We start from the raw sequence: 116332 nt of genomic DNA, 5'->3' as shown, positions 1-116332 counted from the left end.
CCCTCCCCTGGAGTCCCGTAGGCCCCTCCCCTGGAGTCCCGTAGGCCCGAGAATCTTGAGATGCGGACGCTATTAGAATGCATTAAGATGCACTGATTGGAGGAGATTTTACTAAAACAGGAGCGTGCAAATTCTGGTGCAGCAGCCAATCCGCTTCTACCTTCAGCTTGTTCCATGAGGCTTGGGCAATAAAACCTGGAAGCTGATTGGTTCCCATGCAGAGCTGCACCAGATATTTCCAGTTTTAGTAAATCTTCCCCGTGGGGCTCCTATAGACCGGGGGGGTCTCCAAACCTCCAACAAAGGGCCAGTTTATTGCCCTTGGAACTTCAGGGGGCCGGAATGTGACCAATGGGAGGGGAAGATGTCGGCGGGAGGGACGGCGTGCCGCATCCCCCTGGTGTCGGCGGGAGGGACGGCGTGCCGCATCCCCCTGGTGTCGGCGGGAGGGACGGCGTGCCGCATCCCCCTGGTGTCTGCCGCATCCCCCTGGTGTCTGCCCCATCCCCCTGGTGTCGGCGGGAGGGACGGCGCGCCCCATCCCCCTGGTGTCGGCGGGAGGGACGGCGCGCCCCATCCCCCTGGTGTCGGCGGGAGGGACGGCGCGCCCCATCCCCCTGGTGTCGGCGGGAGGGACGGCGCGCCCCATCCCCCTGGTGTCGGCGGGAGGGACGGCGTGCCCCATCATCTGGTTTGGTAATGCAGACTTGTTATGTGTTTTGGTTTTTTTTTTCCCATGAAATGATAAATTGTTACATTTTTGTTCTTCAATAAAAGTAATTTGGAAATGTTCCTCGTGGGCGTGTCTTTTCTTCATTGCTCAGTATGAATGCCGCACTGCCAAGGTCCCCCTGTCTTGTCCGGTGACTCCGGGGGTCTAGTTCCAGTGCCAGAATAATCCCCTTCTTGCAGAAAGGCCGGACTCTGCTGTGGGCCGATCTTTCCGAAAGTCGGGGACAGATTTCCGTGTTATCCGCCAGCAGATTCTGTGACCACGAGTGTCGGTTCTGGAACCATGTGCCTTAAAGGGCGACTCCACCCCAGTCTGGTTAGAGTAACAAAAGGTTAGAACTTCTGTCAGGTTTAGATCGTTACCCTGCTGGGTCAAAGTGACGGAGCCAGGAAGACTCTTCCGGTGGGGAACCTCGGAGGCGGGGACATCGCTGAGGGCTTCCCTTCTCCTGTGTCAGTGATAATGGTGTCAGTGAGGACAACTCTCCCAAGACATGGGTGTGGCCTAGACTGGCCAATCATTATTGCTCCAGGGCTTTGAGCTCCATGTCAGAGAACGGGGGGGGGGGGGGGGGGGGTGAGAGTGCTGGAAGGAGCCGCTGAGAGCAGACGGGCAGAACAAAAATGTTTCGTTTGGTCTGTTATTTACACTTCCTTTTAGTCAGATTTGGTCATTATTGAGTTTAATTCAAATTTCAGAAGTCGGTTCGATTTCTATCCTTTTTATTTCCTTTCTTCTTTCTTTTTATTTCCTTTCTTCTTTCTTTTTATTTCCTTTCTTCTTTCTTTTTATTTCCTTTCTTCTTTCTTTTTATTTCCTTTCTTCTTTCTTTTTATTTCCTTTCTTCTTTCTTTTTATTTCCTTTCTTCTTTCTTTTTATTTCCTTTCTTCTTTCTTTTTTTATTTCCTTTCTTCTTTCTTTTTTTTTTCCTTTCTTCTTTCTTTTTTTTTTCTCTTTTTGTTTCTTCCTTTTTTTTTTTTCCCCTCCTCCTCTCTAATATGGCCATTGAGTTGAATAGGATTGCGGTGCATCATTGAGACAAAGCTCGGCGTGTGTTTGAGATGTGTGTTTGTTTCACCCGCCAACAAAAAAAAAAAAGTGTTTGTATGTATTTGTATTTGGAGCCACCTTGCACTCCCAGTCCACACATGTGGTGCCATGCAGAGCTCCTGCAGACATGTCAGTATATCTGGGTGCTTGTACAGGGAGGCAGGAAGAGACCATGTGCTCAGCAGCGCCCCCAGAGGTCATGGAGAGCTGACAGCAGCTCTGAATGAAAGATGGGGGGGGGTGGAGCCTGGCATGATGGGGGGTGGAGCCTAGCCCCAGGGAGTTTATTTTTTAAATAGTGACTAAAATATCTTCTATCTTCAATAATGGAATGAAATAAAGACCGACCTCCTCTCCCACCTTGTTTGCGGCACACTTTCTGCTATCCTGCTCCCTGGATTCTAATAATGGGCACAGCGGGCGTACAGACCTGGGAACTCAGCGCAGGGATGGTGAGAACCCCTCATAATGGGCACAGCGGGCGTACAGACCTGGGAACTCAGCGCAGGGATGGTGGGAACCCCTCATATTGGGCACAGCGGGCGTACAGACCCGGGAACTCAGCACAGGGATGGTGGGAACCCCTCATAATGGGCACAGCAAGTGCATGGACCTGGGAACTCAGCACAGGGATGGTGGGAACCCCTCATAATGGGCACAGTGGGTGTACAGACCCGGGAACTCAGCACAGGGATGGTGGGAACCCCTCATAATGGGCACAGCGGGCGTACAGACCTGGGAACTCAGCACAGGGATGGTGGGAGCCCCTCAAAGTGGGCGTACAGACTTGGGAACTCAGCTCAGGGATGGTGGGAACCCCTCATAATGGGCACAGTCGGTGTACAGACCTGGGAACTCAGCACAGGGATGGTGGGAACCCCTCATAATGGGCACAGCGGGTGTACAGAACTGGGAACTCAGCACAGGGATGGTGGGAACCCCTCATAATGGGCACAGCGGGTGTACAGACCTGGGAACTCAGAACAGGGATGGTGGGAACCCCTCATAATGGGCACAGCGGGTGTACAGACCTGGGAACTCAGCACAGGGATGGTGGGAACCCCTCATAATGGGCACAGTGGGCGTACAGACCCGGGAACTCAGCACAGGGATGGTGGGAACCCCTCATAATGGGCACAGTCGGTGTTCAGACCTGGGAACTCAGCACAGGGATGGTGGGAACCCTTCAATGGACACAGCAGGCATACAGACCCGGGAACTCAGCAGAGGGAAGGTGGGAACTCATTTTTTTTTTTTTTTAAGTCCGCAAATGTGCAACTATAAAGGTAAAAACCCGTAAGTGTTCACAAAAAATGTGCAAAACACCACACGAAAAAGTGCACTTAGGGGTGTGCTGTGTCCTACCCCTAAAGGGGCTTGGACCGCTTACCCTGATCCCCCGGGGCACGAAGCTCCTGACGGGGACAAGGTTCCCAATTGGTCCTCCTGGCCAAAAGGCCTGGTGGACCACCGTTCCCTATGCCCAGCCGAAGCCGGACACCCAGTACTTGGTCAGGGGGCTCTCCCGAAGAAAAGCCCCCTAGGGATCAGGGGAGGAAGGAACCAAAGGCCACACATCCTCCCCCTAGACTTCAGGGTAGGCCCGAGGACCCCCACCCTCCATCCGTGAAAACACACACATAAGTAACAGAAAAGTGACAAACGTGGGAGGTGAAATAAATTAAATAAATAGAAAATAAAAAAAGTGGTACTGTGCCAAATAGTGCACAGACCGGGCCCTGAGGCCCGTAGCAAAAATTGCCCTGGTCCTAGCCAAAAGGCCTGGTCCTTAGGGCGCTGTGCAAAAAGAATGTAAAAACAGTGACCATGTGCCATGTTCACACAGTGGGGTCCCACACCCAGGTGTTACTAGTGGCACCCCTGAGAGCGTCTACTCAGGGGGCACCGAGTTTGCGGACTTTCTGCCTCCTCAGCCCCTGGCCAGACCAAGGTAGATCCGTCCAAATCAGGAGGTACTGGGTCCTTCCAGTGTTCCCGGAGGAATTACTCCCGAGGCCCCAGAACGAATCATGGCGCTCCCTGGTTTCTGTCCCTCCGGTACTAGCCTTCCGGACCCCCATCATACCAGTGAGGGTACTATACAACAGCCACCCCCGCAAAGCTAGAATGGTCGGGAGCACCCCCACTGGACACTGATAAGAACAGATACTACACTTGATCTTAGCCAAAAGGCCGAGAAGCGAGGGGAAGGTGGGAACTCATGATGGGCACTGTGGGGGTACAGACCATGTTGCACATCCCAGCGGTTTGTAGATTGCTACCACTGAGTTTCACAAATGGTGCTGGAAGGAAACGTGGGGAGAGTAATGTGGATCCTGCCATTGCTGGTCTCTCCATGAGTTCTCTCACCCATGCTGATCCCCGGACTCCAATACACTGACCTGGAAGAAGTACGGACCGCGGTCTTTGCGGAGTACCTTTCCCCGATCAGTGATGGAGATTGTTGCTGCAGTAGCTGTCCTGTACACCGACCCCTGAAGAAGGCGACTTCTCCGACCCCTGAAGAAGGCGACTTCTCCGACCCCTTACGAAGGCGACTTCTCCGACCCCTTACGAAGGCGACTTCTCCGACCCCTGAAGAAGGCGGCTTCTCCGACCCCTGACGAAGGCGACTTCTCCGACCCCTGACGAAGGCGACTTCTCCGACCCCTGACGAAGGCGACTTCTCCGACCCCTGAAGAAGGCGACTTCTCCGACCCCTGACGAAGGCGACTTCTCCGACCCCTGAAGAAGGCGACTTCTCCGACCCCTGACGAAGGCGACTTCTCCGACCCCTGAAGAAGGCGACTTCTCCGACCCCTGACGAAGGCGACTTCTCCGACCCCTGACGAAGGCGACTTCTCCGACCCCTGACGAAGGCGACTTCTCCGACTCCTGAAGAGGGCGACTTCTCCGACTCTTGAAGCTGACATTTAATAGGTTTCTCATCTTATCCATTCTTCCATTTTCTCCTCCATTTTGGAATACATTGGCCAGTTTCCTTCAATCCATAAGACCCTTTTTTATTGGATTTTCAAGGTTCAAGGAGGACATTGAATACAACCAAAATTTTAGTATTTCATATATATATGTCAATATATTTGGGAAGAATATTTTTAAAGTATATTTTTCTTCCATGTGGGTATAAAGTGGCCTCAGAACCGCATTAGCCACCCCCTCTGATGTGTTTTGCCCTGCCCATCAGGCCTCTGTAACCAAGCCCCTCGATAGGTGGGGCTAAACGCATCAGAGGGCGTGGCTAGCAGGGTGCTGAGGTCACTCTATACATCCAACATGCTGGACTCCTGAGGCTGGTCTTGAGCGGCGTCCGCTCCCCCTTATCCCATGTGACTATAGAGTCACACGTGGGCGTACACACAGTGGCAAATGACCACCCACTCCTTCCCTTCCTCCTCCATGTCCACTAACCACAATGGGGGGATATTACATCTTGATTGATGGAGGCATCACCTTGTTCTAAGACACTGGAGGGGCGTGACACAGCCTGTGATTGGCAGAAATCCACCCACAACATGTTAAAGATTTCATTTCAAATATTTATTTGTGTGACAATTTAAAACAGTTTATTGATATTAATTATTTATTTTTACTTCGTATCACAAAAAGCTGTTTTTCTATTTTTTCCAATAAAATAATTTGAGAGCCGCCCCCCATATATAGAAGGAGAAGGGAGGATGGAAATGGAACAGCGTGTGAGTTTAGTATCATTTCAAGTAGCATCTCCCATCCGGCCTGGAAAAGTAGTAGGTGACGGTGTTTCGGGACCCCTGGGTCGGTTTGTATATCGAACAGCAACAGTAAGTCGTCCAGGAAAGACCAACAACACTCCAATGTTTGCCAAAACTTGGTTCCAGATGGTGCAAATGGCTAAGACTCGTCATACTCAAGGGACCCATCTCCACCTGGCAACTCAGCAGGGATCACGGGGTTAATGGCTAAGCCAGGTCCTACTCAAGGGGCCCATCTCCACCTGGCACCTCAGCAAGGATCGGGGTTAATGGCTAAGCCAGGTCCTACTCAAGGGGCCCATCTCCACCTGGCATCTCAGCAGGGATCGGGGTTAATGGCTAAGCCACGTCATACTCAAGGGGCCCATCTCCACCTGGCACCTCAGCAGGGATCACGGGTTAATGGCTAAGCCAGGTCCTAATCAAGGGGCCCATCTCCACCTGGCACCTCAGCAGGGATCACGGGTTAATGGCTAAGCCAGGTCCTACTCAAGGGGCCCATCTCCACCTGGCACCTCAGCAGGGATCACGGGTTAATGGCTAAGCCAGGTCCTACTCAAGGGGTCCATCTCCACCTGGCACCTCAGCAGGGATCACGGGGTTAATGGCTAAGCCAGGTCCTACTCAAGGGGCCCATCTCCACCTGGCAACTCAGTAGGGATCGGGGTTAATGGCTAAGCCAGGTCCTACTCAAGGGGCCCATCTCCACCTGGCACCTCAGCAGGGATCACGGGGTTAATGGCTAAGCCAGGTCCTACTCAAGGGGCCCATCTCCACCTGGCACCTCAGCAGGGATCACGGGGTTAATGGCTAAGCCAGGTCCTACTCAAGGGGCCCATCTCCACCTGGCACCTCAGCAGGGATCACGGGGTTAATGGCTAAGCCAGGTCCTACTCAAGGGGCCCATCTCCACCTGGCACCTCAGCAGGGATCACGGGGTTAATGGCTAAGCCAGGTCCTACTCAAGGGACCCATCTCCACCTGGCATCTCAGCAGGGATCGGGGTTAATGGCTAAGCTACGTCCTACTCAAGGGGCCCATCTCCACCTGGCACCTCAGCAGGGATCACGGGGTTAATGGCTAAGCCAGGTCCTACTCAAGGGGCCCATCTCCACCTGGCACCTCAGCAGGGATCACGGGGTTAATGGCTAAGCCAGGTCCTACTCAAGGGGCCCATCTCCACCTGGCACCTCAGCAGGGATCACGGGGTTAATGGCTAAGCCAGGTCCTACTCAAGGGGCCCATCTCCACCTGGCACCTCAGCAGGGATCACGGGGTTAATGGCTAAGCCAGGTCCTACTCAAGGGACCCATCTCCACCTGGCACCTCAGCAGGGATCACGGGGTTAATGGCTAAGCTACGTCCTACTCAAGAGGCCCATCTCCACCTGGCACCTCAGCAGGGATCACGGGGTTAATGGCTAAGCCAGGTCCTACTCAAAGGGCCCATCTCCACCTGGCACCTCAGCAGGGATCACGGGGTTAATGGCTAAGCCAGGTCCTACTCAAGGGACCCATCTCCACCTGGCATCTCAGCAGGGATCGGGGTTAATGGCTAAGCTACGTCCTACTCAAGGGGCCCATCTCCACCTGGCACCTCAGCAGGGATCACGGGGTTAATGGCTAAGCCAGGTCCTACTCAAGGGGCCCATCTCCACCTGGCACCTCAGCAGGGATCACGGGGTTAATGGCTAAGCCAGGTCCTACTCAAGGGGCCCATCTCCACCTGGCACCTCAGCAGGGATCACGGGGTTAATGGCTAAGCCAGGTCCTACTCAAGGGGCCCATCTCCACCTGGCACCTCAGCAGGGATCACGGGGTTAATGGCTAAGCCAGGTCCTACTCAAGGGACCCATCTCCACCTGGCACCTCAGCAGGGATCACGGGGTTAATGGCTAAGCTACGTCCTACTCAAGAGGCCCATCTCCACCTGGCACCTCAGCAGGGATCACGGGGTTAATGGCTAAGCCAGGTCCTACTCAAGGGGCCCATCTCCACCTGGCACCTCAGCAGGGATCACGGGGTTAATGGCTAAGCCAGGTCCTACTCAAGAGGCCCATCTCCACCTGGCACCTCAGCAGGGATCACGGGGTTAATGGCTAAGCCAGGTCCTACTCAAGGGGCCCATCTCCACCTGGCACCTCAGCAGGGATCACGGGGTTAATGGCTAAGCCAGGTCCTACTCAAGGGACCCATCTCCACCTGGCACCTCAGCAGGGATCACGGGGTTAATGGCTAAGCTACGTCCTACTCAAGGGGCCCATCTCCACCTGGCACCTCAGCAGGGATCACGGGGTTAATGGCTAAGCCAGGTCCTACTCAAGGGGCCCATCTCCACCTGGCACCTCAGCAGGGATCACGGGGTTAATGGCTAAGCTAGGTCCTACTCAAGGGGCCCATCTCCACCTGGCACCTCAGCAGGGATCACGGGGTTAATGGCTAAGCCAGGTCCTACTCAAGGGGCCCATCTCCACCTGGCACCTCAGCAGGGATCACGGGGTTAATGGCTAAGCCAGGTCCTACTCAAGGGGCCCATCTCCACCTGGCACCTCAGCAGGGATCACGGGGTTAATGGCTAAGCCAGGTCCTACTCAAGGGGCCCATCTCCACCTGGCACCTCAGCAGGGATCACGGGGTTAATGGCTAAGCCAGGTCCTACTCAAGGGGCCCATCTCCACCTGGCACCTCAGCAGGGATCGGGGGGTTAATGGCTAAGCCAGGTCCTACTCAAGGGGCCCATCTCCACCTGGCACCTCAGCAGGGATCGGGGTTATTGGATAACACATTTAGGGAAAGTAAGGAACTTGATGCAGGAACTTCATTTGGAACCCCAACGGTCCCGGTCATCGTCCACACGATGGAGGATATCAGCTTTCCATATACAGGAGTTAGACACAAATACATCTGGAAACCCTCCATGATTGGCAGGTGTGAAAGTGACGCCATGTTTGGCGGTAAAAATGGAAGTGACGTAACATTCTTAGGCTTCTACTGTGTGATGAGACTCCATAGCTAAGAGGTGGGAAGCCTCACTCGCTGCGTGGCATTGCTGCAATACGGAGTCAGGTCAGAGCTGACTGAGCTTCAAATGGTTGGTGCCACTTAGCTGGAGCCTCTGACTGAAGTCGCCGATTTGCCGCGTCGCAAGGTTCAGGATCGAAGGTTGTGACAGGAAAACGTCGTCTGATAAGCATAAGCACCGCCCACATGGTCACCTGACCAAAAGAAACAAAGGGACATTGCGCAGGACTGTGACCCGGGATACAAAAACAACAAAAGTGACTGCAGAGCTCGATCTCAGTCTTCATGGGACTCAGTCTTCCCGGGACTGAGATTGAGCTCTGCAGTCACTTTTGTTGGTTTTTTTATTCTGAGTCACAGTCCTGCGCCATGTCCTTTTTTCTCCTTCGGTCAGGTGACCATGTGGGCGGGGCTTATGCTTATCAGACGACATTTTCCCGGAAACTGTATACGCCACCATAACTTTTGATCCTGCACCTCGCCACGCGGCAAATTGGCGACTTCAGTCACAGAGTCGCCAGCTAAGCGTCACCAACCATTCGCCCTCTTTGAAGCTCAATAAGCTCTGACACGACTCCGTATTACTAGCAGTACACGCAGCGAATGAGGAAAGTGAGGCTTCCCACCTGTTAGCCGGGTGTCTCATCACACAGCCAAAGAATGTTACATCACTATCACCATCACACATGGTACACGCAGCGAATGAGGAAAGTGAGGCTTCCCACCTGTTAGCCGGGTGTCTCATCACACAGCCAAAGAATGTTACATCACTATCACCATCACACATGGTACACGCAGCGAATGAGGAAAGTGAGGCTTCCCACCTGTTAGCCGGGTGTCTCATCACACAGCCAAAGAATGTTACATCACTATCACCATCACACATGGCGTCACTTTCGTACCTGCAAATCATACTGTGTTTCCATATTTTTGTCTAACCCCTTTAACTGGGCAAGTTTCAAGGTGTCTGAGGCCATGAGGAACAGGTGGAGGGATAAAATCGGTTCAAGGAAGTCGACCTGCAATAGCAGTGATTGTATCAAAAGAATGAAAGTAGAAAGTGGGTCTAATCTGCAAATACCAAAACAAATCCATCCAGGCAAGCTGAAAGTCGATTTCAAGGAATCGGAGTGGCAGAGAATGCGGTTATTTTTGCTCCAGTCCAAATCTGAGGGTCTAAAGTAGTAGTAAAGCGGTGGAGGGTTGGGTTGTCCCAAGGACTGTTTTAGCTTTCCCTACCAGCTTGGCTAACAATGGATGAGGCACCTCCAGCGCTTCAACTCTTGTGGAACCAGAAGTTGTCTCTCATCATTCCAGGGCGGCTGGTTCCACAAGAGTTGAAGAGCTGGTCCGTTCCATCCTGTGTCCTAGAAGGACTATGTCACCTGTTAGTTTATTCCTTCAAACATTCAGCCTGGTCCTCCTCTATGTTGTCCTCTGAAGGTTCATCTACTGTGATGAGAATTGGGCATGGTCGAGGCTGCTCCATCTTCTTCTGCTTCTCTGAGGCCTCCAGCCTACGAGGAACTCTAGAAACAACTTTAGGGGTGGGTGGTTCGCTTGCCCTGCTCTCCTTCTCATCCTCTGTGGTTTCCTCCTCATCGATACGCCTGTCCTGGTCAATCTCACTGTAGTGGACATTGTTAATGGGAGATCCTTCTCCTCTGAAGCGGACCAATGGATTGCGCGTGCCTCGGCCCATGAGGTTTTTCATGCCAACAGCAGGAGAAGGCGCGGAGGAGAGGAAGCGACTGAGCATGGGGGTACGAGCACGGGGAAGGTTGGGGGTGGCAGAGACTTGTTGGTGTTGATCCGGGTCCCCATCGATGCTGAAAGGGAAGGAGATGTTTGTTACCTATGATGGCTATGAGTTCCTGCCTCAGGTGTGGGGAACACACAACCACGAGTCCAACTGGTGGAAGCTAGTTGTCTGTGCTTAGGACTGAACACATCAGATATTAAAAACATATGAGTTTTGTAAGTACATACAACTAGTATAAGTACCCAAATCTGCTCTCATACTGGCCTCCTGTCCTCCAATATACAGCCACACCCAGACTAGCAGTGGGAGGGGCAATTAGCCAACTAGGCTCTGGTGCATGCACATGTGCTAGCAGGAGGAAATATACAAGAAGAGCTGATGTTGCTCATTTATTTTTACCCAATCAGGAGGCTAGAGACAAAGAGGTGGCCTTCCCAGAAGAGTTAAAGCTGCCAAGGGCGGGGTCAACTCAACATTGAACCCTACGGACTGGGAGGCCATTAATGTTCATGTGCGTGGAAAGGCCGGTGGCCCAATACTGCGGGCAATATAGTGGCATGGCAGATACCTGCAACCAAAAATCATTAAATAGTCCCCTTTCTGCCCCCCTGGTAAACAAACGGAGCCCAGGGAAGGTACTACATGTACTGACTACAATCCAAGTGGGCTTCCAGAACCAAAAAATCCCGTTTCAGCGCATACAGAAATATCAAGGTCACCAGGAAAAATGTGCCTAAGGTGAGAAATATCCAATGCTATGTCACAATGTCCTAAGATGGGAGACCCTCTCTGCCTCCCCTTCACTGCAGGGAGCCCAGCCCAGAAAACCTGGACCAAAGCATGCAGTGTGCGCGGTTGTAAGGTGGCCCTTTTCAGTGGAATGTGTCACATTTGGTGGCCGAACATAGCAGGGAGATAATTTTTGCTGCACTGCAGCCACAGCATGTGCACACCCCCATCTGCTGCCTTTGCAGCCATTGCTAGTGTGTTAGCCCCTGGTAACCCTTGAACTCTGTACATTACATACTCCTGACCTTTGTACATTACATACTCCTGACCCATGACCTCTGTACATTACATACTCCTTTCCTCTGTACATTACATGCTCCTGACCTCTGTACATTACATACTCCTTTCCTCTGTACATTACATGCTCCTGACCTCTGTACATTACATACTCCTTTCCTCTGTACATTACATACTCCTGAACTCTGTACATTACATACTCCTGACCTCTGTACATTACATACTCCTGAACTCTGTACATTACATACTCCTGACCTCTGTACATTACATACTCCTTTCCTCTGTACATTACATGCTCCTGACCTCTGTACATTACATACTCCTTTCCTCTGTACATTACATACTCCTGAACTCTGTACATTACATACTCCTGACCTCTGTACATTACATACTCCTGAACTCTGTACATTACATACTCCTGACCTCTGTACATTACATACTCCTGACCTCTGTACATTACATACTCCTGACTCCAGAACTCTGTACATTACATACTCCTGACTCCAGAACTATGTACATTACATACTCCTGACCCATGACCTCTGTACATTACATACTCCTTTCCTCTGTACATTACATGCTCCTGACCTCTGTACATTACATACTCCTTTCCTCTGTACATTACATGCTCCTGACCTCTGTACATTACATACTCCTTTCCTCTGTACATTACATACTCCTGAACTCTGTACATTACATACTCCTGACCTCTGTACATTACATACTCCTGAACTCTGTACATTACATACTCCTGACCTCTGTACATTACATACTCCTTTCCTCTGTACATTACATGCTCCTGACCTCTGTACATTACATACTCCTTTCCTCTGTACATTACATACTCCTGAACTCTGTACATTACATACTCCTGACCTCTGTACATTACATACTCCTGAACTCTGTACATTACATACTCCTGACCTCTGTACATTACATACTCCTGACCTCTGTACATTACATACTCCTGACTCCAGAACTCTGTACATTACATACTCCTGACCTCTGTACATTACATACTCCTGACTCCAGAACTATGTACATTACATACTCCTGACCTCTGTACATTACATACTCCTGACCCATGAACTCTGTACATTACATACTCCTGACCTCTGTACATTACATACTCCTGAAATCTGTACATTACATACTCCTGACCTCTGTACTTTACATACTCCTGACCTTTGTACATTACATACTCCTGGCCTTTGTACATTACATACTCCTGAACTGTGTACATTACATACTCCTAAACCCTGAACTCTGTACATTACATACTCCTGACTCCTGGACTACGTACATTACACACTCCTGACCTTTGTACATCACATACTCCTGACCTCTGTACATTACATACTCCTGACCTCTGTACATTACACACTCCTGACCCCTGCACTATGTACATTACACACTCCTGACCCCTGAACTATGAGCATTACCCAATCAGGATCCCTTTACTGTGTACACTACCCACCACTGACCCCTGTACGCTGTACATTACCTACTCCTGAATTCTCTAAATCACCCACTTCTGGCCCCTGCACTCTGTACATAAAACTCTCCTTGACCCCAGAACTACATTGTACGTATGTTACCCTCTCCTGACTTCTGCACACTATCCGGTACATACTCCTGGCTCCTGCACTGTGTACATCACATATTGCTGGCACCTGCATTTTGTATGTTATATACACCTGATCCCTGCACTCTGCATGTTACATACTTTTGACCCCTGCGTGCTGTACAAGCTTTAAACTCCTCCCACTGTTTGTGAAAATTGGCCACACCCAAATTTCTTTATGGCGCACAGTGCACACTGACTGCCTCCTTCTTTGCTGACTGCCTGGGGTGTGAATGAGAAAATGCAAGAAATATTCGGCAGGTGTTTATCTCAATTTGGCCATAAAAGTAGAAATCCACTTCAGGAAACAGCTTAGGGATGTATGATGGGTGGGGGGTGGTCCAGCCAATAGGGCCTTTGTCTGCCTGGTACTGGGGATGTATGATGGGTAGGGGGTGGTCCAACCAATAGGGCTTTTGTCTGCCTGGTACTGGGGATGTATGATGGGTAGGGGGTGGTCCAACCAATAGGGCCTTTGTCTGCCTGGTACTGGGGTTGTATGATGGGTAGGGGGTGGTCCAGTCAATAGGGCCTTTGTCTGCCTGGTACTGGGGATGTATGATGGGTGGGGGGTGGTCCAGTCAATAGGGCCTTTGTCTGCCTGGTACTGGGGATGTATGATGGGTAGGGGGTGGTCCAACCAATAGGGCCTTTGTCTGCCTGGTACTGGGGATGTATGATGGGTGGGGGGTGGTCCAGCCAATAGGGCCTTTGTCTGCCTGGTACTGGAGATGTATGATGGGTGGGGGGTGGTCCAGCCAATAGGGCCTTTGTCTGCCTGGTACTGGGGATGTATGATGGGTGGGGGGTGGTCCAGCCAATAGGGCCTTTGTCTGCCTGGTACTGGGGATGTATGATGGGTAGGGGGTGGTCCAGCCAATAGGGCCTTTGTCTGCCTGGTACTGGGGTTGTATGATGGGTAGGGGGTGGTCCAACCAATAGGGCCCTTGTCTGCCTGGTACTGGGGATGTATGATGGGTAGGGGGTGGTCCAGCCAATAGGGCCTTTGTCTGCCTGGTACTGGGGTTGTATGATGGGTAGGGGGTGGTCCAGTCAATAGGGCCCTTGTCTGCCTGGTACTGGGGTTGTATGATGGGTAGGGGGTGGTCCCGCCAATAGGGCCTTTGTCTGCCTGGTACTGGGGATGTATGATGGGTAGGGGTGGTCCAGTCAATATTGTCTTTGTCAGCCTGGTACTGGGGATGTATGATGGGTAGGGGGTGGTCCAGCCAATAGGGCCTTTATCTGCCTGGTACTGGAGATGTATGATGGGTAGGGGGTGGTCCAGCCAATAGGGCCTTTGTCTGCCTGGTACTGGGGATGTATGATGGGTGGGGGGTGGTCCAGCCAATAGGGCCTTTGTCAGCCTGGTACTGGAGATGTATGATGGGTAGGGGGTGGTCCAGCCAATAGGGTCTTTGTCAGCCAGGTACTGGAGATGTATGATGGGTAGGGGGTGGTCCAGCCAATAGGGCCTTTGTCATCCTGGTACTGGAGATGTATGATGGGTAGGGGGTGGTCCAGTCAATAGGGCCTTTGTCTGCCTGGTACTGGAGATGTATGATGGGTAGGGGGTGGTCCAGCCAATAGGTCTATGTCTACCTGGTACTGGGGATGTATGATGGGTAGGGGGCGGTCCAGTCAATAGGACATTTGTCTTCCTGGAACTGGAGATGTATGATGGGTAGGGGTGGTCTAGTCAATAGGACATTTGTCTGCCTGGTACTGGAGATGTATGATGGGTAGGGGTGGTCCAGTCTATAGGGCCTTTGTCTGCCTGGTACTGGGAATGCATGATGGGTAGGGGGTGGTCCAGCCAATAGGGCCTTTGTCTGCCTGGTACTGGGGATGTATGATGGGTAGGGGGTGGTCCAGTCAATAGGGCCTTTGTCTGCCTGGTATTGGAGATGTATGATGGGTAGGGGGTGGTCCAGTCAATAGGGCTTTTGTCTGCCTGGTACTGGGGATGTATGATGGGTAGGGGGTGGTCCAACCAATAGGGCCTTTGTCTGCCTGGTACTGGGGATGTATGATGGGTAGGGGGTGGTCCAACCAATAGGGCCTTTGTCTGCCTGGTACTGGGGATGTATGATGGGTGGGGGGTGGTCCAGCCAATAGGGCCTTTGTCTGCCTGGTACTGGAGATCTATGATGGGTAGGGGGTGGTCCAGCCAATAGGGCCTTTGTCTGCCTGGTACTGGGGATGTATGATGGGTGGGGGGTGGTCCAGCCAATAGGGCCTTTGTCTGCCTGGTACTGGGGATGTATGATGGCTAGGGGGTGGTCCAGCCAATAGGGCCTTTGTCTGCCTGGTACTGGGGATGCATGATGGGTAGGGGGTGGTCCAACCAATAGGGCCTTTGTCTGCCTGGTACTGGGGATGTATGATGGGTAGGGGGTGGTCCAACCAATAGGGCCTTTGTCTGCCTGGTACTGGGGTTGTATGATGGGTAGGGGGTGGTCCAGTCAATAGGGCCTTTGTCTGCCTGGTACTGGGGTTGTATGATGGGTAGGGGGTGGTCCCGCCAATAGGGCCTTTGTCAGCCTGGTACTGGGGATGTATGATGGGTAGGGGTGGTCCAGTCAATATTGTCTTTCAGCCTGGTACTGGGGATGTATGATGGGTAGGGGGTGGTCCAGCCAATAGGGCCTTTATCTGCCTGGTACTGGAGATGTATGATGGGTAGGGGGTGGTCCAGCCAATAGGGCCTTTGTCTGCCTGGTACTGGGGATGTATGATGGGTAGGGGTGGTCTAGTCAATAGGACATTTGTTTGCCTGGTACTGGAGATGTATGATGGGTAGGGGGTGGTCCAGCCAATAGGACCTTTGTCATCCTGGTACTGGAGATGTATGATGGGTAGGGGGTGGTCCAGTCAATAGGGCCTTTGTCTGCCTGGTACTGGAGATGTATGATGGGTAGGGGGTGGTCCAGCCAATAGGGTCTATGTCTGCCTGGTACTGGAGATGTATGATGGGTAGGGGGCGGTCCAGTCAATAGGACATTTGTCTTCCTGGAACTGGAGATGTATGATGGGTAGGGGTGGTCTAGTCAATAGGACATTTGTCTGCCTGGTACTGGAGATGTATGATGGGTAGGGGTGGTCCAGTCTATAGGGCCTTTGTCTGCCTGGTACTGGGAATGCATGATGGGTAGGGGGTGGTCCAGCCAATAGGGCCTTTGTCTGCCTGGTACTGGAGATGTATGATGGGTAGGGGGTGGTCCAGTCAATAGGGCCTTTGTCTGCCTGGTACTGGGGATGTATGATGGGTAGGGGGTGGTCCAGTCAATAGGACCTTTGTCTGCCTAGTACTGGGGATGTATGATGGGTGGGGGGTGGTCCAGTCAATAGGGCCTTTGTCTGCCTGGTACTGGGGATGTATGATGGGTAGGGGGTGGTCCAACCAATAGGGCCTTTGTCTGCCTGGTACTGGGGATGTATGATGGGTGGGGGGTGGTCCAGCCAATAGGGCCTTTGTCTGCCTGGTACTGGGGATGTATGATGGGTAGGGGGTGGTCCAGTCAATAGGACCTTTGTCTGCCTAGTACTGGGGATGTATGATGGGTGGGGGGTGGTCCAGTCAATAGGGCCTTTGTCTGCCTGGTACTGGGGATGTAATGGTCATTGCCCAGAGCACAGGATATCCAGTAGTAAGTCTGTGTACAGACCCCCGGGGGGAGGATGGGGGGTGCAGAAAATGACATTATGGTGAAGCAGACATTTTGACATTTTCTAATATCAGGTCATCAGAACAGCAAAGTTTGCATACCGCATGTCGAACGTGGAGCCCATGAATGACGGTTTCAGCGTCTCGGAGGCGGTGGCGACGGTGTATGGTGGCAGTGCCGCCTGCTCATCCCAGTATTTGTCTTTCAGCATCGGCGGCAGGTTCTGGTACATGTCATCCACAGAGAGAAGGGAGACCTGTATGGGAAGCACAGAGGACAACAGTTTTCACTATCCTCAGGATGCAGGACATGTTTTCTCAATGGGCAGTTAATAGGCACATTTTGTAGAATATGCTGGAAAAGGAATCCAGAAAACTCGCCATGTTGGTAGGGCAAAGTGGGAGGTCTTTGAAAATATTACTTTTAGTGAAATAATGAGTGATTTCCTATGTTTGAAGGTGAACTGCAGCCAAACAGCTAAATACACAGAAGACATCATGAAAATTCCTATAAATACCAAAATGTTCCTTTCCTCAAATTTTCACCACAAATGGGTTGAGCTCTGCCCCTCAAGACCTGAATAGCTATAAAGCTCTTACCCTCATCAACAGCTGATATTTTGATAATTTGGTCCAAGAGTCTAAAACTGGGTGGATAAAGGAGCCGACAGGATGAGGTGCAAGGAAAGGACCATTTTGGAAAGTATTTGATAGATGCTGCAGCAACATTCTGGCCTTTTGGTGGGGAAGGCTGGCTGCATGGTAGCCCTGCTGGCATGATGGGGGTTCTGAAGGCTAGTACTAGCTGGAATAGATCCAGGGCACCCATGAGATGTGGGTTACGGGAGCAGTTCTCCCGGGAAGACTGGAGGGGCCCAGTGCTTTCCTGATTTGAATGGGTCTACCTTGTCTGGCCATGGGCTGGGAAGGCAGAGAACCCACAGTGTCAGTGCCCCCTGGGAGTTGGTCACCCCAGGGGTGCTGTTAGTAGCAAGTGGGTGTGGGAACCCCATAATGTGTGGAAAAGGTCACAGCACTAAAATGTTTTCTGCACCAGATCTCTGTGGGCTAGGCCTTTTGCTACCAGGCCTCAGGCTTTGCACGGGCTCTATTTAATTTCTTTTTCTCCTCATGTTTTGTCCCTTTGCACTTTTGTTTGTGCTTATTTCACTAGATGGAGGGTTTGGGTCCCAGGGGAGGATATGTGGCCATTAGGTTCCTTACTCCCCTGAACCGAGGGGGGGGGGGGGTAGGTCCTCTCTTCAGGAGTGTCCATGAAAAAAGGGGTCCACCAGTCCTTCAGTCCTTTTGACTACGTGGACCATATTCAAACCTTGCCCCATCAGGAGCCTTGAACCCAAGGGGACCAGGGTAAGGTCCTCCTCCTCCTTTGGGGGGTGGACAAGAGACACACCCTTAAGTGCACTTTTTTTTGTGTGTGCACAAATGTACTTTTTAGTACACTTACAGGTTTCATGCTTTTTTTTTGCACCAAAAAAAATATAATTTGATGGTTATTTTTTTTCCCAGGTGCCTCACCATGTCACTATGAATGGGACCTGCATAGATAGATAATGAAACTAAGATGTTCTGTGTGGACCAGCTAGCTTCTACAGTTGATTTCTGCTGGAAGTCCTGCTACTGACACCCATGACAGTATCTTGCTCTTCGTAAATGGCATCTTGAGATCCATTTGAGAATGTAAGCTCAGGATACTGTAGGATAGTTTGATGGTTCTAGCCAAGGCTAGATGACCCATTTATGTGCTGCTGGCAGGACGATGAACCTACACAACGTAGAAACTGAAGCTTTCCTCTCCAAACAACTTGATAAGTCATTTTAGATCCACCTTGTATCATCTTTGTTCTTCTGTTTTAGGATGAGGAAAGAATACGGAAAAGACCATCCAGTAGATAAATACAATTTTTGACACAACTTTTGGGAGAGAATCCAAGGACAGCTTAAGAACAACCGTGTTTCGATAGATCCCACAAAAAAAAACTCCCTGATGCTTAGAGCCCGAAACTTGGATCTCTGCTGCTCAAAGTCACAGTAGTTAGAAAAGCCATTTGCAAGATGAGATACCATAATGAGAAATCAACTAAGGGTTCAAAAGTGGGCCTTGTGAGGCTTTTCAAGATCTTCACATGGTCCACTTTGGACCATTTGGTTTACTGGTTGATCTTAACTTCAGTAGTGAATTGAGATACTGGACCACCAATGGTTCCATTGACCATCTGTTCGCCATTAGTGAGTGCTGAGATCTGACCTTTTACGATATTAAAAGATAAGCCCAAGTCCACTCCTCTCTTAAAAAATCCAAGATATCTGAAATGAATGGACTGAATGGATCCATCTTGTTTTCACCATCTGTTGCCCAGCTGCAATTTGACTCACTGAAAGGCTGAAAGCTCTGTAGGGCATGAAAAGCTGCTCTTATCCTGAGAACACTGGGAGGCATGCGTGAAAAGATTGACCATCTTCCTTGTGTTGTGCTATTTGATCAAGCCTCATTGACTGGGTTTGGACATGACCTTGATCCATTCTCCTTGGTTGAGGGACCACACCATCAAACTGGACAACAGGGTCCACCATGCCTGCCAGATCATTTTTCACCTGATCTGAGATCCAAACTGGTTGAGAAAATGTCCTTGTGTGCCTGTCAGGGCTCTGTCCACAGCAGAGGTACTCGGAGACCTGGCATTCCTGCCAGTACCTTGCATGGCCGCAGAAATGCACGCTGGCAAAAATCTATGCGCATTGGCGCACGGACGCGAGCCAGAACACGCATGCGCACTGGCGCACAGTTACGCACGCATTAGCCCAGTTTGGTGCCAGATGGCCTTTATAAGGAAGCCCATCACTCCCTCTAATTGCTGGTTGATCTCTGGCTCCCCTTTGTCTGTGTTCCTTTGCTACTGAGATCTGCTGCTTGGCTTGTTCCTGGACCCGTCTTCTCTGTCTGACTCCTGATCTGACCTTGGCATGGCTAACGGATATTCTCACCTGCTCTTCTGATCTGACCTGGCTTGGCTAACGGATATTCTCACCTGCTCTTCTGATCTGACCTGGCTTGGCTAATAGATATTCTCACCTGCTCTCCTGATCTGACCCCGGCTTGGCTAACGGATATTCTCACCTGCTCTCCTGATCTGACCCCGGCTTGGCTAACGGATATTCTCACCTGCTCTCCTGATCTGACCCCGGCTTGGCTAATAGATATTCTCACTTGCTCTGCTGTGTATGACCCCGGCTATCCTATTGACTACCTCTGCTCCAATCTCCACCCAGCATCTGACCTTGGCTTTGAACTGACTACTCTGTGGTCCCTTGCTACCCTGAAGGCCTGCATACCTCTCATGGGCACCACCTGTCTGCAGACACCATTCCAGTGCATCAGCTGTGCTCCTGGGTATACCTCTGACAAGCACTCCTAAAGGCGACCCGCGCTACTTTGGGCCTGACTCCTACTGTCCAATATCCAGGGGAGTCTGGAACGTAGCTGCAAGGGAAGCCCTCTCCCCATTGTCCTCTAACACCAGGTACGTGATAGTGCCACTGGTGAAGAATAGCCAATTAAAATCAGTGAGGCCATTTCACTCATGGAACTACTGGGATCCATAGTTGCTAGAACCCTCAGCAGACACTGGTGGGCTGACAGAAAGGTAGGACTACTCATTTCTCTATCTTCTGATGAATCACAATAACTTTCTCTTAAGGTAGATAAACTGCAGCTGCATCAAATGATCTGCCTAGAATGGTCTGCCTAGAATGGTCTGCCTAGAATGGTCTGCCTGGAATGGTCTGCCTAGAATGGTCTGCCTGGAATGGTCTGCCTGGAATGGTCTGCCTAGAATGGTCTGCCTAGAATGGTCTGCCTAGAATGATCTGCCTAGAATGATCTGCCTAGAATGCTATGCCTAGAATGATCTGCCTAGAATGGTTTGCCTAGAATGATCTGCCTAGAATGATCTGCCTAGAAAGCTATGCCTAGAATGATCTGCCTAGAATGCTATGCCTAGAATGATCTGCCTAGAATGCTATGCCTAGAATGATCTGCCTAGAATGCTATGCCTAGAATGATCTGCCTAGAATGAGCTGCCTAGAATGCTATGCCTAGAATGATCTGCCTAGAATGATCTGCCTAGAATGATCTGCCTAGAATGACCTGCCTAGAATGCTATGCCTAGAATGCTATGCCTAGAATGATCTGCCTAGAATGATCTGCCTAGAATGCTGTCCTAGAATGATCTGCCTAGAATGCTATGCATAGAATGATCTGCCTAGAATGCTATCCTAGAATGATCTGCCTAGAATGCTCTGCCTAGAATGCTATCCTAGAATGATCTGCCTAGAATGCTATGCCTAGAATGATCTGCCTAGAATGATCTGCCTAGAATGATCTGCCTTGAATGTTATGCCTAGAATGCCATGCCTAGAATGACCTGCCTAGAATGCTATGCCAAGAATGATCTGCCTAGAATAATCTGCCTAGAATGCTATGCCTAGAATTATCTGCCTAGAATGATCTGCCTAGAATGCTATGCCTAGAATGATCTGCCTAGAATGATCTGCCTAGAATGCTATGCCTAGAATGGTCTGCCTAGAATGGTCTGCCTAGAATGATCTGCCTAGAATGATCTGCCTAGAATGCTATGCCTAGAATGCTATGCCTAGAATGCTCTGCCTAGAATGCTCTGCCTAGAATGATCTGCCTAGAATGCTATGCCTAGAATGCTCTGCCTAGAATGCTCTGCCTAGAATGATCTGCCTAGAATGCTATGCCTAGAATGCTATGCCTAGAATGATCTGCCTAGAATGATCTGCCTAGAATGCTATGCCTAGAATGCTATGCCTAGAATGATCTGCCTAGAATGATCTGTCTAGAATGATCTGCCTAGAACAGTGGTTCTCAACCTTTCTAACGCCGCGACCCCTTAATACAGTTCCTCATGTTGTGGTGACCCCCAACCATAAAATTATTTTCGTTGCTACTTCAGAACTGTAATTTTGCAGTGGGAGGAATAGTGCCCCATCATTGGTGTCAGTGGGAGGAATAGTGCCCCATCATTGGTGTCAGTGGGAGGAATAGTGCCCCATCATTGGTGTCAGTGGGAGGAATAGTGCCCCATCATTGGTGTCAGTGGGAGGAATAGTACCCCATCATTGGTGTCAGTGGGAGGAATAGTGCCCCATCATTGGTGTCAGTGGGAGGAATAGTGCCCCATCATTGGTGTCAGTGGGAGGAATAGTGCCCCATCATTGGTGTCAGTGGGAGGAATAGTGCCCCATCATTGGTGTCAGTGGGAGGAATAGTGCCCCATCATTGGTGTCAGTGGGAGGAATAGTGCCCCATCATTGGTGTCAGTGGGAGGAATAGTGCCCCATCATTGGTGTCAGTGGGAGGAATAGTGCCCCATCACTGATGTCAGTGGGAGGAATAGTGTCCCATCGTTGGTATCAGTGGGAGGAATAGTGCCCCATCGTTGGTGTCAGTGGGAGGAATAGTGCCCCATCATTGGTATCAGTGGGAGGAATAGTGCCCCATCATTGGTGTCAGTGGGAGGAATAGTGCCCCATCATTGGTATCAGTGGGAGGAATAGTGCCCCATCATTGGTGTCAGTGGGAGGAATAGTGCCCCATCATTGGTGTCAGTGGGAGGAATAGTGTCCCATCATTGGTGTCAGTGGGAGGAATAGTGTCCCATCTTTGGTGTCAGTGGGAGGAATAGTGTCCCATCATTGGTGTCAGTGGGAGGAATAGTGTCCCATCATTGGTGTCAGTGGGAGGAATAGTGCCCCATCATTGGTATCAGTGGGAGGAATAGTGCCCCATCGTTGGTGTCAGTGGGAGGAATAGTGCCCCATCGTTGGTGTCAGTGGGGGGAGGAATAGTGCCCCATCGTTGGTGTCAGTGGGGGGAGGAATAGTGCCCCATCGTTGGTGTCAGTGGGGGGAGGAATAGTGCCCCATCGTTGGTGTCAGTGGGGGGAGGAATAGTGCCCCATCGTTGGTGTCAGTGGGGGGAGGAATAGTGCCCCATCGTTGGTGTCAGTGGGGGGAGGAATAGTGCCCCATCGTTGGTGTCAGTGGGGGGAGGAATAGTGCCCCATCGTTGGTGTCAGTGGGGGGAGGAATAGTGCCCCATCGTTGGTGTCAGTGGGGGGAGGAATAGTGCCCCATCGTTGGTGTCAGTGGGGGGAGGAATAGTGCCCCATCGTTGGTGTCAGTGGGGGGAGGAATAGTGCCCCATCGTTGGTGTCAGTGGGGGGAGGAATAGTGCCCCATCATTGGTGTCAGTGGGAGGAATAGTGTCCCATCGTTGGTATCAGTGGGAGGAATAGTGCCCCATCGTTGGTGTCAGTGGGAGGAATAGTGCCCCATCATTGGTATCAGTGGGAGGAATAGTGCCCCATCATTGGTGTCAGTGGGAGGAATAGTGCCCCATCATTGGTGTCAGTGGGGGGAATAGTGCTCCATCATTGGTGTCAGTGGGAGGAATAGTGCCCCATCATTGGTGTCAGTGGGAGGAATAGTGTCCCATCATTGGTGTCAGTGGGAGGAATAGTGCCCCATCATTGGTGTCAGTGGGAGGAATAGTGTCCCATCATTGGTGTCAGTGGGAGGAATAGTGTCCCATCATTGGTGTCAGTGGGAGGAATAGTGTCCCATCATTGGTGTCAGTGGGAGGAATAGTGCCCCATCATTGGTGTCAGTGGGAGGAATAGTGCCCCATCATTGGTGTCAGTGGGAGGCATAGTGCCCCATCATTGGTGTCAGTGGGAGGAATAGTGCCCCATCATTGGTATCAGTGGGAGGAATAGTGCCCCATCGTTGGTGTCAGTGGGGGGAGGAATAGTGCCCCATCGTTGGTGTCAGTGGGGGGAGGAATAGTGCCCCATCGTTGGTGTCAGTGGGGGGAGGAATAGTGCCCCATCGTTGGTGTCAGTGGGAGGAGGAATAGTGCCCCATCGTTGGTGTCAGTGGGGGGAGGAATAGTGCCCCATCGTTGTTATTAGTGACACAAATGATGGGGCACTATTCCTCCCACTGACACCAATGATACTTACCTTGCTGACCCCTGCTCCAGCCTGGGCTCGCTCTCTCCCTCTCCCATCTACAGCCTGCAGAAGCAAAATTTGCACTTACCTGTCAGCTGTCTTCCTTCTCTGGCCTCTCTCCTCTTCACTCGGTCCTGCAGCTCCCTCGATCTTCTTCGATCTGCGCGCTCTGCCGCTCGGCTCCTCCTCTCCAAGCTCCACCTCCTCGCCGGTGATTGGCCGCCTGTGTGTCTCTCCTGAGCTACAGTTCCGGTGGCCAATCAGCGGCGAGGAGGCGGAGCTGTTGAGTGATCCCGGAGGTGTGGCCAGGTTACAGGGGCAGCATATCATCCCGCCCACAGATCGCGAGACAGAGCAGCGGTGTCTCGGTTCCTAAGACCATCGGAAATATGTTTTCCGATGGTCTTAGGCGACCCCTGGGAAATGGTCGTTCGACCCCCAAAAGGGTCGCGACCCCCAGGTTGAGAACCGCTGGCCTAGAATGATCTGCCTAGAATGCTATGCCTAGAATGCTATGCCTAGAATGATCTGCCTAGAATGCTATGCCTAGAATGATCTGCCTAGAATGCTATGCCTAGAATGATCTGCCTAGAATGATCTGCCTAGAATGCTATGCCTAGAATGCTATGCCTAGAATGATCTGCCTAGAATGCTATCCTAGAATGCTATGCCTAGAATGATCTGCCTAGAATGATCTGCCTAGAATGATCTGCCTAGAATGCTATGCCTAGAATGCTATGCCTAGAATGATCTGCCTAGAATGATCTGCCAAGAATGCTATGCCTAGAATGATCTGCCTAGAATGACCTGCCTAGAATGATCTGCCTAGAATGATCTGCCTAGAATGATCTGCCTAGAATGATCTGCCTAGAATGCTATGCCTAGAATGACCTGCCTAGAATGATCTGCCTAGAATGACCTGCCTAGAATGATCTGCCTAGAATGATCTGCCTAGAATGATCTGCCTAGGTACACTAGATTTTGTTGATTCTAGCTAGCTTTCCATTTCCATTGATTAGTTATCTGAACATGGACCAGAGCAATCAGAACCTTTGTGTAAGTTCTCGGAATGTTCACAATCCCAAAGGGGAGGCAGCAGATCTGGGAGTAATGAATCTGAAGGCAGAAGCATAGCAGCCAATGAAGTGGCTGGAAAATTGGTATATGGGGGTCCTGTAATTCAATGGCCGATCTTTTTTTGCGAGTTTTCTGATCATCATCTTAAAGATGGAGGCAGAACCCAACCCATTCATGGTGACACGTCACTGAAACTGGAAACAAATATAGGAGCTGCTTTACCTGCCCATAAAATTGAATTTCTGTCCATCCAGTCTTAAGACTTCTGAAAACAATAAGTAAAAAGATACATATAAGGGGAAGCTAAAGTTGGGCTCAGGGGCGGACTGACAACTCATGGGGCCCCCTACTGACCACGGGCCCTCAGGCAGTGCCCGAGTTTCCAAATGGTCAGTCCGCCCCTGGTTGGGCTGCAGGAGCCCAGCCAGAGGGAACACAGACATAGGTGTGAATGGGCCCTCATTAAACACAAAGCTGATAGAAATGTGGTGTCACAGTCCTCAAACCACTGATAACATGGCAGACATTCAGGATATCCATGTTGTAGCACACGCAGCTTTCTCAGTCTTTACCTGCAGATTCCGGTCTATCAGTCGGTTTGTTTCAAAGTCATCGTCATCTTCCCCAAAGGGATTAATAATCTGCTCTGCCACCTACAACATGGGATTCGTGTGTTAACACAACTGATACATTGAATGTTACATTGTGAGGGGATACATTAACAATTTAGATATTACTTGTGTTCTGCAACAAACCTTCAGCCAGCCGGCGTAGAAGAAGAACTGGAGGAGGGTGAAGATGGGGACATAGATGTCCGGGTCCTGCTCATTTCCCTCCAGGAATTGTCGTCCAATGAGGCAGGAGGCAAAGAAGGAGTACACTGCGATCGTAACAACCTGGAGATAGATTCCGTGTTATTGCATGTGCTGGGACCGGACAACCTTCACCTCTGTACTACAACTGGCCCATAGATTGTCCCGTAACAACCTGGAGATAGATTCCGTGTTATTGCATGTGCTGGGACCGGACAGCCTTCACCTCTGTACTACAACTGGCCCATAGATTGTCCCTATAGTATGGCTGCAACATGTTCATCATTCTAGTACCAGAAACCAGCATAACCAATGATGATTCCTGAATGAAAAGAAGTCTCTGCAGATTGGAGAAAACCTGTGTATTTATTGCAGAGAATCACTAACTTCAAGGATTGGTCCCTCCTCAAACCAATGAACCATTGTTCCAGCATGACAATGACCCAAAACACACGGCCAAGGCAACAAAGGAGCGGCTCAAGAAGAAGCACATTAAGGTCCTGGAGTGGCCTAGCCAGTCTCCAGACCTTCATCATCATTGACAATCTGTGGAGGGAGCTGAAAGTTCGAGTTGCCAAATGTCAGCCACCAAACCTTAATGACTTGGAGAGGATCTGCCAAGAGGAGTGGGCCAAAATCCCTCCTGAGATGTGTGCGAACCTGGGGGCCAACTCCAGGAAATGTCTGACCTCTGTGATTGCCAACAAGGGATTGACTACCAAGTACTAAGTCATGTTTTGTGAAGGGGATCAAATCCTTCTTTCCCTCATGAACATGCAGATCCGTCATCATTTGTTAGACGCATTTCTGCTGAATTTGTTGTTGTATTCTGTCTCTCAGTGTTACCCCGAACATTCCATTGTTAGACCGATCGTTTCTGTGTGAGGGGCGAACATTCATCATCAGCAGGGGAGCAAATACGCATTTCCTTCACTGTATTACCGTGAACACAAGTGAATGTTCTCATATATATGTGGCAGTGATGCTTAGAACACGTGATGTTCCCCAACAGCTACGTAGCTTCATAAAACTCAACCAAATCCCTACACTATATCCTAGTCCCAACCCCTAGATCTCACCCAAACCCAAACCACTATATCATATCCTAGTCCCAACCCCTAGATCTCAGCCAAACCCCTACACTATATCCTAGCCCCAACATCTAAATCTCACCCAAACCCAAACCACTATATCATATCCTAGTCCCAACCCCTAGATCTCAGCCAAACCCCTACACTATATCCTAGCCCCAACATCTAAATCTCACCCAAACCACTATATCATATCCTAGTCCGAACACCTAGATCTCACCCAAACCCTACACCATATCCTAGTGCCAAAACCTAAATCTCAACCAAAGACCTACAACATATCCTAGTCCCAACACCTAGATCTCAACCAAACCCCTACACTATATCCTAGCCCCAACATCTAAATCTCACCCAAACCCAAATCCCTATATCATATCCTAGTGCCAACACCTAAATCTCAACCAAACCCAAACCACTATACCATATCCTAGTGCGAGAGCCTAAATCTCAACCAAACCACTATATCATATCCTAGCCCCAACACCTAGATCTCAACCAAACCCCTACTCCATATCCTAGTGCCAACACCTAAATCTCAACCAAACCCCTACACCATATCCTAGTGCCAAAACCTAAATCTCAACCAAAGACCTACACCATATCCTAGTGCCAACATGTAAAACCCTTATACCCGATCCTAACCCAACATCTAAATCTCAACCAAACCTCTACACCATATCCTAGTCCCAACACCTAGATCTCAACCAACCCCCTACACCATATCCTAGTGCCAACACCTAAATCTCAACCAAACCCAAACCACTATATCATATCCTAGTCCCAACACCTAGATCTCAACCAAACCCCTACACCATATCCTAGTGCCAACACCTAAATCTCAACCAAACCCCTACACCATATCCTAGTGCCAACACCTAAATCTCAACCAAACCCAAACCACTATGTCATATCCTAGTCCCAACACCTAGATCTCAACCAAACCCCTACACAATATCCTAGTGCCAAAACCTAAATCTCAACCAAAGACCTACACCATATCCTAGTGCCAACATGTAAAACCCTTATACCCGATCCTAACCCAACATCTAAATCTCAACCAAACCCCTACACCATATCCTAGTCCCAACACCTAGATCTCAACCAAACCCCTACACCATATCCTAATGCCAAAACCTAAATCTCAACCAAACCCAAACCACTATACCATATCCTACTGCGAAAGCCTAAATCTCAACCAAACCCCTATATCATATCCTAGCCCCAACACCTAAATCTCAACCAAACCCCTATACCATATCCTAGACCCAACACGTAGATCTCAACCAAACCCAAACCACTATACCATATCCTAGTGCGAAAGCCTAAAGCTCAACCATACCCCTACACCATATCCTAGTCCCAACCCCTAGATCTCAACCAAACCACTATGCCATATCCTAGCCCCAACACCTAAATCTCAACCACGCCCCTACACCATATCCTAATGTCAAAACCTAATGCTTAACCAGGCCCCATTACCTTATCCTAGCCCCAACACCTAACAATTAACCAAACCATTATATCTTATCCTAGACCCAACACACAAACTCTTAACCAATGCCCTACCCATTATCCTAGTCCCAGCACCTAAATCTCAACCAAACCCCAACACTTAACCAAACCCCTACACCGTGTCCTAGCTCTACCAATTAATTCAACCATTATACCTTATCCCAGCCCCAATACATACACAAACCCTTGCCCCTTATCCTAGACCCACCTCTGAATCATACCCTTATGTCTTATCCCAGCCTCAACACCTAAATCTCAACCAAACCCAAACACCTTATCCTAGCCCTAACACTCAACCAAACCCCAACACCTTATCCTAGTCCTAACACCTAACACTCAACCAAACTGCTATACCTTAACCTAGCCCAACACAGAAACTCTACCCATTATCCCAGCCCCAACATCTAAATCTCAACCAAACCCCTACTCCTTATCCTAGCTCCAACACCTAACACCCAAACCTCCCAAGCTTACTCTGACCCCAATACCTAACACTTAAACCCTCACCTTATCCTAGAGCAACCCCTAACATTCAAAGAGCCCCCTACACCTTATCCAAACCCCAACACCTAACATTCAAAGAACCCCCCCTACACCTTATCCAAACCCCAACACCTAACAATCAACCCCCCTACACCTTATCCAAACCTCAACACCTAACATTCAACCCCCCCTACACCTTATCCAAACCCCAACACCTAACAATCAACCCCCCCTAAACCTTATCCAACCCCCTACACCTTATCCAAACACCATCACCTAACATTCAACCCCACCCCCCCCTACACCTTATCCAAAACCCAACACCTAACATTCAACCCCCCCCCCCCTTACACCTTATCCAAACCCCAACACCTAACATTCAACCCCCCCCACACCTTATCCAAACCCCAACACCTAACATTCAACCCCCCCCACACCTTATCCAAACCCCAACACCTAACATTCAACCCCCCCCCTACAACTTACCCAAACCCCAACACCTAGCATTCAACCCCCCCTACACCTTATCCAAACCCCAACACCTAACATTCAACCCCCCCCCTACACCTTATCCAAACACCAACACCTAACATTACACCCCCCCTACACCTTATCCAAACCCCAACACCTAACATTCAACCCCCCCCTACACCTTATCCAAACCCCAACACCTAACATTCAACCCCCCCTACACCTTATCCAAACCCCAACACCTAACATTCAACCCCCCCCTACACCTTATCCAAACCCCAACACCTAACATTCAACCCCCCCTACACCTTATCCAAACCCCAACACCTAACATTCAACCCCCCCTACACCTTATCCTAACCCCAACACCTAACATTCAACCCCCCCCCCCTACACCTTATCCAAACCCCAACACCTAACATTCAACCCCCCCCCTACACCTTATCCAAACCCCAACACCTAACATTCAACCCCCCCCCTACACCTTATCCAAACCCCCACCTTATCAAGTTGATATATTATTCTCATAAAAACCTGTTTTCACTTCTTTTAGAGCAGATTCACACATGTGGTGAGTAGAGATGAGCGAATCGAACCTGGCGAAGTGGAATTCGTTTCGAATTTTAAGAAAAATTCGATTCGCATCGAATCCGAACATTAGCAAACTTCGGATGCGCGAATCGAATTTTTCCCGATCGGCCGATTTTCATTCCTTCTACAGCCGGCAAAAAGTGTCCCTGCAGAGAGCTCCGCTATTTCTGACAGTTCTCTGACAGTTCCTTCACATTTACAGCGGTTGAAACATTGTATCTATTTGTTTCCATTTAGGATACAGATGTTTTTATTCGGAAACAAATAGATACAATGTTTCAACCGCTGTAAATGTGAAGGAACTGTCAGAGAACTGTCAGAAATAGCGGAGCTCTCTGCAGATACACTTTTTGCTGGAATGGAATTCTTCTTCATCCTCATCCTGCTTCTTCTTCTCCTTCTTCTTCTTCTCATTCTTCTTCTTCTTCTCATTCTTCTTCTTCTTTTCATTCTTCTTCTTCTTCTTTTCATTCTTCTTTTCATTCTTCTTCTTCTTCTTTTTATTCTTCTCCTTCTTCTTTTCATTCTTCTTCTTCTTCTTTTCATTCTTCTTTTCATTCTTCTTCTTCTTTTCATTCTTCTTCTTCTTCTTTTCATTCTTCTTCTTCTTTTCATTCTTCTTTTCATTCTTCTTCTTCTTCTTTTCATTCTTCTTCTTCTTCTTTTCATTCTTCTTTTCATTCTTCTTTTCATTCTTCTTCTTCTTCTTTTCATTCTTCTTCTTCTTCTATTCATTCTTCTTTTCATTCTTCTTCTTTTCATTCTTCTTCTTCTTCTTCTTCTTCTTCGTCGTGCCCCGTGACTGCCCAAATGAGTGAAGTGTGCGGTGATTCTAAGATCGACGGCACTCATCTGCATGTCATACTGACTGACAGTATTATTTCTCTTCCCCAGCAGACTCCAAGGGCATTTAAATTAAAGGTACAGTGTTCTGCACTAATATAAAGGCTCTCTGAAGCCTAGAAACCCTTTTAATAAGTTAAATTCGCAGCGAATCGAATTTCTGCCGCAAATTCGGCGAATCAGCCAAATCGAATTTTTGAATAATTCGCTCATCTCTAGTGGTGAGGATTGAAGCTCAGGTTTCACAGCTAATTGATCGTAGCTGTTAACAGGATTACATCAGGTTCAGGACAGGGTTCACTGGGGAACTTATCCACATGTGGGGATCCGCACACATATGAGGTTTAGGAATGGATGGAGACATGGATGGATGGATGGAATTGCTTTGTATTAAAAAAGTGTTTTTGGTACTCAGACATCATGTAATTCCACTTCAATAAAGACGTTTGCATTTGGTAAGAGCTATCAGCGTAATTGTATAACAAATACAACAATAACAGCATCTGCTGGTCCTTCAGAATCTAAACAACTCAACCTATTTTTCAACAAGTGAGCAAGCCCAGCATCAGCTAGGCATCAAAAAATTTTCTGAAACTCATGGTTGTTCCTCTCCACGGAAATCTTTAGTAAAAGGCGAAAGATTTATACGATCTGAAGAGAAACCAGAGTATAAAGAACCCCAGCCCTAAACGAGGTTGCCGGCGGCACACAGATGCTGCTCAGCTCACGGTGACTCCTGATTTCATATCATTCACAAACAGAGCCAAATAAGGTGCGGAACCCAATCAAAGGAAAAGGATACTTCACATCCAAATACCACCAGAAAAGGTTTACCTAGACAAAAATGCCAGTACATGTTACCCGAGATACGTTCGGGTTATGCAAATACAGACAAGCCAAAGGACGGCCTACTGCAGGGGATTATGGGAGAAGGCAGAGCGGCCTCATTTGCATGTCTTTACAGCTGTTTAGCGGGCTTCCGTAGGCACTTGTAGCGATGAGCTTCACCAGCACCATACCACGGGCATGCCAATGGAATTGGGCTATGGAAGGTCACCCTGTGCTTTTGAAGGATCCCTTACACACAGTCCAATAGAACCACACGGGTCGACAGGCCAAAAAGAGCTAACCTGAAGAACGCGGGAAATGCTTCCGACATGCTGCGACGCATTTCGCTACCGAAGGGAAAGCCCTACAGGATTAGAGCAGGATCAGCTTTGGCTGGATACACCAGAAACTTTGAGCCGAGCCCAGAAAATTCAACCACTTTTCAAACAGCTCCATAACCCGTTGGTAAAACGAGACAATCCGATCAGCGTCTACGTCATGTTCCTCACCACCACCACCACCACCAACAACACCATTGGCCAAGACCAAAGATCTTCCAAAAACAGAGCAACTCAATCTATTTTTCAACAAGTGAGCAAGCCCAGCATCAGCTAGGCATCAAAAAATTCTCTGAAACTCATGGTTGTTCCTCTCCACAGAAATCTTTAGTAAAAGGCGAAAGATTTATACGATCTGAAGAGAAACCAGAGTATAAAGAACCCCAGCCCTAAACGAGGTTGCCGGCGGCACACAGATGCTGCTCAGCTCACGGTGACTCCTGATTTCATATCATTCACAAACAGAGCCAAATAAGGTGCGGAACCCAATCAAAGGAAAAGGATACTTCAGATCCAAATACCACCAGAAAAGGTTTACCTAGACAAAAATGCCAGTACATGTTACCCGAGATACGTTCGGGTTATGCAAATACAGACAAGCCAAAGGACGGCCTACTGCAGGGGATTATGGGAGAAGGCAGAGCGGCCTCATTTGCATGTCTTTACAGCTGTTTAGCGGGCTTCCGTAGGCACTTGTAGCGATGAGCTTCACCAGCACCATACCACGGGCATGCCAATGGAATTGGGCTATGGAAGGTCACCCTGTGCTCTTGAAGGATCCCTTACACACAGTCCAATAGAACCACACGGGTCGACAGGCCAAAAAGAGCTAACCTGAAGAACGCGGGAAATGCTTCCGACATGCTGCGACGCATTTCGCTACCGAAGGGAAAGCCCTACAGGATTAGAGCAGGATCAGCTTTGGCTGGATACACCAGAAACTTTGAGCCGAGCCCAGAAAATTCAACCACTTTTCAAACAGCTCCATAACCCGTTGGTAAAACGAGACAATCCGATCAGCGTCTACGTCATGTTCCTCACCACCACCACCACCAACAACATTGGCCAAGACCAAAGATCTTCCAAAAACAGAGCAACTCAATCTATTTTTCAACAAGTGAGCAAGCCCAGCATCAGCTAGGCATCAAAAAATTCTCTGAAACTCATGGTTGTTCCTCTCCACGGAAATCTTTAGTAAAAGGCGAAAGATTTATACGATCTGAAGAGAAACCAGAGTATAAAGAACCCCAGCCCTAAACGAGGTTGCCGGCGGTACACAGATGCTGCTCAGCTCACGGTGACTCCTGATTTCATATCATTCACAAACAGAGCCAAATAAGGTGCGGAACCCAATCAAAGGAAAAGGATACTTCAGATCCAAATACCACCAGAAAAGGTTTACCTAGACAAAAATGCCAGTACATGTTACCCGAGATACGTTCGGGTTATGCAAATACAGACAAGCCAAAGGACGGCCTACTGCAGGGGATTATGGGAGAAGGCAGAGCGGCCTCATTTGCATGTCTTGACAGCTGTTTAGCGGGCTTCCGTAGGCACTTGTAGCGATGAGCTTCACCAGCACCATACCACGGGCATGCCAATGGAATTGGGCTATGGAAGGTCACCCTGTGCTTTTGAAGGATCCCTTACACACAGTCCAATAGAACCACACGGGTCGACAGGCCAAAAAGAGCTAACCTGAAGAACGCGGGAAATGCTTCCGACATGCTGCGACGCATTTCGCTACCGAAGGGAAAGCCCTACAGGATTAGAGCAGGATCAGCTTTGGCTGGATACACCAGAAACTTTGAGCCGAGCCCAGAAAATTCAACCACTTTTCAAACAGCTCCATAACCCGTTGGTAAAACGAGACAATCCGATCAGCGTCTACGTCATGTTCCTCACCACCACCACCACCACCAACAACAACATTGGCCAAGACCAAAGATCTTCCAAAAACAGAGCAACTCAATCTATTTTTCAACAAGTGAGCAAGCCCAGCATCAGCTAGGCATCAAAAAATTCTCTGAAACTCATGGTTGTTCCTCTCCACGGAAATCTTTAGTAAAAGGCGAAAGATTTATACGATCTGAAGAGAAACCAGAGTATAAAGAACCCCAGCCCTAAACGAGGTTGCCGGCGGCACACAGATGCTGCTCAGCTCACGGTGACTCCTGATTTCATATCATTCACAAACAGAGCCAAATAAGGTGCGGAACCCAATCAAAGGAAAAGGATACTTCAGATCCAAATACCACCAGAAAAGGTTTACCTAGACAAAAATGCCAGTACATGTTACCCGAGATACGTTCGGGTTATGCAAATACAGACAAGCCAAAGGACGGCCTACTGCAGGGGATTATGGGAGAAGGCAGAGCGGCCTCATTTGCATGTCTTTACAGCTGTTTAGCGGGCTTCCGTAGGCACTTGTAGCGATGAGCTTCACCAGCACCATACCACGGGCATGCCAATGGAATTGGGCTATGGAAGGTCACCCTGTGCTCTTGAAGGATCCCTTACACACAGTCCAATAGAACCACACGGGTCGACAGGCCAAAAAGAGCTAACCTGAAGAACGCGGGAAATGCTTCCGACATGCTGCGACGCATTTCGCTACCGAAGGGAAAGCCCTACAGGATTAGAGCAGGATCAGCTTTGGCTGGATACACCAGAAACTTTGAGCCGAGCCCAGAAAATTCAACCACTTTTCAAACAGCTCCATAACCCGTTGGTAAAACGAGACAATCCGATCAGCGTCTACGTCATGTTCCTCACCACCACCACCACCACCAACAACAACATTGGCCAAGACCAAAGATCTTCCAAAAACAGAGCAACTCAATCTATTTTTCAACAAGTGAGCAAGCCCAGCATCAGCTAGGCATCAAAAAATTCTCTGAAACTCATGGTTGTTCCTCTCCACGGAAATCTTTAGTAAAAGGCGAAAGATTTATATGATCTGAAGAGAAACCAGAGTATAAAGAACCCCAGCCCTAAACGAGGTTGCCGGCGGCACACAGATGCTGCTCAGCTCACGGTGACTCCTGATTTCATATCATTCACAAACAGAGCCAAATAAGGTGCGGAACCCAATCAAAGGAAAAGGATACTTCAGATCCAAATACCACCAGAAAAGGTTTACCTAGACAAAAATGCCAGTACATGTTACCCGAGATACGTTCGGGTTATGCAAATACAGACAAGCCAAAGGACGGCCTACTGCAGGGGATTATGGGAGAAGGCAGAGCGGCCTCATTTGCATGTCTTTACAGCTGTTTAGCGGGCTTCCGTAGGCACTTGTAGCGATGAGCTTCACCAGCACCATACCACGGGCATGCCAATGGAATTGGGCTATGGAAGGTCACCCTGCGCTCTTGAAGGATCCCTTACACACAGTCCAATAGAACCACACGGGTCGACAGGCCAAAAAGAGCTAACCTGAAGAACGCGGGAAATGCTTCCGACATGCTGCGACGCATTTCGCTACCGAAGGGAAAGCCCTACAGGATTAGAGCAGGATCAGCTTTGGCTGGATACACCAGAAACTTTGAGCCGAGCCCAGAAAATTCAACCACTTTTCAAACAGCTCCATAACCCGTTGGTAAAACGAGACAATCCGATCAGCGTCTACGTCATGTTCCTCACCACCACCACCACCACCAACAACAACATTGGCCAAGACCAAAGATCTTCCAAAAACAGAGCAACTCAATCTATTTTTCAACAAGTGAGCAAGCCCAGCATCAGCTAGGCATCAAAAAATTCTCTGAAACTCATGGTTGTTCCTCTCCACGGAAATCTTTAGTAAAAGGCGAAAGATTTATACGATCTGAAGAGAAACCAGAGTATAAAGAACCCCAGCCCTAAACGAGGTTGCCGGCGGCACACAGATGCTGCTCAGCTCACGGTGACTCCTGATTTCATATCATTCACAAACAGAGCCAAATAAGGTGCGGAACCCAATCAAAGGAAAAGGATACTTCAGATCCAAATACCACCAGAAAAGGTTTACCTAGACAAAAATGCCAGTACATGTTACCCGAGATACGTTCGGGTTATGCAAATACAGACAAGCCAAAGGACGGCCTACTGCAGGGGATTATGGGAGAAGGCAGAGCGGCCTCATTTGCATGTCTTTACAGCTGTTTAGCGGGCTTCCGTAGGCACTTGTAGCGATGAGCTTCACCAGCACCATACCACGGGCATGCCAATGGAATTGGGCTATGGAAGGTCACCCTGTGCTCTTGAAGGATCCCTTACACACAGTCCAATAGAACCACACGGGTCGACAGGCCAAAAAGAGCTAACCTGAAGAACGCGGGAAATGCTTCCGACATGCTGCCACGCATTTCGCTACCGAAGGGAAAGCCCTACAGGATTAGAGCAGGATCAGCTTTGGCTGGATACACCAGAAACTTTGAGCCGAGCCCAGAAAATTCAACCACTTTTCAAACAGCTCCATAACCCGTTGGTAAAACGAGACAATCCGATCAGCGTCTACGTCATGTTCCTCACCACCACCACCACCACCAACAACACCATTGGCCAAGACCAAAGATCTTCCAAAAACAGAGCAACTCAATCTATTTTTCAACAAGTGAGCAAGCCCAGCATCAGCTAGGCATCAAAAAATTCTCTGAAACTCATGGTTGTTCCTCTCCACAGAAATCTTTAGTAAAAGGCGAAAGATTTATACGATCTGAAGAGAAACCAGAGTATAAAGAACCCCAGCCCTAAACGAGGTTGCCGGCGGCACACAGATGCTGCTCAGCTCACGGTGACTCCTGATTTCATATCATTCACAAACAGAGCCAAATAAGGTGCGGAACCCAATCAAAGGAAAAGGATACTTCAGATCCAAATACCACCAGAAAAGGTTTACCTAGACAAAAATGCCAGTACATGTTACCCGAGATACGTTCGGGTTATGCAAATACAGACAAGCCAAAGGACGGCCTACTGCAGGGGATTATGGGAGAAGGCAGAGCGGCCTCATTTGCATGTCTTTACAGCTGTTTAGCGGGCTTCCGTAGGCACTTGTAGCGATGAGCTTCACCAGCACCATACCACGGGCATGCCAATGGAATTGGGCTATGGAAGGTCACCCTGTGCTCTTGAAGGATCCCTTACACACAGTCCAATAGAACCACACGGGTCGACAGGCCAAAAAGAGCTAACCTGAAGAACGCGGGAAATGCTTCCGACATGCTGCGACGCATTTCGCTACCGAAGGGAAAGCCCTACAGGATTAGAGCAGGATCAGCTTTGGCTGGATACACCAGAAACTTTGAGCCGAGCCCAGAAAATTCAACCACTTTTCAAACAGCTCCATAACCCGTTGGTAAAACGAGACAATCCGATCAGCGTCTACGTCATGTTCCTCACCACCACCACCACCAACAACATTGGCCAAGACCAAAGATCTTCCAAAAACAGAGCAACTCAATCTATTTTTCAACAAGTGAGCAAGCCCAGCATCAGCTAGGCATCAAAAAATTCTCTGAAACTCATGGTTGTTCCTCTCCACGGAAATCTTTAGTAAAAGGCGAAAGATTTATACGATCTGAAGAGAAACCAGAGTATAAAGAACCCCAGCCCTAAACGAGGTTGCCGGCGGTACACAGATGCTGCTCAGCTCACGGTGACTCCTGATTTCATATCATTCACAAACAGAGCCAAATAAGGTGCGGAACCCAATCAAAGGAAAAGGATACTTCAGATCCAAATACCACCAGAAAAGGTTTACCTAGACAAAAATGCCAGTACATGTTACCCGAGATACGTTCGGGTTATGCAAATACAGACAAGCCAAAGGACGGCCTACTGCAGGGGATTATGGGAGAAGGCAGAGCGGCCTCATTTGCATGTCTTGACAGCTGTTTAGCGGGCTTCCGTAGGCACTTGTAGCGATGAGCTTCACCAGCACCATACCACGGGCATGCCAATGGAATTGGGCTATGGAAGGTCACCCTGTGCTTTTGAAGGATCCCTTACACACAGTCCAATAGAACCACACGGGTCGACAGGCCAAAAAGAGCTAACCTGAAGAACGCGGGAAATGCTTCCGACATGCTGCGACGCATTTCGCTACCGAAGGGAAAGCCCTACAGGATTAGAGCAGGATCAGCTTTGGCTGGATACACCAGAAACTTTGAGCCGAGCCCAGAAAATTCAACCACTTTTCAAACAGCTCCATAACCCGTTGGTAAAACGAGACAATCCGATCAGCGTCTACGTCATGTTCCTCACCACCACCACCACCACCAACAACAACATTGGCCAAGACCAAAGATCTTCCAAAAACAGAGCAACTCAATCTATTTTTCAACAAGTGAGCAAGCCCAGCATCAGCTAGGCATCAAAAAATTCTCTGAAACTCATGGTTGTTCCTCTCCACGGAAATCTTTAGTAAAAGGCGAAAGATTTATACGATCTGAAGAGAAACCAGAGTATAAAGAACCCCAGCCCTAAACGAGGTTGCCGGCGGTACACAGATGCTGCTCAGCTCACGGTGACTCCTGATTTCATATCATTCACAAACAGAGCCAAATAAGGTGCGGAACCCAATCAAAGGAAAAGGATACTTCAGATCCAAATACCACCAGAAAAGGTTTACCTAGACAAAAATGCCAGTACATGTTACCCGAGATACGTTCGGGTTATGCAAATACAGACAAGCCAAAGGACGGCCTACTGCAGGGGATTATGGGAGAAGGCAGAGCGGCCTCATTTGCATGTCTTGACAGCTGTTTAGCGGGCTTCCGTAGGCACTTGTAGCGATGAGCTTCACCAGCACCATACCACGGGCATGCCAATGGAATTGGGCTATGGAAGGTCACCCTGTGCTTTTGAAGGATCCCTTACACACAGTCCAATAGAACCACACGGGTCGACAGGCCAAAAAGAGCTAACCTGAAGAACGCGGGAAATGCTTCCGACATGCTGCCACGCATTTCGCTACCGAGGGAAAGCCCTACAGGATTAGAGCAGGATCAGCTTTGGCTGGATACACCAGAAACTTTGAGCCGAGCCCAGAAAATTCAACCACTTTTCAAACAGCTCCATAACCTGTTGGTAAAACGAGACAATCCGATCAGCGTCTACGTCATGTTCCTCACCACCACCACCACCACCAACAACAACATTGGCCAAGACCAAAGATCTTCCAAAAACAGAGCAACTCAATCTATTTTTCAACAAGTGAGCAAGCCCAGCATCAGCTAGGCATCAAAAAATTCTCTGAAACTCATGGTTGTTCCTCTCCACGGAAATCTTTAGTAAAAGGCGAAAGATTTATACGATCTGAAGAGAAACCAGAGTATAAAGAACCCCAGCCCTAAACGAGGTTGCCGGCGGCACACAGATGCTGCTCAGCTCACGGTGACTCCTGATTTCATATCATTCACAAACAGAGCCAAATAAGGTGCGGAACCCAATCAAAGGAAAAGGATACTTCAGATCCAAATACCACCAGAAAAGGTTTACCTAGACAAAAATGCCAGTACATGTTACCCGAGATACGTTCGGGTTATGCAAATACAGACAAGCCAAAGGACGGCCTACTGCAGGGGATTATGGGAGAAGGCAGAGCGGCCTCATTTGCATGTCTTTACAGCTGTTTAGCGGGCTTCCGTAGGCACTTGTAGCGATGAGCTTCACCAGCACCATACCACGGGCATGCCAATGGAATTGGGCTATGGAAGGTCACCCTGTGCTCTTGAAGGATCCCTTACACACAGTCCAATAGAACCACACGGGTCGACAGGCCAAAAAGAGCTAACCTGAAGAACGCGGGAAATGCTTCCGACATGCTGCGACGCATTTCGCTACCGAAGGGAAAGCCCTACAGGATTAGAGCAGGATCAGCTTTGGCTGGATACACCAGAAACTTTGAGCCGAGCCCAGAAAATTCAACCACTTTTCAAACAGCTCCATAACCCGTTGGTAAAACGAGACAATCCGATCAGCGTCTACGTCATGTTCCTCACCACCACCACCACCACCAACAACAACATTGGCCAAGACCAAAGATCTTCCAAAAACAGAGCAACTCAATCTATTTTTCAACAAGTGAGCAAGCCCAGCATCAGCTAGGCATCAAAAAATTCTCTGAAACTCATGGTTGTTCCTCTCCACGGAAATCTTTAGTAAAAGGCGAAAGATTTATACGATCTGAAGAGAAACCAGAGTATAAAGAACCCCAGCCCTAAACGAGGTTGCCGGCGGCACACAGATGCTGCTCAGCTCACGGTGACTCCTGATTTCATATCATTCACAAACAGAGCCAAATAAGGTGCGGAACCCAATCAAAGGAAAAGGATACTTCAGATCCAAATACCACCAGAAAAGGTTTACCTAGACAAAAATGCCAGTACATGTTACCCGAGATACGTTCGGGTTATGCAAATACAGACAAGCCAAAGGACGGCCTACTGCAGGGGATTATGGGAGAAGGCAGAGCGGCCTCATTTGCATGTCTTTACAGCTGTTTAGCGGGCTTCCGTAGGCACTTGTAGCGATGAGCTTCACCAGCACCATACCACGGGCATGCCAATGGAATTGGGCTATGGAAGGTCACCCTGTGCTCTTGAAGGATCCCTTACACACAGTCCAATAGAACCACACGGGTCGACAGGCCAAAAAGAGCTAACCTGAAGAACGCGGGAAATGCTTCCGACATGCTGCGACGCATTTCGCTACCGAAGGGAAAGCCCTACAGGATTAGAGCAGGATCAGCTTTGGCTGGATACACCAGAAACTTTGAGCCGAGCCCAGAAAATTCAACCACTTTTCAAACAGCTCCATAACCCGTTGGTAAAACGAGACAATCCGATCAGCGTCTACGTCATGTTCCTCACCACCACCACCACCACCAACAACAACATTGGCCAAGACCAAAGATCTTCCAAAAACAGAGCAACTCAATCTATTTTTCAACAAGTGAGCAAGCCCAGCATCAGCTAGGCATCAAAAAATTCTCTGAAACTCATGGTTGTTCCTCTCCACGGAAATCTTTAGTAAAAGGCGAAAGATTTATACGATCTGAAGAGAAACCAGAGTATAAAGAACCCCAGCCCTAAACGAGGTTGCCGGCGGCACACAGATGCTGCTCAGCTCACGGTGACTCCTGATTTCATATCATTCACAAACAGAGCCAAATAAGGTGCGGAACCCAATCAAAGGAAAAGGATACTTCAGATCCAAATACCACCAGAAAAGGTTTACCTAGACAAAAATGCCAGTACATGTTACCCGAGATACGTTCGGGTTATGCAAATACAGACAAGCCAAAGGACGGCCTACTGCAGGGGATTATGGGAGAAGGCAGAGCGGCCTCATTTGCATGTCTTTACAGCTGTTTAGCGGGCTTCCGTAGGCACTTGTAGCGATGAGCTTCACCAGCACCATACCACGGGCATGCCAATGGAATTGGGCTATGGAAGGTCACCCTGTGCTCTTGAAGGATCCCTTACACACAGTCCAATAGAACCACACGGGTCGACAGGCCAAAAAGAGCTAACCTGAAGAACGCGGGAAATGCTTCCGACATGCTGCGACGCATTTCGCTACCGAAGGGAAAGCCCTACAGGATTAGAGCAGGATCAGCTTTGGCTGGATACACCAGAAACTTTGAGCCGAGCCCAGAAAATTCAACCACTTTTCAAACAGCTCCATAACCCGTTGGTAAAACGAGACAATCCGATCAGCGTCTACGTCATGTTCCTCACCACCATCACCACCACCAACAACAACATTGGCCAAGACCAAAGATCTTCCAAAAACAGAGCAACTCAATCTATTTTTCAACAAGTGAGCAAGCCCAGCATCAGCTAGGCATCAAAAAATTCTCTGAAACTCATGGTTGTTCCTCTCCACGGAAATCTTTAGTAAAAGGCGAAAGATTTATACGATCTGAAGAGAAACCAGAGTATAAAGAACCCCAGCCCTAAACGAGGTTGCCGGCGGCACACAGATGCTGCTCAGCTCACGGTGACTCCTGATTTCATATCATTCACAAACAGAGCCAAATAAGGTGCGGAACCCAATCAAAGGAAAAGGATACTTCAGATCCAAATACCACCAGAAAAGGTTTACCTAGACAAAAATGCCAGTACATGTTACCCGAGATACGTTCGGGTTATGCAAATACAGACAAGCCAAAGGACGGCCTACTGCAGGGGATTATGGGAGAAGGCAGAGCGGCCTCATTTGCATGTCTTTACAGCTGTTTAGCGGGCTTCCGTAGGCACTTGTAGCGATGAGCTTCACCAGCACCATACCACGGGCATGCCAATGGAATTGGGCTATGGAAGGTCACCCTGCGCTCTTGAAGGATCCCTTACACACAGTCCAATAGAACCACACGGGTCGACAGGCCAAAAAGAGCTAACCTGAAGAACGCGGGAAATGCTTCCGACATGCTGCGACGCATTTCGCTACCGAAGGGAAAGCCCTACAGGATTAGAGCAGGATCAGCTTTGGCTGGATACACCAGAAACTTTGAGCCGAGCCCAGAAAATTCAACCACTTTTCAAACAGCTCCATAACCCGTTGGTAAAACGAGACAATCCGATCAGCGTCTACGTCATGTTCCTCACCACCACCACCACCACCACCAACAACATTGGCCAAGACCAAAGATCTTCCAAAAACAGAGCAACTCAATCTATTTTTCAACAAGTGAGCAAGCCCAGCATCAGCTAGGCATCAAAAAATTCTCTGAAACTCATGGTTGTTCCTCTCCACGGAAATCTTTAGTAAAAGGCGAAAGATTTATACGATCTGAAGAGAAACCAGAGTATAAAGAACCCCAGCCCTAAACGAGGTTGCCGGCGGCACACAGATGCTGCTCAGCTCACGGTGACTCCTGATTTCATATCATTCACAAACAGAGCCAAATAAGGTGCGGAACCCAATCAAAGGAAAAGGATACTTCAGATCCAAATACCACCAGAAAAGGTTTACCTAGACAAAAATGCCAGTACATGTTACCCGAGATACGTTCGGGTTATGCAAATACAGACAAGCCAAAGGACGGCCTACTGCAGGGGATTATGGGAGAAGGCAGAGCGGCCTCATTTGCATGTCTTTACAGCTGTTTAGCGGGCTTCCGTAGCACTTGTAGCGATGAGCTTCACCAGCACCATACCACGGGCATGCCAATGGAATTGGGCTATGGAAGGTCACCCTGTGCTCTTGAAGGATCCCTTACACACAGTCCAATAGAACCACACGGGTCGACAGGCCAAAAAGAGCTAACCTGAAGAACGCGGGAAATGCTTCCGACATGCTGCCACGCATTTCGCTACCGAAGGGAAAGCCCTACAGGATTAGAGCAGGATCAGCTTTGGCTGGATACACCAGAAACTTTGAGCCGAGCCCAGAAAATTCAACCACTTTTCAAACAGCTCCATAACCCGTTGGTAAAACGAGACAATCCGATCAGCGTCTACGTCATGTTCCTCACCACCACCACCACCACCAACAACAACATTGGCCAAGACCAAAGATCTTCCAAAAACAGAGCAACTCAATCTATTTTTCAACAAGTGAGCAAGCCCAGCATCAGCTAGGCATCAAAAAATTCTCTGAAACTCATGGTTGTTCCTCTCCACGGAAATCTTTAGTAAAAGGCAAAAGATTTATACGATCTGAAGAGAAACCAGAGTATAAAGAACCCCAGCCCTAAACGAGGTTGCCGGCGGCACACAGATGCTGCTCAGCTCACGGTGACTCCTGATTTCATATCATTCACAAACAGAGCCAAATAAGGTGCGGAACCCAATCAAAGGAAAAGGATACTTCAGATCCAAATACCACCAGAAAAGGTTTACCTAGACAAAAATGCCAGTACATGTTACCCGAGATACGTTCGGGTTATGCAAATACAGACAAGCCAAAGGACGGCCTACTGCAGGGGATTATGGGAGAAGGCAGAGCGGCCTCATTTGCATGTCTTTACAGCTGTTTAGCGGGCTTCCGTAGGCACTTGTAGCGATGAGCTTCACCAGCACCATACCACGGGCATGCCAATGGAATTGGGCTATGGAAGGTCACCCTGTGCTCTTGAAGGATCCCTTACACACAGTCCAATAGAACCACACGGGTCGACAGGCCAAAAAGAGCTAACCTGAAGAACGCGGGAAATGCTTCCGACATGCTGCGACGCATTTCGCTACCGAAGGGAAAGCCCTACAGGATTAGAGCAGGATCAGCTTTGGCTGGATACACCAGAAACTTTGAGCCGAGCCCAGAAAATTCAACCACTTTTCAAACAGCTCCATAACCCGTTGGTAAAACGAGACAATCCGATCAGCGTCTACGTCATGTTCCTCACCACCACCACCACCACCACCAACAACAACATTGGCCAAGACCAAAGATCTTCCAAAAACAGAGCAACTCAATCTATTTTTCAACAAGTGAGCAAGCCCAGCATCAGCTAGGCATCAAAAAATTCTCTGAAACTCATGGTTGTTCCTCTCCACGGAAATCTTTAGTAAAAGGCGAAAGATTTATACGATCTGAAGAGAAACCAGAGTATAAAGAACCCCAGCCCTAAACGAGGTTGCCGGCGGCACACAGATGCTGCTCAGCTCACGGTGACTCCTGATTTCATATCATTCACAAACAGAGCCAAATAAGGTGCGGAACCCAATCAAAGGAAAAGGATACTTCAGATCCAAATACCACCAGAAAAGGTTTACCTAGACAAAAATGCCAATACATGTTACCCGAGATACGTTCGGGTTATGCAAATACAGACAAGCCAAAGGACGGCCTACTGCAGGGGATTATGGGAGAAGGCAGAGCGGCCTCATTTGCATGTCTTTACAGCTGTTTAGCGGGCTTCCGTAGGCACTTGTAGCGATGAGCTTCACCAGCACCATACCACGGGCATGCCAATGGAATTGGGCTATGGAAGGTCACCCTGTGCTCTTGAAGGATCCCTTACACACAGTCCAATAGAACCACACGGGTCGACAGGCCAAAAAGAGCTAACCTGAAGAACGCGGGAAATGCTTCCGACATGCTGCGACGCATTTCGCTACCGAAGGGAAAGCCCTACAGGATTAGAGCAGGATCAGCTTTGGCTGGATACACCAGAAACTTTGAGCCGAGCCCAGAAAATTCAACCACTTTTCAAACAGCTCCATAACCCGTTGGTAAAACGAGACAATCCGATCAGCGTCTACGTCATGTTCCTCACCACCACCACCACCACCAACAACAACATTGGCCAAGACCAAAGATCTTCCAAAAACAGAGCAACTCAATCTATTTTTCAACAAGTGAGCAAGCCCAGCATCAGCTAGGCATCAAAAAATTCTCTGAAACTCATGGTTGTTCCTCTCCACGGAAATCTTTAGTAAAAGGCGAAAGATTTATACGATCTGAAGAGAAACCAGAGTATAAAGAACCCCAGCCCTAAACGAGGTTGCCGGCGGCACACAGATGCTGCTCAGCTCACGGTGACTCCTGATTTCATATCATTCACAAACAGAGCCAAATAAGGTGCGGAACCCAATCAAAGGAAAAGGATACTTCAGATCCAAATACCACCAGAAAAGGTTTACCTAGACAAAAATGCCAGTACATGTTACCCGAGATACGTTCGGGTTATGCAAATACAGACAAGCCAAAGGACGGCCTACTGCAGGGGATTATGGGAGAAGGCAGAGCGGCCTCATTTGCATGTCTTTACAGCTGTTTAGCGGGCTTCCGTAGGCACTTGTAGCGATGAGCTTCACCAGCACCATACCACGGGCATGCCAATGGAATTGGGCTATGGAAGGTCACCCTGTGCTCTTGAAGGATCCCTTACACACAGTCCAATAGAACCACACGGGTCGACAGGCCAAAAAGAGCTAACCTGAAGAACGCGGGAAATGCTTCCGACATGCTGCCACGCATTTCGCTACCGAAGGGAAAGCCCTACAGGATTAGAGCAGGATCAGCTTTGGCTGGATACACCAGAAACTTTGAGCCGAGCCCAGAAAATTCAACCACTTTTCAAACAGCTCCATAACCCGTTGGTAAAACGAGACAATCCGATCAGCGTCTACGTCATGTTCCTCACCACCACCACCACCACCACCACCAACAACAACATTGGCCAAGACCAAAGATCTTCCAAAAACAGAGCAACTCAATCTATTTTTCAACAAGTGAGCAAGCCCAGCATCAGCTAGGCATCAAAAAATTCTCTGAAACTCATGGTTGTTCCTCTCCACGGAAATCTTTAGTAAAAGGCGAAAGATTTATACGATCTGAAGAGAAACCAGAGTATAAAGAACCCCAGCCCTAAACGAGGTTGCCGGCGGCACACAGATGCTGCTCAGCTCACGGTGACTCCTGATTTCATATCATTCACAAACAGAGCCAAATAAGGTGCGGAACCCAATCAAAGGAAAAGGATACTTCAGATCCAAATACCACCAGAAAAGGTTTACCTAGACAAAAATGCCAGTACATGTTACCCGAGATATGTTCGGGTTATGCAAATACAGACAAGCCAAAGGACGGCCTACTGCAGGGGATTATGGGAGAAGGCAGAGCGGCCTCATTTGCATGTCTTTACAGCTGTTTAGCGGGCTTCCGTAGGCACTTGTAGCGATGAGCTTCACCAGCACCATACCACGGGCATGCCAATGGAATTGGGCTATGGAAGGTCACCCTGTGCTTTTGAAGGATCCCTTACACACAGTCCAATAGAACCACACGGGTCGACAGGCCAAAAAGAGCTAACCTGAAGAACGCGGGAAATGCTTCCGACATGCTGCCACGCATTTCGCTACCGAAGGGAAAGCCCTACAGGATTAGAGCAGGATCAGCTTTGGCTGGATACACCAGAAACTTTGAGCCGAGCCCAGAAAATTCAACCACTTTTCAAACAGCTCCATAACCCGTTGGTAAAACGAGACAATCCGATCAGCGTCTACGTCATGTTCCTCACCACCACCACCACCAACAACATTGGCCAAGACCAAAGATCTTCCAAAAACAGAGCAACTCAATCTATTTTTCAACAAGTGAGCAAGCCCAGCATCAGCTAGGCATCAAAAAATTCTCTGAAACTCATGGTTGTTCCTCTCCACGGAAATCTTTAGTAAAAGGCGAAAGATTTATACGATCTGAAGAGAAACCAGAGTATAAAGAACCCCAGCCCTAAACGAGGTTGCCGGCGGCACACAGATGCTGCTCAGCTCACGGTGACTCCTGATTTCATATCATTCACAAACAGAGCCAAATAAGGTGCGGAACCCAATCAAAGGAAAAGGATACTTCAGATCCAAATACCACCAGAAAAGGTTTACCTAGACAAAAATGCCAGTACATGTTACCCGAGATACGTTCGGGTTATGCAAATACAGACAAGCCAAAGGACGGCCTACTGCAGGGGATTATGGGAGAAGGCAGAGCGGCCTCATTTGCATGTCTTGACAGCTGTTTAGCGGGCTTCCGTAGGCACTTGTAGCGATGAGCTTCACCAGCACCATACCACGGGCATGCCAATGGAATTGGGCTATGGAAGGTCACCCTGTGCTTTTGAAGGATCCCTTACACACAGTCCAATAGAACCACACGGGTCGACAGGCCAAAAAGAGCTAACCTGAAGAACGCGGGAAATGCTTCCGACATGCTGCGACGCATTTCGCTACCGAAGGGAAAGCCCTACAGGATTAGAGCAGGATCAGCTTTGGCTGGATACACCAGAAACTTTGAGCCGAGCCCAGAAAATTCAACCACTTTTCAAACAGCTCCATAACCCGTTGGTAAAACGAGACAATCCGATCAGCGTCTACGTCATGTTCCTCACCACCACCACCACCAACACCAACAACAACATTGGCCAAGACCAAAGATCTTCCAAAAACAGAGCAACTCAATCTATTTTTCAACAAGTGAGCAAGCCCAGCATCAGCTAGGCATCAAAAAATTCTCTGAAACTCATGGTTGTTCCTCTCCACGGAAATCTTTAGTAAAAGGCGAAAGATTTATACGATCTGAAGAGAAACCAGAGTATAAAGAACCCCAGCCCTAAACGAGGTTGCCGGCGGCACACAGATGCTGCTCAGCTCACGGTGACTCCTGATTTCATATCATTCACAAACAGAGCCAAATAAGGTGCGGAACCCAATCAAAGGAAAAGGATACTTCAGATCCAAATACCACCAGAAAAGGTTTACCTAGACAAAAATGCCAGTACATGTTACCCGAGATACGTTCGGGTTATGCAAATACAGACAAGCCAAAGGACGGCCTACTGCAGGGGATTATGGGAGAAGGCAGAGCGGCCTCATTTGCATGTCTTTACAGCTGTTTAGCGGGCTTCCGTAGGCACTTGTAGCGATGAGCTTCACCAGCACCATACCACGGGCATGCCAATGGAATTGGGCTATGGAAGGTCACCCTGTGCTCTTGAAGGATCCCTTACACACAGTCCAATAGAACCACACGGGTCGACAGGCCAAAAAGAGCTAACCTGAAGAACGCGGGAAATGCTTCCGACATGCTGCCACGCATTTCGCTACCGAAGGGAAAGCCCTACAGGATTAGAGCAGGATCAGCTTTGGCTGGATACACCAGAAACTTTGAGCCGAGCCCAGAAAATTCAACCACTTTTCAAACAGCTCCATAACCCGTTGGTAAAACGAGACAATCCGATCAGCGTCTACGTCATGTTCCTCACCACCACCACCACCACCACCACCAACAACAACATTGGCCAAGACCAAAGATCTTCCTAAAACAGAGCAACTCAATCTATTTTTCAACAAGTGAGCAAGCCCAGCATCAGCTAGGCATCAAAAAATTCTCTGAAACTCATGGTTGTTCCTCTCCACGGAAATCTTTAGTAAAAGGCGAAAGATTTATACGATCTGAAGAGAAACCAGAGTATAAAGAACCCCAGCCCTAAACGAGGTTGCCGGCGGCACACAGATGCTGCTCAGCTCACGGTGACTCCTGATTTCATATCATTCACAAACAGAGCCAAATAAGGTGCGGAACCCAATCAAAGGAAAAGGATACTTCAGATCCAAATACCACCAGAAAAGGTTTACCTAGACAAAAATGCCAGTACATGTTACCCGAGATACGTTCGGGTTATGCAAATACAGACAAGCCAAAGGACGGCCTACTGCAGGGGATTATGGGAGAAGGCAGAGCGGCCTCATTTGCATGTCTTTACAGCTGTTTAGCGGGCTTCCGTAGGCACTTGTAGCGATGAGCTTCACCAGCACCATACCACGGGCATGCCAATGGAATTGGGCTATGGAAGGTCACCCTGTGCTCTTGAAGGATCCCTTACACACAGTCCAATAGAACCACACGGGTCGACAGGCCAAAAAGAGCTAACCTGAAGAACGCGGGAAATGCTTCCGACATGCTGCGACGCATTTCGCTACCGAAGGGAAAGCCCTACAGGATTAGAGCAGGATCAGCTTTGGCTGGATACACCAGAAACTTTGAGCCGAGCCCAGAAAATTCAACCACTTTTCAAACAGCTCCATAACCCGTTGGTAAAACGAGACAATCCGATCAGCGTCTACGTCATGTTCCTCACCACCACCACCAACACCAACAACAACATTGGCCAAGACCAAAGATCTTCCAAAAACAGAGCAACTCAATCTATTTTTCAACAAGTGAGCAAGCCCAGCATCAGCTAGGCATCAAAAAATTCTCTGAAACTCATGGTTGTTCCTCTCCACGGAAATCTTTAGTAAAAGGCGAAAGATTTATACGATCTGAAGAGAAACCAGAGTATAAAGAACCCCAGCCCTAAACGAGGTTGCCGGCGGCACACAGATGCTGCTCAGCTCACGGTGACTCCTGATTTCATATCATTCACAAACAGAGCCAAATAAGGTGCGGAACCCAATCAAAGGAAAAGGATACTTCAGATCCAAATACCACCAGAAAAGGTTTACCTAGACAAAAATGCCAGTACATGTTACCCGAGATACGTTCGGGTTATGCAAATACAGACAAGCCAAAGGACGGCCTACTGCAGGGGATTATGGGAGAAGGCAGAGCGGCCTCATTTGCATGTCTTTACAGCTGTTTAGCGGGCTTCCGTAGGCACTTGTAGCGATGAGCTTCACCAGCACCATACCACGGGCATGCCAATGGAATTGGGCTATGGAAGGTCACCCTGTGCTCTTGAAGGATCCCTTACACACAGTCCAATAGAACCACACGGGTCGACAGGCCAAAAAGAGCTAACCTGAAGAACGCGGGAAATGCTTCCGACATGCTGCGACGCATTTCGCTACCGAAGGGAAAGCCCTACAGGATTAGAGCAGGATCAGCTTTGGCTGGATACACCAGAAACTTTGAGCCGAGCCCAGAAAATTCAACCACTTTTCAAACAGCTCCATAACCCGTTGGTAAAACGAGACAATCCGATCAGCGTCTACGTCATGTTCCTCACCACCACCACCACCACCAACAACAACATTGGCCAAGACCAAAGATCTTCCAAAAACAGAGCAACTCAATCTATTTTTCAACAAGTGAGCAAGCCCAGCATCAGCTAGGCATCAAAAAATTCTCTGAAACTCATGGTTGTTCCTCTCCACGGAAATCTTTAGTAAAAGGCGAAAGATTTATACGATCTGAAGAGAAACCAGAGTATAAAGAACCCCAGCCCTAAACGAGGTTGCCGGCGGCACACAGATGCTGCTCAGCTCACGGTGACTCCTGATTTCATATCATTCACAAACAGAGCCAAATAAGGTGCGGAACCCAATCAAAGGAAAAGGATACTTCAGATCCAAATACCACCAGAAAAGGTTTACCTAGACAAAAATGCCAGTACATGTTACCCGAGATACGTTCGGGTTATGCAAATACAGACAAGCCAAAGGACGGCCTACTGCAGGGGATTATGGGAGAAGGCAGAGCGGCCTCATTTGCATGTCTTTACAGCTGTTTAGCGGGCTTCCGTAGGCACTTGTAGCGATGAGCTTCACCAGCACCATACCACGGGCATGCCAATGGAATTGGGCTATGGAAGGTCACCCTGCGCTCTTGAAGGATCCCTTACACACAGTCCAATAGAACCACACGGGTCGACAGGCCAAAAAGAGCTAACCTGAAGAACGCGGGAAATGCTTCCGACATGCTGCGACGCATTTCGCTACCGAAGGGAAAGCCCTACAGGATTAGAGCAGGATCAGCTTTGGCTGGATACACCAGAAACTTTGAGCCGAGCCCAGAAAATTCAACCACTTTTCAAACAGCTCCATAACCCGTTGGTAAAACGAGACAATCCGATCAGCGTCTACGTCATGTTCCTCACCACCACCACCACCAACAACAACATTGGCCAAGACCAAAGATCTTCCAAAAACAGAGCAACTCAATCTATTTTTCAACAAGTGAGCAAGCCCAGCATCAGCTAGGCATCAAAAAATTCTCTGAAACTCATGGTTGTTCCTCTCCACGGAAATCTTTAGTAAAAGGCGAAAGATTTATACGATCTGAAGAGAAACCAGAGTATAAAGAACCCCAGCCCTAAACGAGGTTGCCGGCGGCACACAGATGCTGCTCAGCTCACGGTGACTCCTGATTTCATATCATTCACAAACAGAGCCAAATAAGGTGCGGAACCCAATCAAAGGAAAAGGATACTTCAGATCCAAATACCACCAGAAAAGGTTTACCTAGACAAAAATGCCAGTACATGTTACCCGAGATACGTTCGGGTTATGCAAATACAGACAAGCCAAAGGACGGCCTACTGCAGGGGATTATGGGAGAAGGCAGAGCGGCCTCATTTGCATGTCTTTACAGCTGTTTAGCGGGCTTCCGTAGGCACTTGTAGCGATGAGCTTCACCAGCACCATACCACGGGCATGCCAATGGAATTGGGCTATGGAAGGTCACCCTGCGCTCTTGAAGGATCCCTTACACACAGTCCAATAGAACCACACGGGTCGACAGGCCAAAAAGAGCTAACCTGAAGAACGCGGGAAAAGCTTCCGACATGCTGCGACGCATTTCGCTACCGAAGGGAAAGCCCTACAGGATTAGAGCAGGATCAGCTTTGGCTGGATACACCAGAAACTTTGAGCCGAGCCCAGAAAATTCAACCACTTTTCAAACAGCTCCATAACCCGTTGGTAAAACGAGACAATCCGATCAGCGTCTACGTCATGTTCCTCACCACCACCACCACCAACAACAACATTGGCCAAGACCAAAGATCTTCCAAAAACAGAGCAACTCAATCTATTTTTCAACAAGTGAGCAAGCCCAGCATCAGCTAGGCATCAAAAAATTCTCTGAAACTCATGGTTGTTCCTCTCCACGGAAATCTTTAGTAAAAGGCGAAAGATTTATACGATCTGAAGAGAAACCAGAGTATAAAGAACCCCAGCCCTAAACGAGGTTGCCGGCGGCACACAGATGCTGCTCAGCTCACGGTGACTCCTGATTTCATATCATTCACAAACAGAGCCAAATAAGGTGCGGAACCCAATCAAAGGAAAAGGATACTTCAGATCCAAATACCACCAGAAAAGGTTTACCTAGACAAAAATGCCAATACATGTTACCCGAGATACGTTCGGGTTATGCAAATACAGACAAGCCAAAGGACGGCCTACTGCAGGGGATTATGGGAGAAGGCAGAGCGGCCTCATTTGCATGTCTTTACAGCTGTTTAGCGGGCTTCCGTAGGCACTTGTAGCGATGAGCTTCACCAGCACCATACCACGGGCATGCCAATGGAATTGGGCTATGGAAGGTCACCCTGTGCTCTTGAAGGATCCCTTACACACAGTCCAATAGAACCACACGGGTCGACAGGCCAAAAAGAGCTAACCTGAAGAACGCGGGAAAAGCTTCCGACATGCTGCGACGCATTTCGCTACCGAAGGGAAAGCCCTACAGGATTAGAGCAGGATCAGCTTTGGCTGGATACACCAGAAACTTTGAGCCGAGCCCAGAAAATTCAACCACTTTTCAAACAGCTCCATAACCCGTTGGTAAAACGAGACAATCCGATCAGCGTCTACGTCATGTTCCTCACCACCACCACCACCACCACCAACAACAACATTGGCCAAGACCAAAGATCTTCCAAAAACAGAGCAACTCAATCTATTTTTCAACAAGTGAGCAAGCCCAGCATCAGCTAGGCATCAAAAAATTCTCTGAAACTCATGGTTGTTCCTCTCCACGGAAATCTTTAGTAAAAGGCGAAAGATTTATACGATCTGAAGAGAAACCAGAGTATAAAGAACCCCAGCCCTAAACGAGGTTGCCGGCGGCACACAGATGCTGCTCAGCTCACGGTGACTCCTGATTTCATATCATTCACAAACAGAGCCAAATAAGGTGCGGAACCCAATCAAAGGAAAAGGATACTTCAGATCCAAATACCACCAGAAAAGGTTTACCTAGACAAAAATGCCAGTACATGTTACCCGAGATACGTTCGGGTTATGCAAATACAGACAAGCCAAAGGACGGCCTACTGCAGGGGATTATGGGAGAAGGCAGAGCGGCCTCATTTGCATGTCTTTACAGCTGTTTAGCGGGCTTCCGTAGGCACTTGTAGCGATGAGCTTCACCAGCACCATACCACGGGCATGCCAATGGAATTGGGCTATGGAAGGTCACCCTGTGCTCTTGAAGGATCCCTTACACACAGTCCAATAGAACCACACGGGTCGACAGGCCAAAAAGAGCTAACCTGAAGAACGCGGGAAATGCTTCCGACATGCTGCGACGCATTTCGCTACCGAAGGGAAAGCCCTACAGGATTAGAGCAGGATCAGCTTTGGCTGGATACACCAGAAACTTTGAGCCGAGCCCAGAAAATTCAACCACTTTTCAAACAGCTCCATAACCCGTTGGTAAAACGAGACAATCCGATCAGCGTCTACGTCATGTTCCTCACCACCACCACCACCACCACCAACAACAACATTGGCCAAGACCAAAGATCTTCCAAAAACAGAGCAACTCAATCTATTTTTCAACAAGTGAGCAAGCCCAGCATCAGCTAGGCATCAAAAAATTCTCTGAAACTCATGGTTGTTCCTCTCCACGGAAATCTTTAGTAAAAGGCGAAAGATTTATACGATCTGAAGAGAAACCAGAGTATAAAGAACCCCAGCCCTAAACGAGGTTGCCGGCGGCACACAGATGCTGCTCAGCTCACGGTGACTCCTGATTTCATATCATTCACAAACAGAGCCAAATAAGGTGCGGAACCCAATCAAAGGAAAAGGATACTTCAGATCCAAATACCACCAGAAAAGGTTTACCTAGACAAAAATGCCAGTACATGTTACCCGAGATACGTTCGGGTTATGCAAATACAGACAAGCCAAAGGACGGCCTACTGCAGGGGATTATGGGAGAAGGCAGAGCGGCCTCATTTGCATGTCTTTACAGCTGTTTAGCGGGCTTCCGTAGGCACTTGTAGCGATGAGCTTCACCAGCACCATACCACGGGCATGCCAATGGAATTGGGCTATGGAAGGTCACCCTGTGCTCTTGAAGGATCCCTTACACACAGTCCAATAGAACCACACGGGTCGACAGGCCAAAAAGAGCTAACCTGAAGAACGCGGGAAATGCTTCCGACATGCTGCCACGCATTTCGCTACCGAAGGGAAAGCCCTACAGGATTAGAGCAGGATCAGCTTTGGCTGGATACACCAGAAACTTTGAGCCGAGCCCAGAAAATTCAACCACTTTTCAAACAGCTCCATAACCCGTTGGTAAAACGAGACAATCCGATCAGCGTCTACGTCATGTTCCTCACCACCACCACCACCACCAACAACAACAACATTGGCCAAGACCAAAGATCTTCCAAAAACAGAGCAACTCAATCTATTTTTCAACAAGTGAGCAAGCCCAGCATCAGCTAGGCATCAAAAAATTCTCTGAAACTCATGGTTGTTCCTCTCCACGGAAATCTTTAGTAAAAGGCGAAAGATTTATACGATCTGAAGAGAAACCAGAGTATAAAGAACCCCAGCCCTAAACGAGGTTGCCGGCGGCACACAGATGCTGCTCAGCTCACGGTGACTCCTGATTTCATATCATTCACAAACAGAGCCAAATAAGGTGCGGAACCCAATCAAAGGAAAAGGATACTTCAGATCCAAATACCACCAGAAAAGGTTTACCTAGACAAAAATGCCAGTACATGTTACCCGAGATACGTTCGGGTTATGCAAATACAGACAAGCCAAAGGACGGCCTACTGCAGGGGATTATGGGAGAAGGCAGAGCGGCCTCATTTGCATGTCTTTACAGCTGTTTAGCGGGCTTCCGTAGGCACTTGTAGCGATGAGCTTCACCAGCACCATACCACGGGCATGCCAATGGAATTGGGCTATGGAAGGTCACCCTGCGCTCTTGAAGGATCCCTTACACACAGTCCAATAGAACCACACGGGTCGACAGGCCAAAAAGAGCTAACCTGAAGAACGCGGGAAATGCTTCCGACATGCTGCGACGCATTTCGCTACCGAAGGGAAAGCCCTACAGGATTAGAGCAGGATCAGCTTTGGCTGGATACACCAGAAACTTTGAGCCGAGCCCAGAAAATTCAACCACTTTTCAAACAGCTCCATAACCCGTTGGTAAAACGAGACAATCCGATCAGCGTCTACGTCATGTTCCTCACCACCACCACCAACAACAACATTGGCCAAGACCAAAGATCTTCCAAAAACAGAGCAACTCAATCTATTTTTCAACAAGTGAGCAAGCCCAGAATCAGCTAGGCATCAAAAAATTCTCTGAAACTCATGGTTGTTCCTCTCCACGGAAATCTTTAGTAAAAGGCGAAAGATTTATACGATCTGAAGAGAAACCAGAGTATAAAGAACCCCAGCCCTAAACGAGGTTGCCGGCGGCACACAGATGCTGCTCAGCTCACGGTGACTCCTGATTTCATATCATTCACAAACAGAGCCAAATAAGGTGCGGAACCCAATCAAAGGAAAAGGATACTTCAGATCCAAATACCACCAGAAAAGGTTTACCTAGACAAAAATGCCAGTACATGTTACCCGAGATACGTTCGGGTTATGCAAATACAGACAAGCCAAAGGACGGCCTACTGCAGGGGATTATGGGAGAAGGCAGAGCGGCCTCATTTGCATGTCTTGACAGCTGTTTAGCGGGCTTCCATAGGCACTTGTAGCGATGAGCTTCACCAGCACCATACCACGGGCATGCCAATGGAATTGGGCTATGGAAGGTCACCCTGTGCTTTTGAAGGATCCCTTACACACAGTCCAATAGAACCACACGGGTCGACAGGCCAAAAAGAGCTAACCTGAAGAACGCGGGAAATGCTTCCGACATGCTGCGACGCATTTCACTACCGAAGGGAAAGCCCTACAGGATTAGAGCAGGATCAGCTTTGGCTGGATACACCAGAAACTTTGAGCCGAGCCCAGAAAATTCAACCACTTCTCAAACAGCTCCATAACCCGTTGGTAAAACGAGACAATCCGATCAGCGTCTACGTCATGTTCCTCACCACCACCACCACCAACAACAACATTGGCCAAGACCAAAGATCTTCCAAAAACAGAGCAACTCAATCTATTTTTCAACAAGTGAGCAAGCCCAGCATCAGCTAGGCATCAAAAAATTCTCTGAAACTCATGGTTGTTCCTCTCCACGGAAATCTTTAGTAAAAGGCGAAAGATTTATACGATCTGAAGAGAAACCAGAGTATAAAGAACCCCAGCCCTAAACGAGGTTGCCGGCGGCACACAGATGCTGCTCAGCTCACGGTGACTCCTGATTTCATATCATTCACAAACAGAGCCAAATAAGGTGCGGAACCCAATCAAAGGAAAAGGATACTTCAGATCCAAATACCACCAGAAAAGGTTTACCTAGACAAAAATGCCAGTACATGTTACCCGAGATACGTTCGGGTTATGCAAATACAGACAAGCCAAAGGACGGCCTACTGCAGGGGATTATGGGAGAAGGCAGAGCGGCCTCATTTGCATGTCTTGACAGCTGTTTAGCGGGCTTCCGTAGGCACTTGTAGCGATGAGCTTCACCAGCACCATACCACGGGCATGCCAATGGAATTGGGCTATGGAAGGTCACCCTGTGCTTTTGAAGGATCCCTTACACACAGTCCAATAGAACCACACGGGTCGACAGGCCAAAAAGAGCTAACCTGAAGAACGCGGGAAATGCTTCCGACATGCTGCGACGCATTTCGCTACCGAAGGGAAAGCCCTACAGGATTAGAGCAGGATCAGCTTTGGCTGGATACACCAGAAACTTTGAGCCGAGCCCAGAAAATTCAACCACTTTTCAAACAGCTCCATAACCCATTGGTAAAACGAGACAATCCGATCAGCGTCTACGTCATGTTCCTCACCACCACCACCAACAACAACATTGGCCAAGACCAAAGATCTTCCAAAAACAGAGCAACTCAATCTATTTTTCAACAAGTGAGCAAGCCCAGAATCAGCTAGGCATCAAAAAATTCTCTGAAACTCATGGTTGTTCCTCTCCACGGAAATCTTTAGTAAAAGGCGAAAGATTTATACGATCTGAAGAGAAACCAGAGTATAAAGAACCCCAGCCCTAAACGAGGTTGCCGGCGGCACACAGATGCTGCTCAGCTCACGGTGACTCCTGATTTCATATCATTCACAAACAGAGCCAAATAAGGTGCGGAACCCAATCAAAGGAAAAGGATACTTCAGATCCAAATACCACCAGAAAAGGTTTACCTAGACAAAAATGCCAGTACATGTTACCCGAGATACGTTCGGGTTATGCAAATACAGACAAGCCAAAGGACGGCCTACTGCAGGGGATTATGGGAGAAGGCAGAGCGGCCTCATTTGCATGTCTTTACAGCTGTTTAGCGGGCTTCCGTAGGCACTTGTAGCGATGAGCTTCACCAGCACCATACCACGGGCATGCCAATGGAATTGGGCTATGGAAGGTCACCCTGTGCTTTTGAAGGATCCCTTACACACAGTCCAATAGAACCACACGGGTCGACAGGCCAAAAAGAGCTAACCTGAAGAACGCGGGAAATGCTTCCGACATGCTGCGACGCATTTCGCTACCGAAGGGAAAGCCCTACAGGATTAGAGCAGGATCAGCTTTGGCTGGATACACCAGAAACTTTGAGCCGAGCCCAGAAAATTCAACCACTTTTCAAACAGCTCCATAACCCGTTGGTAAAACGAGACAATCCGATCAGCGTCTACGTCATGTTCCTCACCACCACCACCACCACCAACAACAACACTGGCCAAGACCAAAGATCTTCCAAAAACAGAGCAACTCAATCTATTTTTCAACAAGTGAGCAAGCCCAGCATCAGCTAGGCATCAAAAAATTCTCTGAAACTCATGGTTGTTCCTCTCCACGGAAATCTTTAGTAAAAGGCGAAAGATTTATACGATCTGAAGAGAAACCAGAGTATAAAGAACCCCAGCCCTAAACGAGGTTGCCGGCGGCACACAGATGCTGCTCAGCTCACGGTGACTCCTGATTTCATATCATTCACAAACAGAGCCAAATAAGGTGCGGAACCCAATCAAAGGAAAAGGATACTTCAGATCCAAATACCACCAGAAAAGGTTTACCTAGACAAAAATGCCAGTACATGTTACCCGAGATACGTTCGGGTTATGCAAATACAGACAAGCCAAAGGACGGCCTACTGCAGGGGATTATGGGAGAAGGCAGAGCGGCCTCATTTGCATGTCTTTACAGCTGTTTAGCGGGCTTCCGTAGGCACTTGTAGCGATGAGCTTCACCAGCACCATACCACGGGCATGCCAATGGAATTGGGCTATGGAAGGTCACCCTGTGCTTTTGAAGGATCCCTTACACACAGTCCAATAGAACCACACGGGTCGACAGGCCAAAAAGAGCTAACCTGAAGAACGCGGGAAATGCTTCCGACATGCTGCGACGCATTTCGCTACCGAAGGGAAAGCCCTACAGGATTAGAGCAGGATCAGCTTTGGCTGGATACACCAGAAACTTTGAGCCGAGCCCAGAAAATTCAACCACTTTTCAAACAGCTCCATAACCCGTTGGTAAAACGAGACAATCCGATCAGCGTCTACGTCATGTTCCTCACCACCACCACCAACAACATTGGCCAAGACCAAAGATCTTCCAAAAACAGAGCAACTCAATCTATTTTTCAACAAGTGAGCAAGCCCAGAATCAGCTAGGCATCAAAAAATTCTCTGAAACTCATGGTTGTTCCTCTCCACGGAAATCTTTAGTAAAAGGCGAAAGATTTATACGATCTGAAGAGAAACCAGAGTATAAAGAACCCCAGCCCTAAACGAGGTTGCCGGCGGCACACAGATGCTGCTCAGCTCACGGTGACTCCTGATTTCATATCATTCACAAACAGAGCCAAATAAGGTGCGGAACCCAATCAAAGGAAAAGGATACTTCAGATCCAAATACCACCAGAAAAGGTTTACCTAGACAAAAATGCCAGTACATGTTACCCGAGATACGTTCGGGTTATGCAAATACAGACAAGCCAAAGGACGGCCTACTGCAGGGGATTATGGGAGAAGGCAGAGCAGCCTCATTTGAATGTCTTGACAGCTGTTTAGCGGGCTTCCGTAGGCACTTGTAGCGATGAGCTTCACCAGCACCATACCACGGGCATGCCAATGGAATTGGGCTATGGAAGGTCACCCTGTGCTTTTGAAGGATCCCTTACACACAGTCCAATAGAACCACACGGGTCGACAGGCCAAAAAGAGCTAACCTGAAGAACGCGGGAAATGCTTCCGACATGCTGCGACGCATTTCGCTACCGAAGGGAAAGCCCTACAGGATTAGAGCAGGATCAGCTTTGGCTGGATACACCAGAAACTTTGAGCCGAGCCCAGAAAATTCAACCACTTTTCAAACAGCTCCATAACCCGTTGGTAAAACGAGACAATCCGATCAGCGTCTACGTCATGTTCCTCACCACTACCACCACCAACAACAACATTGGCCAAGACCAAAGATCTTCCAAAAACAGAGCAACTCAATCTATTTTTCAACAAGTGAGCAAGCCCAGCATCAGCTAGGCATCAAAAAATTCTCTGAAACTCATGGTTGTTCCTCTCCACGGAAATCTTTAGTAAAAGGCGAAAGATTTATACGATCTGAAGAGAAACCAGAGTATAAAGAACCCCAGCCCTAAACGAGGTTGCCGGCGGCACACAGATGCTGCTCAGCTCACGGTGACTCCTGATTTCATATCATTCACAAACAGAGCCAAATAAGGTGCGGAACCCAATCAAAGGAAAAGGATACTTCAGATCCAAATACCACCAGAAAAGGTTTACCTAGACAAAAATGCCAGTACATGTTACCCGAGATACGTTCGGGTTATGCAAATACAGACAAGCCAAAGGACGGCCTACTGCAGGGGATTATGGGAGAAGGCAGAGCGGCCTCATTTGCATGTCTTGACAGCTGTTTAGCGGGCTTCCGTAGGCACTTGTAGCGATGAGCTTCACCAGCACCATACCACGGGCATGCCAATGGAATTGGGCTATGGAAGGTCACCCTGTGCTTTTGAAGGATCCCTTACACACAGTCCAATAGAACCACACGGGTCGACAGGCCAAAAAGAGCTAACCTGAAGAACGCGGGAAATGCTTCCGACATGCTGCGACGCATTTCGCTACCGAAGGGAAAGCCCTACAGGATTAGAGCAGGATCAGCTTTGGCTGGATACACCAGAAACTTTGAGCCGAGCCCAGAAAATTCAACCACTTTTCAAACAGCTCCATAACCCGTTGGTAAAACGAGACAATCCGATCAGCGTCTACGTCATGTTCCTCACCACCACCACCACCACCAACAACAACACTGGCCAAGACCAAAGATCTTCCAAAAACAGAGCAACTCAATCTATTTTTCAACAAGTGAGCAAGCCCAGCATCAGCTAGGCATCAAAAAATTCTCTGAAACTCATGGTTGTTCCTCTCCACGGAAATCTTTAGTAAAAGGCGAAAGATTTATACGATCTGAAGAGAAACCAGAGTATAAAGAACCCCAGCCCTAAACGAGGTTGCCGGCGGCACACAGATGCTGCTCAGCTCACGGTGACTCCTGATTTCATATCATTCACAAACAGAGCCAAATAAGGTGCGGAACCCAATCAAAGGAAAAGGATACTTCAGATCCAAATACCACCAGAAAAGGTTTACCTAGACAAAAATGCCAGTACATGTTACCCGAGATACGTTCGGGTTATGCAAATACAGACAAGCCAAAGGACGGCCTACTGCAGGGGATTATGGGAGAAGGCAGAGCGGCCTCATTTGCATGTCTTTACAGCTGTTTAGCGGGCTTCCGTAGGCACTTGTAGCGATGAGCTTCACCAGCACCATACCACGGGCATGCCAATGGAATTGGGCTATGGAAGGTCACCCTGTGCTTTTGAAGGATCCCTTACACACAGTCCAATAGAACCACACGGGTCGACAGGCCAAAAAGAGCTAACCTGAAGAACGCGGGAAATGCTTCCGACATGCTGCCACGCATTTCGCTACCGAAGGGAAAGCCCTACAGGATTAGAGCAGGATCAGCTTTGGCTGGATACACCAGAAACTTTGAGCCGAGCCCAGAAAATTCAACCACTTTTCAAACAGCTCCATAACCCGTTGGTAAAACGAGACAATCCGATCAGCGTCTACGTCATGTTCCTCACCACCACCACCAACAACAACACTGGCCAAGACCAAAGATCTTCCAAAAACAGAGCAACTCAATCTATTTTTCAACAAGTGAGCAAGCCCAGCATCAGCTAGGCATCAAAAAATTCTCTGAAACTCATGGTTGTTCCTCTCCACGGAAATCTTTAGTAAAAGGCGAAAGATTTATACGATCTGAAGAGAAACCAGAGTATAAAGAACCCCAGCCCTAAACGAGGTTGCCGGCGGCACACAGATGCTGCTCAGCTCACGGTGACTCCTGATTTCATATCATTCACAAACAGAGCCAAATAAGGTGCGGAACCCAATCAAAGGAAAAGGATACTTCAGATCCAAATACCACCAGAAAAGGTTTACCTAGACAAAAATGCCAGTACATGTTACCCGAGATACGTTCGGGTTATGCAAATACAGACAAGCCAAAGGACGGCCTACTGCAGGGGATTATGGGAGAAGGCAGAGCGGCCTCATTTGCATGTCTTGACAGCTGTTTAGCGGGCTTCCGTAGGCACTTGTAGCGATGAGCTTCACCAGCACCATACCACGGGCATGCCAATGGAATTGGGCTATGGAAGGTCACCCTGTGCTTTTGAAGGATCCCTTACACACAGTCCAATAGAACCACACGGGTCGACAGGCCAAAAAGAGCTAACCTGAAGAACGCGGGAAATGCTTCCGACATGCTGCGACGCATTTCGCTACCGAAGGGAAAGCCCTACAGGATTAGAGCAGGATCAGCTTTGGCTGGATACACCAGAAACTTTGAGCCGAGCCCAGAAAATTCAACCACTTTTCAAACAGCTCCATAACCCGTTGGTAAAACGAGACAATCCGATCAGCGTCTACGTCATGTTCCTCACCACTACCACCACCAACAACAACATTGGCCAAGACCAAAGATCTTCCAAAAACAGAGCAACTCAATCTATTTTTCAACAAGTGAGCAAGCCCAGCATCAGCTAGGCATCAAAAAATTCTCTGAAACTCATGGTTGTTCCTCTCCACGGAAATCTTTAGTAAAAGGCGAAAGATTTATACGATCTGAAGAGAAACCAGAGTATAAAGAACCCCAGCCCTAAAACGAGGTTGCCGGCGGCACACAGATGCTGCTCAGCTCACGGTGACTCCTGATTTCATATCATTCACAAACAGAGCCAAATAAGGTGCGGAACCCAATCAAAGGAAAAGGATACTTCAGATCCAAATACCACCAGAAAAGGTTTACCTAGACAAAAATGCCAGTACATGTTACCCGAGATACGTTCGGGTTATGCAAATACAGACAAGCCAAAGGACGGCCTACTGCAGGGGATTATGGGAGAAGGCAGAGCGGCCTCATTTGCATGTCTTGACAGCTGTTTAGCGGGCTTCCGTAGGCACTTGTAGCGATGAGCTTCACCAGCACCATACCACGGGCATGCCAATGGAATTGGGCTATGGAAGGTCACCCTGTGCTTTTGAAGGATCCCTTACACACAGTCCAATAGAACCACACGGGTCGACAGGCCAAAAAGAGCTAACCTGAAGAACGCGGGAAATGCTTCCGACATGCTGCCACGCATTTCGCTACCGAAGGGAAAGCCCTACAGGATTAGAGCAGGATCAGCTTTGGCTGGATACACCAGAAACTTTGAGCCGAGCCCAGAAAATTCAACCACTTTTCAAACAGCTCCATAACCCGTTGGTAAAACGAGACAATCCGATCAGCGACTACGTCATGTTCCTCACCACCACCACCACCACCAACAACAACACTGGCCAAGACCAAAGATCTTCCAAAAACAGAGCAACTCAATCTATTTTTCAACAAGTGAGCAAGCCCAGCATCAGCTAGGCATCAAAAAATTCTCTGAAACTCATGGTTGTTCCTCTCCACGGAAATCTTTAGTAAAAGGCGAAAGATTTATACGATCTGAAGAGAAACCAGAGTATAAAAGAACCCCAGCCCTAAACGAGGTTGCCGGCGGCACACAGATGCTGCTCAGCTCACGGTGACTCCTGATTTCATATCATTCACAAACAGAGCCAAATAAGGTGCGGAACCCAATCAAAGGAAAAGGATACTTCAGATCCAAATACCACCAGAAAAGGTTTTACCTAGACAAAAATGCCAGTACATGTTACCCGAGATACGTTCGGGTTATGCAAATACAGACAAGCCAAAGGACGGCCTACTGCAGGGGATTATGGGAGAAGGCAGAGCGGCCTCATTTGCATGTCTTTACAGCTGTTTAGCGGGCTTCCGTAGGCACTTGTAGCGATGAGCTTCACCAGCACCATACCACGGGCATGCCAATGGAATTGGGCTATGGAAGGTCACCCTGTGCTTTTGAAGGATCCCTTACACACAGTCCAATAGAACCACACGGGTCGACAGGCCAAAAAGAGCTAACCTGAAGAACGCGGGAAATGCTTCCGACATGCTGCCACGCATTTCGCTACCGAAGGGAAAGCCCTACAGGATTAGAGCAGGATCAGCTTTGGCTGGATACACCAGAAACTTTGAGCCGAGCCCAGAAAATTCAACCACTTTTCAAACAGCTCCATAACCCGTTGGTAAAACGAGACAATCCGATCAGCGTCTACGTCATGTTCCTCACCACCACCACCAACAACAACACTGGCCAAGACCAAAGATCTTCCAAAAACAGAGCAACTCAATCTATTTTTCAACAAGTGAGCAAGCCCAGCATCAGCTAGGCATCAAAAAATTCTCTGAAACTCATGGTTGTTCCTCTCCACGGAAATCTTTAGTAAAAGGCGAAAGATTTATACGATCTGAAGAGAAACCAGAGTATAAAGAACCCCAGCCCTAAACGAGGTTGCCGGCGGCACACAGATGCTGCTCAGCTCACGGTGACTCCTGATTTCATATCATTCACAAACAGAGCCAAATAAGGTGCGGAACCCAATCAAAGGAAAAGGATACTTCAGATCCAAATACCACCAGAAAAGGTTTACCTAGACAAAAATGCCAGTACATGTTACCCGAGATACGTTCGGGTTATGCAAATACAGACAAGCCAAAGGACGGCCTACTGCAGGGGATTATGGGAGAAGGCAGAGCGGCCTCATTTGCATGTCTTGACAGCTGTTTAGCGGGCTTCCGTAGGCACTTGTAGCGATGAGCTTCACCAGCACCATACCACGGGCATGCCAATGGAATTGGGCTATGGAAGGTCACCCTGCGCTTTTGAAGGATCCCTTACACACAGTCCAATAGAACCACACGGGTCGACAGGCCAAAAAGAGCTAACCTGAAGAACGCGGGAAATGCTTCCGACATGCTGCGACGCATTTCGCTACCGAAGGGAAAGCCCTACAGGATTAGAGCAGGATCAGCTTTGGCTGGATACACCAGAAACTTTGAGCCGAGCCCAGAAAATTCAACCACTTTTCAAACAGCTCCATAACCCGTTGGTAAAACGAGACAATCCGATCAGCGTCTACGTCATGTTCCTCACCACCACCACCACCAACAACAACATTGGCCAAGACCAAAGATCTTCCAAAAACAGAGCAACTCAATCTATTTTTCAACAAGTGAGCAAGCCCAGCATCAGCTAGGCATCAAAAAATTCTCTGAAACTCATGGTTGTTCCTCTCCACGGAAATCTTTAGTAAAAGGCGAAAGATTTATACGATCTGAAGAGAAACCAGAGTATAAAGAACCCCAGCCCTAAACGAGGTTGCCGGCGGCACACAGATGCTGCTCAGCTCACGGTGACTCCTGATTTCATATCATTCACAAACAGAGCCAAATAAGGTGCGGAACCCAATCAAAGGAAAAGGATACTTCAGATCCAAATACCACCAGAAAAGGTTTACCTAGACAAAAATGCCAGTACATGTTACCCGAGATACGTTCGGGTTATGCAAATACAGACAAGCCAAAGGACGGCCTACTGCAGGGGATTATGGGAGAAGGCAGAGCGGCCTCATTTGCATGTCTTGACAGCTGTTTAGCGGGCTTCCGTAGGCACTTGTAGCGATGAGCTTCACCAGCACCATACCACGGGCATGCCAATGGAATTGGGCTATGGAAGGTCACCCTGTGCTTTTGAAGGATCCCTTACACACAGTCCAATAGAACCACACGGGTCGACAGGCCAAAAAGAGCTAACCTGAAGAACGCGGGAAATGCTTCCGACATGCTGCGACGCATTTCGCTACCGAAGGGAAAGCCCTACAGGATTAGAGCAGGATCAGCTTTGGCTGGATACACCAGAAACTTTGAGCCGAGCCCAGAAAATTCAACCACTTTTCAAACAGCTCCATAACCCGTTGGTAAAACGAGACAATCCGATCAGCGTCTACGTCATGTTCCTCACCACCACCACCAACAACAACATTGGCCAAGACCAAAGATCTTCCAAAAACAGAGCAACTCAATCTATTTTTCAACAAGTGAGCAAGCCCAGCATCAGCTAGGCATCAAAAAATTCTCTGAAACTCATGGTTGTTCCTCTCCACGGAAATCTTTAGTAAAAGGCGAAAGATTTATACGATCTGAAGAGAAACCAGAGTATAAAGAACCCCAGCCCTAAACGAGGTTGCCGGCGGCACACAGATGCTGCTCAGCTCACGGTGACTCCTGATTTCATATCATTCACAAACAGAGCCAAATAAGGTGCGGAACCCAATCAAAGGAAAAGGATACTTCAGATCCAAATACCACCAGAAAAGGTTTACCTAGACAAAAATGCCAGTACATGTTACCCGAGATACGTTCGGGTTATGCAAATACAGACAAGCCAAAGGACGGCCTACTGCAGGGGATTATGGGAGAAGGCAGAGCGGCCTCATTTGCATGTCTTGACAGCTGTTTAGCGGGCTTCCGTAGGCACTTGTAGCGATGAGCTTCACCAGCACCATACCACGGGCATGCCAATGGAATTGGGCTATGGAAGGTCACCCTGTGCTTTTGAAGGATCCCTTACACACAGTCCAATAGAACCACACGGGTCGACAGGCCAAAAAGAGCTAACCTGAAGAACGCGGGAAATGCTTCCGACATGCTGCGACGCATTTTGCTACCGAAGGGAAAGCCCTACAGGATTAGAGCAGGATCAGCTTTGGCTGGATACACCAGAAACTTTGAGCCGAGCCCAGAAAATTCAACCACTTTTCAAACAGCTCCATAACCCGTTGGTAAAACGAGACAATCCGATCAGCGTCTACGTCATGTTCCTCACCACCACCACCAACAACAACATTGGCCAAGACCAAAGATCTTCCAAAAACAGAGCAACTCAATCTATTTTTCAACAAGTGAGCAAGCCCAGCATCAGCTAGGCATCAAAAAATTCTCTGAAACTCATGGTTGTTCCTCTCCACGGAAATCTTTAGTAAAAGGCGAAAGATTTATACGATCTGAAGAGAAACCAGAGTATAAAGAACCCCAGCCCTAAACGAGGTTGCCGGCGGCACACAGATGCTGCTCAGCTCACGGTGACTCCTGATTTCATATCATTCACAAACAGAGCCAAATAAGGTGCGGAACCCAATCAAAGGAAAAGGATACTTCAGATCCAAATACCACCAGAAAAGGTTTACCTAGACAAAAATGCCAGTACATGTTACCCGAGATACGTTCGGGTTATGCAAATACAGACAAGCCAAAGGACGGCCTACTGCAGGGGATTATGGGAGAAGGCAGAGCGGCCTCATTTGCATGTCTTGACAGCTGTTTAGCGGGCTTCCGTAGGCACTTGTAGCGATGAGCTTCACCAGCACCATACCACGGGCATGCCAATGGAATTGGGCTATGGAAGGTCACCCTGTGCTTTTGAAGGATCCCTTACACACAGTCCAATAGAACCACACGGGTCGACAGGCCAAAAAGAGCTAACCTGAAGAACGCGGGAAATGCTTCCGACATGCTGCGACGCATTTCGCTACCGAAGGGAAAGCCCTACAGGATTAGAGCAGGATCAGCTTTGGCTGGATACACCAGAAACTTTGAGCCGAGCCCAGAAAATTCAACCACTTTTCAAACAGCTCCATAACCCGTTGGTAAAACGAGACAATCCGATCAGCGTCTACGTCATGTTCCTCACCACCACCACCACCAACAACAACATTGGCCAAGACCAAAGATCTTCCAAAAACAGAGCAACTCAATCTATTTTTCAACAAGTGAGCAAGCCCAGCATCAGCTAGGCATCAAAAAATTCTCTGAAACTCATGGTTGTTCCTCTCCACGGAAATCTTTAGTAAAAGGCGAAAGATTTATACGATCTGAAGAGAAACCAGAGTATAAAGAACCCCAGCCCTAAACGAGGTTGCCGGCGGCACACAGATGCTGCTCAGCTCACGGTGACTCCTGATTTCATATCATTCACAAACAGAGCCAAATAAGGTGCGGAACCCAATCAAAGGAAAAGGATACTTCAGATCCAAATACCACCAGAAAAGGTTTACCTAGACAAAAATGCCAGTACATGTTACCCGAGATACGTTCGGGTTATGCAAATACAGACAAGCCAAAGGACGGCCTACTGCAGGGGATTATGGGAGAAGGCAGAGCGGCCTCATTTGCATGTCTTGACAGCTGTTTAGCGGGCTTCCGTAGGCACTTGTAGCGATGAGCTTCACCAGCACCATACCACGGGCATGCCAATGGAATTGGGCTATGGAAGGTCACCCTGTGCTTTTGAAGGATCCCTTACACACAGTCCAATAGAACCACACGGGTCGACAGGCCAAAAAGAGCTAACCTGAAGAACGCGGGAAATGCTTCCGACATGCTGCGACGCATTTCGCTACCGAAGGGAAAGCCCTACAGGATTAGAGCAGGATCAGCTTTGGCTGGATACACCAGAAACTTTGAGCCGAGCCCAGAAAATTCAACCACTTTTCAAACAGCTCCATAACCCGTTGGTAAAACGAGACAATCCGATCAGCGTCTACGTCATGTTCCTCACCACCACCACCACCAACAACAACATTGGCCAAGACCAAAGATCTTCCAAAAACAGAGCAACTCAATCTATTTTTCAACAAGTGAGCAAGCCCAGCATCAGCTAGGCATCAAAAAATTCTCTGAAACTCATGGTTGTTCCTCTCCACGGAAATCTTTAGTAAAAGGCGAAAGATTTATACGATCTGAAGAGAAACCAGAGTATAAAGAACCCCAGCCCTAAACGAGGTTGCCGGCGGCACACAGATGCTGCTCAGCTCACGGTGACTCCTGATTTCATATCATTCACAAACAGAGCCAAATAAGGTGCGGAACCCAATCAAAGGAAAAGGATACTTCAGATCCAAATACCACCAGAAAAGGTTTACCTAGACAAAAATGCCAGTACATGTTACCCGAGATACGTTCGGGTTATGCAAATACAGACAAGCCAAAGGACGGCCTACTGCAGGGGATTATGGGAGAAGGCAGAGCGGCCTCATTTGCATGTCTTGACAGCTGTTTAGCGGGCTTCCGTAGGCACTTGTAGCGATGAGCTTCACCAGCACCATACCACGGGCATGCCAATGGAATTGGGCTATGGAAGGTCACCCTGTGCTTTTGAAGGATCCCTTACACACAGTCCAATAGAACCACACGGGTCGACAGGCCAAAAAGAGCTAACCTGAAGAACGCGGGAAATGCTTCCGACATGCTGCGACGCATTTCGCTACCGAAGGGAAAGCCCTACAGGATTAGAGCAGGATCAGCTTTGGCTGGATACACCAGAAACTTTGAGCCGAGCCCAGAAAATTCAACCACTTTTCAAACAGCTCCATAACCCGTTGGTAAAACGAGACAATCCGATCAGCGTCTACGTCATGTTCCTCACCACCACCACCACCAACAACAACATTGGCCAAGACCAAAGATCTTCCAAAAACAGAGCAACTCAATCTATTTTTCAACAAGTGAGCAAGCCCAGCATCAGCTAGGCATCAAAAAATTCTCTGAAACTCATGGTTGTTCCTCTCCACGGAAATCTTTAGTAAAAGGCGAAAGATTTATACGATCTGAAGAGAAACCAGAGTATAAAGAACCCCAGCCCTAAACGAGGTTGCCGGCGGCACACAGATGCTGCTCAGCTCACGGTGACTCCTGATTTCATATCATTCACAAACAGAGCCAAATAAGGTGCGGAACCCAATCAAAGGAAAAGGATACTTCAGATCCAAATACCACCAGAAAAGGTTTACCTAGACAAAAATGCCAGTACATGTTACCCGAGATACGTTCGGGTTATGCAAATACAGACAAGCCAAAGGACGGCCTACTGCAGGGGATTATGGGAGAAGGCAGAGCGGCCTCATTTGCATGTCTTGACAGCTGTTTAGCGGGCTTCCGTAGGCACTTGTAGCGATGAGCTTCACCAGCACCATACCACGGGCATGCCAATGGAATTGGGCTATGGAAGGTCACCCTGTGCTTTTGAAGGATCCCTTACACACAGTCCAATAGAACCACACGGGTCGACAGGCCAAAAAGAGCTAACCTGAAGAACGCGGGAAATGCTTCCGACATGCTGCGACGCATTTCGCTACCGAAGGGAAAGCCCTACAGGATTAGAGCAGGATCAGCTTTGGCTGGATACACCAGAAACTTTGAGCCGAGCCCAGAAAATTCAACCACTTTTCAAACAGCTCCATAACCCGTTGGTAAAACGAGACAATCCGATCAGCGTCTACGTCATGTTCCTCACCACCACCACCACCAACAACAACATTGGCCAAGACCAAAGATCTTCCAAAAACAGAGCAACTCAATCTATTTTTCAACAAGTGAGCAAGCCCAGCATCAGCTAGGCATCAAAAAATTCTCTGAAACTCATGGTTGTTCCTCTCCACGGAAATCTTTAGTAAAAGGCGAAAGATTTATACGATCTGAAGAGAAACCAGAGTATAAAGAACCCCAGCCCTAAACGAGGTTGCCGGCGGCACACAGATGCTGCTCAGCTCACGGTGACTCCTGATTTCATATCATTCACAAACAGAGCCAAATAAGGTGCGGAACCCAATCAAAGGAAAAGGATACTTCAGATCCAAATACCACCAGAAAAGGTTTACCTAGACAAAAATGCCAGTACATGTTACCCGAGATACGTTCGGGTTATGCAAATACAGACAAGCCAAAGGACGGCCTACTGCAGGGGATTATGGGAGAAGGCAGAGCGGCCTCATTTGCATGTCTTGACAGCTGTTTAGCGGGCTTCCGTAGGCACTTGTAGCGATGAGCTTCACCAGCACCATACCACGGGCATGCCAATGGAATTGGGCTATGGAAGGTCACCCTGTGCTTTTGAAGGATCCCTTACACACAGTCCAATAGAACCACACGGGTCGACAGGCCAAAAAGAGCTAACCTGAAGAACGCGGGAAATGCTTCCGACATGCTGCGACGCATTTCGCTACCGAAGGGAAAGCCCTACAGGATTAGAGCAGGATCAGCTTTGGCTGGATACACCAGAAACTTTGAGCCGAGCCCAGAAAATTCAACCACTTTTCAAACAGCTCCATAACCCGTTGGTAAAACGAGACAATCCGATCAGCGTCTACGTCATGTTCCTCACCACCACCACCACCAACAACAACATTGGCCAAGACCAAAGATCTTCCAAAAACAGAGCAACTCAATCTATTTTTCAACAAGTGAGCAAGCCCAGCATCAGCTAGGCATCAAAAAATTCTCTGAAACTCATGGTTGTTCCTCTCCACGGAAATCTTTAGTAAAAGGCGAAAGATTTATACGATCTGAAGAGAAACCAGAGTATAAAGAACCCCAGCCCTAAACGAGGTTGCCGGCGGCACACAGATGCTGCTCAGCTCACGGTGACTCCTGATTTCATATCATTCACAAACAGAGCCAAATAAGGTGCGGAACCCAATCAAAGGAAAAGGATACTTCAGATCCAAATACCACCAGAAAAGGTTTACCTAGACAAAAATGCCAGTACATGTTACCCGAGATACGTTCGGGTTATGCAAATACAGACAAGCCAAAGGACGGCCTACTGCAGGGGATTATGGGAGAAGGCATATAGACGGTACTGACCTGTGTGTAGACCAGAGGGACGCTGATCCAGTCGTAGTGGAAGAGCATGCTGCATTTGGCTCGGTAATTGTTCAGCTCCTGCCCAGCAATACAATAAGAAGACATTATAAATCATTCTGTTATATCTGCAGACTTTGTTCTCGGACAACACTGAGCTCCATATTTATCATGAGGCGTCCCATATTATAGGAGTGCTGCTTGGATCGGTGAATGAGCTTTGAGCCCCCTTCCCCCACCCTGGTGGCATGTGTCTCGGAGTTTGGTGGACCCTCGGTATAGGAAACAATTGACATCCATCTGGACAAATACTAGAGCCGTGTAAATCCTTAGACTGATGGCAATGTTAGGAGCAGACGGGGGGCCGGAGAGGCACAGACAAGCTGAGGACACTTTGGGGGGATTTACTAAAACTGGAACAAACAGAATCTGGTGCAGCTGTGCGTGACAGCCAATCAGCTTCCACCTTCAGCTTGTTCCCTGAAGCTTTGGCAATAAAACCTGGAAGCTGATTGGTTTCTGTGCAGATTCTGCGTGAACCACCTTTAGTAAATACACTCCTTTCAGTTCCAGTAATACAAAGAAACAATTCAGTCAGACATAAGCCATGAAAGGGCAGAAAGACGGACAGACAGACAGATAGATAGACAGACGGACAGACAGACGGACAGACAGGCAGACAGACAGGCAGGCAGGCAGGCAGGCAGGCAGGCAGACAGACAGACAGACAGGCAGGAAGGCAGACAAGCAGATAGACAGACAGACAGACAGGCAGATAGACAGACAGACAGACATACAAGCAGGAAGACAGACAGGCAGGAAGACAGACAGACAGGCAGGCAGGAAGGCAGGAAGACAGACAGGCAGGAAGGCAGACAAGCAGATAGACAGACAGGCAGACAGACAGACAGACAGGCAGGCAGATAGACAGACAGACAGGCAGGAAGACAGACAGGCAGGAAGACAGACAGACAGGCAGGAAGGCAGACAAGCAGATAGACAGACAGGCAGACAGACAGACAGGCAGGAAGACAGACAGGCAGGAAGACAGACAGACAGGCAGACAGACAGGCAGGAAGACAGACAGACAGACAGGCAGGAACGCAGACAGACAGACAGGCAGGAAGGCAGACAGACAGGCAGGAAGGCAGACAGACAGGCAGGCAGACAGACAGGCAGGCAGACAGACAGGCAGACAGACAGACAAGCAGATAGACAGACAGGCAGACAGACAGACAGACAGGCAGGAAGACAGACAGACAAGCAGATAGGCAGGCAGGAAGAGAGACAGGCAGGCAGGCAGACAGGCAGACAGGCAGACAGGCAGGAAGAGAGACAGGCAGGCAGGCAGACAGAGAGGCAGGCAGACAGACAGACAGGCAGGCAGGAAGACAGACAGGCAGGCAGGCAGGTAGGAAGACAGGCAGGCAGACATGCAGGCAGGCAGGCAGGAAGACAGACAGGCAGGAAGACAGAGAGACAGGCAGACAGACAGGCAGGCAGGCAGGCAGACAGGCAGGCAGGAAGACAGATAGGCAGGAAGACAGATAGGCAGGCAGGAAGACAGACAGGCAGGCAGGAAGACAGACAGACAGGCAGACAGAGAGGCAGGCAGACAGACAAGCAGGCAGGCAGGAAGGCAGGCAGGCAGGCCGCCAGGAAGACAGACAGGCAGGCAAGCAGGAAGACAGACAGGCAGGCAGGCAGGCAGGAAGACAGACAGGCAGGCAGGAAGACAGACAGGCAGACAGACAGGCAGGAAGACAGGTAGGCAGACATGCAGGCAGGCAGACAGGCAGGCAGGCAGGAAGACAGACAGGCAGGCAGGAAGACAGACAGGCAGACAGACAGACAGGCAGGCAGGAAGACAGGCAGGCAGGCAGGAAGAAAAACAGACAGGCAGACAGACAGGCAGGCAGGCAGGAAGACAGACAGACAGGCAGGCAGACAGAGAGGCAGGCAGGCAGACAGGCAGGCAGGCAGGAAGAAAAACAGACAGGCAGGCAGACAGACAGGCAGGCAGGCAGGAAGACAGACAGACAGGCAGGCAGACAGAGAGGCAGGCAGACAGACAAGCAGGCAGGCAGGAAGACAGACAGACAAACAGACAGGCAGGCAGGAAGACAGACAGGCAGACAGACAGGCAGGCAGGCAGGCAGACAGGCAGGCAGACAGGCAGGCAGGCAGGAAGACAGACAGACAGGCAGGAAGACAGACAGGCAGGCAGGAAGACAGACAGGCAGACAGACAGGCAGACAGACAGGCAGGCAGGAAGACAGGCAGGCAGGAAGACAGACAGACAGGCAGGAAGACAGACAGACAGACAGGCAGGCAGGCAGGAAGACAGACAGGCAGGCAGGAAGACAGACAGACAGACAGGCAGGCAGACAGGCAGAAAGACAAAAACGCAGGAAGACAGTCACGGAGGCAGGCAGATAAACAAGCAGGCAGGCAGGGAGGAAGACAGACAGACCTCTATGCAGGGTAGAGCAGACCTTAAAGGACTGACATGAAGAAATCCGGTCGCCCCGTCATGGTGCCACGTTCCTCTTTAGTAAGTAAAAAAAAAGTCTGCGCTGGCAGCTGGAATCCGTGAATGAAGCGAATGACCGCCAAGTGTCACCCGTTCACCCGACGTTCACACTTATGCGGATTTCAGTGCGTTTTCCAGTTTGCAGAAACGCACTGCAGTCCATGTAACACGGTTTCCTACGGGTCTAGTTCACATCTGTGCGTTTTGAGTCGATGCGTTTTTTTGGAAAGGGTCAGAGGCTTTTCTCCCCTCAGTACATTGCAATTTGCGTGTAACAGACTTCGATGGACCCGCACAAAAAAATGTAAGTGTTCCGGTTTTGCCGCGTTTTGCTTTTTGCTTCCTAATAGGAAAAGTTCTGTTCATGAAGTGCGACTTCGATGCGACTTTACACCGTCTGGCACTCGAGTAGCATGGAAGATGTATGGAAGTCATGCAGAAACCTTCATCTGACCAATCGCATGTTAGGTTTGATGGCTAGGGTTAGGGTTAGGGGTAATTGTTGGGATTGAAACTCTAACCCTTAACACCAACTCTAACCTGCGACTTTGGTCACATGAAGGTTCCTGCACTACTTTGATGCTACTCGAGTGCCAGAGATTGTAAAGTCGCATCAAAGTCGCACTCCATGAACAGAACTCTCATACTTTTCTATTAGTAAAAAAAAAAGAAGCAAAACACGGCATAAACACGTGTGTTCAAAAACATACTGCAAAACACGCTTGAAGAACGCATCAACTGCACCCTGCATAGATGTGAACCTGGACGTACAGTCGGCGGTATCTGGCAGCAGCAGGGGATCCTCGGAACGGCCGCCACCTTGGACCTGGTGCTGGAACACGCGCACCTCTCGCCTTTGGAACGCCCGCCACCTTGGACCTGGTGCTGGAGCACGCGCACCTCTCGCCTTTGGAACGCCCGCCACCTTGGACCTGGTGCTGGAGCACGCACGCCTCTCGCCTTTGGAACGCCCGCCACCTTGGACCTGGTGCTGGAGCACGCGCGCCTCTCGCCTTTGGAACGCCCGCCACCTTGGACCTGGTGCTGGAGCACGCGCGCCTCTCGCCTGTCGCCTCTCACCTTCCGCCGGGCACATCCAAGGGTGCCATTGTCGCTCTTCAGTCATTGGGAGGCTTGGGTCACCCCTGCAGCTGCGACTGAGCGTGCTCATATTTCCGCACATCGCGTGTCAGGTCCGTTCACTTCAATAGGTTGCCCTACGTACAATAAATGTGGACAACCGTGTCTGTGGGTGTGTGGCGCCCATTCACAATTAATGACACCTAAAGGGCAGCACGTTTCTCGGCATGCTGGGAATTTAGCGCTCGTTCCTGAAACGCATGGAACGCATAGATGTGAACTTGGCCACACATGGATTGAAATGTGGGGATCAGCAGGGAGCGGCTGAATATCTATCCGTGTATGGGCAGGCGGGATGATCTATCGACTGACTTATGTACAACCAGCCTGTCAGGTTTTCTCGAATGATCTGCGCTGCTGGCTGCAGCTGGCAACGCTGATCAGTATGTTCTAATGGAGGTGAAGGCTCCCCGCTATCAGAACACAACAGCACAGCAGGAGGGATTCCCCCATCGACCTCCAATGTGGACGGGGGTCTGTGAAGGGTAATATGGGGGTCTGTGAAGGGTAATATGGGGGTCTGTGAAGGGTAATGTGGGGTTATGGTGGGTGTCGGGGGTGTTTTCAGGGTAATATGGCGGTATACTGGGTGACGGGGGTGTGTGAAGGGCAATGTGGGGGTACAGTGGGTGACGGGGGTCTATGAAGGGTAGTGTGGGGGGTAAAGTGAGTGATGGGGGGGTGTGAAGGGTAATGTGGGGGTACAGTGGGTGAAGGGGTCTATGAAGGGTAATGTGGGGGGGTAAAGTGAGTGATGGGGGGGTGTGAAGGGTAATGTGGGGGTACAGTGGGTGACAAGGGTGTGTGAAGGGTAGGAGGTGGAGACAAGGGATGGTGCTCAGAGGTGGGTAGGGGGTGGAGACAAGGGATGGTGCTCAGAGGTGGGTAGGGGGTGGAGACAAGGGATGGTGTTCGGAGGTGGGTAGGGGGTGGAACCAAGGGATGGTGTTCGGAGGTGGGTAGGGGGTGGAGACAAGGGATGGTGTTCGGAGGTGGGTAGGGGGTAGAGACAAGGGATGGTGCTTAGAGGTGGAGACAAGGGATGGTGTTCGGAGGTGGGTAGGGGGTGGAGACAAGGGATGGTGCTTAGAGGTGGAGACAAGGGATGGTGTTCGGAGGTGGGTAGGGGGTGGAGACAAGGGATGGTGCTTAGAGGTGGAGACAAGGGATGGTGTTCGGAGGTGGGTAGGGGGTGGAGACAAGGGATGGTGCTTGGAAGTGGGTAGGGGGTGGAACCAAGAGATGGTGTTCGGAGGTGGGTAGGGTGCGGAGACAAGGGGCAACTCGGAATGGAGGGGGGGGGGTACCTGCACCTATCCTCTGAGAAAGACAAGCCGCTTATACAATACTACCATTTCTTTGGCAATTTCCGTACGGCGGTGCCAAGTGTGTGACAATCTCTGCTCGGGTGACATTGGCAGGAGTGCTGGGAAAAGACGATTTATCACAACAGGGAGTCCTGTTATCAGACAATCTGCACAGAGGGTGAGATAACAGGAGGGTGAGATAACAGGAGGGTGAGATAACAGGCGGTTCCCAGGAATGTGAAGGGGAAGGAAATATATCTGCCCAGGAGAGATTTATAACAATCAATAAATCCTTCATTTACAAACTCCAGATTACTTTTGTCTCTAATGGTTTCATTGTAACATTCCATGCGATTCTCCACATATATTGGTATCATTCATCTCTAGAATCCCCCACATTGAGGCACACAGGGAACTCTGAGATGAATGGGTTATACTGCCACCCACAGGAGAATTGGCCAGTATAACCTCCCCCAACTCCCATCATACTTCAGTTTCTTGCTAGTGTCCTAGGGCAGCGATTCCCAACCTCAGAACTCAAGTACCCCAACAGATCATGTTTTCCAGAGTTCCTTCACCTTGCACGGGTGCGTTAAATCCATGTCAATGGCTCGGTATGTAGGAATGCTATTTTATCTATGGAATTCCCAAAACATGGCCTGTTGGGGGTACCTGAGGACAAAGGTTGGGTACTACTGCCCTAGGAGGGTGGTCGTACCTGGACCCGCCATGAGGAAGAGGCAGGGTTGGTCTGTAATGTGACTGTGAGGTCTGCTTGTGGCGCTCTCCAAGCACCCACTGACCTGAGTTAGCCATGTTACATGTCTAAGGCGATGGCACAACCCCTCCCCCCCCCCCCCTTGTGTAAGCTTGTCCCTGAGGACTCCATTGGACTATGCTCATTGGAGGGGAGCAGAATGTCTGGAATGGGAATGCCTCAATGGGTTCTTCACGTCTGTGGTTGCCTTGGATGAACAAACCTTTCCTCTGCCTCTCCTGACTTTGGCTGGAGATAGAAGCACTGCTGGCTCCCCTTGAGGGCCCCAGGGCCAATACTGTGACATAGTCCTCCCCAGACATAATCTAACCTCTCCTGCTTCTGCCGCTGGGTTCTTGTGTGGACCTTTATTGGCATTCCACACTTTTCCATACAGTCAGCATGGCGGATCATAATCACAAAGCCAGTGGCCCTGCAGGCCTTATGATCCACTAACAGCTCCAGGGCAGCTTGCAGCATTTGTGGACCTGAGACCAACAGCCTGGCTTACTGCCCCCTGTATGACTCCACACACTCCTTGGACTCTTCCCCAGTTTCATCTGGTATGGTACCCAGCCTTTTGACATAACTCCCAGGCATAAACATGACTTCCAGTCTTCCCTTCAGTCTTGCACAGGTGTACCGGCTCCTCCCCTTCAGTCTTGCACAGGTGTAGTGGCTCCTCCCCTTTAGTCTTGCACAGGTGTACCGGCTCCTCCCCTTCAGTCTTGCACAGGTGTACCGGCTCCTCCTCTTCAGTCTTGCAGAGGTGTACCGGCTCCTCCCCTTCAGTCTTGCACAGGTGTACCAGCTCCTCCTCTTCAGTCTTGCACAGGTGTACTGGCTCCTCCCCCTCAGTCTAGCACAGTTGTACCTGCTCCTCCCATTCAGTCTAGCAGGGGTGTACTGGCTCCTCCCCTTCAGTCTTGCACAGGTGTACCGGCTCCTCCCCTTCAGTATAGCAGGGGTGTACTGGCTCCTCCCTTTCTGTCTTGCACAGGTGTACCGGCTCCTCCCCTTCAGTCTTGGCCTCTGTGGATATCAAGGATGCCTAACTGCATGTCCCAATCTTTCCAGCGCATCAATGCTACCTTAAATTTCCTGTGGGCCTGCAATACTCCCAGTCCCTTTCCCTCCCCTTTGGCCTGTCCTCTGCATCTTGAGTTTTTACCAAGATTCTGGTCCCTGTACTAGCTTTGCTAAGCTCTCAGGGAATTCCCATAATATAATACCTGGATGACCTCCTCTTGAGATCACAGTCTGCACAGACCTTATCAGCCAATCTCCAACAGAATGTTCAAACTCTCTGGAGGTTTGGTTGGATCATGAATCTCCAGACCACAGAACATAAACCTGACACCACAGCAGTAAGGGATTCTTAAGGAACCAAACGGATTGTGATAGGTGTGGCCATTGGCTCCATTCCAAGACCAGTATGCTAAGCCGATAATGCCTTCTTAAGATTGAGGGATCTTGAAATAACATGAACAAGACAAAGGGTGCGAAGGCCTAGTGCATTACCAACAACATTTTATGAAGTAATTAAAACAAATGAATGCGTACTCACAATAGCCAATGGCTAAATCAGTGTTGTACATAAACACGGGTGACAAGATGGTCTTCTAGGAGATGGAACTCACACGACCCTGACATAAGTCAGACTTGCCAGCTTCACTTCCACGTTTCAAGGGTCAAGCCCTCTTCTTCAGAGCAAAGCAAAGCCACTGAAGAAGAGGGCTTGTCCCTTGTAATGCATCAGCTGGCAAGTCAGGCAAATATCAGGGTCATGAGACTTCCATCTCCAAGAAGACCATCTTGTCACCTAGGTTTATGTACAACACTGATTTAGCCATTGACTATTGTGAGTACACACCCTTTGGATTTAATTTCTTAATAAAATGTTGTGGGTAATGCACTAGGACTTTGCACCGTTTTGTTTATGAACTTCCAGAAGTCACCATGGAATTGACCCATCATATGAAGTATCTGGGTCACCTTCTGGAAACTGCTCAGTCAAGGGTTTCACTATCACAGGAAAAACTCCTAACTCTGCTTCCAGGTCAGGACGGTATAGTCCAGGGGACATCCAACTCTCTGCTTTTGCATGAGAGTTCTGGGCTACATGGTACAGAAAACACATTCTCTGGACAATCACATGTGCTGTCATCCAAGAGCAGACTATCCCTATCCTTGCGGCTCACAAATACAGCCCTGGAGTCAGGGAAAGCCTTCTGTCGTTTGGTCTGGAACATTCTCACAATAGATGCCAACTTGACAGCCTGGGGAACTGCTTGGCCACCTTGCACTGATAAGTCCTGGAAACATTATTGGTGCAAGGGGCATGGTCACTACTGGAAGCTTGTTTCCCAATTGACATACAGGAGCTATGAGCGATTCAGTTGGCACTCCAATGCTGGAATCCAAGGTCTTCCAATCTTGATTTAATCAGACAATGACTCAGCAGTGGCTTACATCAGTCATCACAGAGGAACCAGAAGTCTTATGGCTCAAGAACAAGCTAATCAGACTCTGGGTTGGGTGGAACTTCCTAATTCGACCAGGTCTGGAATGACCTCTGCACCCTGGAGGGGTTTCAGGACCTCTGTCAAATGTAGGGAACACTGGAAGTCAACCTCCTGGCTTCCAGATGTAACAACAATCTGAGCAAATTTGTCTCAGGTTCAGGGATCTTCTAGCCATAGCAGTGGGTGTACTGGTGACTCCATGGGATTTGTTTAACCTGATCTACTCCTTTCCTACTCTGATGCTCCTTCCCCATCTGCTCTGCAAGATCTGGATGGAGGGCATTCTCATTGCACTGAATTGGCCCAGGCTTATGTGGTACTCAGACTTCATCAGGCTCCTAGTGAACTCTTTGTAGGTTCTTCCAGATTGGTCAGATCTTTTGTCTCAAATACTGGTATAGCACCCTTCTACATGGTCACTGGGTTTAACAGCATGATTATTGAAGCCCAGGTCCTAAGGGATAGGGTCTACCAGCACACTTGGATATCGTACTTTGCATCCCAGAAAATTCTTTGTAAGATGCATTATGGCTTTTCTCCAGTCTAGTCTGGGTCAGAAATTGGCCACAAGTATTAACCAGGGTAGAACTTAAGCTCTAGAGATTCTTTTTTATAGATTTCTTGCCTCTCATTCCTTGGAAAGAGTCTTCGTACAAGGGGCCACACACAGGTCCACCTATACGTCCACCAGTGACTCTGTGGGACCTCAACCTGGTTCTGTCTATTCTTTAACATCCACCCATGAACCTATCAGTGCTATCCCCCTGTCTGATCTCACTCACAAGGTGGCCTTTTTTTGCTGCCATCGAGTTTCAGAATTACTGGTTTTGTCTTGCAAAGGACCTTTTCCTGTGCTACACAGAAAGTTGTCTTGAGGCCTAGGCCCTCATTGCTCACTAATATGGCATCTTCCTTTCAACTCATCCAGGACCTTGTACTTCCTTCCCTCTGTCCTGCTCTGGTACATCCCAAGGAGACTTCCCTCTATTGTTTGGACATGGTACAAGCTATTTAAGTTTATATCTCAGCTACAGTATGACTTCCTTCAAGCTGAGACTTTGTTTGTCATTCCTAAGGGTACCCTTAGAGGATCATCCTGCTCCTCACTCTATAGCTGATACCATCTTCAGCCCCAAGGTCCTTCAGACAGCCCTCGACTTGCAGGAAGTCCCCGTTTTTACCTGGTTGCCTTGTGGGCTTGTTAGTGTTTGTTTGCTGTGTTGTTCGGCCATCAGTTGGGCCAACGGTGGACTTCCCAGCTGTCTCAGAGTTGCTCTGACCTCATGTCCCTTAATGAGCGATAAAAAACCCCAAGATTCTTGACTTACTGTAAAATCTCTATCTTGGAGGTCATTGAGGGACACGGGTCCCTCCCTTTGATTTATGATCACTCATTCTACAGCTTTTGTTCAAAACAGAGGCATGATGGGAGTGGAGCGGTTATACTGGGTGTTCAATTCTCCTGAAGGTGGCAGTATAGTCCATATGTCTACGTCTACCCCGTGTCTCCTCATGAACTCCAAGAAAAGGAATTTACGAGAAGTCACCATCTCTCCATGTTTTTTGTCTTTCTCTCGTTCTGTTTCTCTCCCTCGTTGAGTATGATGGGTGTACAGAGGTCGGAAGGCTTCGCCCATCTCACACATAACTCACCTCCATCAGCAGTTTCAACGCTATGTCGTCCCGGACTCTCCCATCCCGCCGAGCCTGGGCGGCCAGGTTGGTGAACCACACGCAGGGGATCCAGTACTTGTTGAAGTCGGAGGCTAAACTTTCGTATTTCTTGAGCTCCTCGCGGGTCATAAAGCCTGGAAAAGATTGCTGTGTTAACCCCTTCACTGGCATCGCCCACTCTTCCCCATGAGAGGTCCCATCGTGCCCTCCACCAATGATGTACATGATATTCATTATAGGTCCCTCCTCCATGTCATACAATATGCTGCTTCCATTCTGTGCCCATTGGTCACCATGACGGTTCAACCAATTTATCTGGGGGGCTGGATTGGGAGATTAGCTAATTAGCATACGAGACCTCCCAGTGTTAAAGCCCAATCAGAAGCTGCTACATATGTCCAAGGTGCATCAAGACCAAAGGTGTGCAAAGTCCTACCCCCAGTTCCCACCAGTATGGGCCGTGCAGACCGCGCTTGCTCCCGGCACAGCAGCCCAATCAAATTCAAATGATGCATGCGCCTTTTCCTAAACACATCCATGTGGAAACCACGAGGTCTTTTTTACCACAAGGTTTCCATGCGCCCCCTGTGCCCACGATCGCGCTGCGGGATGAGCTGCGTGGGGGTGTCATTCACAATGAGAAATGCGATGTGGCTGTGGGTGGTTGTGGATGCGGGAATCGCATCAATTCCCTCAGGGCCTCGCCAGAGCACAATTCTACGGCCAATTATTTTTGGTTTTTTCACTTTTTGTCACTTTTGCATGTGGTTTCTTTTTCCTCATTGGATGGAGGGTGTGGGCCCTGACATCTAGGGGGAGGATGCGTGGCCCTCAGGTTCCTTCCTCCCCCGATCCTTGGGGGATCTCTCTTCGGGAGAGCCTCTTGACCAAGTACTTGGTGGTCGGCTTCGGCTGATCACAAGGGAAGGGGTCCTCCAGGCCTTTTGGCTAGGTCAGGGGTAGGCAACCTGCGGCTCTCCAGCTGTTGCAGGACTACAAGTTCCATCATGCCTCTGCAGGTCATAGCTGTAACTGTCAGTTTTGTAATCTTTGCAATGCCTCGTGGGAAATGTAGTTCCACAACAGCTAGAGAGCCGCAGGTTGCCTACCCCTGGGCTAGGTGGACCATGTGGCAACCTCAGTCCCTGTCAGGAGCTTCGTGCCCCGGGGGATCAGGGTAGAGGTTCTACCCCTTCAGGGGGGATGGACCAAAAGCACACCCCTAGGTGCACTTTTTTGTGTTGGTGTTTTTGCACTTGCACCTTTTTTGCACACTTATCGGGTTTTTGTGCACCTCCGCGAAAGTGAAAAGAATCGCATCATTTCCCGCACCGGCAACCAGCCCCAAGTGTGAACCTAGCCTTAGGCCGGCCATACATGGATTGAAATTCAACCGATTTTTCATCCGAAAATCGGACCTAAGAATAATCAGACAATTTTCGCTCTGTTAGTGGGGTCAATGGCACCGGCCGATTTTCGTGGCTCCTCCCCTTTCCGGTGATCGGGCATGTTGGAAAATTAATGAAAAACAACCGATTTTTGAGTCAATGATGGTCAAATCATACGATCGTTTTTCCGGAAAGAATCTGCGCCATGAGCCGTGACCTGGAAGGAGCAGACGTTTCGCCTGTTATATGGGGGGAACTTCATGACTCGGCGGCCGATTTTCAAAATCATTGATGGCGCCGTCTGATTACCGAGCGAACAATGTTTTCGAATTTAGGACGAAAAATTATTCGGAATTCGACCCGTGTATGGCCTGCATTACAGTTTATATGCATTAGAAAGCAGCCACAGCCTGAGCAGAAAAGCCTGTCCCTTGCCAGCATGCCACGGGGTAAAACTCTTGTTCTCTGTGTGGAAGCAGTGGTCACTCTGCAGCGGTCCAAAAAGCCAAGTCAGACCCTATGGCTCTGCAATCAGCAACTCTGATGCTCCTTGCTGATTGGAGAGAAAATGCAGGTCCTCTGTCCTGCTGTGTGGCAGAGCTGTGTAATTCTCAGGACTGGATGGACATCTATGATCCCACAACCAGAACAGTAGGTGTTTTCTACGTTTCTGTCCTACCTGCATCCACGATGTGGTCCATGGTGGGGAATCTCTTGAGGACTCGGGTACTGACCGACCTCAGGATAAGCACGGATGAGAGGTTGGCGTAACGTATGAGGGTGCGTCGCAGCAGGCGGCCCCTCTCGTCTCCCCCGTGGACGTTGCTGGAGACCACACACATGAGCTGGTCCGGCAGGGGGATGTTGGTGTACTGAGCCCACCAACGATTGACGATGAGGTTTACGTAGAACCCCAGAACGAAGGCGATGGGGATGAGGTTGATGTATTGGTTGCAGTATCTGGCCACCTTCTCAAACTGCCGCTTCTGGTCCTCCTTCAGGGCGAACCTGCAAAGGAGCAAATCACAACGGATAACACGGGGAGCGGACAGAGCTGTTCACACGGGAAGAACATGGGAAGAACATGGAGTGCGTCTGTAAGGTGATCTGAATTCCAAGCACCAGAAAACCAGTACAGGCTTGTGAACATACATGTATGCAATGCTCATAGCATTCCTGGTCACCATTCTCATGTTCAAGGCTACTGTTAGAAACCACGGGGGCCCCTTACAGCCAACCTAACAGGGCCCCTCCATCCCCACAAAAAAAAAGCACAGTTTACTATGCTTCAGTTATGAATGAACACAGTGAGTGATCCGTACTGATCATTCATTGTGTTCATTTAGGAAAGGAAGGGGCTAGTAAATTACTGGAACAGATCCCCTGTGTGGCTCTCTCTGCAGCAGCTGAAAGCCGGTGGAAGGGAGAGGAGAAGAAGCCGGCTTTCAGCTGCTGCAGAGAGAGACATACAGGGGATCGGTTCCAGTAATTGCCCCCCCCCCCCACTGTGCCGATCACCCACTCTGCCCACATCTGATTCACCCAGCTGCCTGGGCCCCTCTGCTGGCCTGGGCCCCACACAGGAGAACTGGTGGTACCCCCTTATCCACGGCCCAGCTCACGTTCATGTGCACACTTGGCACCCAATGGCCTATTTAACTCTCCGCCCCCACACTCCCTGCCCCCACACACCCCGCCCTCACAATCCCCGCCCTCACAATCCCCGCCCCCACACTCCCCACCCCAACACTTCCCGCCCCCACACTCCCCGGCCTCACAATCTCCGCCCCCACACTCTCCGCCCTCACAGTCCCCGCCCTCATACTCCCCTCCCCACACTCTACACCTTCATACTCCCTGCCCCCACACTCCCCGCCCCCACTCTCCCCGCAGCATAGAAGTCGGTGCTCTCCCCGCGGCATAGAAGTTGGCGCTCTCCCCGCGGCATAGAAGTCGGCGCTCTCCCCGTGGCATAGAAGTCGGCTCTCTCCCCGCGGCATAGAAGTCGGCGCTCTCCCCGCGGCATAAAAGTCGGCGCTCTCCCCGCGGCATAGAAGTCAGCGCTCTCCCCGCGGCATAGAAGTCAGCTCTCCCCGCGGCATAGAAGTCGGCGCTCTCCCCGCGGCAGAGGAGGGATTGGCAGAGAGGGGTGGAGGACACTGAATGGAGGCCAGTGGAGGGATTGGCAGAGAGGGGTGGAGGACACTGAATGGAGGCCAGTGGAGGGATTGGCAGAGAGGGGTGGAGGACACTGAATGGAGGCCAGTGGAGGGATTGGCAGAGAGGGGTGGAGGACACTGAGTGGAGGCCAGTGGAGGGATTGGCAGAGAGGGGTGGAGGACACTGAGTGGAGGCCAGTGGAGGGATTGTCAGAGAGGGGTGGAGGACACTGAGTGGAGGCCAGTGGAGGGATTGTCAGAGAGGGGTGGAGGACACTGAGTGGAGGGCAGTGGAGGGATTGTCAGAGAGGGGTGGAGGACACTGAATGGAGGCCAGTGGAGGGATTGTCAGAGAGGGGTGGAGGACACTGAATGGAGGCCAGTGGAGGGATTGTCAGAGAGGGGTGGAGGACACTGAGTGGAGGCCAGTGGAGGGATTGGCAGAGAGGGGTGGAGGACACTGAGTGGAGGCCAGTGGAGGGATTGGCAGAGAGGGGTGGAGGACACTGAATGGAGGCCAGTGGAGGGATTGTCAGAGAGGGGTGGAGGACACTGAGTGGAGGCCAGTGGAGGGATTGTCAGAGAGGGGTGGAGGACACTGAGTGGAGGCCAGTGGAGGGATTGTCAGAGAGGGATGGAGGACACTGAGTGGAGGCCAGTGGAGGGATTGTCAGAGAGGTGTGGAGGACACTGAATGGAGGCCAGTGGAGGGATTGTCAGAGAGGGGTGGAGGACACTGAATGGAGGCCAGTGGAGGGATTGTCAGAGAGGGGTGGAGGACACTGAATGGAGGCCAGTGGAGGGATTGTCAGAGAGGGGTGGAGGACACTGAATGGAGGCCAGTGGAGGGATTGTCAGAGAGGGGTGGAGGACACTGAATGGAGGCCAGTGGAGGGATTGTCAGAGAGGGGTGGAGGACACTGAATGGAGGCCAGTGGAGGGATTGTCAGAGAGGGGTGGAGGACACTGAATGGAGACCAGTGGAGGGATTGTCAGAGAGGGGTGGAGGCCAGTGGAGGGAATAACAGAGGGGGGTGGAGGACACTGAATGGAGACCAGTGGAGGGATTGGCAGAAAGGGGTGGAGGACACTGAATGGAGACCAGTGGAGGGATTGTAGGTAACACTGAAGAAATGCTGTGATCGACAGGAGAACCAGGAGAGAGCAGAATCTTGGAGGCCAAGGCAGTGGAGTTTATTCAGAAGTAACGGGTGGTCAACAGTGCCAAAGGCTGCAGAGAGGTCAAGTAGTAAGAGTATTGAGTAGTGGTCATTGGTTGGGATGAGTACGGAGTAGTGGCCATTGGTTGGGAGGAGTACGGAGTAGTGGCCATTGGTTGGGAGGAGTACGGAGTAGTGGCCATTGGTTGGGATGAGTACGGAGTAGTGGCCATTGGTTGGGATGAGCACGGAGTAGTGGCCATTGGTTGGGATCAGCACGGAGTAGTGGCCATTGGTTGGGATGAGCACGGAGTAGTGGCCATTGGTTGGGATGAGTACGGAGTAGTGGCCATTGGTTGGGATGAGTACGGAGTAGTGGCCATTGGTTGGGAGGAGTACGGAGTAGTGGCCATTGGTTAGGATGAGTACGGAGTAGTGACCATTGGTTGGGATGAGTACGGAGTAGTGGCCATTGGTTGGGAGGAGTATGGAGCAGTGGCCATTGGTTGGGAGGAGTACGGAGTAGTGGCCATTGGTTGGGATGAGTACGGAGTGGTGGCCATTGGTTGGGATGAGCACGGAGTAGTGGCCATTGGTTGGGATGAGCACGGAGTAGTGGCCATTGGTTGGGATGAGTACGGAGTAGTGGCCATTGGTTGGGATGAGTATGGAGTAGTGGCTATTGGTTGGGATGAGTACGGAGTAGTGGCCATTGGTTGGGATGAGTACGGAGTAGTGGCCATTGGTTGGGATGAGTACGGAGTGGTGGCCATTGGTTGGGAGGAGTACAGAGTAGTGGCCATTGGTTAGGATGAGTACGGAGTAGTGACCATTGGTTGGGATGTGTACGGAGTAGTGGCCATTGGTTGGGATGAGTACGGAGTAGTGGCCATTGGTTGGGAGGAGTATGGAGCAGTGGCCATTGGTTGGGAGGAGTACGGAGTAGTGGCCATTGGTTGGGATGAGTACGGAGTAGTGGCCATTGGTTGGGATGAGTATGGAGTAGTGGCTATTGGTTGGGAGGAGTACGGAGTAGTGGCCATTGGTTGGGATGAGTACGGAGTAGTGGCCATTGGTTGGGAGGAGTATGGAGTAGTGGCCATTGGTTGGGATGAGTACGGAGTAGTGGCCATTGGTTTTAGCAGTTAGTAGATCTTTAGTGAGGTTTAGTAGGGTGGTGTCAGTGGAGTGTAGGGAGCGAAGGCCAGACTGTAAAGGGACAAGAAGGTTGTTGTCGGTGAGGTGGGAGGAGCTCAGACGATTGTAGACTAAGCGTTCTAGGAGTTTAGAGGTAAATGGCAGCAGGGAGATGGGTCTTAAGTTGTTCAGGTCGGTGGGGTCCAGGGAGGGCTTTTTAAATATGGGGGTGATGTGCGCATGCTTTAGAGGGGAGGGGAAGGTGCCAGTAGAGAGGGAGAGATTGAAGATGTGAGTGAGGGAGCGTAGGGTAGAAGAAGAGGGTGGCCATAGTAGTTGTGAGGGAACAGGATCCAGGGGGCAGCTGGTTAGGTGGGCTTCTGAGAAACGTTTGGTAACCTCTTCATTGGTGGCCAGTTCAGAGGAGGAAAGCGATGACTGTGCTGTTAGACAAGGTATGTTAAGTGGGGAAGATATCTGTATAGTGGACGTGTCCTCACGTATTGCATCAATCTTGGCTTTGATGTGATTGGCAATCTCTCGGGCACTGAGTGAGTTAGTGGGTAAAGGAGGTGGGGGACAGAGCAGAGAGTTAAAGTAGAGAAAAGGTGTCAAGGAATGGAGGACAAAGTATTAATAAGAGACAAAGTAGGTTTGTCTGGCAGCATGGAGGAAGAATTGTATTTTAGAGCGCCAAGTCCTGCAGGGATTTGGTTTTACTCCACAGCCATTCAAGAGCACGACAACGTGTCTTGAGATTTCCGGTGTGGTCAGTTTGTCACGGTTTTAATGGCTGGGGACCGATTTTTTGTGTAGTTAGAGGAGTAAGTGTGTCCAGTGCAGAGGAGAGAGAACTGTTGTAGACAGAGGTGGCCGGGTTAGGACAGGAATCAGGAGAGATTTTGCCATAGAGGTGGTCAGTATCAGAGAAGTGACGGGTTAAAGTGGTGAAGGTTTCTACAAGTAATTGTTTGCTGCTTGGAAGGGTAGGTGGTTGGAGACAAGGATACTGTGAAGGTGGTGAGGTTGTGACCAGAGAGAAGGAAGGGGGTGTTGGTGAGGTTGTGACCAGAGAGAAGGAAGGGGGTGTTGGTGAGGTTGTGACCAGAGAGAAGGAAGGGGGTGTTGGTGAGGTTGTGACCAGAGAGAAGGAAGGGGGTGTTGGTGAGGTTGTGACCAGAGAGAAGAAAGGGGGTGTTGGTGAGGTTGTGACCAGAGAGAAGGAAGGGGGTGTTGGTGAGGTTGTGACCAGAGAGAAGGAAGGGGGTGTTGGTGAGGTTGTGACCAGAGAGAAGGAAGGGGGTGTTGGTGAGGTTGTGACCAGAGAGAAGGAAGGGGGTGTTGGTGAGGTTGTGACCAGAGAGAAGGAAGGGGGTGTTGGTGAGGTTGTGACCAGAGAGAAGGAAGGGGGTGTTGGTGAGGTTGTGACCAGAGAGAAGAAAGGGGGTGTTGGTGAGGTTGTGACCAGAGAGAAGGAAGGGGGTGTTGGTGAGGTTGTGACCAGAGAGAAGAAAGGGGGTGTTGGTGAGGTTGTGACCAGAGAGAAGGAAGGGGGTGTTGGTGAGGTTGTGACCAGAGAGAAGAAAGGGGGTGTTGGTGAGGTTGTGACCAGAGAGAAGGAAGGGGGTGTTGGTGAGGTTGTCAGGAGTGCAGAGATGGGAGAATACAAGGTCAAGGGTGTCACCATCAGAGTGAGTGGAAGTGAGTGGCCATTGCATTAGGTCAAAAGATGAGGGTAAGTTGAGCGGTTGAGCAGTAGCCGGGCTGTTAGCAGTAACAGGGATAATAAAGTCACGAAGAATGATAATGGGGTATTTCAGAGGAGAGAACGTAGGGTAGCCAGACACAGAAGTCATCAAAAAAGCCTGATACTGGTCCAGGAGGCCATCCTCGGAGAAACTGGAGAAAAGGGACAAAGACAATGCGTCTCGAAAAAAGGAAGGGATAGAGATGGAGGGGTAGGAAGGACTTGAAAGGTGCTTTGTTGGGGATAGAAGGAATCCAACTCTACCTCTTTCTGCCCATTCGGTGTGAGTGAGTCCAGTGGAGGCCACCATGGGAGAGGCAGAGTCAGATTCTTGAAGCCAGGTGTCAGTTGTGGCAGGTATGGGAGATAAAAAGGTCATGCACAGATGTGAGCTTGTTACAGACACGTGGCATTCTAGAGGGCAAATGAGGTTGGGGGCTGGTTTTTGGGAGCAGGGGGGTAGAAATTAAACTGAGAAGATTGCAGCTGTTGGCAGAGGAGGAAGGGCTCCGGATATGGGGTTTGCAGTTAGAAAATGGCGGGCCAGGATTGGGGGGAAATGTCCCCAGAGATGAGGAGGAGGAGGATGAGGAAAGTAAGATGGGAGCAGGAGGAGCGCACATATCTCACTGCCGGGTGTTTGTGTCAGCATGCGGGTTCAGTATGTGCAAGAAGTAATGGGTGAAGTAAAAGGGAGAGGATAGGAGTGATGGTGAGTAGTGATAGGCTGAACACCCCCCACCCCCCGTTCGGTTTGCAGTCGAACATTTAAAAGTACTGAAACTTCAACCAAGAACTTCGACACGAACAATATACTGAGCGGTATCTTCCTGCATCTGAGTATGTGGTGAGATCCCGCTCAGTGAGGATTACAAAGTGGAAGCCACTGGGAACAACAGCCACTCAGCCACCAAGTGGTAGGCCACGTCACATGACAGGGCGGGGTCAGCGCATGCTGAAGTGCACAGTGCGCAGAAGTCGCCAACTGTCTGCAGAGTCAATAGCTAAAGACCTCCAAACTTGGTGTGGCCTTCAGATGAGCCCAACAACAGTGTGTAGAGAGCTTCATGGAATGGGTTTCCATGGCCGAGCAGCTGCATCCAAGCCTTCCATCACCAAGTGCAATGCAAAGCGTCGGATGCCGTGGTGTAAAGCACGCCGCCACTGGACTCTAGAGCAGTGGAGACGTGTTCTCTGGAGGGACCAATCACGCTTCTCTGTCTGGCCATCCGATGGCCATGTCTGGGTTTGGTGGTGGCCAGGAGAACGGTACTTGCCTGACTGCATTGTGCCAAGTGTAAAGTTTGGTGGAGGGGGATTATGGTGTGGGGGTGTTTTTCAGGGGTTGGGCTTGGCCCCCTAGTTCAAGTGAAGGGAACTCTTAAGGCAACATTTTGGACAATTTCATGCTCCCAACTATGTGGGAGGAGTTTGGGGATGGCCCCTTCCTGTTCCAACATGACTGCCCCCCAGTGCACAAAGCAAGGTCCATAAAGACATGGAGGAGCCAGTTTGGGGTGGAGGAACTTGACTGTCCTGCACAGAGTCCTGACCTCAACCCCATAGAACACCTTTGGGATGAATTAGAGCGGAGACTGCGAGCCAGGTCTCCTCCCCCGACATCAGTGCCCCTCCCCCGACGTCAGTGCCCCTCCCCCGACATCAGTGCCTGACCTGACAAATGTGCTTCTGGAAGAATGGTCCAACCTTCCCATAGACACCCTCCTAAACCTTGTGGACGGCCTTCCCAGAAGAGTTGAAGCTATTATAGCTACAAAGGGCGGGGCCAACCAGGGGCGGACTGACAACTCATGGGGCCCCCAGGCAATAGGGGATCATGGGGCCCCTGTGTCCTTGACCAAACTCAAAAAAGCCTATGAAAAAGGTACCAGGGGCATCTCATGGGTCCCCCTACTGACCCCGGGCCCTCAGGCAGTGCCCGAGTTTCCAAATGGTCAGTCCGCCCCTGGGGCCAACTCAATATTGAACCCTACGGACTAAGACTGGGGGGCCATTAAAGGTCATGTGCGTGGAAAGGGCGGGGCCAACTCAATATTGAACCCTACGGACTAAGCCTGGGGGGCTATTAAAGGTCATGTGTGTGGAAAGGGCGGTGGCCCAATACTTTCTCTGGTACAGAGACTGATGGGACTGTGGGGGGAGGGGACATTAGAGTGTCAGCTCCTCTGGTACAGGGACTGATGGGACTGGGGGGGAGGGGACATTAGAGTGTCAGCTCCTCTGGTACAGAGACTGATGGGACTGTGGGGGAGGGGACATTAGAGTGTAAGCTCCTCTGGCACAGAGACTGATGGGACTGTGGGGGAGGGGACATTAAAGTGTAAGCTCCTCTGCAACAGAGACTGATGTGACTGCGGGGGGAGGGGACATTAGAGTGTAAGCTCCTCTGGTACAGAGGCTGATGTGACTGCGGGGGGAGGGGACATTAGAGTGTAAGCTCCTCTGGTACAGAGGCTGATGTGACTGCGGGGGAGGGGACATTAGAGTGTAAGCTCCTCTGGTACAGAGGCTGATGTGACTGCGGGGGAGGGGACATTAGAGTGTAAGCTCCTCTGGTACAGAGGCTGATGTGACTGCGGGGGAGGGGACTTTGTACACTTTGTACAGCGCTGTGGGAGATGTTGGTGACATAACAATGTTGTTGATCTCTCTGGTCTCTCTCGCCTTCATTATTATTTATGATTTCTTTTGTAGCAGATTGTATCTTTTAGAAGTGTGTGAAAAGCTGCATTTGATGGTCATATTTTTGGAGCCGGCTTCATGGTTTGGAGGTTGATGGCCGTATCTCCTCCATAAATCTGCCACGTCTGTCATATACAAGAATTGTAAAGCAATAACTCCATAGACTGCGGGGGGGGAGGGGCGAATGGTGAGAGGGAGAGATTATACAATATCTACCAATCAGATCATGCTGAATATATGGTCAGTGCTGGAATCTATCAATGTATGGACTCTGCAGAGTAACACTTCTGTCCGTATGCCGGGTGGAATTGTCGGGACCCGTCCTAGGTGTGGCGCAGTGGTGGTTCAGGGAAGTGGCTCACCTGTAGATGACACTCAGGAGGGTGTAGAGGGAGATGAAGACCAGGAACTCCTTGTACAGTAATTTGTAGATACTTCCTTTCCATCGGAAGAGAAGTTTGGAGAATCCTCCAAATCGGGCATTGGCCACTTTCAGGGTGTAGGAGACGGTCATCCTGCCGGGAGCAGAAGAAGTGACAGTTAGCTGATAGACCAAACATAGTGGTGGATGTTTACTGTATGGTGGGGTCTGGGCAGCTGAGCTTGCAGTCTGTCCATAGATGGCATGATGGGTTTGTGGAGAGAAGAGCGACCAATCATTTCCCACCTTTCCCCAGACTTGTGTTGAGAGGTGAATTCAGATTGGTCAGTTTGGGTGGCAGCACTATTTGTATCACTCTTTGCCTTATTGAATAGACCTGACCAGTCCATAGACACGAGGACTCGGTACCGGGATTGGAATCGGACATTTCTTGGCTGGGTCATCACTGGTCACCACTTTCTGCCTTAATTACCCCCAACATCCCCGAGACGGGAAGTCAGAAAAACGAAATCATCATTTCACAGGTAAAGTAGTGATATTTTCCAGGAACCGTCAAACATCCTTCCCAGAACCCCCCCCCCCCTTGACAGCTATTAATGGTGCCTCCCCCCCATCACATAGACACCTCCGACCAGTGTCTTGTCAACTCCCAATAGACAGCTTCCACCAGTGTCTACCCCTCCCCCACAGATGGATCCAATCAGTGTCTTGTTCCCCACCATTGATGGATCCTACTAGTGGTTTGTCCTCCACAATAGATGGCTTCCACTTGTGTCAGGTCCCTTCCATAGAGGGCTCCCACCTTCCCCCCCATGAATGGCTGTCTCCAGTTTCTTGTCCCTCCATAGACGGCTGCTACCAGTGTCTTGCCCCCTCAATAGATGGCTCCCACTGGTGTCTTCTCCCCCCGTAGATGACTCCCATCAATGTCTTGAGCTCCCTCAATAGACAGATGCCACTAGTGACTTGTCCCTCCATAGACGACTCCCACCAGTATCCTGTCCCCCCATAGATGCCTGCCACCCGAGTCTTGTCCCTTCAGCTTCCACCAGTGTCTTGTCTCCACCATTGATGGATCCCACCAGTATTTCCCCCCCCCCCTCCAATAGACAGCTCCTACTAGTGTTTTGTCTCTTCATTAGGTGACTCCCACCAGTGTCTTGTCCCCCCATAGATGCCTGCCACCTGAGACTTGTCCCTTCAGCTTCCACCAGTGTCTTTTCTCCACCATTGATGGATCCCACCAGTATATCCTTCCCCCCAATAGACAGCTCCTACTAGTGTTTTGTCTCTTCATTAGGTGACTCCCACCAGTATCCTGTCCCCCCATAGATGCCTGCCACCTGAGTCTTGTCCCTTCAGCTTCCACCAGTGTCTTGTCTCCACCATTGATGGATCCCACCAGTATCCCCCCCCCCAATAGACAGCTCCTACTAGTGTTTTGTCTCTTCATTAGGTGACTCCCACCAGTGTCTTGTCCCCCATAGATGCCTGCCACCTGAGTCTCGTCCCTTCACCTTCCACCAGTGTCTTGTTTCCACCATTGATGGCTCCCACTAGTTCCCCCCTCCCCCCACATAAATGGCTGTCTCCAGTTTCTTGTCTTCCCATAGACGGCTGCTACCAGTGTCTTGCCCCCTCAATAGACGGCTCCCACTGGTGTCTTCTCCCCACATAGATGACTCCCATCAATGTCTTGAGCCCCCTCAATAGAAGAATGCCACTAGTGACTCCATTGACAACTCCCAGCAGTATCCTGTCCCCCCATAGATGCCTGCCACCCGAGTCTTGTCCCTTCAGCTTCCACCAGTGTCTTGTCTCCACCATTGATGGCTCCCACCAGTATCTCCCACCCCCCCCCCCCCCCCCCAATAGACAGCTCCCACCTAGTTTTTTGTCTCTTCATTAGATGACTCCCACCAGTGTCTTGTCCCCCCCCCCATACATGGCTCCTACCAAAGTCATGTCCCTCCATAGGTGCCTCCCACAAGTGTCATGTGCCGCCATCGACAGCTCCCACCAGTGTCTAATGCCCCCCATAGATGGCTTCCACCAGTATCCCCCCCCCCCCCCACCCTTACCTCTTCTTCACATGGAATTTCTCACAGAGCAACAGACTTCCCAGCAAAAAATACAAAATTGCACGTTCTGCGTCTACTAATGTATAGAATGTCATTGGTGGGGTGGAGTCGTCCTTCAGCAGAACGTGTCCAGCAACTCACCTCTATGTAGAGCCGATCGGCGATGGAAGAGCATCTCGGGAGACGAAGCCATCCTTATATACCGTCTGATAGACGGGAGGCAATTGTGTCGTGATTTATTGCCTCATAATCTGCGCAGAAAATAACCCGTGTGCACAACGTGTGTCATGTGTGCTGGAGGCCACACACAGTATATATATATATACTCAGAGTAGATCAGCTCCTGCCCTGATTTCTGACAATCTGCAATACATTTAGCTGAACCTTTACCTGTTCATTTTTACCATCCTGGTCCCTCCTCCCAACTGTTCATTTTTACCAGCCTGGCCCCTCCTCCCAACTGTTCATTTTTACCAGCCTGGTCCCTCCTCCCAACTGTTCATTTTTACCAGCCTGGTCCCTCCTCCCAACTGTTCATTTTTACCATCCTGGTCCCTCCTCCCAACTGTTCATTTTTACCAGCCTGGCCCCTCCTCCCAACTGTTTATTTTTACCAGCCTGGCCCCTCCTCCCAACTGTTCATTTTTACCATCCTGGCCCCTCCTCCCAACTGTTCATTTTTACCAGCCTGGCCCCTCCTCCCAACTGTTCATTTTTACCAGCCTGGCCCCTCCTCCCAACTGTTCATTTTTACCAGCCTGGTCCCTCCTCCCAACTGTTCATTTTTACCAGCCTGGCCCCTCCTCCCAACTGTTTATTTTTACCAGCCTGGCCCCTCCTCCCAACTGTTCATTTTTACCAGCCTGGCCCCTCCTCCCAACTGTTCATTTTTTCCAGCCTGGTCCCTCCTCCCAACTGTTCATTTTAATTGTTTATTTTTAATCAAACTTTTCTGCTTTCATCACATATCTTACTTGCTTCTCTATGCAACACAGGCAGATCATGGCTGGTGAGAGGAGCTGGAAGGGGGCTGTACATGACTCCCTGAAAACGTCTCATCCCCATGCCTCAGCACTCCTCCCCAGAGCCCTCAGAGCAGATGCAAGTAGTGGGCTGGATCTTGGGAGGAGTTAAGCAAATATCCGCAGGGTGTTCATTTGCATACAGACCACCCTAGGTAACGCCCACGTGTGATGCTGAACCTTCATGACTGAAAGAACTGAAATACATGAATGAGTCTGGGGAGGAAAGGGCTAGATGATGATCAGAGGAAGCCATTTCAGTCCAGAAACCTGTGCAAGACTGGAGGGGAGGAGCCAGTACACCTGTGCAAGACTGAGGGGGGAGGAGCCGGTACACCTGTGCAAGACTGGAGGGGAGGAGCCGAGACACCTGTGCAAGACTGAGGGGGGAGGAGCCAGTACACCTGTGCAAGACTGAAGGGGAGGAGCCGGTACACCTGTGCAAGACTGGAGGGGAGGAGCCGAGACACCTGTGCAAGACTGAAGGGGAGGAGCCGCTACACCTGTGCAAGACTGAAGGGGAGGAGCCGATACACCTGTGCAAGACTGAAGGGGAGGAGCCGGTACACCTGTGCAAGACTGAAGGGGAAGAGCTGGTACACCTGTGCAAGACTGAAGGGGAAGAGCTGGTACACCTGTGCAAGACTGAAGGGGAGGAGCCGGTACACCTGTGCAAGACTGAAGGGGAGGAGCCGAGACACCTGTGCAAGACTGGAGGGGAGGAGCCGAGACACCTGTGCAAGACTGAAGGGGAGGAGCCGATACACCTGTGCAAGACTGAAGAGGAGAAGCCGGTACACCTGTGCAAGACTGAAGGGGAGGAGCCGGTACACCTGTGCAAGACTGAAGGGGAGGAGCAGATACACCATGGGGGCAGGGAGAGATGAGTACAGAGAGACGGACCCAGGAGAGCCCCATTGGCTGCTGGTCTGCGCTGTGAGTTGCAGGGGCCCCTGAGCATGGATGGTGTGACCTCCTGCAATCTGAGGACACCTGTGCAGCATCAGTGGTGAGAAGCCACCTGGCCACCTTTTGCTTTTCTGGACTCGCTGGCTGCTGTTGGAACTTTGTTCTGGCCCGGAACACTTTCCCAGCATGCCGCTGACACCTTCTCACACTGAGCATGAGCACAACGACAAGAGTCCTCCCACCGCCGGCAGACAGTATTTATTTATTCCAGGTACATTTATAGGGCCAGCAATTTACATCTATATTGTACATTCCCATCAGGCCCCGCCCCCGAGGAGCGTACAATCTAAGGTCCCTAACTCCCATTCATACTTACACATACTAGGGCCAATGTAGACAGGAGCCAATTATCCTCCCAGCATGTATCTGCAGGGTGGGAGGAAACTGGAGTAGTGGGGAAAACCCACGCAGGCACAGGGAGAACATGCAGATTCCAGGCAGGTGGTGCTGTGGTCGAGATTTGAACCAACGACCCGAGTACTGCCAGGCAGAAGTGCTAACCACTGTGCTGCCCCAATCAATGCCTGTTCTTCCAGTGGAGTGTCAGGACTAGACGTCATTGATGTGGTGATATTTCTGATGTTTCGGTTATTCCCTTCCCCGGAGTGTTGGGGCCGCGCCTTTCACCGCCAATTTACGGCAACGGTGAGTATTTGTGCTCTGATGCTGCACTTACCATGAATTCCTCCCTGCAGCACCCCCAGATCTCTGCGCTGATGAGGACACATGGGTGCCTGACGTTCCTGCAGTGTCTGACACTTCTGGGAGTGTCGGATTGTTGGTCCCCCTGCCACAGCTATTGGTTTCTGTCCGTTGGCCTCTATGTCACTACAGGACTCAATAACAATGCCAGAGCCGGTGGATCGCACCATTGAGCACAGCAGGGGGATCGGGAAATCAACGTTCCTGGAATGGAAGGCTTCATGTCAGTGGTCTGCTAAAAACAACTCATTGTGGTGACTCAAATTCCATGTCTCCATCCATCCATCCGTGTCTCCATCCATCCGTGTCTCCATCCATCCATTTATGTCTCCATCCATCCGTGTCTCCATCCATCCATCCGTGTCTCCATCCATCCGTGTCCCCATCCATCCATTTATGTCTCCATCCATCCATCCATGACCCCATCCATGTCTCCATCCATTCATTCATCCATCCATCCATCCATCCATCCGTGTCTCCATCCATTTATGTCTCCATCCATCCATCCATGACCCCATTTATGTTTCCATCCATCCATCCATGTCTCCATCCATCCATGTCTCCATCCATCCATGTCCCTATCCATCCATGTCTCCATCCATCCATGTCTCCATCCATCCATCCATCCATGTCTCCATCCATCCATCCATCCATGTCTCCATCCATCCATGTCTCCATGCTTTATTTTGTTGAAATATCACTTTGACGTACACCTCCCCCCCCCAGTATTTCTAGCCACGGCCATCTTGAGTAAGGCCAGATGATTCATGTAGCATTGACTTCCTGGAATCCATCTGTCCTTAGCTCAGGCATGCAGACAGGAGGGTGTGCTTAGCCACAACGTTTGTAGGTGCTGGTCGGGTTGGATTCCAGCTCATTGGACAGATCCAGAGCTAAAGTGGCGCCCCCTTGTCTCGGCACATGGTAAGAGGAGGTTTCAGCTTGGTCCCTTGCCCGTGGGAGAAGCCCCTCTGTGGTGTTTGTTCCATCGGGGGCCACGATTCAGCCCCTACCTGGTGTTAGGGAGGGGGACTCCCCCATGGATAAGAGACCAAGCTGGAGCCATTGGTTTCCAGGAGACGATTACCATGTGCCGAGACAAGGGGGCGCCACTTTGTTGTACCTTCCTATCCAGTGAGGTGTATAATGTCAGAAATGAATACAATTCCTGAAATACAGAAAACCAGCCAATCATTGTACAGAACCTGACAATATGGAACAGCAAATATGTGACAACCACATAGACATTCCTTCCAGGTCCAATCCACAGGTAGAGCTCAGCTCTGTATTCCCTGTAATGGGGGGGGTCGCCCTTTAAGGAGAGATGTATATATTAGTGGGGGGGTTGCCCTTTAAGGAGATATGTATGTATCAGTGGGAGGTTCCCCTTTAAGGAGATTTGTATATATCAGTGGGGGGTTGCCCTTTAAGGAGAGGTATATATATCAGTGGGGGGTTGCCCTTTAAGGAGAGATGTATATATCAGTAGGGGGTTGCCCTTTAAGGAGAGGTGTATATATCAGTGGGGGGTTTGCCCTTTAAGGAGAGGTGTATATATCAGTGGGGGGTTGCCCTTTAAGGAGAGGTGTATATATCAGTGAGGGGGTTGCCCTTTAAGGAGAGGTGTATATATCAGTGGGGGGTTGCCCTTTAAGGAGATGTATATATATCAGTGGGGGGTTGCCCTTTAAGGAGAGGTGTATATATCAGTGGGGGGTTGGTCTTTAAGGAGAGGTGTATATATCAGTGGGGGGTTGCCCTTTAAGGAGAGGTATATATATCAGTGCGGGGGTTGCCCTTTAAGGAGAGATGTATATATATCAGTGCGTTGGTTGCCCTTTAAGGAGAGATGTATATATTAGTGGGGGGTTGCCCTTTAAGGAGAGGTGTATATATCAGTGGGGGGGTTGCCCTTTAAGGAGAGGTGTATATATCAGTATCAGTGGGGGGGTTGCCCTTTAAGGAGAGGTGTATATATCAGTGGGGGGTTGCCCTTTAAGGAGAGGTGTATATATCAGTGGGGGGGTTGCCCTTTAAGGAGAGGTGTATATATCAGTATCAGTGGGGGGGTTGCCCTTTAAGGAGAGGTGTATATATCAGTGGGGGGTTGCCCTTTAAGGAGAGGTGTATATATCAGTGGGGGGTTGTCCTTTAAGGAGAGGTGTATATATCAGTGGAGGGGTTGCCCTTTAAGGAGAGGTGTATATATCAGTGGGGGGTTGTCCTTTAAGGAGAGGTGTATATATCAGTGGAGGGGTTGCCCTTTAAGGAGAGGTGTATATATCAGTGGGGGGTTGCCCTTTAAGGAGAGGTGTATATATCAGTGGGGGGGTTGCCCTTTAAGGAGAGGTGTATATATCAGTGGGGGGGTTGCCCTTTAAGGAGAGGTGTATATATCAGTGGGGGGTTGTCCTTTAAGGAGAGGTGTATATATCAGTGGGGGGTTGCCCTTTAAGGAGAGGTGTATATATTAGTGGGGGGTTGCCCTTTAAGGAGAGGTGTATATATCAGTGGGGGGTTGCCCTTTAAGGAGAGGTGTATATATCAGTGGGGGGGTTGCCCTTTAAGGAGAGGTGTATATATCAGTGGGGGGGTTGCCCTTTATGGAGAGGTGTATATCAGTGGGGGGGGTTGCCCTTTAAGGAGAGGTGTATATATCAGTGGGGGGTTGCCCTTTAAGGAGAGGTGTATATCAGTGGGGGGGTTGCCCTTTAAGGAGAGGTGTATATATCAGTGGGGGGGTTGCCCTTTAAGGAGAGGTGTATATATTAGTGGGGGGGTTGCCCTTTAAGGAGAGGTGTATATATCAGTGGGGGGTTGCCCTTTAAGGAGAGGTGTATATATCAGTGGGGGGTTGCCCTTTAAGGAGAGGTGTATATATCAGTGGGGGGTTGCCCTTTAAGGAGAGGTGTATATATCAGTGGGGGGGTTGCCCTTTAAGAAGAGGTGTATATATTAGTGGGGGGGGTTGCCCTTTAAGGAGAGGTGTATATCAGTGGGGGGGGTTGCCCTTTAAGGAGAGGTGTATATCAGTGGGGGGGGTTGCCCTTTAAGGAGAGGTGTATATCAGTGCGGCCTGATGGGAGATTTATGACGTTCTCTACATCTGTACACAGAGCGCAGTAAAGCGATTCGATGAGTTTGCTCAGCAGATGATCGTCGGGCGGCTTATCTGGGCTGTAAATGGTGAGAACTCCGGAATACTTCCTCATTCACACAGGAATGACCCCCAACATCTCCGCACAGAGCGGGGGGGGGGGGGGCTGGATTCCTGTGCAGATACATGGGGGCGCAGCGTACAGGGGACCCCCAGAAAAGAGTCTCAATGACTGCAGTGTTGGGGGACCCCCAGAAACAAGAGGTCCCATTATACCCACAGTGCCCAGTGCAGCATTCTGAAGGGGTCCTTCCACAGTACACGGGGTCCTTCCACAGTACACGGGGGGACCTTCCACAGTACACGGGGGACCTTCCACAGTACAGGGGGGACCTTCCACAGTACACGGGGGTCCTTCCACAGTACACGGGGGACCTTCCACAGTACACGGGGGTCCTTCCACAGTACACGGGGGACCTTCCACAGTACAGGGGGGACCTTCCACAGTACACGGGGGTCCTTCCACAGTACACGGGGGACCTTCCACAGTACACGGGGGTCCTTCCACAGTACACGGGGGACCTTCCACAGTACACGGGGGACCTTCCACAGTACACGGGGGGACCTTCCACAGTACACGGGGGACCTTCCACAGTACACGGGGGACCTTCCACAGTACAGGGGGGACCTTCCACAGTACACGGGGGTCCTTCCACAGTACACGGGGGACCTTCCACAGTACACGGGGGTCCTTCCACAGTACACGGGGGACCTTCCACAGTACACGGGGGACCTTCCACAGTACACGGGGGGACCTTCCACAGTACACGGGGGACCTTCCACAGTACACGGGGTCCTTCCACAGTACACGGGGGGACCTTCCACAGTACACGGGGGTCCTTCCACAGTACACGGGGGACCTTCCACAGTACACGGGGGTCCTTCCACAGTACACGGGGGACCTTCCACAGTACACGGGGGACCTTCCACAGTACACGGGGGGACCTTCCACAGTACACGGGGGGACCTTCCACAGTACACGGGGGACCTTCCACAGTACACGGGGGACCTTCCACAGTACACGGGGGACCTTCCACAGTACAGGGGGGGACCTTCCACAGTACACGGGGACCTTCCACAGTACACGGGGGACCTTCCACAGTACACGGGGGACCTTCCACAGTACACGGGGGACCTTCCACAGTACAGGGGGGGACCTTCCACAGTACACGGGGGACCTTCCACAGTACACGGGGGACCTTCCACAGTACACGGGGGACCTTCCACAGTACACGGGGGACCTTCCACAGTACACGGGGGACCTTCCACAGTACACGGGGGACCTTCCACAGTATAGGGGACTCCGGGATCTCTGACAATGATACATCTGCAGGAGAGCTCGTTCTTTTGAAAAACAACAGACTTACTGGCAGAATCACTTTGTGAAAAAAGAAAAAAAGAAAACTACTGCAGCCACCGCATCTCAGAACTGGTAAGCCGCAGTATAAGAAGTGTTTTCTTTCGCTGTCAGGGTGTCAGAGTTGATGTTTGTAACTAACCAAAATATATTTGAACCATTTGCTGCTCAGTAGATTCAGTGCATCAGGTCCATGGACGTCATCGTGCCTGGGGTGTGCCTCTCCTGCCACCAGGGCCATGGATAAGGGGGTACCACCAGTCCTCCTGTACGGGGGTCCAGGCCAGCAGGGGGGTCCAGGCCAGCAGAGGGGTCCAGGCCAGCAGGGGGGTCCACGCCAGCAGGGGGGGGCCAGGCCAGCAGGGGGGCCCAGGCTATCAGGGGGGTCCAGGCCAGCAGAGGGGCACGGCCAGCAGAGGGGTCCAGGCCAGCAGGGGGGGTCCAGGCCAGCAGAGGGGTCCAGGCCAGCAGAGGGGCACGGCCAGCAGAGGGGTCCAGGCCAGCAGGGGGGTCCAGGCCAGCAGGGGGGGGCCAGGCCAGCAGGGGGGCCCAGGCTATCAGAGGGGTCCAGGCCAGCAGGGGGGCAAGGCCAGCAGGGGGGGCCAGGCCAGCAGAGGGGTCCAGGCCAGCAGAGGGGCCCAGGCCAGCAGGGGGGTCCAGGCCAGCAGAGGGGCAAGGCCAGCAGAGGGGTCCAGGCCAGCAGAGGGGCAAGGCCAGCAGAGGGGTCCAGGCCAGCAGGGGGGCAAGGCCAGCAGGGGGGGCCAGGCCAGCAGAGGGGTCCAGGCCAGCAGAGGGGCCCAGGCCAGCAGGGGTGATTCAGATGTGGGCAGGGAGGATGATTGGCATGGCTGGGGAGCAATTACTGGAACCAGGGGTGTCCCTAGGGTTGGTGTCACCCCTCTGACAATCCCCGCAGGATGGAGCGGATCTGTGGATTGAGCATTATGGATCAGAGTCCGATCCATTGTGCTCCCCAATCCGCAGATCTGATCCATCCTGCGGGGATCGTCGGCTTGCTTTAAAACTTTCCTTTTTGTGGAGCTCATGGAGAGGGTCCGGTGTCACTCCGTGCGATAGGTGTCACCTGGTGTGGCGCACCCCCCCCCCCCCTGCACCTGCCTAGGGACACCACTGACTGGAACCGATCCCCTGTATGGCTCCCTCTGCAGCAGCTGAAAGACGGCTTCTTCTCCTTCCCGATGGCTTTCAGCTGCTGCAGAGAGAGACATACAGGGGATCGGTTCCAGGAATTGCCCCCCCATCCCACACCCATCACCCTCCCTCTGCATCATACGTTTCCCCCTGCTGCCCAGGTCCCCCCATGTGCCCCCCACCCCCGAAGTGCTGCCGGCTTCCCTCCAATCCTGCCGGTAGCACATAATAGGGTCCTTCAGGATGGAGAGGGGAGGAAAGGGTCTGGGAAAAATGTCACATTTACCAGCCCCTTCCTTTCCTGAATGAACACATTGAGTGATCGGTACCAATCACTCACTGTGTTCATTCATAACTGAAGCATAGTAAACTGTGTTTATTTGGAGAGGGGCCCTGTCAGGTTGGCCGTATGGGGCCCTGTGGTTTCTAACAGCTGCCCCGTTTAGATTGGCCCTCGGGATCATCAATCACATTCATGACAGTTCAATGATACAATGATCAAAAAACAAATCCCTGATCACCCCCCAGAGTAGTACAGAGTTACCATGGAGCCCGGCAACTACTCTGAGGAAAGTGCGCAAAACAGAGAAAAGTGAAAAAAAAATGTTTAAAAAATTTGAGTAAAATGTTTGTTTGTGTTTTGTCACCAGTCAGTGTCCTGATCACCTCCACACCAGCCAGACGATGGCGCTGCACTGCGCTGGGGGGGGGGGGGGGGGGGAAACATTGTGAAAGAAAAACGCTTTTTATTCCATTTCTTCATTTTTCAAAAAATTACATCTCACCTCTCACTAAATACCAAATACCAGGTCATTTGGGGGGATTTGTACCGTCCTGACATTTGGGGGGATTTGTACCGTCCTGACATTTGGGGGGATTTGTACCGTCCTGACATTTGGGGGGATTTGTACCGTCCTGACATTTGGGGGGGATTTGTACCGTCCTGACATTTGGGGGGATTTGTACCGTCCTGACATTTGGGGGGATTTGTACCGTCCTGACATTTGGGGGGATTTGTACCGTCCTGACATTTGGGGGGATTTGTCCTGTTCTGACATTTGGGGGGGATTTGTACCGTCCTGACATTTGGGGGGATTTGTACCGTCCTGACATTTGGGGGGATTTGTACCGTCCTGACATTTGGGGGGGATTTGTGCCGTCCTGACATTTGGGGGGATTTGTTCCATCCTGACATTTGGGGGGGATTTGTGCCGTCCTGACATTTGGGGGGATTTGTACCGTCCTGACATCTGGGGGGATTTGTACCGTCCTGACATTTGGGGGGATTTGTACCGTCCTGACATTTGGGGGGATTTGTACCGTCCTGACATTTGGGGGGGATTTGTACCGGCCTGACATTTGGGGGGATTTGTACCCTCCTGAAATTTGGGGGGATTTGTACCGTCCTGACATTTGGGGGGATTTGTACCGTCCTGACATTTGGGGGGATTTGTTCCATCCTGACATTTGGGGGGATTTGTGCCGTCCTGACATTTGGGGGGGATTTGTACCGTCCTGACATTTGGGGGGGATTTGTGCCGTCCTGACATTTGGGGGAGATTTGTTCCATCCTGACATTTGGGGGGGATTTGTACCGTCCTGACATTTGGGGGAGATTTGTTCCATCCTGACATTTGGGGGGGATTTGTTCCATCCTGACATTTGGGGGAGATTTGTTCCATCCTGACATTTGGGGGAGATTTGTTCCATCCTGACATTTGGGGGGGATTTGTGCCGTCCTGACATTTGGGGGGATTTGTTCCATCCTGACATTTGGGGGGGATTTGTTCCATCCTGACATTTGGGGGGATTTGTACCGTCCTGACATTTGGGGGGATTTGTACCGTCCTGACATTTGGGGGGGATTTGTACCAGCCTGACATTTGGGGGGATTTGTACCGTCCTGACATTTGGGGGGATTTGTACCCTCCTGAAATTTGGGGGGATTTGTACCATCCTGACATTTGGGGGGATTTGTACCGTCCTGACATTTGGGGGGGATTTGTTCCATCCTGACATTTGGGGGGGATTTGTGCCGTCCTGACATTTGGGGGGGATTTGTACCGTCCTGACATTTGGGGGGATTTGTACCGTCCTGACATTTGGGGGGGATTTGTTCCATCCTGACATTTGGGGGGGATTTGTGCCGTCCTGACATTTGGGGGGATTTGTACCGTCCTGACATCTGGGGGGATTTGTACCGTCCTGACATTTGGGGGGATTTGTACCGTCCTGACATTTGGGGGGGATTTGTACCGTCCTGACATTTGGGGGGATTTGTGCCGTCCTGACATTTGGGGGGATTTGTACCCTCCTGAAATTTGGGGGGATTTGTACCGTCCTGACATTTGGGGGGATTTGTACCGTCCTGACATTTGGGGGGGATTTGTTCCATCCTGACATTTGGGGGGGATTTGTGCCGTCCTGACATTTGGGGGGGATTTGTACCGTCCTGACATTTGGGGGGATTTGTACCGTCCTGACATTTGGGGGGGATTTGTTCCATCCTGACATTTGGGGGGATTTATACCGTCCTGACATCTGGGGGGATTTGTACCGTCCTGACATTTGGGGGGATTTGTGCCGTCCTGACATTTGGGGGGATTTGTACCGTCCTGACATCTGGGGGGATTTGTACCGTCCTGACATTTGGGGGGATTTGTACCGTCCTGACATTTGGGGGGGATTTGTACCGTCCTGACATTTGGGGGGGATTTGTACCATCCTGACATTTGGGGGGATTTGTACCCTCCTGAAATTTGGGGGGATTTGTACCATCCTGACATTTGGGGGGATTTGTACCGTCCTGACATTTGGGGGGATTTGTACCGTCCTGACATTTGGGGGGGATTTGTTCCATCCTGACATTTGGGGGGGATTTGTGCCGTCCTGACATTTGGGGGGGATTTGTACCGTCCTGACATTTGGGGGGATTTTTACCGTCCTGACATTTGGGGGGGATTTGTTCCATCCTGACATTTGGGGGGGATTTGTACCGGCCTGACATTTGGGGGGATTTGTACCGTCCTGACATTTGGGGGGATTTGTACCCTCCTGATATTTGGGGGGATTTGTACCCTCCTGAAATTTGGGGGGATTTGTACCATCCTGACATTTGGGGGGATTTGTACCGTCCTGACATTTGGGGGGGATTTGTTCCATCCTGACATTTGGGGGGGATTTGTGCCGTCCTGACATTTGGGGGGGATTTGTACCGTCCTGACATTTGGGGGGATTTGTACCGTCCTGACATTTGGGGGGGATTTGTTCCATCCTGACATTTGGGGGGGATTTGTGCCGTCCTGACATCTGGGGGGATTTGTACCGTCCTGACATTTGGGGGGATTTGTACCGTCCTGACATTTGGGGGGATTTGTACCGTCCTGACATTTGGGGGGGATTTGTACCGTCCTGACATTTGGGGGGATTTGTACCCTCCTGAAATTTGGGGGGATTTGTACCGTCCTGACATTTGGGGGGATTTGTACCGTCCTGACATTTGGGGGGGATTTGTTCCATCCTGACATTTGGGGGGGATTTGTGCCGTCCTGACATTTGGGGGGGATTTGTACCGTCCTGACATTTGGGGGGATTTGTACCGTCCTGACATTTGGGGGGGGATTTGTTCCATCCTGACATTTGGGGGGATTTATACCGTCCTGACATTTGGGGGGATTTGTACCGTCCTGACATTTGGGGGGGATTTGTACCAGCCTGACATTTGGGGGGATTTGTACCGTCCTGACATTTGGGGGGATTTGTACCCTCCTGAAATTTGGGGGGATTTGTACCATCCTGACATTTGGGGGGATTTGTACCGTCCTGACATTTGGGGGGGATTTGTTCCATCCTGACATTTGGGGGGATTTGTACCGTCCTGACATTTGGGGGGGATTTGTACCGTCCTGACATTTGGGGGGATTTGTACCGTCCTGACATTTGGGGGGGATTTGTTCCATCCTGACATTTGGGGGGGATTTGTGCCGTCCTGACATTTGGGGGGGATTTGTACCGTCCTGACATTTGGGGGGATTTGTACCGTCCTGACATTTGGGGGGATTTTTACCGTCCTGACATTTGGGGGGGATTTGTTCCATCCTGACATTTGGGGGGGATTTGTACCGGCCTGACATTTGGGGGGATTTGTACCGTCCTGACATTTGGGGGGATTTGTACCCTCCTGATATTTGGGGGGATTTGTACCCTCCTGAAATTTGGGGGGATTTGTACCATCCTGACATTTGGGGGGATTTGTACCGTCCTGACATTTGGGGGGATTTGTACCGTCCTGACATTTGGGGGGGATTTGTTCCATCCTGACATTTGGGGGGGATTTGTGCCGTCCTGACATTTGGGGGGGATTTGTACCGTCCTGACATTTGGGGGGATTTGTACCGTCCTGACATTTGGGGGGGATTTGTACCAGCCTGACATTTGGGGGGATTTGTACCGTCCTGACATTTGGGGGGATTTGTACCCTCCTGAAATTTGGGGGGATTTGTACCATCCTGACATTTGGGGGGATTTGTACCGTCCTGACATTTGGGGGGGATTTGTTCCATCCTGACATTTGGGGGGGATTTGTGCCGTCCTGACATTTGGGGGGGATTTGTACCGTCCTGACATTTGGGGGGATTTGTACCGTCCTGACATTTGGGGGGGATTTGTTCCATCCTGACATTTGGGGGGGATTTGTGCCGTCCTGACATTTGGGGGGATTTGTACCGTCCTGACATCTGGGGGGATTTGTACCGTCCTGACATTTGGGGGGATTTGTACCGTCCTGACATTTGGGGGGGATTTGTACCGTCCTGACATTTGGGGGGATTTGTGCCGTCCTGACATTTGGGGGGATTTGTACCCTCCTGAAATTTGGGGGGATTTGTACCGTCCTGACATTTGGGGGGATTTGTACCGTCCTGACATTTGGGGGGGATTTGTTCCATCCTGACATTTGGGGGGGATTTGTGCCGTCCTGACATTTGGGGGGGATTTGTACCGTCCTGACATTTGGGGGGATTTGTACCGTCCTGACATTTGGGGGGGATTTGTTCCATCCTGACATTTGGGGGGATTTATACCGTCCTGACATCTGGGGGGATTTGTACCGTCCTGACATTTGGGGGGATTTGTGCCGTCCTGACATTTGGGGGGATTTGTACCGTCCTGACATCTGGGGGGATTTGTACCGTCCTGACATTTGGGGGGATTTGTACCGTCCTGACATTTGGGGGGGATTTGTACCGTCCTGACATTTGGGGGGGATTTGTACCATCCTGACATTTGGGGGGATTTGTACCCTCCTGAAATTTGGGGGGATTTGTACCATCCTGACATTTGGGGGGATTTGTACCGTCCTGACATTTGGGGGGATTTGTACCGTCCTGACATTTGGGGGGGATTTGTTCCATCCTGACATTTGGGGGGGATTTGTGCCGTCCTGACATTTGGGGGGGATTTGTACCGTCCTGACATTTGGGGGGATTTTTACCGTCCTGACATTTGGGGGGGATTTGTTCCATCCTGACATTTGGGGGGGATTTGTACCGGCCTGACATTTGGGGGGATTTGTACCGTCCTGACATTTGGGGGGATTTGTACCCTCCTGATATTTGGGGGGATTTGTACCCTCCTGAAATTTGGGGGGATTTGTACCATCCTGACATTTGGGGGGATTTGTACCGTCCTGACATTTGGGGGGGATTTGTTCCATCCTGACATTTGGGGGGGATTTGTGCCGTCCTGACATTTGGGGGGGATTTGTACCGTCCTGACATTTGGGGGGATTTGTACCGTCCTGACATTTGGGGGGGATTTGTTCCATCCTGACATTTGGGGGGGATTTGTGCCGTCCTGACATCTGGGGGGATTTGTACCGTCCTGACATCTGGGGGGATTTGTACCGTCCTGACATTTGGGGGGATTTGTACCGTCCTGACATTTGGGGGGGATTTGTACCGTCCTGACATTTGGGGGGATTTGTACCCTCCTGACATTTGGGGGGATTTGTACCGTCCTGACATTTGGGGGGGATTTGTTCCATCCTGACATTTGGGGGGGATTTGTGCCGTCCTGACATTTGGGGGGGATTTGTACCGTCCTGACATTTGGGGGGATTTGTACCGTCCTGACATTTGGGGGGGGATTTGTTCCATCCTGACATTTGGGGGGATTTATACCGTCCTGACATTTGGGGGGATTTGTACCGTCCTGACATTTGGGGGGATTTGTACCAGCCTGACATTTGGGGGGATTTGTACCGTCCTGACATTTGGGGGGATTTGTACCCTCCTGAAATTTGGGGGGATTTGTACCATCCTGACATTTGGGGGGATTTGTACCGTCCTGACATTTGGGGGGGATTTGTTCCATCCTGACATTTGGGGGGATTTGTACCGTCCTGACATTTGGGGGGGATTTGTACCGTCCTGACATTTGGGGGGATTTGTACCGTCCTGACATTTGGGGGGGATTTGTTCCATCCTGACATTTGGGGGGGATTTGTGCCGTCCTGACATTTGGGGGGGATTTGTACCGTCCTGACATTTGGGGGGATTTGTACCGTCCTGACATTTGGGGGGATTTTTACCGTCCTGACATTTGGGGGGGATTTGTTCCATCCTGACATTTGGGGGGGATTTGTACCGGCCTGACATTTGGGGGGATTTGTACCGTCCTGACATTTGGGGGGATTTGTACCCTCCTGATATTTGGGGGGATTTGTACCCTCCTGAAATTTGGGGGGATTTGTACCATCCTGACATTTGGGGGGATTTGTACCGTCCTGACATTTGGGGGGATTTGTACCGTCCTGACATTTGGGGGGGATTTGTTCCATCCTGACATTTGGGGGGGATTTGTGCCGTCCTGACATTTGGGGGGGATTTGTACCGTCCTGACATTTGGGGGGATTTGTACCGTCCTGACATTTGGGGGGGATTTGTTCCATCCTGACATTTGGGGGGGATTTGTGCCGTCCTGACATCTGGGGGGATTTGTACCGTCCTGACATCTGGGGGGATTTGTACTGTCCTGACATTTGGGGGGGATTTGTGCCGTCCTGACATTTGGGGGGATTTATACCGTCCTGATATCTGGGGGGATTTGTACCGTCCTGACATTTGGGGGGATTTGTGCCGTCCTGACATTTGGGGGGATTTGTGCCGTCCTGACATTTGGGGGAATTTGTACCGTCCTGACATCTGGGGGGATTTGTACCGTCCTGACATTTGGGGGGATTTGTACCGTCCTGACATTTGGGGGGGATTTGTACCGTCCTGACATTTGGGGGGATTTGTACCGTCCTGACATTTGGGGGGGATTTGTGCCGTCCTGACATTTGGGGGGGATTTGTACCGTCCTGACATTTGGGGGGATTTGTACCGTCCTGACATTTGGGGGGGATTTGTGCCGTCCTGACATTTGGGGGGATTTGTACCGTCCTGACATTTGGGGGGATTTGTACCGTCCTGACATTTGGGGGGGATTTGTACCGTCCTGACATTTGGGGGGATTTGTACCCTCCTGAAATTTGGGGGGATTTGTACCATCCTGACATTTGGGGGGATTTGTACCGTCCTGACATTTGGGGGGATTTGTACCCTCCTGAAATTTGGGGGGATTTGTACCATCCTGACATTTGGGGGGGATTTGTTCCATCCTGACATTTGGGGGGGATTTGTGCCGTCCTGACATTTGGGGGGATTTGTTCCATCCTGACATTTGGGGGGGATTTGTGCCGTCCTGACATTTGGGGGGATTTGTACCGTCCTGACATTTGGGGGGGATTTGTTCCATCCTGACATTTGGGGGGGATTTGTGCCGTCCTGACATTTGGGGGGATTTGTTCCATCCTGACATTTGGGGGGGATTTGTTCCATCCTGACATTTGGGGGGGATTTGTACCGTCCTGACATCTGGGGGGATTTGTACTGTCTTGAAATTTGGGGGGATTTGTACCGTCCTGACATTTGGGGGGGATTTGTACCGTCCTGACATTTGGGGGGATTTGTTCCATCCTGACATTTGGGGGGGATTTGTTCCATCCTGACATTTGGGGGGGATTTGTACCGTCCTGACATCTTGGGGGATTTGTACTGTCTTGAAATTTGGGGGGATTTGTACCGTCCTGACATTTGGGGGGATTTGTACCGTCCTGACATTTGGGGGGATTTGTACCGTCCTGACATTTGGGGGGATTTGTACCGTCCTGACATTTGGGGGGATTTGTACCGTCCTGACATTTGGGGGGATTTGTACCGTCCTGACATTTGGGGGTATAAAAATATAAAAATAAAATACCTTTATGATGAAAGTTAATTTTATTGGATATGTTTTGAAATGTAGAAAAGATTTTTTTTTCAAAATTTCCGTATTTTTTTGTTCATATAACCCCCTCCTCCCCCCCCCCTCCCCCTTCCCCCCCCCCCCCAAGTGGTGATCACATCCCAGCAAAAGGAAGATCTTCTGTATTTGTGTAAAAAAAATGATATAAATGTCTGAAATCGGTCATTTTGCGGTGAAATTCCCTCTATATCATCCATTCTGACCGATATTGAAGAATTGTGCAGTTCCTTTTCTCTTCAGCAGATGGCAGCACCTCTCCGCCTCGTCCGCCAAGATCCGCGTCCCCCTCCAATGCTCCAGATAGAAGCAGACATCTGATTGGATGACAGAACTGACCCTCCTAGTAAGCTGTGTGTATGGGGGATGAGGGGGGCAGTAATCATCATTCTCTGTGCAGAATTCACCCTTCATGGAACCCCTCTGTGCCCCGGGTGTAGATTCCCCTCTGTGCCCCGGGTGTAGATTCCCCTCTGTGCCCCGGGTGTAGATTCCCCTCTGTGCCCCGGGTGTAGATTCCCCTCTGTGCCCCGGGCGTGGATTCCCCTCTGTGCCCCGGGCGTAGGTTCCCCTCTGTGCCCCGGGCATAGGTTCCCCTCTGTGCCCCGGGCATAGGTTCCCCTCTGTGCCCCGGGCGTAGATTCCCCTCTGTGTCCCGGGTTTAGGTTCCCCTCTGTGCCCCGGGTGTAGGTTCCCCTCTGTGCCCCGGGTGTAGATTCCCCTCTGTGTCCCGGGTTTAGGTTCCCCTCTGTGCCCCGGGCGTAGATTCCCCTCTGTGTCCCGGGCGTAGATTCCCCTCTGTGTCCCGGGTGTAGGTTCCCCTCTGTGCCCCGGGTGTAGATTCCCCTCTGTGTCCCGGGTTTAGGTTCCCCTCTGTGCCCCGGGCGTAGATTCCCCTCTGTGTCCCGGGCGTAGATTCCCCTCTGTGCCCCGGGTGTAGGTTCCCCTCTGTGCCCCGGGTGTAGATTCCCCTCTGTGTCCCGGGTTTAGGTTCCCCTCTGTGCCCCGGGCGTAGATTCCCCTCTGTGCCCCGGGCGTAGATTCCCCTGTGTTCCCCGGGCGTAGATTCCCCTGTGTTCCCCCGGGCGTAGATTCCCCTGTGTACCCCGGGCGTAGATTCCCCTCTGTGCCCCGGGCGTAGATTCCCCTCTGTGCCCCGGGCGTAGATTCCCCTCTGTGCCCCGGTGTAGATTCCCCTGTGTGCCCCGGGTGTAGATTCCCCTGTGTGCCCCGGCGTAGATTCCCCTCTGTGTCCCGGGCGTAGATTCCCCTGTGTGCCCCGGGTGTAGATTCCCCTGTGTGCCCCGGTGTAGATTCCCCTGTGTGCCCCGGGTGTAGATTCCCCTGTGTGCCCCGGCGTAGATTCCCCTCTGTGCCCCGGGCGTAGATTCCCCTCTGTGTCCCGGGCGTAGATTCCCCTCTGTGTCCCGGGCGTAGATTCCCCTCTGTGTCCCGGGCGTAGATTCCCCTGTGTGCCCCGGGCGTAGATTCCCCTCTGTGCCCCGGGCGTAGATTCCCCTCTGTGCCCCGGGCGTAGATTCCCCTGTGTGCCCCGGGTGTAGATTCCCCTGTGTGCCCCGGGTGTAGGTTCCCCTCTGTGCCCCGGGTGTAGGTTCCCCTCTGTGTCCCGGGCGTAGATTCCCCTGTGTCCCGGGTGTAGATTCCCCTGTGTGCCCCGGGTGTAGATTCCCCTGTGTGCCCCGGGCGTAGGTTCCCCTCTGTGCCCCGGGCGTAGGTTCCCCTCTGTGCCCCGGGCGTAGATTCCCCTGTGTGCCCCGGGTGTAGGTTCCCCTCTGTGCCCCGGGTGTAGATTCCCCTCTGTGCCCCGGGTGTAGGTTCCCCTCTGTGCCCCGGGCGTAGATTCCCCTCTGTGTCCCGGGCGTAGATTCCCCTGTGTGCCCCGGTGTAGATTCCCCTCTGTGCCCCGGGCGTAGATTCCCCTCTGTGCCCCGGGCGTAGATTCCCCTCTGTGCCCCGGGCGTAGATTCCCCTCTGTGCCCCGGGCGTAGATTCCCCTCTGTGCCCCGGGCGTAGGTTCCCCTCTGTGTCCCGGGCGTAGGTTCCCCTCTGTGTCCCGGGCGTAGGTTCCCCTCTGTGCCCCGGGCGTAGATTCCCCTGTGTGCCCCGGTGTAGATTCCCCTCTGTGCCCCGGGCGTAGATTCCCCTCTGTGCCCCGGGCGTAGATTCCCCTCTGTGCCCCGGGCGTAGATTCCCCTCTGTGCCCCGGGCGTAGATTCCCCTCTGTGCCCCGGGTGTAGATTCCCCTCTGTGCCCCGGGTGTAGGTTCCCCTCTGTGCCCCGGGCGTAGATTCCCCTCTGTGTCCCGGGCGTAGATTCCCCTGTGTGCCCCGGTGTAGATTCCCCTCTGTGCCCCGGGCGTAGATTCCCCTCTGTGCCCCGGGCGTAGATTCCCCTCTGTGCCCCGGGCGTAGATTCCCCTCTGTGCCCCGGGCGTAGATTCCCCTCTGTGCCCCGGGCGTAGATTCCCCTCTGTGTCCCGGGCGTAGGTTCCCCTCTGTGTCCCGGGCGTAGGTTCCCCTCTGTGCCCCGGGCGTAGGTTCCCCTCTGTGCCCCGGGTGTAGATTCCCCCCTGTGCCCCGGGCGTAGATTCCCCTCTGTGTCCCGGGCGTAGATTCCCCTCTGTGTCCCGGGCGTAGATTCCCCTCTGTGCCCCGGGTGTAGATTCCCCCCTGTGCCCCGGGCGTAGATTCCCCTCTGTGTCCCGGGCGTAGATTCCCCTCTGTGTCCCGGGCGTAGGTTCCCCTCTGTGCCCCGGGTGTAGGTTCCCCTCTGTGCCCCGGGTGTAGGTTCCCCTCTGTGCCCCGGGCGTAGGTTCCCCTCTGTGCCCCGGGGAAGGAGTTTGTGCTCTGGAGGGGGAGAAGTCTCTTCTCTGGGGGAGGAGTTGCTGTGAAAGGGAGGAGACTCAGGAGCGGGAGGAGTCTGTGCTCCAGAGGGAGGAAACTCTGTTCTGGAGGGGGAGGAGTCTGTACTTTGGGGGAGGCATCTCTGCTCTGGAGGGGGAGGAGACTGTGTTCTGAGGGGGAGAAGTCTGTGCTCTGGAGGGAGGAGACTCTGCTCTGGAGGGGGAGGGACCTCTGCTCTGTGGGAGGAGTCTCTTCTCTGGGTTAGGAGTCTGTTCCGGGAGAGGAGTCTGTGCTCCGGAGGGGGTGGGGTCTCTGGTGTGGGGGAGGAGTATCTGCTCTAGAGGGGGAGGAACCTTTGCTCTGGGGGAGGAGTCTCTGCTCTGGAGGGGGAGGAAGCATCAGAAAGCCTTCAGCTCTGCCTCCTTCCAAGCCCCGCCTCTAACGCATTTCACCTTCTCATAGACTACAACTAAACCTACGAGTGAGTGAAATGCGTTACCGTGAGGAGGAGTGCGGAGGAGGAGGGAGGAGTGCGGAGGAGGAGTGTGGAGGAGGAGTGTGGAGTGCAGAGGAGTGCGGAGGAGGAGTGTGGAGTGCAGAGGAGTGCGGAGGAGCGTGGAGTGCAGAGGAGGAGTGTGGAGTGCAGAGGAGTGCGGAGGAGGAGTGTGGAGTGCAGAGGAGTGTGGAGTGCAGAGGAGTGTGGAGTGCAGAGGAGTGTGGAGGAGGAGTGTGGAGTGCAGAGGAGTGTGGAGTGCGGAGGAGGAGTGTGGAGTGCAGAGGAGTGTGGAGTGCAGAGGAGTGCGGAGGAGGAGTGTGGAGTGCGGAGGAGGAGTGTGGAGTGCAGAGGAGTGTGGAGTGCAGAGGAGTGCGGAGGAGGAGTGTGGAGTGCGGAGGAGGAGTGTGGAGTGCAGAGGAGTGCGGAGGAGCGTGGAGTGCAGAGGAGGAGTGTGGAGTGCAGAGGAGGAGTGAGGAGGAGTGTGGAGTGCGGAGGAGGAGTGTGGAGTGCAGAGGAGGAGTGAGGAAGAGTGTGGAGTGCAGAGGAGGAGTGTGGAGTGCGGAGGAGGAGTGTGGAGTGCAGAGGAGGAGTGAGGAGGAGTGTGGAGTGCGGAGGAGGAGTGAGGAGGAGTGTGGAGTGCGGAGGAGGAGTGCAAAGGAGGAGTGTGGAGTGAGGAGTGAGGAGGAGTGCAGAGTGAGGAGGGAGGCGGAGTCAGGAGGAGTGCAGAGTGAGGAGGAGTGTGCCGGAATGCGGAGGAGGAGTGTGGAGTGCGGAGAAGTGCGGGAAATGTTCGCTAACGATCGCTCTCCCTCGCAGTGGATGTACAGCATAAAATGTCGCAGGGAGTCGCTCGCCGGACGCAGTCGCCATCTCTTGGCCCGGAGGAGGAGGGGGTCCTATTCCAGATCTGTGACCCCTCCCCTCCCCCCCCTCCGGTCTGATCTGAATGGCACCCATTGAAGAGAAACACGAGCCGCCATCACAGCTCCGCCGCCAGACGCAGCGACAGCCGCAGACGCGGCCAGAATAGAAATGCGCTGAGCGCCCGATATCTGCGCTCCCATGGCAACCAGTCAGCCCCTCCCCCAGTAATAATTAGTTCGATGATCACTGCTGACCAATCACAGAATTCCACATGAAAGGCTCCCGGGAGCCGCGTTTCCTGTCACTTTGCTGCGACTTCACACTCTCTGGACTCAAAGCCACAGTCAGTGTCGGGGGGGTCAGGGGGGTCAGCCCTGGTAGGCGGAGCCGTGCGATTGGCAGGGCGGTACATCACATGCGATTTGTGGGCGGTGCGATCGGAGTCGTGCGTTTTGTTTGGCTCTAATCACCCCGCAGGACCCTTCGTTCGGATCGCTCAGGTACTCCCATCTATGACCCGATTCTGCAGGTCGCACTGCGTTTTGCGGACCGATTCCGTAGTGTTGTTACCACCCCCCGCAGCGGTTCCCATGAACGGGGCGATTGTGATGTGGAATTGGCGCAGAACACGCAGTGACATCACTTCCTGGGGTCTCTCCGGAGGGTTTGTCGGATCTCGTGGTGTTCGGATCCGCTGGGCTCTCTCTCTGGATTGGAGGGTTTTGTTGGATCTCTTGGTGTTCGGATCCTCTGGGCTCTCTCTGGATTGGAGGGTTTTGTTGGATCTCTTGGTGTTCGGATCCTCTGGGTTCTCTCTCTGGATTGGAGGGTTTTGTCGGATCTCTTGGTGTTCGGATCCTCTGGGCTCTCTCTGGATTGGAGGGTTTGTTGGATCTCGTGGTGTTCGGATCCGCTGGGCTCTCTCTGGATTGGAGGGTTTGTTGGATCTCGTGGTGTTCGGATCCTCTGGGTTCTCTCTCTGGATTGGAGGGTTTTGTTGGATCCCGTGGTGTTCGGATCCGCTGGACGCTCTCTGGATTGGAGGGTTTGTTGGATCTCGTGGTGTTCGGATCCGCTGGGCTCTCTCTGGATTGGAGGGTTTGTCGGATCTCTTGGTGTTCGGATCCGCTGGACGCTCTCTGGATTGGAGGGTTTGTTGGATCTCGTGGTGTTCGGATCCTCTGGGCTCTCTCTGGATTGGAGGGTTTGTTGGATCTCTTGGTGTTCGGATCCGCTGGG

At 50.5% G+C, this 116332-nt stretch overlaps 1 protein-coding gene, 1 long non-coding RNA gene, 48 other non-coding genes and 1 pseudogene across 50 annotated transcripts; 1 reads left to right on the top strand and 50 right to left on the bottom strand.

Annotated features, from left to right (window-relative positions):
* The first annotated feature begins 832 nt into the window (after positions 1-832).
* On the top strand, positions 833-962 carry LOC149433012 (small nucleolar RNA SNORA35). The gene has a single exon (XR_016308939.1). It is a non-coding gene; the product is annotated as a small nucleolar RNA SNORA35 (small nucleolar RNA).
* Positions 963-3873: 2911 nt separating this feature from the next.
* Positions 3874-3989, bottom strand: LOC149433011 (U2 spliceosomal RNA; annotated as a pseudogene).
* Positions 3990-5320: 1331 nt separating this feature from the next.
* LOC149433010 (uncharacterized) lies at positions 5321-6296 on the bottom strand. Its single transcript, XR_016308890.1, has 2 exons — positions 6177-6296; positions 5321-5707 (listed from the first exon to the last, which is right to left on the bottom strand). It is a non-coding gene; the product is annotated as an uncharacterized LOC149433010 (long non-coding RNA).
* A 2868-nt stretch (positions 6297-9164) lies between these two features.
* On the bottom strand, positions 9165-92218 carry LOC149432962 (bestrophin-4-like). The gene is made up of 8 exons (XM_089664759.1): positions 92067-92218; positions 83478-83806; positions 81390-81544; positions 71478-71555; positions 25526-25666; positions 25343-25423; positions 16735-16889; positions 9165-10382 (listed from the first exon to the last, which is right to left on the bottom strand). Exons 1-8 carry the CDS (start codon positions 92216-92218, stop codon positions 9947-9949), a joined length of 1527 nt encoding a protein of 508 aa, XP_089520885.1. The 3' UTR covers positions 9165-9946.
* Positions 31130-31244, bottom strand: LOC149433009 (U5 spliceosomal RNA). Its single transcript, XR_016308891.1, has one exon. It is a non-coding gene; the product is annotated as a U5 spliceosomal RNA (small nuclear RNA).
* On the bottom strand, positions 32000-32114 carry LOC149433008 (U5 spliceosomal RNA). Its single transcript, XR_016308938.1, has one exon. It is a non-coding gene; the product is annotated as a U5 spliceosomal RNA (small nuclear RNA).
* LOC149433007 (U5 spliceosomal RNA) lies at positions 32864-32978 on the bottom strand. Its single transcript, XR_016308933.1, has one exon. It is a non-coding gene; the product is annotated as a U5 spliceosomal RNA (small nuclear RNA).
* LOC149433006 (U5 spliceosomal RNA) lies at positions 33734-33848 on the bottom strand. Its single transcript, XR_016308932.1, has one exon. It is a non-coding gene; the product is annotated as a U5 spliceosomal RNA (small nuclear RNA).
* LOC149433005 (U5 spliceosomal RNA) lies at positions 34604-34718 on the bottom strand. Its single transcript, XR_016308935.1, has one exon. It is a non-coding gene; the product is annotated as a U5 spliceosomal RNA (small nuclear RNA).
* LOC149433004 (U5 spliceosomal RNA) lies at positions 35474-35588 on the bottom strand. Its single transcript, XR_016308931.1, has one exon. It is a non-coding gene; the product is annotated as a U5 spliceosomal RNA (small nuclear RNA).
* LOC149433003 (U5 spliceosomal RNA) lies at positions 36344-36458 on the bottom strand. The gene has a single exon (XR_016308937.1). It is a non-coding gene; the product is annotated as a U5 spliceosomal RNA (small nuclear RNA).
* Positions 37208-37322, bottom strand: LOC149433002 (U5 spliceosomal RNA). Its single transcript, XR_016308930.1, has one exon. It is a non-coding gene; the product is annotated as a U5 spliceosomal RNA (small nuclear RNA).
* On the bottom strand, positions 38078-38192 carry LOC149433001 (U5 spliceosomal RNA). Its single transcript, XR_016308929.1, has one exon. It is a non-coding gene; the product is annotated as a U5 spliceosomal RNA (small nuclear RNA).
* Positions 38947-39061, bottom strand: LOC149433000 (U5 spliceosomal RNA). The gene has a single exon (XR_016308928.1). It is a non-coding gene; the product is annotated as a U5 spliceosomal RNA (small nuclear RNA).
* LOC149432999 (U5 spliceosomal RNA) lies at positions 39817-39931 on the bottom strand. The gene has a single exon (XR_016308927.1). It is a non-coding gene; the product is annotated as a U5 spliceosomal RNA (small nuclear RNA).
* LOC149432998 (U5 spliceosomal RNA) lies at positions 40687-40801 on the bottom strand. Its single transcript, XR_016308926.1, has one exon. It is a non-coding gene; the product is annotated as a U5 spliceosomal RNA (small nuclear RNA).
* LOC149432997 (U5 spliceosomal RNA) lies at positions 41557-41671 on the bottom strand. The gene has a single exon (XR_016308924.1). It is a non-coding gene; the product is annotated as a U5 spliceosomal RNA (small nuclear RNA).
* LOC149432996 (U5 spliceosomal RNA) lies at positions 42427-42541 on the bottom strand. Its single transcript, XR_016308923.1, has one exon. It is a non-coding gene; the product is annotated as a U5 spliceosomal RNA (small nuclear RNA).
* LOC149432995 (U5 spliceosomal RNA) lies at positions 43296-43410 on the bottom strand. Its single transcript, XR_016308934.1, has one exon. It is a non-coding gene; the product is annotated as a U5 spliceosomal RNA (small nuclear RNA).
* Positions 44169-44283, bottom strand: LOC149432994 (U5 spliceosomal RNA). Its single transcript, XR_016308922.1, has one exon. It is a non-coding gene; the product is annotated as a U5 spliceosomal RNA (small nuclear RNA).
* Positions 45039-45153, bottom strand: LOC149432993 (U5 spliceosomal RNA). Its single transcript, XR_016308921.1, has one exon. It is a non-coding gene; the product is annotated as a U5 spliceosomal RNA (small nuclear RNA).
* Positions 45915-46029, bottom strand: LOC149432992 (U5 spliceosomal RNA). The gene has a single exon (XR_016308920.1). It is a non-coding gene; the product is annotated as a U5 spliceosomal RNA (small nuclear RNA).
* On the bottom strand, positions 46779-46893 carry LOC149432991 (U5 spliceosomal RNA). Its single transcript, XR_016308919.1, has one exon. It is a non-coding gene; the product is annotated as a U5 spliceosomal RNA (small nuclear RNA).
* Positions 47652-47766, bottom strand: LOC149432990 (U5 spliceosomal RNA). The gene has a single exon (XR_016308918.1). It is a non-coding gene; the product is annotated as a U5 spliceosomal RNA (small nuclear RNA).
* Positions 48528-48642, bottom strand: LOC149432989 (U5 spliceosomal RNA). The gene has a single exon (XR_016308917.1). It is a non-coding gene; the product is annotated as a U5 spliceosomal RNA (small nuclear RNA).
* On the bottom strand, positions 49398-49512 carry LOC149432988 (U5 spliceosomal RNA). Its single transcript, XR_016308916.1, has one exon. It is a non-coding gene; the product is annotated as a U5 spliceosomal RNA (small nuclear RNA).
* Positions 50268-50382, bottom strand: LOC149432987 (U5 spliceosomal RNA). The gene has a single exon (XR_016308914.1). It is a non-coding gene; the product is annotated as a U5 spliceosomal RNA (small nuclear RNA).
* On the bottom strand, positions 51135-51249 carry LOC149432986 (U5 spliceosomal RNA). Its single transcript, XR_016308912.1, has one exon. It is a non-coding gene; the product is annotated as a U5 spliceosomal RNA (small nuclear RNA).
* Positions 52002-52116, bottom strand: LOC149432985 (U5 spliceosomal RNA). Its single transcript, XR_016308911.1, has one exon. It is a non-coding gene; the product is annotated as a U5 spliceosomal RNA (small nuclear RNA).
* On the bottom strand, positions 52875-52989 carry LOC149432984 (U5 spliceosomal RNA). The gene has a single exon (XR_016308910.1). It is a non-coding gene; the product is annotated as a U5 spliceosomal RNA (small nuclear RNA).
* Positions 53748-53862, bottom strand: LOC149432983 (U5 spliceosomal RNA). Its single transcript, XR_016308909.1, has one exon. It is a non-coding gene; the product is annotated as a U5 spliceosomal RNA (small nuclear RNA).
* On the bottom strand, positions 54621-54735 carry LOC149432982 (U5 spliceosomal RNA). The gene has a single exon (XR_016308908.1). It is a non-coding gene; the product is annotated as a U5 spliceosomal RNA (small nuclear RNA).
* On the bottom strand, positions 55485-55599 carry LOC149432981 (U5 spliceosomal RNA). Its single transcript, XR_016308925.1, has one exon. It is a non-coding gene; the product is annotated as a U5 spliceosomal RNA (small nuclear RNA).
* LOC149432980 (U5 spliceosomal RNA) lies at positions 56352-56466 on the bottom strand. The gene has a single exon (XR_016308907.1). It is a non-coding gene; the product is annotated as a U5 spliceosomal RNA (small nuclear RNA).
* LOC149432979 (U5 spliceosomal RNA) lies at positions 57216-57330 on the bottom strand. The gene has a single exon (XR_016308913.1). It is a non-coding gene; the product is annotated as a U5 spliceosomal RNA (small nuclear RNA).
* Positions 58086-58200, bottom strand: LOC149432978 (U5 spliceosomal RNA). Its single transcript, XR_016308906.1, has one exon. It is a non-coding gene; the product is annotated as a U5 spliceosomal RNA (small nuclear RNA).
* Positions 58947-59061, bottom strand: LOC149432977 (U5 spliceosomal RNA). Its single transcript, XR_016308902.1, has one exon. It is a non-coding gene; the product is annotated as a U5 spliceosomal RNA (small nuclear RNA).
* On the bottom strand, positions 59814-59928 carry LOC149432976 (U5 spliceosomal RNA). Its single transcript, XR_016308905.1, has one exon. It is a non-coding gene; the product is annotated as a U5 spliceosomal RNA (small nuclear RNA).
* Positions 60684-60798, bottom strand: LOC149432975 (U5 spliceosomal RNA). The gene has a single exon (XR_016308904.1). It is a non-coding gene; the product is annotated as a U5 spliceosomal RNA (small nuclear RNA).
* Positions 61548-61662, bottom strand: LOC149432974 (U5 spliceosomal RNA). Its single transcript, XR_016308903.1, has one exon. It is a non-coding gene; the product is annotated as a U5 spliceosomal RNA (small nuclear RNA).
* Positions 62415-62529, bottom strand: LOC149432973 (U5 spliceosomal RNA). Its single transcript, XR_016308901.1, has one exon. It is a non-coding gene; the product is annotated as a U5 spliceosomal RNA (small nuclear RNA).
* On the bottom strand, positions 63286-63400 carry LOC149432972 (U5 spliceosomal RNA). Its single transcript, XR_016308900.1, has one exon. It is a non-coding gene; the product is annotated as a U5 spliceosomal RNA (small nuclear RNA).
* LOC149432971 (U5 spliceosomal RNA) lies at positions 64152-64266 on the bottom strand. The gene has a single exon (XR_016308899.1). It is a non-coding gene; the product is annotated as a U5 spliceosomal RNA (small nuclear RNA).
* LOC149432970 (U5 spliceosomal RNA) lies at positions 65019-65133 on the bottom strand. Its single transcript, XR_016308898.1, has one exon. It is a non-coding gene; the product is annotated as a U5 spliceosomal RNA (small nuclear RNA).
* On the bottom strand, positions 65883-65997 carry LOC149432969 (U5 spliceosomal RNA). Its single transcript, XR_016308897.1, has one exon. It is a non-coding gene; the product is annotated as a U5 spliceosomal RNA (small nuclear RNA).
* On the bottom strand, positions 66747-66861 carry LOC149432968 (U5 spliceosomal RNA). Its single transcript, XR_016308896.1, has one exon. It is a non-coding gene; the product is annotated as a U5 spliceosomal RNA (small nuclear RNA).
* Positions 67614-67728, bottom strand: LOC149432967 (U5 spliceosomal RNA). Its single transcript, XR_016308895.1, has one exon. It is a non-coding gene; the product is annotated as a U5 spliceosomal RNA (small nuclear RNA).
* On the bottom strand, positions 68481-68595 carry LOC149432966 (U5 spliceosomal RNA). Its single transcript, XR_016308894.1, has one exon. It is a non-coding gene; the product is annotated as a U5 spliceosomal RNA (small nuclear RNA).
* LOC149432965 (U5 spliceosomal RNA) lies at positions 69348-69462 on the bottom strand. Its single transcript, XR_016308893.1, has one exon. It is a non-coding gene; the product is annotated as a U5 spliceosomal RNA (small nuclear RNA).
* On the bottom strand, positions 70215-70329 carry LOC149432964 (U5 spliceosomal RNA). The gene has a single exon (XR_016308892.1). It is a non-coding gene; the product is annotated as a U5 spliceosomal RNA (small nuclear RNA).
* On the bottom strand, positions 71082-71196 carry LOC149432963 (U5 spliceosomal RNA). The gene has a single exon (XR_016308936.1). It is a non-coding gene; the product is annotated as a U5 spliceosomal RNA (small nuclear RNA).
* Positions 92219-116332: the final 24114 nt, after the last annotated feature.

The sequence above is a fragment of the Staurois parvus genome, unplaced genomic scaffold (genome assembly GCF_062004578.1).
Source record: "Staurois parvus isolate SC_StPar_1 unplaced genomic scaffold, SC_StPar_1.0 ptg002025l, whole genome shotgun sequence".
NCBI lineage: Eukaryota > Metazoa > Chordata > Amphibia > Anura > Ranidae > Staurois > Staurois parvus.
The sequence above is the reverse complement of the archived record's forward strand: the minus strand, read 5'-3'. Positions and strand labels throughout refer to the sequence as shown.

Bases quoted from the DNA above. Each gene is read 5' to 3' on its own strand.
- LOC149432962 (XM_089664759.1), bottom strand. From the start codon at position 92,218: ATGACCGTCTCCTACACCCTGAAAGTGGCCAATGCCCGATTTGGAGGA. The intron at 71,556-81,389 runs GTGAGTTATGTG...ATTGCTGGGCAG, and splicing joins CGTTGAAACTGCTGATGGAG to GAGCTGAACAATTACCGAGC. The intron at 25,667-71,477 runs GTCAGTACCGTC...ATCTATCTCCAG, and splicing joins TCCCTCTGGTCTACACACAG to GTTGTTACGATCGCAGTGTA.